The sequence below is a fragment of the Rhododendron vialii genome, chromosome 13a (assembly GCF_030253575.1).
Source record: "Rhododendron vialii isolate Sample 1 chromosome 13a, ASM3025357v1".
Classification (NCBI taxonomy): Eukaryota; Viridiplantae; Streptophyta; class Magnoliopsida; order Ericales; family Ericaceae; genus Rhododendron; species Rhododendron vialii.
This window is the reverse complement of record NC_080569.1, coordinates 22,991,977-23,117,500: the sequence shown is the minus strand read 5'-3', so window position 1 is coordinate 23,117,500 and position 125,524 is coordinate 22,991,977. Positions and strand designations below refer to the sequence as shown.

At 38.9% G+C, this 125,524-nt stretch overlaps 10 protein-coding genes and 2 long non-coding RNA genes across 14 annotated transcripts in view; 10 read left to right on the top strand and 2 right to left on the bottom strand.

Moving 5' to 3' along the window:
• Window positions 1-3,758, bottom strand: part of LOC131314475 (gibberellin 2-beta-dioxygenase 8) — a 14,470-nt gene extending 10,712 nt beyond the window's left edge. Inside the window, exons 1-2 of one of the 2 annotated variants that reach the window (XM_058343116.1) lie at window positions 3,642-3,758; window positions 2,901-2,984 (exon numbers count right to left, since the gene is read on the bottom strand). In XM_058343116.1, the coding sequence (XP_058199099.1) occupies window positions 2,901-2,942 (42 nt within the window). In that variant the 5' untranslated portion in view covers window positions 2,943-2,984; window positions 3,642-3,758. Of the gene's footprint in view, window positions 1-2,900; window positions 2,992-3,641 lie in introns of both variants that reach the window. The other variant, XM_058343115.1, reaches the window with a different exon arrangement.
• A 23,401-nt stretch (window positions 3,759-27,159) lies between these two features.
• Window positions 27,160-27,600, top strand: LOC131314888 (uncharacterized). Its single transcript, XM_058343807.1, has 2 exons — window positions 27,160-27,326; window positions 27,419-27,600. Exons 1-2 carry the CDS (start codon window positions 27,162-27,164, stop codon window positions 27,581-27,583), a joined length of 330 nt encoding a protein of 109 aa, XP_058199790.1. The 5' UTR covers window positions 27,160-27,161; the 3' UTR covers window positions 27,584-27,600.
• Window positions 27,601-41,054: 13,454 nt separating this feature from the next.
• LOC131313656 (MYB-like transcription factor ETC1) lies at window positions 41,055-42,580 on the top strand. The gene is made up of 3 exons (XM_058342090.1): window positions 41,055-41,149; window positions 41,912-42,008; window positions 42,182-42,580. The coding sequence occupies exons 1-3, from the start codon at window positions 41,098-41,100 to the stop codon at window positions 42,267-42,269; spliced, it is 237 nt and encodes a 78-aa protein (XP_058198073.1). The 5' UTR covers window positions 41,055-41,097; the 3' UTR covers window positions 42,270-42,580.
• A 4,727-nt stretch (window positions 42,581-47,307) lies between these two features.
• LOC131313584 (uncharacterized) lies at window positions 47,308-49,197 on the top strand. The gene is made up of 2 exons (XR_009196247.1): window positions 47,308-47,737; window positions 47,814-49,197. It is a non-coding gene; the product is annotated as an uncharacterized LOC131313584 (long non-coding RNA).
• Window positions 49,198-56,872: 7,675 nt separating this feature from the next.
• Window positions 56,873-57,537, top strand: LOC131314009 (pheromone-processing carboxypeptidase KEX1-like). Its single transcript, XM_058342507.1, has 2 exons — window positions 56,873-57,431; window positions 57,527-57,537. The coding sequence occupies exons 1-2, from the start codon at window positions 56,873-56,875 to the stop codon at window positions 57,535-57,537; spliced, it is 570 nt and encodes a 189-aa protein (XP_058198490.1).
• Window positions 57,538-62,536: 4,999 nt separating this feature from the next.
• LOC131314008 (uncharacterized) lies at window positions 62,537-66,190 on the top strand. Its single transcript, XM_058342506.1, has 7 exons — window positions 62,537-62,810; window positions 62,892-63,220; window positions 63,422-64,282; window positions 64,349-64,543; window positions 64,694-64,782; window positions 64,864-65,257; window positions 65,438-66,190. The coding sequence occupies exons 1-7, from the start codon at window positions 62,537-62,539 to the stop codon at window positions 66,188-66,190; spliced, it is 2,895 nt and encodes a 964-aa protein (XP_058198489.1).
• Window positions 66,191-73,100: 6,910 nt separating this feature from the next.
• On the top strand, window positions 73,101-74,511 carry LOC131313194 (probable dolichyl-diphosphooligosaccharide--protein glycosyltransferase subunit 3B). Its single transcript, XM_058341361.1, has one exon. It carries the CDS (start codon window positions 73,237-73,239, stop codon window positions 74,272-74,274), a length of 1,038 nt encoding a protein of 345 aa, XP_058197344.1. The 5' UTR covers window positions 73,101-73,236; the 3' UTR covers window positions 74,275-74,511.
• Window positions 74,512-81,975: 7,464 nt separating this feature from the next.
• LOC131314677 (uncharacterized) lies at window positions 81,976-86,146 on the bottom strand. The gene is made up of 3 exons (XR_009196469.1): window positions 84,724-86,146; window positions 84,421-84,644; window positions 81,976-82,329 (listed from the first exon to the last, which is right to left on the bottom strand). It is a non-coding gene; the product is annotated as an uncharacterized LOC131314677 (long non-coding RNA).
• Window positions 86,147-86,342: 196 nt separating this feature from the next.
• Window positions 86,343-89,712, top strand: LOC131314676 (pectinesterase-like). The gene is made up of 3 exons (XM_058343495.1): window positions 86,343-86,431; window positions 86,618-87,634; window positions 88,818-89,712. The coding sequence occupies exons 2-3, from the start codon at window positions 86,674-86,676 to the stop codon at window positions 89,507-89,509; spliced, it is 1,653 nt and encodes a 550-aa protein (XP_058199478.1). The 5' UTR covers window positions 86,343-86,431; window positions 86,618-86,673; the 3' UTR covers window positions 89,510-89,712.
• A 3,216-nt stretch (window positions 89,713-92,928) lies between these two features.
• On the top strand, window positions 92,929-96,090 carry LOC131314675 (pectinesterase-like). The gene is made up of 2 exons (XM_058343494.1): window positions 92,929-94,135; window positions 95,224-96,090. Exons 1-2 carry the CDS (start codon window positions 93,175-93,177, stop codon window positions 95,913-95,915), a joined length of 1,653 nt encoding a protein of 550 aa, XP_058199477.1. The 5' UTR covers window positions 92,929-93,174; the 3' UTR covers window positions 95,916-96,090.
• A 2,156-nt stretch (window positions 96,091-98,246) lies between these two features.
• LOC131314674 (pectinesterase-like) lies at window positions 98,247-101,678 on the top strand. Its single transcript, XM_058343493.1, has 2 exons — window positions 98,247-99,346; window positions 100,781-101,678. Exons 1-2 carry the CDS (start codon window positions 98,380-98,382, stop codon window positions 101,470-101,472), a joined length of 1,659 nt encoding a protein of 552 aa, XP_058199476.1. The 5' UTR covers window positions 98,247-98,379; the 3' UTR covers window positions 101,473-101,678.
• Window positions 101,679-106,308: 4,630 nt separating this feature from the next.
• LOC131314673 (CRIB domain-containing protein RIC10-like) lies at window positions 106,309-110,640 on the top strand. Of its 2 annotated transcripts, none has more exons than XM_058343491.1 (5): window positions 106,309-106,754; window positions 106,990-107,129; window positions 107,275-107,372; window positions 107,500-107,602; window positions 110,141-110,640. In XM_058343491.1, exons 2-5 carry the CDS (start codon window positions 107,072-107,074, stop codon window positions 110,353-110,355), a joined length of 474 nt encoding a protein of 157 aa, XP_058199474.1. In that variant the 5' UTR covers window positions 106,309-106,754; window positions 106,990-107,071; the 3' UTR covers window positions 110,356-110,640. The 2 variants fall into 2 exon arrangements, with proteins under 2 accessions (XP_058199474.1, XP_058199475.1); XM_058343492.1 differs by lacking the exon at window positions 110,141-110,640 and adding an exon at window positions 109,945-109,988 and having other exon boundaries at window positions 106,449-106,754.
• Window positions 110,641-125,524: the final 14,884 nt, after the last annotated feature.

The following is a 125,524-nucleotide window of genomic DNA, read 5'->3' as shown; positions in this document are numbered from 1 at the left end:
CGAAGGTGTGTATGAAGATGGTTTTACTATCCCTTTCTTCTTTCTCTTCTTTCTCTTCTTTCTTTCTTTCTCTTTTTGTTTTTTTTGAGATAATGGTAGTACAAAATGGTTATATTCTTATTAAGATATTTACTTTTTGCATTAAATATCATGTACTGTGAGAAAATAACATGCCTTCAAAAATAAGTACTTAAAAAATAAGAACCTTAACGGAACGGAGCCTAACTATTTTCATGCTTGAGATCGGCAACCCTATTAAATTTTGCTTGAATATATTTTTTAAACTCGTTCAGTTTTCATGTTGTCTTCTCTCCGTACTTCTCTCTAACTGTTGAAGGTATAAATAATAAAGTTAATCATCTCTCTAACAGCTTAAACTTTTAGATGAGTTGGTGGTTAATAATATAATATGGTGTCAGAGCAACCAACAGATCTTGTGTTCGAACCTCTCCGCTTATCTAATGTTAAAATATTTATATGTGTGTTTAACCAGCTTATGAAGGAGAACTTGGCTACACACGTAAGGGAACATATTGAAGATATAAATAATAAAATTACCCATCCCTCCAATAGTTTAAATTTTTAAATAAGTTGTTAGTTAACAATCTAATACTAGCTGGTCGAAGATGGTCTATGAACTCGCGCGAAGTTTAAAGGTGAGCTTCTACTTTCTTAAATTCTTTATGCTTTCTGACATCTCACATCTTTGCACTACACATATATAAACAAAGAAAAATACTATGACACGCATCCCTATTTGATTGTGTACGATATGCGTCATTTTCAATCGTCTTTAATTTATAACATTTTCCATAATAATTTAGAATATTTGCATTAAATTTTATACCATCAGAGCGCTTTAGAATTCATAACATCAAGACAATAACTCTCATGACATACAATAGTTAAGAATTAAATGTTGATGTTACAAATTTCTGTGCAAATATTATGACACGTTTACGGATAATTAATTTGTTACGAATTCTAGGTTATTCAATGCGTGAATACCATCTTAATAGGGGTGTAGATAAAATCGTTCTAAAGCATCAAATCTGCATGTATACTTGTTAGATATTGTTTCCTACGCGGCTCATTTTCTAAGCAGAATGAAAACACAAGCCCATAACAAAAAGAATCAATTCGAGCAGATCAAATAAATTATCTCTTTGACTAGAATATCCCACCATATATATGGGCATGTCGTTATTAATATTCCAGGCACAGGACACAACAGGAGGAATCAACAGATCTAGTGGCTTATAAATGCACACATAACTTACCCATTAAAAAAATACATATCCAAAATATCAGGTGCGAGTTATATATGAATCTAGTCACAAGTAAAAAAGCATCTATGTTGGATTGCAAAAATACCGATTGATTGAAGTTGTCCCTCCCTCTAATAACAAAACTTTAAGATGAGTTAATAGTTACCGGCTCAATACAGAACGCATGAAGCCGTGTTGACGAGAGTAAATAATGGGTGTTTCATTGATTGATTTCTTGCCAATCTCGGATTTAGGTATCGGATCAAGGGCACGGAATTATTCTTAGATTTAGGAATTTTTTGTTCTTCGATTTAGGGATATATATATGATGCTATCATCCCTTTTTCCTTTAATTTTTGTAACAATTTCAAAGATTAGAAAATTCTTTTACCTTTCAAAAAAGAGGACAGTAAATAATAAAGTGGTTTAAAATTTTCAAAAACTCTTAAATGGGTAACCAATTTCCTCTTATCATACTTGTGCCCCTATTTTTCAGAGCCAATTTTTATTCTCCATGTATGAAACAAGTAACTTTGCATATACAAGTTAGATTTGTACAGAACAGCAAAGGTACTTTGCTTCAGCAAATCTTCTCTGTGGGTTGCATATAGCCTCTACCCTTGATGTATCATTTGTCCAGTTTTTATATAAAATTATTGTTGCCGACCAAATTTTTTTTACCTTTAATATGTTGTTAATTATTTGTAAATAATCCAAAATTCACATACAAATTTGGAAGAAAAGTAGAGTATTGGAAGAAATGAATGATATTTTTTGCAAAGTAGAGATATAAATACAAAATTGGGGTTGGAGTATGTCTAATTTTCATATGACTTTAAATGAGGTAAAAACCAAGGGTGCACATGGTATAGATTGGCGTCGTTTCTGGAGGAATTCATTTATCAACCATTTCAAATAGTGCCAAAAAAATTTAAAACTAAAATCTTAAAATTATTCATATACAACCTGACCTAAACCAAACTGCAAGTCCGATTCGATCTTCATGATCAGTTCTGCCTTGTGAATTTCCAAATACTTTCAACAAAAATATAATTGCAAAATTATTCATAGGCTTAGACTAAAACTGGTAATATAAATTAGAACCTAATAATCTTCCACCATTAAATTAAGCAAATACCATGAAATAGATTAAAATTAACCATAATAGACATTGAATTGTAGACTTTCGTATTGGAAGTCAGGTTTACCCCAACTAAACTCACTAACAACCTATTCTTTGAGAAATTAACATTGGTTTGATACTATGGGAAGGATTCTTGGTACTATGGGAAGGATTCCTGGTATTCTTGTGATCGATTTAATTGGTCTTTTCTTGTAGTAGTTCATATTCCAGATCGGGTTCATCCCTGTAGTAATCGGATGAAACCAAACCACAACCACAAAAACACAAGAACAGGATAGATTTTAATTTTTCCGCATCCCTAACGAGACAACAAAAACACAAAACCATACCGAATAGGATAGTTCTGTGATCTATCAAGGTCAGATTAATTTACCAGTTTTCTCAATTATCTTGAACACCCCTCAAATATGGGTTTCTTGATCAGTCTCCAAAATAAAACTGGGCTCAATTTTATTTAAAAGTATCAAAAATACAATTATCTCTATTACCTGGTTTTGGTGATGCACTGAAATGCTATTAGACTCCACCATTACTTCCGAGCACCAGTGCTGGAGTTTCAACCCATGTAGGTCCTGCATTCTTAAGGAAATAACAGAAAAATTATTCAAATGGCTAATACTATTAATTAGATAGGTCTGAAAATATTGAGCCACAAAATTTACACTATGCATAGAAAATAAATGAATATTCGAAGATTAATTTTTGGTTGTATCACACTTGCAACGAATTGGGTGCGCGCTTAATATTTTCCTTTTTGGCGGCATACCATCTTAATTGGAAAAAAATGAAGATAAATCAATTACTTGCATGGCACTGCAGGGAGAAGTTTACGTTGACAAATCAATTTGTATTTTACTAATAAGTAAGACAGAAGAAGAAAGAGAAAAAATTGTTACTTCTACTACCCCCCAAAAAAATAAAAAAAAGAAAGAAAGAGAAAGACGAAATCATGAACAAAAAAACAAAACTGGAAAACGAAAACTACCAATTTGTTTTGGAACTTGCGGAAAGTGGGAGAAAGGAAAATTTCACGGTGCATTCGATTCTGTTTTGCTATTTTCTCTTCTTTTCTCTCTCAAACCGAAAAGGGGGAATTTTTGTTTTCAGTTTTCCTTTCATTTTGTTTCTTTACAAACCGTAAGGCTTCTTTTAGAAACTCTAACATTCCAAAATGAGAAAGCAAATTCCAAACAGAAAGAATGTGTGATTCAATATGTAGTACTACTTACTTTGAAGAAGAAGAAGTTTGCTTGGTAACAATGGTAATGCTAGAGCAGTTTGCCATCTTTTGCGGGGTGTGTGTGTGTGTGTGTGAGAGAGAGAGAGAGAGAGAGGGAGAGAGGGAGAAGAAGAAGGTCAAGGAAGCTTGGAGGAGGGGGGAGATATTCTTATAGGGGTAAAACCGTCACCAACAAATCATTTGCATTATGGGGGGGATTTAATGATAAGACGATACAGTGAGGATTGAGAATCTACGTTTAAGAGGAGAACACGCTTCACAAAATGCTATCAGAGAAATCATTATCTTCTTCTGCCAACCCGGGATTGGCCGACTTTAGTGTTTGCTCCACCTTAAGGTCTTAGATTCGATTCTTTTTGTTAAGAACTTTTGTGATCATCTCACCCATACGCGTAAACGTGTGAATGGCTGTGGGATAGACTGTAAGAATTAGTCTAAGATACGCGCAAACTGACCCGAAATACCCTGCATTATCTGGAAAAAATATCTTCTTCTACCACTACTGTAGCACTGTTTCAAGCGAAAAAATGTTGGGGTGATATCTTTCCCTTTTTTGCCTTTATGGTATCCCAGACAAGACATTATAGAGAGAGAGAGAGAGAGAGAGTACAATTTTTCATTCATTCATTCAATTGGTTTATATTCAACCAGGTGTAGTCAATAATAGCACAACGAACTTCATTTGGTTCTCAGTCTTCCAAGTCTCTGCAATCTGCATCCCTTATAGCTCTCTCTCTCTCTCTCTCTCTCTGGAATTTAAGAAACAAGGCACATGACCAAAAACATTAGCACAAACTGTCATAACCGCTGAGTATGATCAGTGATCTCTTGTCGGAACTAATGACATGAGTACGTGGCAGCAGTATCTCGTAAAATCAGGGGTAACATGCTTAGTCTCAAGTCCACGTCAGCATATACATATTTTTAAGTATTCTTAGCGTATCATGGGTAAGGTTTCAACGGTAGCGGACAGCGTAACGTAACGGTAGAAAGATTATTAAATGATACGCAAAGGGAATCGGGTGTAATATCTTCAATTTTCGGACATTCACTTTTGGCATCAGAATACCTAAAGCGGTCATGCCATAAGTATTGACTAGTAACTATGAAGCTGACAAAAATTCAGATATAACGAGATGAGTCTCGAGAATCGGCCAACACACGTGAAAATTTTCAATATTGTTTCGTGGTGCTCTCCCCTGACCCTCCCAAGTGGGGATCACGGTGATCTCCTGAGCAGGCCAGAAGAAGTAGGGTGTTCTATGATCACTTTTTGATTCCTTCTCTATGTGGGTCTTGGAAGTTGTTAATGAACCTTCCGCGCGGTTGCATAGTGTCAGCCATGGAATTAGTCTCCTGATGTCTCCGAGAGGAGTCCCGGCCGGCCGGCTGCTTCCGAGAGAGCCTTCTCGGGTGGCCGTGATGCCGTTTCATCCTTTAATTTGTTTGCTGATCTCTCTCCTTAAATGAGTTTTGTTTTCTTTAATTCGCACTGACGGTTCATTTTTCTAATTATGACTTGTGATGGAGGTGCTTGTAGGTAGTAGGAGGAGTATTATTTATGTCTATCCCCCACGATAATAACCCTTGTATGTCTCCAACGGTGAATTTTGTTTGGGGGTTTTCGTTATAGTTGCCTTGTTTTTAGTCCAACATTATTTAAAAAGTGGCAAGGATAAAGAAACAGATCAATAAATGTTAAACAAGTAGCTAGACTCGTCAAAGCGGACCCGGGGTGCTGCAGTGCACCCCTCGCATTATATGTGTAATGCGACCAATCCGGTCATTCATCTCAGCAATGGACAGCTTGGATTTTCATCTGAACAAAGGACGGTTAGGATTTGTAGGAGCTCGGATTAAATCCAAGCCGTTCGTGTCGAGATAGACGGCCGGATCGACCGCACTACACCGGCGGGTGCATTACAACCCCTTCGATTCCCGTCAAAGCATATTCTAGGCACTATGCTGATTTTTCATTAGCGTGCTCCTAAACAATGCCACATTGTAGTACCCCGTAACTATTGAATAACTATCCAAAAATATTGCACTAGAATAGAGCAAATTGACTAGTTTTTGCGCACATCGATATTTTATTAGTGAACGATGGGATTGAGTCCCCAAGGTGCTTAGCCGCAACCAACCTCTTAAATAGGTTGAAAATTCCAAACGTAGGGCTAGGTCGTTGTCAGCATAATAACTGGTAAGACCGGGATCATACCCACAGGGAATCGGTAATAGCTTGTTCGGATTAAAGATGTGAGGGTTGCGGCGTTTAATCGGCCAACTATTGATTTTGCTTTGAAAGTGGAAATACTAAGGCGAAAAAACTATAAACGAGTTCACTACAAGAAAAATGAAAATTAGTGACGAAAAAGTGGCGACGAAATTTAATTTTGTCACTAAATGAGTATATTTGGCAACGAAAAAATAAATTCGTCACTATTTTGATAACTTTCCTGCTAATTTTAATGTTTAAAGGTCCAAAATTACATTCGAAATATATTTTCATGTTAAACATATGTGTTATATATTAGATATTTCAAATATTTACTGAAAAGTGTGTGTAGTGCAGTTGGTTGGAGCTTGCGCGAAAAACTCAAGGGACTTGGGTTCGAAACCCAGCAGGAGCAAAAAAGATGGATTTCTTTTCCCATATGAAAACATCTTTCGCAACGAAAAATTTCGTCACCGATTGCTTATATTAGTGACAAAAAATTTCGTCACCAATGTGACCCATCGGTGATGAATTTTTTCGTCGTCAAAAAGTACAATAAGTGAGGAAAAAAATTTCGTCATCAATTATTCACTTTTTGGTGACGAAATATTTCGTCATCAAAAGGCACTATAGGTAACGAAAAATAGATTTCGTCACCAGGTAGGAATTCTCGACAACCTTTAGTCGACAAATTTTTTTTCGTCACCTATATTATTTGTGACGAAAAACATGCAATTTGTGACGATTTTCATTCATCACCCAATTGAATTTTTCTTGTAGTGGTTTAAAAAGCTAAAAGAGGCAAGTTTAGGGATCATCTATCCCGTGACTTAGGCTGTTATCGGTTCTCGATTATAACTCAAGCGAAAGTCACGATTGTGCGCTCATACTCGGAAGATTTAACTTTAAAGACTATGTTTATCAAAAAATGTGATTTATCGAAATTAAACCAACTTGTTTTACTAATGAATCACATACGTAGGAGGCCACAAGCTCAAGGCATATCGCTTGACGACTAAACAGCATGTCAAGAAGTTAACACCCCTAGTTTAGACCAAAAATGGCTAGGTTACTGCAATTCTGAAAATCATGCTTTAAGCTCGAGGGTTCGAGACCAAACAACAACCTAAGTCTTTGAGAAAAATTAATCCAAGACTTAGCCAAAAACTACTTACTCATAGTTAAAGAACAAAACATAGAGCTAAAAAGAGACATGAGATTTAACCGTAGGAAACGAAAATAAACTTGATATTAAGGAGAATCTAGTCTATACGAACAATTTTAATAAACGACTAATTAACAAAAGACAAATACCTATTTGAGTTCTTAATTAAGAAAATAACTTGAAAAACTTATAACAACAACAATGGAAATCCTAAAAAGCAAAAAGAAAGTTTAGTCCTAAAATTATGCTAATGGCCCTCCTTTCCATAAATGGCATACAACCATATCTGGCCTAAAAGATGGGTTACAAATGACCAAAAGGTCACCAAAAATATCTAAAAAAAACTTCCATAAGTAGAAACTTTTCATAAATAGAAAATTGAAAAAGTTAACAAATATCTGTAGACTTTTTTTAGGCAGTACCGGTACTGGAAATTCCTCAATATCGGTACCAGGCTTCAATGTGCTGGATTTTTTGCTCTCTGGACAGTGGGTACCGGTACCAGGCTTCAACAGGCTGGATTTTCTGCTCTCTGGACAGTGGGTACCGGTACCTCCTTAGTACCGGTACCGGCTTTGCTTGACGGATTTTTGGACAACTTTGCGGGCTTGCTCCGGACACTCCCGAACTCGAATTTCAATATTCTTTGAACCGTTGGAAAGCTTGTCGAGTCTACTTTTTCTAACCCAAGTGGTTTGGATCCTAGATAATTTGTACATCAAAAGATATGACAATTCTACCCTCAGCTGATTGGAAAATAAATAACTTTGGTAAAATCGTCACATCTCCTTCAACTCCCTTGACCCTTGGGCGTCTCGAACAACCTCTAAACTATCTTTTTGAGCACCACAACGGGGTGACATGTGATCTTGAGTACTTTGTTGCACTTGGAGCATTCCCTGGCGTTCAAACGCTCTTTGTTCACATGATTTACCTGAAAACACTAAGAACATATCTTATGTGCAATATCCCATAAAATACTAACTTTATAAACATAAATACAACAAAGCTAAAGACTTAAGCACCAAGAATATATATTATTGGGCGCTTATCACCAGACATTAGTAAATATGCATGTAAACTGATCCGAACACTCTGAATTATTGAAAAAAAAAATTAGAGAGAGAGTGTGTGTGTGTATGTGTGTGAGAGTTGGCATTAATTAATTGGGACTAAGGATTTAACGGATGCATTTGGAGTGCTTACATGAAAAAGGACATCGATTATGAAGACTAGTATTGTGTTTAGGGAAAGATTAAAATATACATATTTTATTTGGGTGTGTATCATATGTACATTCAAAATATTATGATTATAGAGAAAATATTATGAATCATATTGCTAAAAAGTTACGAATCGTATAAAGGTTACGAGATACACCAAAATGTTATGAATCATAATGAAAATGTTACGAATCGTACTACTGAAAAGTTATGAATTCTAGAGCAAAAGTTATGAACCACGCTACAATGTTATGAATGAATTATAAAATAAGTGATTTAGTACACCATTTTAAGGGATATGTATTGTAGATTTTCCCTTGTCTTATTATATTAATTATTGTGTATGTTAATGTTATGGATATGGAATAGATACTATTTATAGTTAAATAGGATAGCGTCATCTTCTTTTTCCCCTTCGATTATGAAGTTGGTTGTGATCTTTTCATAACGAAGACTGTCTCTTGTAGGTACAAGACTTGAGATTAAAGAGCTTGCTCTCTCGTAAGATTTAGGTTCAAAACCTTTTAATTGTGTGCTTTTAACTTTTTGTCTAACACAGTTCATACAAAGCCGAGAACTTTGTTCTAACTGTAAATGGATGGGGCTCCTCCTAATGGAGGTGGGATTGTCGCTCAGAATTAGTCGAGGTACCTATAAACTGACCTAGATATCAGGTTATTAGGAAAAAGACGAAGATAATCTCCTGAGCTATGGACCACTCTTTTCTTGTTCCATTTGTTTTGGCATTGATAAACCATGCATCAGGGCACATATATGAAAATTGATTTATTATATTCGTTAAATTTATATTTTTGAATTTTCAATTTATGGACCGCTCTGCTTTGTATCCATTTATTCTTTTTTTTTGCTCGGCTTTGTATCTATTTATTCTTCATAATGACCTTTTGTAATATATCTCCGATGGGGTAAATAATATGGCAAATATTTGCGTCCGCGAAATGATTTTGACTCTCTTTGATAATTGCACTTCAGCATTTGTCTTTAAGCATTCAAAATACACATGGTAAAAAATAAAGTGTCCACTGTCTCTGTCTCTCACTTGCGGTCATCAGTCCCAAGTGATATAGGTTTTCTTTGAAGAGAATAACTTCTTTACAACTGTTCCGTTAAAGAGTTATTTACAGTACCCAATTTCTGTCGTTCAAAAGTGTCTTTTAAACGGTCTAAATGTTAATGAAACTTTTGTAAAAAAGAGTTAAACTTTTGAAAAGGGAAAAAAGTTTCATTAAAATTTGCCGTCGCAATTGATTGTTGCTGCAAAATATTTGTTTACAGCTACTCTGTAAAATAAGTACGTCTCTTCTTTGAAATGTTTGCTGCCATTGAATCCGTTGCTGTCAATGGTTGCTGGCTGCTGTTTCAGGCTTGTGGCTACTGCCATTTCATTTTTTGCAGTGGTTCTATCTCAAACTTTGGATGGTTGACGTTGAGGGAAGCTCTGTCGACCCATATACTATGTCGGGGCATGTTTTCTTTATTTTGGGTTGTCTTGTTGCACTTCTTCTTTGTTCTCTCTGTTGATTCCTTATTAACTTGTAGGTTGAGTTGCAGATGAATGTCGCTGGATAAGATTCCAACATAGTTGTGATGTTACTTTAGCACTGTGATACTTTTATCTCTAGCCTTTTTCTTTGTACTTCTCTTATCTTTTATCAATAAAAAATTTTCTTCGATGTTCAAAAAAAATTTCATTTCACTTGGGTAAAAACTCTTTTCTCTTTCAAAATACTTTTGTTTACAACATAAGAGGTATCCCCAAACTCAAACAAGATGAGACTAATTCACCTACAACTAGCCACAGGGAACCAACACTCACGGGAAGCACTAAGAAGCAACTAGGATGGGGGACTACTGGCCTCGCCCATGAGACTATCTACATACACTTTCACCTCCTAACCAATTGGCCTAACCCCCAAGAAACAACCCTCGTTGGGTTTCAAAAATACTAAGGGTACCGACCAAATCAGTACAGATTGTGTATAGATGCTGTGAGGAGCTCACTTTGGGGTCTCATACAAATGATCTGAGAAAATAATTTTTCGAATAGTCTCGTGAAAAGTCAGCTCAAAAATTTATCAAGACGTAAATTTGCAAAAATGAGAAGGATATTACGATTTATCAATGGTTCGGATCATTTGTATGCGGTGACTCTGGAGCGTGCCTCACAAAGCATACGCACACAGTCTGTACTGTTGTCGGCAGACTTAGGTCTCTTTCTCATTTGTTATGACTGTGGACCTTCAATTCTCAAGATGCACAGAAAAGGTCATCGAACTGAATCCACCGCTAGAAAGCAATGTGTATGTGACAGCTTTTGATGCGTCACCACCATAAAACCACCCATTGGATTAATTAGTAGTAATTAGATCATACTTCCTCCACCCATTGTATTAATTAGTAGTAATTAGATCATACTTCCTCCACCCATTGGATTACTTTCTCCGTTCCAAATTCTTGATCCTCTTTTCTTTTTTGAAAGTATTGAACGTTTTTTATATCAAATATAGATCTTATTTGATAGATTTCAATGAGCTCTTTTATACAAAGTTTTTAAAATCACCTAAAAGATTATAAATTATAATATATAATCTCAATTGAAAAATGACATGCACGATCAAAAAAGACCAACAAATTGAGACGGAAGAGTACATAATTTTGCTCTGATCTTAGTCGGGTTGTCCGCAAATGAACAGATAGATCTACTCGAGTTATCTCTCATCAAAAAAAGAAACAGAAGAAATAAATTAGCAAACCAGTGGTTCGATCGAGAATGCACGCGCGTGCCAGCTACCAGTGGTGGTTGAGTGTGAACATGTAATAGGAGTAGCTAGAATAGAAAAGAGTGGTGCAGTCCCAAAAGGGGTACTCTACTTTTATGCATAACGTACTTGAGACCAAAAACAGCAAAATTTCACTTCACTTCTCACTATCGATCGTTGTCATGGCATTTCTTTTGATGTGAAAGGCATATATAAATAATATCTAAGCTGCTTCCTTATTAGGAGGGGCCCCTTCAGCTAATTAATTGCAAGGCTCCACCCATGTTTCCTGTAAATGACCACTTTTTCAATTAGATACTTAGCCCTAAAATATATCGGTACGTTCAAAATATATTCTCTTAGCTTACATTGGTTCAAAATACACTTCTTTGATTTAGCAATCATGGGTTCATATATAATTCTGGTTCTCTCTCTCTCTTGAAAGTATTGTTCTTTCATCAAACACTCACCTATAGGGGATTCATTTTAAAATTTACGTGAGTGGCTAAACATACAAACTCTACAAAATGAATGACTCAATCGTCGAGATGGAATCTAATGTGAGCTCCACACAAGATTTGTAATATTCATGCAGAACAAAATTGATCAGACGTGGTTTTTTTTTTTTTTAACAAAAGATCTGCCACTCCATGGCACACGAAATACAATCCTTCTCCGAGTACAGAGGGGGTATTAGTTGTATTGATAGAGTCAAAGTGTTGCGGATGGCGATTCATATATATATATGTAGCGCTAATCGAATCTTCCAACCGGCTATGTTAAGATGAATGTACATGGAGTTGAGAATAGCTAGGGATGGTATGGCTTCTGCAGGCGTGCTTTCAAGAGATACGTACATGTACGAATGGTAGGTGGTCCAGATTAGAGGTTTCCATAGGCGCGCGTATCGGGGCAAACTCTAGCTTACGGGCATTGTGGGCCTTACGAGCTCGCGCAATGGCCTTCGTATGGTGGGAAAGAGCTCCGAAGTCAAGAGTTTGACAGCGAAAGTACGTCGATGCTGAATTAGTCACAGACATTTTTATGTCCAATAATGAACTTTTTTAACACTTTGAGTGCGCTAATGTGTGAAATATTGCAGGACCCTCATGTGGCCCATGCAATGTGCCGGCCGCTATATTCCAAGTGAACAGGCAGGGGCCAATACAAGCCAAGTGTGGATCTTCTAGCAAAAAAAAAGATGCTTTATTCCAAGTGACTACCTTTATTTGTAATTAATGTTAATTTGAACATCCTGTTTTTACGTTGCAAAAATGATGTTGGGGTTAAATGAACCTGAACATTAACAAAAAGAAAAGGTCCCACCTTAGATGAGAATTTATTGGGTGCTCTTGGGCATGTACCAAGTGGCAGTACCCCAATACCACTTAATTATATCTCCACCTTAGATATACTAAAAAAAATCAAGCGGTAGTCAATTAGTTTCCTCTCATGTGCTCGGTGATCATCACGTGGTTTTGAACACCACTAGCCCCATTTTCTTTCTCTTTGTGAAATGTGTAATGATAATCTACATATTTTAACCTCAGAACATCTCGATCCAACCCATGGCTGAAAACTCCAATTGAGAGTATGAGAAAGCTCCAACCATCCTCTATATCTCTTCTCTTGTTGAGAGTATGGATTTTGGTCGTCTAACTGTAGAGGATGATCCTCTATTTGAGAAAATGAAGATTTTACTCTTCCTATAACTTTGAATCACTATATTATATATATTTTGCAAAATTAATATTATTAAAGAAGTCCTAATTAACATTATCTTTTAAACAAGGCTCATTTTGGATATACTACGAGAAAACAATTAAGTTTATAAATTCAAATTTTAGAGACAAAATGAAAAATTGTTGAGTTTTGAAAGAAATAGAGAAGATATTAGAGGTGTGTGGTTGGAGTAGAGATGAATAGTAACTCCTCTAAATTTGCTTTTTGAGAGTATTAGATTGGAGATGCTCTTTGTGGGGTGGTGGTTTGAGATTACTCTACGGATAGATCTAAACGCCTCCTTCCTTCCCCAAGAGTGAGGCTGCAAAAGGAACTACCGTTAGCTAGTGTCACCCGGCCAGAGTCAGTTAGGAAGCACTCCATGCCTAAGTTAGTATTTGAAGAGGAAGGGAGCAATAAACAGTAGATCTCAAAGGCGTAACTCTCTTAGGGTTTTATCCCTTTGTATATATAGATGGCCTATTCTTGCTCTTCAAGCTATTTGTGCACAACACGTGCCTGACATCACGCTTAACAGTCTCGATCAGTGATGTCATGGTGACGTTCGCCCAACACATAGCCGGACCCAGGTGTCAAGAACATGACCCCATAAATGTCTCCAACTGACTCTCGAGTCTTTATCCGGGTCTGGCACACTGTCGGTCATGACCCATGGAATGATGGGCTCGATTGGCCCATTATCTGAACCCATAAATGTCTCCCACTGACTCCCGGGTCTCTATCCGGGTCTGGCACACCGTCGGTCATGACCCATGGAATGATGGACTCGATTGGCCCATTATGTGAACCGGGTTCGGCCCACTTCTCGTACACAACTAAATAGTATCATGGTGGTCGACATGCCACTGAGGTTAAACATTACAAAACCAGCCTCTTGCTTTAAAAGACCATTGATGCATGGTGGTCGACATGCCACTGAGGTTAAACATTACAAAACCAGCCTCTTGCTAGGTAGGAGGGCTCCAAATCATCAAATAAAGTAGTAATGTTTATCTGGAGTATTGGTCCCAAAATTTAATATGAAAAGCATGCATGCATGTGAGGTATGGGCCAAATGGTTGAGTTGACAGACGTACGTGGTGGTACCTATTATACAATCAATATGTATATATATATACACACACACACTCATTTATGTACATATAGATGGTGTGGTCATAATGTTCCCATCTCTCTCAAATACCAACAAGTTCCACATTTAATGTTAGAGAGCGTTAGATATTTATACGGCCATATCAACCCTCTAAAAGTCGATCGGGGCGTTGTCCATATTGGTCTCTATCAATTAATGTGTTTGGATTGTTGCTTTCCTTGGTTATACGGCCACATCAACCCTCTAAAAGTCGATCGGGGTGTTGTCCATATTAATCTCTATCAATTAATGTGTTTGGATTGTTGCTTTCCATAGTTATACGGCCACATCAACCAGGCCTCTAAAAGTAGGGGTGTTGTCCATATTGATCTCTATCAATTAATGTGTTTGGATTGTTGCTTTCCTTAGTTAATTTGCATATTACTGATCTCTCTAGCTCTCAAACAAAAAAATAAAATAAAAATCCTAGCCGCCTTCTCTCTTCTTTCCCTCCCTCCAGCCCCTAGGGTTTCCATCACCCTAATGCGGCGGCGGGAGGGGAGGAACCTTTATTGGGTGTTTTCCTCTGTCCCCAATGATTTTTTTTTGTTTTCAATAATCCCTCCTTTTCCGTGAGGGTTTTTCGATCTCTCTTGATCTCAAATCTAAGAGTTTCTCTGTGTTTTTTTCCTTTTTCTCTTTCTCATGCTTCTTGTTTATCATCGAGATGCCGATTCAGGTTACGATTAAGGTGGTAGTGATGGTCGTTTGATGAAGCAAGGCAGAGGCAGTGGTGGTTCAATCAAATCGGTTGGATTGACTTACCATCGGTGTGTGGTCTCGCCCTACGGAAGTGGAAGTTGTGATCGAAGATATTTGCTGCGAAGTTGATCAGTTAGGATTTATGATTTTCTTTATATTCATAGTTCGGCAAATTTAGTCGAATACACTTTGGCAACTTCGAGTTTGCAAGACTCTGGTATTCGTATTTGGGAACTAGACCTCCTCATTGGTTATTGAATCCTTTGTGGAACAATAATCATCTTCTTTGATGTACTGCTATGCTCTTCTTTATCAATGTAAGTTTCTTCGTATGTTGAAAAACAATCACACAAATTGTGGTTCCATTTGAATTAGGGGTATCAATCGGTGCATGTGGGTTTGAGCTATGTCACATAATGCACAGGCATGTACCAGAACACAAGCGTATAAGCGTTTTTAAAAAATCTTCCAATTAACTAAAATTCCTTTCAAAAGTCCAAATTGTGCTACCTCCCTAGCTCCCTAATTAACACACCAACTCTGCTAATAACCACAGAAACGATCGCGGATAGATTGTGCACAAATTTTGTTATAGGGTCCACCCGAGTCTCATACAAACGATTCGAGCCATTCATTAAATGTAAAATATTTTTTCAAGGTTCTTGCTAAGAATCAGCTCAATCCGATACCTATATATGCTCGATCCAATCATCTAATTTTTTATTCAAATTTCTAGATAATGAAAAGTTAGATGATTGGATCAAACACCTATAAATATCAGATTGAGTTGATTTTGTGTGGAAACCTTGAAAAAATATTTTACATTTAATGAACAACTTCAATTGTTTGTGTAGAACCTGTGGTGGACCCTACAACAAAATTTGTGTGTGATTAGTCTGTGTTCATAGACTTACTATTTTTTTTTTTTTTTGTCATACATTATACATCGATGGGGGTCGTTAGTGGGGTGTTAGTATTTTAGTCAACGGAGGTTTAGAGACTCTCCATAACCCTGAGTTCCAAATCTGCTCCCTGTTGGACTCGAACTCAGGTTACACTGGAGAGATAAATGAGACAACCAACTTAATAAGTTTGGTTTTTCAGACTTACTGTTCTAACACACCCTTAAGATTCACTTTCCTTCCCTTCTTTATTCACTTTGAAGGTGGTATCAAAATTAATTATTGGGTAAATTTCACTGACCTTCCCTGATGTTTCTGACAAATGCATGAACCTTCCTTGAGGTTTTTGAATTCACTGACCACCCCTACTTTGCCTGACATTATGCAAAAAGCCCCTTCCGTTAATTCGTGTTCAAACGGTGTTTAATTGGGCATTTGAATGACTTAAATATCCCCTTCTATCTCTGAAGCCATACACCATCATCTTCTACCTCTAACCACCACACGAAGCTAACTCTCTGCCATATCAAACAGGGGAAACCAAGAAAAATTTCTTGGCTTCATTTAAATATATATATATATATATATATATATATATATATATATATATATATGCATTGCAAAGTTGATTCTTTAGATACACCCCTTTCAATGCAACATGATATTTCCCCAAATCTCAACTATGATACCATCAGATCCCCCAATCGATGGCCTAAAATCGTTACAAGACCAAACATTCAATGAGCGATTCAACGCAGACGAATCGGAAGAGGAAGGAGAATGCGGATTTCACTCTTTTTTGAAGGGCGGCAGGTACGGGGACTTAACTTCACCGCTTGGGTTCTCCATTTCCCCTTTTTAATTTTTTTTGTTTCCAAATTCTTGTGTACTCTCTTTTCAACCAAGAACGAAATGAATGTTTGAGTAGTTAAGACAAAGAACTCCAAATACGAGTAACAGACTCGGTTGGGCCTCCTCCCTGTTCCAATTCCGCAAAAAATTCTCTTTTCATAAAAACATACGTGTAATACTTTTAACTTTTTGGTTTTTTTCGGTTCGGTATTTTTGTTCGTCTTTTCTAAAGTTTTGGTAGATTATTGTTGTATTTTTTGAAATAATCTTTCGTCTCGACGAGAAGAGTCTTAAAAAGTAAAATTTTAAACCAAAATTAAAAAAAAAAGTTCATTGAAGAAAAAAAAAAAAAAAAACCAAACAACTGATATTTAATTGGTAGAGTGACATCTATATGAATTTTTTTAACTTTGGCCCACATTTCTATATATTCTAATTTTTCTCGTCATGACGAATGATTAAATCTAAAAAATTACAAAAAAAAAAAAAACTAAACCATAAGTTACGAAAAGTAAAACATACCAAAAAATTAGAATTAGTGAGGATGGGCCTTCATATATACTCCTATGTATATATATATATATATATATATATATATATATATATATATATATATATATATATATATATATATATGCATCTATGTTTAGTCAGTCTAGGTATTTATATTATCTTCATAAATATGTGTATATTTATGTATGTGTATATATGCATTTTTTTTTTTATCAGATGTATGCATGTATGTATATGTTTAACATTTTTTATACATGTGCAAGCACAAAAGAAGATGAGGTGATATGGTGGAAGTATAAAATGATCAATTCTTCTATAACCACAAATGCTTACAGAAATATTTACACAAATTCGCTCACATTCACATTGGAGTTCGCATACACTATATTTTCAGTATGTGTGGAACCCACAAAAAGATGTGAATGTGTGTATAAAGTGCTTGTGGTTATATGTCTGAGTGGGGAGGGGGAGACTACATAGTTTGATGATCTTTTTTCTTTTTTCTTTCAATGTACGTAATAGTAGAGTTCTTTCAAATTGTAGGGGGACGACCGCTCCTGCTAACCCCCCTATGACTTCATCCTTGATATGGTCTATGAATAATTAACTAAGTCCAAACAAACACATCACAATAAATAGGAGTACTTAATTATGCCATTACATGCAAAGCATTTTTGTTCCGACTCTAAGTGAAGCCGTGCTAATGAACGACTGATTTATGATCTCTCTAGATTAGCCTATGTATGCCTAAGCTGGTCTGGAAACATGTCATCACGTGTCATTGGTGGTATTAAGAGTCTACCGAGATAGCACTCCAGCGCAAATTCAGGCTCATCGTGGACAAAAGTAAGTTCACGAAAAAGACAAAAACCGGAATTAGGGAATGTGCTACTACAAAGGACCGCAGGACATGCATTTCATTCTAAAGGCCTCCGTAACCAATAATATGTAGGGAAGGTGATCACCAGTCACATGAAGGACAGTCGATGAGACAAGTGCTAAAATGAAAGGTTGGGTGTATCGGGTACGTAAATGCACGACGTGACTCATGAATTGATTCAAAAAGTGAGTCGTGGCGAGTAGTTATTTAATAGTCTTGGGGGGCACCCGTCGCGTGGTTACCCAGCACTCTTATATCCACTATACATTGCTGAAAGGTTGGGTGCGTGCATCGTGTAAATGCACGTCTTGACTCAAGTTGTTCGAAAAGTGAGTCATGACGAGTAGTTATTCAGTGGTTTTGGGACACCGCCATGTAGTACCCTAACAATCTTATCCACCGTACATTTTTATGGATCACAGAGCCTATTTCACATACTTTTTAGGGGATTTTTGGTTTTTGTCCTTATTAAAAAAAATCGAAAAACATACTATCTTTAAGGTTACAAGATGAGAAAACAGTCAGTTGTTGGGATATTGACCTTTGCTACGAGTCATCATAGAATTGATTTGGACACAAATTCAGAGTACAGCTAGACTAACTTAATTTTTGAAATGTACCCATTCGCATTCGCAAATTAGGTTGGGTCCCTGTAGTTTCATAGTTTGGTTCATATATTTGAAGGAGTTGTTACAAGACAAATACATTGAAAGTCTATGTTTTTTGATGATCTCTTGCAATTTCCTACGTACGCAAAATTCATATCAATCTCATTCTAGTTAGTTGCCTTTTTTGCCTTGCATTAATATTGCAGTTTTGCGTTTCGGTTTCGGTTTATCTCTTTCTTAAAATGATTGATAGTTGGTTTTTTGTTATCCAACTTGGATGTGAACTTACTGGAACTCAACTTTAGCGGCACTTGCAACGCGTATCTTACCAACAACTGGGATTGCAATATATCTGGGGACTATATATATAGTTTGATGTTCGATATTAACTTATTTGAAGTTGCCTCCTAGCTCAATTGGCAAGTAATTGACACTTCATTTGGTAAGGGTTTAAATTTAACTACAACCTTGCCATGGTCTATGAATAATTAATTAATTGCGTTCTAAAAAACACATCACAAGAAATAGGAGTACTTAAACATGTCAGTCCCTGCAGACCGCTTTTTCTCCGGTTTTCAGTGGGGCTCATGCTAGTTAACGATGGTTTCATGATCCCTCCGGTCTCCAAATTAGTTTATGTATGCGTAAACTGGTTTGAAAACATGTTATTATTACGTGTCATTGGTGTTATTAAGAATCTACCAGGATAGTACTACTCTAGTGCAAATTCAGGCTAAGTTTCATGAAAAAGACAAAAAGAGGAATTAGAGAATGTACTACTACAAAGGACCGCAGGACATGCATTTCATTCTAAAGGCCTCCGTGACCAATAAAATGTAGGTAAGGTGATCACTATAGTTACATGAAGGACAGTCGCTGAGACGAAGTGCTAAAATGAAAGGTGTGTATTGCGTAAATGCACGTCGTGACTCAAGTGGTTTGACTCAAGTGGTTCAAGAAGTGAGTCATGGCGAGTAGCTATTCAGTGGTCTTGGGGCACCCGTCACGTGATGCCCCAACACCCTTATCCACTACACATTGTTGAAAAGTTCACTACAACACGAAAGGCTTATTGCGAGGAAATATGGCGAGGAAATTCAATTTCGTCGCTAAAAGTACACAATTTGCGAGGAAATCCAATTTCGTCGCTAAAAAGTTACATTTAGCGAGGAAATTTCATTTCCTCACCAAAAAGTTACATTTAGCGAGGAAATAATAATTTCCTCGCAAAAAGGTTACATTTGGCGAGGAAAATCTGTTTTCCTCGCCAAATGTAACTTTTTGATAAGAAAATATTTCGTCACCTTTTTTAGGATTCATTTTTTTTATATATAAGTTATTATTAATTATATTCCTATGTATTTTGTAATATCACGACGGTATGACATAATAAACTATACCATTATGAAGTTTATTAAAATAAAAAGTGTTAAAAGGGAACAAATAGTTTTCATCACCAATCGCATTGAATTGGTGAAGAAACCTCGTATTTGTCACTTTTCTTATTCTAATTAGCAATGAAAGATATCTTGAAGTGTAGGTATCGATGATTTTTTTCATAATAGTGAAAAACTCAACAGAAGATAAAGTTAAAAATATCTTAAGTTACTGATGTACGTTGTATTTAAAATATCTCAAAGTTGGATCATTATAATTCTATTTTCAGAACATCTACATAAAAATGCACTATTTCACAAAAAATACACTATTTCATATGTGTTGTGCATTCATGCTGTAATTTTTTTTCCCCTGTAAATAGTTTGTTGATTTTATTTAAACCAACTTAGGTGATTGTAATGACATTCCTTTATAACTAGATAAATATGTTAAGTATTAATTTCAAATGCAATTTTGTAAGTATCATGGATACTTTTATTTATACATATACATATTGTGTGTGTGTGTGTGTGTGTGTGTGTGTGTGTGTGTGTGAGAGAGAGAGAGAGAGAGAGAGAGAGAGAGAGAGAGACGTTTTAAAATTTTAAAAAATTCATTAAAGATTAAAAAATTAAAAAAGTATTGTCTTTAGTGCTTTTAGGATTATCTTATATGAATATTTATAAATTTTGTTTATATTATTATAGCGATGATGAAAAAAATTACAAGTCTATAATACCCTTTGTATTTGGCAAAAAAGAAGGTCAAACTCACTTTTAAAATTAGAAAATGAGGGTGATGCTTCTTGTTATTCATAATCTGATATTAAAATATTAGTACTAAGTACAAAAAAAAATTTACCCTGAAAATAACAATTAGTGGTTGAGATTCACTTTGATATATAGGGTCCCACACATCAAACTGAATCTCAACCACTAGTTGTTTTTTTCGGGGCACTCTGAGGTAAATTTTCTTTGTCCCTAACTTTTCGTTAAAATATATTTCAAGCTTACGACGACAAAATTAATCTCATTCCATAAAAGTTAGGATTATCCCATAAAAAATGAGAATAATAACACATATTATTAGTTCTTCAAAAGTTGTCAGATAAAATTGTTGTGCTAGCAAAAAATTAACTTGTTCAAATAAAGTTCAGACACTATAAAACTACAAAAAGTAGAAAGGCCAAAATTAATGTTGAAAAAATTAATTTGGAGTGGTGAAAGAGATAATATATAAATAAAGTTTCACCAATTTCACAGAAAGTACAGTGTAGCGTGGTTGGTAGTTGCTTCGCGTCTTATGGGAGAGGTCCAAGGTTCGAGTACCAGCAGCTGCAAAAAGCGCGGAGAGAACTTCTGTTTTGGGATTCTTTTTGTTTAGCGAGGAAAAAATTTCCTCGCCTATTGATAAATTCGTAGCCTATTTGACGACAAATGGTATTTGCGAGGAAAATATTTAGTGAGGAATTTAAGCATTTAGCGAGGAAGAAATTCCTCGCAACACCTCAAATTAGGCGAGGAATTTATTTTCCTCGCTAATACTTTTTGCGACAGGGTTTTAGCGAGGAAAACTGGCGACAAAATTTTTCCTCGCTAATACATTTTGCGAGGAAATCAGGTGCTTTTGTGAGGAAACTAAATCCTCGCTATAGCCCTTTCGTGTTGTAGTGGTTGGATACATCGTGTAAAAGCATGTCGTGACTCAAGTGGCTCAAAAAGTGAGTCATGGCGAGTAGTTTGGGACCCCCCCCACGTGGTATCTCAACAACCTTATCTACCGTGCATTTCTATAGGTCACAGAGCCTATTTCACATACTTTTTAAAAAGATTTTTGGTTTTTGTCTTTATTAAAAGAATCGAAAAACATACAATCTTTAAGGTTACAAGATGAGAAAACAGTTAGTTGTTGGGTATTGACCTTTGGTACGAGTCACCATAGAATTGATTTGGACGCAATTCAGAGTACAGCTAGAATGACTTTTAATTTTTGAAATGTATTCATCCGCATTCGGAAAGGTTGGGTCCCTGTAGTTTCATAGTTTGGTTCATTAGAAGGAGTTGTTACAAGACAAATACATTGAAAGTCTATGTTTTTTGGGAAAATGACGGCCAAGGTCATGTTTAGATAATTAATACCCGCCAAGGACATTTTCAGTATTAACAAATGTTCTTAGCTTGTCCTTGACGGATATTAATTATCAAAACACGTCATGGGCCGTCATTTTCCCATGTTTTTTGATGATCTCTTGCAATTTCCTACGTACGCAAAATTCAAATCAATTTCTCATTCTAGTTAATTGCCTTTTTGGCCTTGCATTATTGTAGTTTTGCGTTTCGGTTTCGGTTTTGGTTTATCTCTTTTTTAAAATGATTGATAATTAATTTTTTGTTATCCAACTTGGATGTGAACTTACCGGAACTCAACTTTAGTGGCACTTGCAACGCATAGCTTACCAACAACTAGGATTGCAATATATCGGGGGACTATATAGTTTGATGATATTTTTTTTTTGTTTTTTCGCTCCATCCTTGCTATGGTCTATGAATAATTAATTGAGTTCTAACAAACACATCACAAGGAATAGGAGCACTGAATTATGTCAGTTCTTTCCGTGCGTTTTTACTCCGGCTTTAAATGGGGCCCCTACTGGTGAACGACGAATTTATGGTCCCTCCAAGTTAGTTGATGAACTCGTCCCGAAAACATGTTATAAAGAAAAAAAATATTACATGTCATTTTTTAACTCGAAAAAATAAACATTGCCAAGGTACTCTAGTGCAAATCAATAATGCTACATACACATCAACAAAAAACATTCCAACCACACCCTTTGCATATACTTGTGGGCCCCACATATTTAATGGTGGGATGGGACCCACACGCAGGGACAAACCTATGTGGGGGCATGTTCTCCAACTCAAACACGTTTTTCCACTTGAAATTAAAATACTTTTTAAATATTTTTGTATAAATTAGCATAACTCAGTGGTTATCCTATAAGGGATCCCGCATTTTGCTAAAGTGTAAACCTCATAGATTCTTTTCAAATTTCAATGATTCGAACCGTTCAATGTGATTAGAATATGATTTTATATGTCCTCGCGGGAAATCAGTAAAAAATATAACCGGAAAGTCCTTGATCTGAACAATTTTTATTGAACGGTTCAGTAAAAAACTACTCAGATCAAGCACTTTCTGGTCATATTTTTGGCTGATTTCTCGCAAGGACCCATAAAATTACATTCTGAACATATTGAACAATTCGGATTATCAAAATTTGATCGGAATCTATGAAGTTCGCATTTTAGCAATTTAAGAAATCCCTAAGATAGAGTAGATTAAGTTTAACGATGGTCCCCCCCCCGCCCCCCCCCCAAAAAAAAAAAAAGGGATCCCTTATAGGGATAGGGTTATTTACCTAGACACCCCTTAATGTTTACCCGTTTTTCCTAGACACCACCTCCATGAATTCTCGCTACGACCTGACCCCCTCATTATAGTTTTGATTTGGGGGACCTAACGCCGTTGAACGGAATGGCTAAAAAGACCAATTTACCCTCTCTTATATATAATCAATACTTTTTCTTTTTCTTCCCACACCCCATTCTTTCCACCACATACGACAACCCCTCTCTCTCTCTCTCTCTCATAGCTAACCCGTAACCCCAAAAACCCTAATCCCCCATCGTATTCCCACAATCCCTAACATCGTAATCTCAGCAAAACCATGTAACATCCTACGCGATCGATCAACACCAGAAGAAGACCAATGTATTAGGGTTTGATTTCGATTTGATTTCAGTACGACTTCGAAGACAAATTTGACAGCGATTTTGAGGACGATTCATAAGCAGGTGAGGTAAATACATACGTATTCTCTTCGTATATCGTAACTTAGGGTTTTACTAGATTTTATGAAGTTGATGCTGAAATTTAGGGTTTTTCATAGTTTAAAAATGGATTTTCGATCTAACGAGGAATATAAAATAGGTAATGAGTTAAAAAATGGGTTTTCTATGTCGGGTTCTGCATGGTCTGTCTCTCTCTGATAAGCACCCGAGAATGTAATGTAGGGTGCGCTAGTATCTAGTTTTAGTCTAATTTAATTACTTATTAGTTATTATTAACGTGTTTGCTCGTATAGTGCTTTGGTTATGTTTTGTAGATAAATCGCCAAATGAAGGAATCTTTGAGGCCTAAGGCATGTCAAGGTGGAAACAGCCCGAGCAGAAGTTGTTTTGCCCGAGCAGAGGTTGTTTTGCCCGAGCAGAAGTTGTTTCGCCCGAGCAGAACCAGAAATGGCCAAGGCAGCAGAAGTTTCGCCCGAGCAAAACAAGACTTGCCCGAGCAAGAGGCAGAGAGAGGCAGCCAAGTGTCAAGTTAACGACCTCGGCATCGATGTCAAGCAATAAGTCCCATCGATGCCGAGCCCCTTAGTGATCAAGACTCTTATCCACCTCGGCATCGATGGAGAGATCCATGTTACATCGCTGCCGAGCAGCTTAATCGTCTAGGCCGTTAATAGCTTCGGCATCGATGGACTCCAATTCTTTACATCGATGCCGAGCCCCATAGCAGAGCTTTCTAAGGCCGTTGCCATCGATGCCGAAGGGCTTAGCACGGGATTTTCAAAGCATCTAGGGAATATTCCAGGCGTGGAGCTTAGAAGTATAAAAGCTTATTTCATTGTTTTGTACAAACAAGTAGAGTAGATAGAAGTGTAGACTTAGATTTGCTTACCTAATTTTAGATCTAGATCTAGATTCAAATTGTTCTTGAGTGTTCTTATTGTTTTTCATTTTTCCAGCGCTTATCTTTTAATTTTCTGTCCTTAGTTGTTACTTTTTGTTATTGTTGCCTTAATTAAAGTTGTTTATCTTCTCCCGATCTATTTTAATCTCTAATTTTCTTCTAGTGTTGCTTTTCAATTATGCTAAGTAGTTTTTCACTTGCTTTTATCTCTCTAGATATGAGTGAGTAGTTTTAAGGGTTAGGTCATGGGGTGATTAGCACCTCATGGCTCGGGCAAAAATTGCATTTTGCACCCAATAAAGCTTTAAACTTTGATTTGAAAATTGATGTGGGGTTCGGGTTTGTTTGTCAAATTACCGAGGTGTTAACCTCTTTGATCATGTGTAGGTGGGAGCTTCGCCTACCCACCACACATGATGCTTAGAGCTCTTTCGCACGAGGTATTTGCCAAATGAATTCTAGAGCTAGCTTGGTTCTCAAATCATTTTATTTTCCGATTTGAGAACTTTAACCAAGTATCTTAAATTGTGTAATTGGGTGACGAGTGTAATTTAGCTCGAGTCTCGGGTGTTAATAATTCCTAGACCTAGCCTATCTTTTCTCTAGTTAATTCGTTTTAATTCAGCCCTTTTATTTCCACCGTTAAAGTAAAACAAAGTTGGCTGTCTTAAAGCCGAAAGCCCCTACTTGCATCTACAAATCCGAGCAAGCCATATAATTATTCCCTTGGGTACGATCCCGGATTTTCGATTTATTATGCTTCAACAGACGTTTTAGGCCCTACGCTTGGGGCGTTATTCCATTACATCGGAGCAAACGAAGCACTCTCTCTCTCTGCAATGTCAATAAAATTAGTTTTTTCTGTATACAATTGTGTGGATTTGTGGCCCCTATAAAGGAAATTTTTTTAACTTTTTTGACATGTTCTGGATTTGTGGTCCCCCTGTAATATTGTTATAGATTTATGGATTTGTGGTCCTAAAAATTAGGGTATACAATTCATTTTGTAGTGTGGGTTTGTGGCTCTTGTAAAGGGAATTTTTAAAATTTTTTTTGACATGTTCTGGATTTGTGGTCCCCTGCAATATTGTTATGGATTTATGAATTTGTGGTCCATGCTTGTTATTATTTATGTACAACCATACAGGGCACTGATTTTGTGTTTTCTTTTTCTTTTTTTTTTCTTATTTGGCTTATTGCATTTAATAATTGAAGTTTGGGGATGAAATGATTCAATTAAATATTAAATTTGGTGGAAAATTTAAAGGAAATCCATTCCACAGCTACATTGATGAAAATATATGTTATTCAAGAGTGATTCCTTATGAGTTTTCCTATGCTAACTTAGTGATTGTAACGCAAGAAATAGGATGTCACCCATGGCGCTCATTTTTGTATTTAAGACCAGGTCATGATATAGAGAATGGGTTATCTGAGATTACTAGTGATGTAGTTATGACAGAAATGTTTATTCTCTATGAGGGTGAGGATAAGGATATTGAGTGTTTTGTTACTCATCTTGATGTTGAAAGGGATGATGAGGAGTGGTTGGGGTGGGAGGGAGGGAGAAGAACTTGGTCTTCAGGGCTTGGGGAATCAGGGGGGACATCCTGGTGCTGAAAATGCTGATGAGGAGGAGGAGGAGATAGGGAAGGAGGGGGGCCAGTGTGTTACTGACAATGGTAATGGTGGGGACAATCATATTGATAGTGATAGTGATAGTGATTTTACCTGTAGTGGATTAAGGGATTCATCATCGTCTAATGGTGATGACATAGAATATGTGGTGAATGAGGGTGTGGATGGGGATGAATGAGGGTGTCTGCCAGTTAGGAATTTACAGGAGGACTTGGGAAAAAGTGTGGTAATTACTGAGGTTGAGGAAAGTGACAGTAGTGATGAAAATATCAGTGTAGTTAGCTCATCAGATGATGAGAATCTGAAGAAGAAGGAGGAGGGGAAAAACAAGATGATGAAATGCCTAGAGTTCAATGAAGAAATAGATATGGAAAATCCCAAACTAGTGGAAAGAATGTTGTTTCTCAATGTTAGGGTTTTCTTGGAGGAGTTTCATCTTAGATATGGTTGTCAATACAAGTACCTAAAAAATGAATCTATGAGGGTAGCTGTGAAGTGTAAGGATGAAGAAGGGGAACCTCCTTGTCAATGGAGACTTCATGCATCTAGGGTAGGTGACACAACAATTTACCAAATTAAAAGACTTAAATGGGAAGATACTTGTCCCAGGGTTTACCATAACCAGTGGGCATTTGCAGAGTGGTTAGCCAAGAAGTATGTGAATGAGATAAATGATGACCCTGATTGAAAGGTGACAGCAATGCAAAATGATGTTAAGAGAAAATGGATGTTGGATGTTTCAAAAATGCAAATTTATAGGGCTAAGAGGAAAGCTATAGAGATGGTGGATGAGGCACATGGTGAACAATACCATAGATTGTGGGACTATTGTGAGATAATAAGAAATGAGAACCCTGAAAGTTGTGCAAAACTTAAGATTGATAGACCTTAGCCAGATAGAAACCCTATTTTTCAGAGGATGTTTGTTCTGTTTGATGCTCAAGCCAAGGGATTTATAGGCAATTGTAGGCCCATTGTTGGTTTGGAGGCTTGTTTCTTGAAAGGTCCATTTGGAGGGCAGTTGATGCTTGCTGTTGGGAGAGATAGTAACAACCAAATATACCTCATTGCAATGGCAGTTGTGAAATCTGAGCTGAAGGACAGTTGGACTTGGTTTCTTGAACTTCTCACAGATGTCATTGGCAAGCCCAAGGATAAAGGATGGATTTTTATTTTTGATAGACAAAAGGTAAGTGTCATGTTGTTTGTTATACATATTTTAACAATTACTTAAGCCATTTATTTGTCTACATCCACTTGTAATTTGTGGTTCTTATGCAGAGACTTACAGAGTCTATGGATCTGTTATTCCCTGGTGTGGAGCACAGGTATCACATGAGACATATGTACTCCAACTTCCAGAAAGTGCATAAAGGGAAGGAGTTGAAGGACCTTATATGGGGGCAGCAAGTGCTTACACTGGACCTAAGTTTCGTGCAAAGATGATGGAGGTAAGGGCAATTGATATGAAGGCACATGAGTGGTTGTTGAAAAAACCACCTAAAGATTGAGGTTGGTCAACCTTCTACAAGTGCCGAGGTTAGTCATTCTTATACAATGTTCTTTATTTTGCAGTTTTCGATGTTTGATTTATAACATATTCATTTAACTGTACTTTGTTTTGATATTGCATCTTGAGACAACAGAAATATCATCATGTCCTTTGATTCCAACTGGTAAAAGAATGTTAAGAGGTAAGGGAGTGCCAAAAAGGAGGGGAGTACAAAGAAATACTGCAAAAGGATTGAAAACTGCTCAAAGGGAGTGGCACGCAGGAGGGATTTCACTAGTGTTGTTACTACTCAAAGGGTAGTTACAAGAGGATTAGCAAATGCTCAAAGGGGAGTTGCAAGAGGAGTGGCAAGTGGGAGAGGACAAAGAGGTAATGAATACTATTTCAATTGTATCTTTCTATATTGCATTTCAATTGTATCCTTCTGAATTGTATTTCAATTGTACCCTCTATATGGTAACTGGATTGTATCCTCTGCTATTGTATCATTGTCATAGGTACAATTGGTGCTCTAAGGACTGTGGGAACTGGTATGACAAGAGGGAGGGGAGTGGCAAGAGGACTAGCAGGTAATGACATAACTTGTCATACCTTGTCATTAAAATTCTCTATTATTAGCCTAATTTTTGTACTTCAATAACAATTATCTATTACACTGGTCATCTTGTAATTGTATGTCAATTGAAACATTGTCACAGTTAGTGCAACAATTGGTGGTGCAAGTGTTGTGGGGACTGGTGGTTCAAGAATCACACGTAGTACAACATTTGGTGGTGTCAGAGCTATTCAAACTGGTGGTGTAAGGATTGATAGAGATGGTGCTACAAGAACAGGTGGAACAAGTGGTGGTGCAAAGACTGTCGAAGCTGGTACCATGATTAGGCATGGGAAAAAAATTTATTTGAAGAGTCACCAAAGTCAACAGGGCTAGAAGATAGCAAGAATTGGAGATGGTGTATTCTCATCACAAGCCACCAAAGGATCCACTAAGGGATCAACCAAAATAATGGTTAGGGATAATGACTAATGACATGCTTGTCCCCTGTTTTGTTTTTTGGATGTGGAAAATTTGAACAAATTGTAATAGATAATGGGTAATGACTGAGACTTTAAACACTACTTCTAGATGTGGGCAATTTGAACAAATTGTAATAAATTGTGGACACTTGTGACTGTGCCTGTTTGTAATGGGATAATGCTGATGTTTGCTTTGCGGTTGTAATGAGATAATGCTGATGTTTGCTTTGCTATTGCTGCTAAATTTTATGCTGCTTTTATTTACTTTGTAGTTCAGGTTTTGTATATGGCCAGGTTTTGAGTTAATACACTGGTCATTTATTGCACAAGTGTAAATGTCAAGTCTTGAGTAAAATGGTCAAGTTTTGAGTTATATGGTCATGGTCTTTAAACACAAAAATCTTAAACACATAAGTATTTAAATCATTTTCATTACCAAAATAAAAACAAGGCATTATCATTGTTATTGCCATTACCATTCTGATAAGTACAATAGATTAAGTACAAAAAACATCACTTTGTCCTCCTAAACACAAACTTACCCTAAACTTACACACATATGCCAACTAAGGTAATGCCAACATCTTCTTCTTCAACCATCCTTTACCACCAAAATAAACAATACCTATGCCAACTAAAATCAACACAATTGTAGTCAACCATTTCACCTTCAAATTATCTAACTCAATCTTCTATTTCATTATTTTGTTCTTACCTCTAAAAATCACATTTTTTGCTTCTATATCTTCTATGTTCAGCCTCAACTCCTCATTCTTTGCTTCAACCTCTTCTATCTTCTGCATCAACTCCTCATTCTTTGTTTTAAGGTCTTCTATCTCCAATGCATTCGAATCCTCCTTCATCTTCCACTCTTCCATCTTCAGTGTAAACCCATCTTCCATCTTCTTCAATTTTTTGGTCATACAATTGCTCTTCACTTCAAACCATTCATCCCTCTTTTGCCACTGTTCAATCTCCAGTCCAAACCCATTTTCCCTTTCTTTCAAATCTCGGATTTTTGCCTTCGATTTTGTTTCTATCTTTTTCAAATCAATAATTTGTTTATACAGATTTTCAACATCCTTCAGCAAATTCATGTTCTTCTTCACTATCGAGTTCCCGAAATCCTTCCCTCTCTCACGTGTTAAGGGTCAACCCAATCGAAGAACTTGCAAGGATTGTCACCCTAAAAATTAAATTTCTCAAAAAAAATTGACTTATTAATACATAAAATCGACTCATAGAGTATATCATAATGGGTAACGAATAAAATTAGTATCTTGTAGTTCACACATCTTAGGAATCTCCTACCCACATTCGGTTCAGTCTAAGCTATTTGTAGAGGAGCCCTTACTCTGCACCCACACAAAACATTGAAATGTTCTGGTGTGCTGCTTCGTGCATTGCTCATAGTGGTGGAAGAAGACCTGGGATGGGGAGAAGAAGACATTGCAGGGAGAGTTGAAGGGGGAGAGAGTTGCAGGGGAGAGTGAAGAAATGGAGAGAGGGAAATCGAATGGAGAGGAGGGGAGTGTTTTCACGATTTTGGGGGGAGTGATAGTGATAGATGGTGATATTGGGGAGGTTTTCACGGTTTTGGGGGGAAAAGAAAAGTAGGAGGAGGGTTTTGGGGGGGGAAAATTATGGTTAGGGCTAAGGATGCCCAATTGAGGGCAATATCGGAACATTGTACCACTTTTAGGTGAAAAAGTAAAAAAAAAAAAAGTAACGGACAGAAGGCTAACAGAAGGGGTCGACGGGAAAAAAAAACTTCAATGAGGGGGTCTGGCCGCAGCGAGAATTCGTGAAAAATGGGTAAACGTTAAAGGGTGTCTAGGTAAATAACCCTATAGGATAACCATTGTAGCAAAACTATGAAAGTGTGCAAATATATAAACATACACACTTGCATAAATCTCAAAAATACACATATGGAATTGGTTTTATGCTTTAATTTCATCGTATGATGCATTTAGACTTATTGCTTTATGATGCATTTGTTAATACTGAAAATGTCATTGGCAGGTATTAATTATCAAAACACGTCTTGGACCGTCATTTTCCCTTATCCTTTCTTGATTCTCTTTATTTTTAACTGTTTTGGAGAAATATTTTACAACAAAGTCATTAACAAAATTTGTTCGATCATTCTAAAATTTCTCAACGTTCATTTAAAACATACTTTAGAAATTTTGTCTGAAATTTTGTACTCATTTTTACCTAATTTAACTTAAAGTACGCGTTATAAACTTTTGTAGTTAATAACGCATGTCTTAATTTTGTACGATCTTACTATAATTGATTAAAATAAATACTTTCATCATTATGATTAACAAGATGTCCTCACTAAATATATTTCCAGATCCGTCCCTCTCCAACCATATATAAGGGGGATGATGTGTTCCTCGACTTACGGAGTGCAAATTGAGGCCCCGCCCTTTTTGCGATCATCGTGGTCAAAAGTAAGTTTATGAAAAAGACAATAAAGAGGAATTAGAGAATGTAATACAAGGACCGCAGTACTTTCCATTTTAAAGGCCTCCGCAGCCAATGATCAATATGTAGGTAAGGTGATCAGCACTTACATGAAGGACAGTCGATGAGACAAGGGCTAAAATGAAAGGTTGGGTGTATCGGGTAAATGCACATCGTGACTCAAGTGGTTCAGGAAGTGACTTGTGGTGAGCAATTATTTAGAGGTCTTGGGGCACACCCGTTATGTGGTGTCCCAACACTCTTATCCACCATACATTGCTGAAAGGTTGGATGCATCGTGTAAATGAATGTCGTGACTCAAGGAGTTCAGAAAGTGAGTCGTGGCGAGTAGTTATTCAATGGTTTTAGGACACCGTCAGGTGGTATCCTAAAAACCTTATCCGCCGTACATTTGTATGGGTCTCAGCGCATGTTTCACATAGCTTTTTAGGTGATTTTTTATTTATTTTTGTCCTTGTTCAAAAAAAATCGCAATTGTTAGATTTTTGTCAAGCTTTTTTTTGTAGATTATTGATTTGTTTCGGTGAGAGAAATCGAAAACATAAAAAAAAAAATTTGATTTTTACCCAAATATCTGAGAAATATCCAAGATAAAGCCTAAATGCTGGAATTTTTAAAATTTTCTAGTTTTTTCTTGAAAAATTTTCAAAATATTTGGGTAAAAGCCATAATTTTTTATTTTTCTGACTCTTCTCGTTGAGATAAACCAATATTCCTAAAATGTTTGACACAAAATTAAAAAAATTGAAAAAAAAGATTGACCAAAGACAAAAACTAAAAATTCCAAAACATAATGATTCATGTAAAACAAGCACTCAGTACATTTTTAGAAATGTACAATAGATATAAAGGTGTCGGCGAACCCCATGACAGGTGTACAATGGATATAAAAGTGTCGGCGAACCCCGTGACAGGTGCGGCAAAACCATCCAATAAATTTTCGTGGTGGTGCTTGGCTGGTCATGTCGTCCTTGTTTGGTCAATTATTGGAAAAATCAAATCACAAATCATAGGAGCAACTATTTCTCAATCATCATCATCTTCTTGCATGCGAGGCCGAATCTTCTCCAATTTTCGACGTGTATCGTTGGTTTGGTGATACGTGGCATTCCTATGGGGGCCGATAAGCTAGTGGAAGCATCATTCCTTACTGGCTTACTACTGACAAAAAAGAGGTTTGGTAGGTTACATAGCTCTCCATCCATGAAAAGGTACGCGAAGGAAAATGAACGATTCAGATTCACGTTGTTGTGCATCTGAATCGTTTTTTTTTTTTAATGTACACTTTCCATGGATTGAGATTCATGGGATACGTGGCATTCCTATGGGGGCCAATAACCTAGGGGAAGCCTCATTCTTTATTGGCTTACTACTGACAAAAAAGAGGTTTGGTAGGTTACATAACTCTCCATCCATGAAAGGTACACGAAGGAAAATGAACGATTCAGATTCACGTTGCTCTGAATTTGAATTGTCTATTTTTTTTTAATGTACACTTTCCATGGATTCAGATTCATGGGACATACCATTTTCCTTGAGAAAATCATTCCTCACCCAATATTACTAAAGGAACGTTGCACCCTTGGCCCCTTGATTTTTTTCTACCCAAATTCTCATGTGTCAGTATATTTTTAGCTGTTATGACACGTGAGAATTTTTAAAATAAAAAGTAACTTCATCAAATGACCGAAAATGCACCGGAACATGGGTATAAAAGAATTAGAGTACAGATGATTTGAACTCCGTTTGTAGTCATTTAGGACATATGATCCTCTATGAATTATGATGCTAAAATTTGTATGTTAAAGTGTCCAAATAGCCAAAGTTAGGGTTCACTTATTAAGTTAGGTAATAGTACTAGAAAGTTTTTTGGATAAGCTAAAATGTAACTACCTCCAATTATAACGCATTTGTTTGTTGGGACGGTCTAGTCATGTGCATCCAGGGATGCTGTAGTGCATTTGTAAGGTAACCTACAGCCGTCAATCTCATTAACTAACGATTCAGATTAAAAATAAACTTTTTTAGGGAAGAGTTAAACTCTTTTGGGAAATAGATTGTTTTTAATCTGAACCGTTGAAAACACTTTTGAACGGCTATAATGCCGCACTACACACGACGCACTACAGCATTTCTCAATCCCCACTCATGCAGGATTGGAAAAACGTTGTAGTGCGTTGTGTAGTGTGGCATTATAGCCGTCCAAAAGTGTTTTCAACGATTTAGATTAAAAACAATTAATCTCTTCCCCAAAAGAGTTTAACTCTTCCCTGGAAAAATTTGTTTTTAATCAGAACCGTTAGTTTATGAGATCGGCGGTTGTAGGCCGCCCTACGTAGGGGTGCACTACAGCAGCCCCGGATCCACTCATGCATGGTTAAAATGGAGAAGATTATATTAATAATAGCCGACCGACACTTACATAATAGAATTCATTACAAATATCGTGGATAAAGCTAAACTAATCATCTAACTATTAGATTAGCAGCACTTGCAATCTAATGTATGTTCGCTCGCATTTTGTTGTATATTCATACATATATCACAAGGCAGTCGATGCCTTTATGCATGAATGTTCTTCGTTTTTTTAAAACAAAATAGAAATGCATTAATGGTACCCTGTCACTACCGCCAGGGAATATTTGTCGGTCACAACACACCATTATCTGTAAGGGATCCCACCGCATTTATGTCAGAACCAAAGTTAGGTCTCAAGCACATGCGAGTAGTGATAGGAGTATGTTTAATCCCAATAAGAAGCTATGAGAACTTGAAACTGAACACTGGCCAACCAATTCTAAGTTTCCAAGTTTTCCGCAACTGAACCAACCTCTTATTGGTAGTGGAGAATATGAAAGTGAGCAAAAGCACCTTTCTTATTCTGAAGCCCCTCGCCTAAAGTTCCAAGCCCAGTGGGTCACAGACTCACATGCAACATTGTCACATTTTTCTGAATTAATGGCTGATAACCCCTTCCCAGGCTTCAGCCCATTAACCTAAAGTTCCAAGCCCAGTGGGTCACATGCAACATTGTCACATTTTCCTGAATTTATGGCTGATAACCCTTCCCAGGCTTCAGCCCATTAACCTAAAGTTCCAAGCCCAGTAAGCCGCACCTGATGGTTTATCACCTTCCAAAATGACATCTACCTTGTTTGTTTTGGGGTCTCAAAATTTCTATGCGCGGTCTTCAATAAATTTTGTTTATCTATCTCTCTCCACTTTTAATCTAAAAAACCTCCCTCAAAACCCAAAGTCATGTTTTATCGAGCTCTCGATCTCCTAGCTCCAGTTTGTAACTTGGATTCTTAGCATGTGAGAAACTTATTTATGGAGGCTCCGTGAACAACCAATTCACAGAGCGGCTCAATCACAGCCGTTCATTCATGCAATCAATAGTTGAGGTTCGTTTTCAATTTTGACCAGTAAAAATTATTTTTTACGATCAAAATTGATTTTCAATAGAGACCATCCAAAAACACTTTGGATGTGTGCGATTAGACTCCGTAACTATCAGTTTACGGAGCCCTCCGTAAAAAAAAATTTGCTTGCTAGCTAGGGCGTCTCTCAAATTTTGTGTTAAATTGATTGATGACCTTTGTCGTTCGTACTGCAGCCCTGACGCTCGAAGCTGTGAAGTGTAACGCTTAATTCTAGTTGGGGTAAGAGCAAGGCCATTTCTCTTGTTATTTCTTACCCAGCTAGATCGTAATTCATAATTCCCCTATTATTTTGCCTTCTTTAGTTTTTTTTTATCACCAGCAAATATCATTTCCAAAAGCCTAGCGGCACTTACATAAAATAATCATAAAGAACTAAATCTATTGAAAATTAGGAAATAAGCAAAACCACAAAAGGGTATATAAGCTTAAAAACGCATTACTGCAAAAGCAGACCGGTGTGATGCGGTGTAAGGTCCCTCCGAGATTCAGTAGATGAGCAACCCAGAGTTCGAACCATTAGATCGGTCCATTAAATGGCTAGTGTTGGCATTCATGGCGCAAGGGACCGATCCCTAGCTCACAGCCGCAAAGGGATGTTCCAGTGCGAGTTTCTGTTGGCACTTCGAAACTCCGGGTTCGAAACTCCGGGTGCGGCAGTTGATGAGACAACCCACAACAAGCTAGACCTCCTTGCAAGCACAAACCGGGGTCTGGTAAAACCAGTCCGAACAGACCAAACGAATCCTACCGTTATTACCCACAACCCGCCGGATCTAGGGGAGACCCAGACCAAAGACCCACCGGATCTGGGAGAAACCCAGATCGGTAACACAATCGGATCAGCTAGGAGACCGCTAAAAAATAGAAAAAAGAAGAAAGAAAAAAACTACTCTACCCACCTATCTCTGTTATTAACTACTCCGCCGCACGCCGGATCTAAAACCACGCCGTCGACCGCCGCTTGCCAAAACCACCGCTCACCACCTGCTCCAATCTGAACCCCCAACGCCAAACACCAAGGACAGGAGACCCGTCACAGGGGTCGGACCACCAAATCCAAAAAGAGGAAACAAGGGACGAATAGGGGGAGATAAACTGAGGAAGAACCACGAAGGACAGATTTGTTGTTTCCTGCTTTGTAATTGAAAATGGTAAATTCTAAAATCAGCCCAATGAGCTGACAATAGTGAGTGTGTGAATGTATATTCAATGATGTAAAAAGTGTACAGAAATACGTGTTTTCCTTGTCTTCTAGCTTGTTTATCGTCAGCCCAGTGGGCTGACAATAGCAAGACCGATTGAAAATTTGAAATTTCTTCCTTCCTTGCATTCTTAAACGTTCAAATCATCTACGCGCATACCTATCTATCTATACTTGTTTTTTTTCCCCTGTAAGTCATATATATTTGTATTTTATCTTTGAGGAAAGTTTACAATACACACCTCTTAAAAGAGTGTATCATATGCACCTATTTTGTGGTTCAATCATAATATTTTAGTGTGTTTCGTAACTTTTGTTCTAAAATTCATAACCTTTCAGCAGTACGATTCGTAACATTTTCATTATGATTCATAATATTTTTGGTGTATCTCGTAACCTTTATACGATTCATAACTTTTTAGTAATACGATTCGTAACATTTTCTCTACAATTCATAACATTTTGGGTGGTGTATATGATACATACCCAAATAAAGGGTATGTATTGTAGTCTTTCCCTTATCTTTATGCTAAGCATATGGAGTATATGCCACATGAAAAACTTATACTACAAAGAAAATTACACATGATCACCAACCTACTACTGTCTTTATGCTCCAAAAAGTTAATCCTACACATTTACACTAACTCTTTTTGTACGTAAATTCACATTCATATTGGGCTCCACACATACTACCACCAGTGTGTGGGGCCTATTATGAATATGAGTGAGTGAGTGCAAAAGTGTTTATATAAGTGTGGTTGTAGAATGGTTGCCTTCATATATAATTTCCGCGCTTATAAAGACTATAAAAGTTTAAAATTACCAACTCTAAGTGTTTATTTATTTAGAAGGAAAAAAAAAAAAAGGGGAATTTTTAAGCGGGCCCCAAAAAGTAGGTTTGGACTTAATTTAGTCCTGACAAAAATATTCCTTCTTTATTTCAGTCCATTTTTTTGACTTTTCATGCATTTTTACTAATTTGCCCATTCTTCTTAACTTTTTGTATACATGTTTATTTTTAGTAAAAATTATATATTTTTAGAATCAACTTCTGACCCATATTATTTCGGACAAAAATACCCTTGGCTATGTGAACTGGCTATGAGAACTGCCAATTCTCATAGCCAGTTAACATAATATTTTGGACAAAAATATCACTGTCAGTTCACATAGCCCGAGTTAACATATTATTTTGGACAAAAATACTCCTGAACTATGGCTATGAGAACTGAGACTATGAGGCTATATTTTTAGAATCAATTCCTATATCATATTATTTCAGACAAAAATATCCTTGGCTATGAGAACTGCCAAGTCTCATAGAGAACTAAGTATGTGAACTGAGCTATGAGTACTGTCAATTCTCATAGTCAGTTCTATGACAACTGTCAGTTTTCATAATCATTTCTATGGGAATTGACTATGAGAAGTGACTGTTCTTATAAAAAAACTAGCTTTGTGAATTGATTATGATAACTAGACTATGTGAACTGGCTATGTGAACAGAAAAATACACAATTCACATAGTTTTACCACACACTAAAATACACAGTTCTCATAAAAAAATATATAGTTCACATAGAAAAAAATACACAATTCTCATAGAAAAAAACAAAATGAAATAGTCTAATACACAATACCCTTGGCTATGTGAACTAGTTATGAGAATTGCCAAGTCTTATAGTCAGTTCTATGAGAACTGTCAGTTTTCATAGTCAGTTCTATGAGAATTGACTATGAGAAGTGATTGTTCTCATAGAGAACTGACTATGAGACTTGGCTATGAGAACTGTCAGTTTTCATAGTCAGTTCTATGTGAATTGGCTATGAGAAGAGATTATTCTCTTAAAAAAATACACAATTCTCATAGAAAAAACTAAGTGAAATAGTCTGAAATAATATATAGTTCACATAGAAAAATAGACAATTCTCATAGAAAAAACAAAGTGAAATAGTTCAACACACAGTTCTCATAGAAAAATGCACAGTTCTTATAGACAATTCTCATAGAAAAATACACCGTTCTCATGGACAATTCACAGTTCTTATAGAAAATACACATTTCTTATAGACATTTCTTATAGAAAAATACACAGTTCTCATAAACAATGCACAGTTCTCATAGAAAAATACACAGTTCTCATAGAAAAATACACAATTCTCATAAAAAAACAGTTCATATAACCCCAACACACACCGCTCACATAATCCCATATACATTTTGCTTATATAGTTTGCATAAAAAATGGTTCTAAATTCCTCAACCAACTAAGAAGAAAGTCATTAGTCAATTGAAAATTCCTAAAACAAAAGACTAACCAAATGAAACATTGAAATGAGCAACCAAACAGCCCTCTGCTTTTTTTGTCCCCATTTGCACAACAGTTCACCCAATTTCTCGTATTTCATACAAGAAAACCAACGACGACCCGCGATGTTTTGAATCCGGCCACAAATTTGAACACCAATTGGTCTCTGGATCTCAAAAAATTTATGTTCTGAAATCTGGATCGCAGAACAAAAATGTTCTGGAATTAGATCGGAGAAATATCAGTGGGCCTCTGTCTCGTATGTCTTCTTCATGTGTTCATGCTCCGACAAGAATCACGGCCTCGGCGTCCACAGCAGCTTCGTCCGCTTTGTCCTCATTAGCTTTCTCTGCATGTACGTTCAGCGACGGCGACGGTAGCACCACCTTCGCCGAATCACCGTCACGGGCTCGCGACCAAAAAAGGAGAATCTGCACAGGCTGTCTTCCGGCTGTTGCCGCCAAAATAGATGAAAACGAGTGTGTCGAGAAAGATCGTGGTGTCCTACACATACGTGGCCATATGGATCTTCCTCAGCTTCACCGTGATCGTGTTCAACAAGTACATCCTCAACCGCAAGATGTTCAACTGGCCCTTCCCGATCTCCCACACCATGATCCACATGGCCTTCTGCTCCTCCATCGCCTACCTCATCGTCCATGTCTTCCAGGTCGTCGAGCCCGTATCCATGTCCCCAAACTTACTGGACTTTCATTTTATCATCTAGAGAGAGAGAGAGGAGGAGGAGGAATGACGAGATGGAGTTGACGATGCGGACTAAAAAGGGCAAAAAAGTCATGAGATAACATATCCAAGCCTATGCAGACTTGAAAATAATATTCAGGGTTGGGATCAAACCGAGCCTAAGAACCAGGACTGGCTTCTAATTTTCTAAAAAAAAAAAGAGTTACATAGAGCCGTTCGTAGCGCGGGATGCCCAGAGCCAGAAGTCAATTTTGCCTCGAAAGTTAAAGAACTTATCGTTTCCGCAACTTTGAAATAAACACAAATCGCCATTTCTGAATTTCCGTCTGACCGGGAAAAAAAAAAAAAATTCACCATTTCCATCCCTAATTGACTACGTTGTGACTTTTACTTTGACTTCACAGTTTTTTTCCATCCCTAATTGACTACGTTGTGACTTTTACTTTGACTTCACAGTTTTTTTTTTTTGTTTTTTTTTTCAGTTTAATTCTCATGTTATTTTGTCTCCATATCCTTTCAGTAATTCTATATATCCACAGTCTTTCCATTATCCAACGCCTGAAAATGTGGTATAAACCTGACCCTTGCACTTTCTTAATTCACTCAAGGAAAAAGGATTCTCTACTTTCATTTTAGAGGAACTCGACATTTTTGTTTGGTCAATATGTGAATTCTTACAAACTTACTTTGATAATCCAAAAATTATTCACTTTTAACGCTCGACGAGAATAACAATCAAGTTTAAACATAAGGCAGATCATGTGCTAGCTCGCTCATTAAAATCCAAATGTGGATTTGGCTCCACACCCACACCACTGGTTTCAAATTTGTGCCACATCTAGTTTTGGCATTTCAGAATTCAGAAGGTAGGTGTTCTGTACTTTAGTACTTAGAATTTAAAACTAAAGTTGGAGATAAAAGTTTTGTTGATATATGTCAAATTTTGAGTCGTCGAAACTTTAAAAAAAATTGACATCTCCGATTTAAATTGATGGAGATGCTCCTGATTTGTGGCAACAAATGAAAGCTATTGATGATGGTAACATTATTTTATTTTATTTTTGCTGCAAAAGTTAGATATATATTCCTTGATTACTGAATATATAATACAACCTACCAATACAACTAATACAATTGAAAAAATACATATTGCATACATAAAGACAAATAAAAATACATATTGCATACATAAAGACAAATAAACAATCAAATCATGAATCAAATCATGTGTATTTTGAATGCTATTGATGATGATAACGTTGGTAGAACAGTAGGAGACAGAATTATGACATGTAACACCTAAATCATGTGTACTTTGACTACCATATATAGCTATGTTTTTCTCTGCTCAAAAAGCCACTCGTTCCTCAGTTTTTTTTTTTGTGTGGCTTTTTTCTTGTTTTTTTTCTTATTTAATTTTTTCTTTTGCGTTTGTTATTACGCCAATTTTTTAAAAAATTATTCATTTGTCTCGATGCAAGAAATTGGATTTTTTTTTATTTTTACCTAAATATTTTAGAAAATATCTAAGATAAAGCCCAAATATTTGATTAAAAGTTGGAGTATAATTTTCTACTTTTCCATTTCATCTCGATAAGATAAACCAATAATCCACCGAAATTTGACACAAAACTAACAAAGGTGAAATTTTTTTAATAAAAATAACTAAAAAGCTCCCAAAAAGCTAAGAAGAACAACAACTCGCTCTTCATAATCCTACTGACATGTTTCTCGTGTATTGCTCAAAAATCTTATACATGCATTTATATATATTTGAAAAGGAAATCCTACATAATATGGAAGGATATATATTGCCCCATTTACATAGTTTATTGCTCCTCATTTTTCATGTGGCCAATAAATTAACAAGCCCAAATTAAAGCACCAAATGAACTTTCATGCATAAATTAGCTGAAATACTTTCTCCGCCCTAAAAAAGATTGTTCGGTCGGCAAAACAAGAGCTTGGAAAAAAAAATTTCTGAAAGAAAATTCAATTTTTTTTCTTTGTAAATTGGAAGAACTAATTGTTATCTAGCTAGTAACTTGCGGGAAAAAAGTCAACTATTTCGACAGAAAATGCTTTTTATGTCCTCATTTTGCGAAACGGACAATCTTTTTGGGACAAAGGTGATAGTAATAATCATTACTGAAGCACTTCCATTGTTTCCTTCTTCAACAAGCTCATATATATATATATATATCCTCTCCTACTTATACCCGCTAGTTACTTCAGTACCAGTGCTTAGTAGGCTTTTTTCGTTCTCTGTTCAAATGGCTGAATCAGAACACTCTTCTTCTGTCGAGACTTCTGTTAACTCACAAGGTTATATATTTTTGTGCATCTAATGGTTTTCTTAGCTCTTCTTTTCTTGTCAAGTTACTGATTGTTATTTTGCCTGTTTTAACTCCACTAGTTCTTGCGTCTGTTAAATTAACTTGATCGATGTCTAAATATAATACACTTTGTGGATAAGTTTTCTTTCACCCTTTTAGACTAAATCCTGCTTTAACTTTTACTACTGTTTTCCTCGATGTACCCTCTCAAGTCTCTTCTTAATAAATTTATTTTTGCTAATAAAAAAAATACATTTAGTACTTTTTGAAGGTTTTGTCTTTATTCAAAAAAAAATTCTTCCGTTAATTTTGCGCCAAACTTTTGTAAATTATTGATTCGTAGAAGAATTGGAAAAGTAAAAAAATTATACTTTCACCCAATTTTTTTTTTGGAAATATCCATTTTTACGCCAAAAAAGCCAACTTTTTTGACCCTTTCTTTTTTTTGTTGAAAAGTGGATATTTCTCAAAATATTTGAGTAAAAGTAAATTTTTTGTACTTTTTCGATTCCTCTTATCGAAACGAATCACTAATTCACAAAAGTTTGGCACAAACTTAATGAATGTGAATTTTTTTTTAAACCTTCAAAAAGTTCTGGAAGCGAAGGAGAACTCAGCCTTACTGCGTACTGGAAATATTGGTGTCGCATATATGCCAAGTTCCAACGACTCAACGGCGTTCTTTATTTCTTGGGGTTTGAATTCCACTGAATACTTGAAACTGAAGACGAGAATGGATTGTTTGTTTCAGAGGAAAGTAGTACTACTAGTAAAGAAGAACCCGAGCTGGCTTTCTCCCAAGACGAGGAAACACTGGTTATAAGAATGTATAATTTGGTCGGAGAGAGGTTAGTCGTTTCTCTATTCTTGTGTGTTAAAAATTCATCAGGCTGGACTTGGATTCATGAATTCGTCCTTCCGTAAGTAAACTCAACACGATCCAAACACAAACCTTAGCCTTCTTTTTAGAGTACTCTTTGACAGCTTGTTGATACGAGATTGCATGAATAACTGTATTCAGGTGGTCTCTAATTGCTGGGAGGATTCCTGGAAGAACAGCCGAGCAAATCGAGAAGTACTGGAATTCTAGATACGCAACAAGTCGATGATGCGACAGCGCCTGAAATCAGCAGTGCTTTTGCTCAATGAGATTTGGGGTCTTCTAAATTCTATTATGGCATGCTTGTAGAAGAAAAAATAAAGTAGGATGTGCATTCAAAATCGTGGACTCTTCTTTTTTTCTTTTTTTTTGAGAAGATAGGATGTTAGGAGTTACTGTAGTTGTTAGCGTTATTACAGGAATCGAATAACTGCTCCATGAGGACTCAAACTTAAGACCGCTCCCTTAAGTGTGGCGTTCTCGAAAATCATGGCTTGTGTATGTAAAGTTGTCTTCATTCTATAAATTCTCATGTTCCAAGTTTCGTGGTTTTAATTAAGAACTTTTATCGTCTTCTTCGACCGAACTGAGTTCTTGGGTGATAACCCTAAGGGTGCGTTTTTGGACCAGAATAGATATGGTAGCCATTCTCTATCATTTGAGCCTGAGCACAAATGACATGACTTCGGATCTATGGTTGGTACCTTAGATCCCGTTCCAGAACACCTTCTTAAAAAAAACAGTAAATATTTATTTCATATTTTCAAACTAAAAAATAATATAAATGAAAAATAATTTTTTGATTCATTTTTTGCACCGTATAAAAGATCTCGATGAGATCTATTAAACAAAATCTATATTTGTAAGAAAATTATTTACGTAAACACATTATTTTTGAGCTTGAAATTGTCTTCTTAAAAAATAAGTACTTATATTGAGTTGTGGAACGGGATCACATAAGTAAATTCTTTCAAGACAGAAAACTGAAGGTAAAGTTGCTTAATGTAAGCTAGGGGTGGTAAACAAGCTGAGGTGATAGATATTAGTGTGTGTGCGGGGTCGGCACTCAATAATCTTTACTATTCCTGATGCATGCTATCGAGGTGCTCTCTACTAGATTTTCACTCTTCAGTGCTTCATGGGTGCTGAGAATTATTGCTGATGAGAAGTGAGAGAACAGTCTCAGAGGAGAGAGAGAGAGAGAGATGAATGCGGGGGGTAGTTACATGTCACGTTGGTAGGGCTCATGTATTCCCTACTTAAATGATGCAGTGAGATAGATATAGTTTGGTTGTGAGTTTAGTTTAGTTTAATTTTGGTAGTGGGTGGAGAGAGAAATAGAGTAATGATTGAAGATAGGGATAATAATTGGAGAGATATAGAGAGAGATGAGAAAGTAATAATCGAAAAAATAGGATAATGATTGGAGAAAAAAGTAGGGTAATAATTAGAAATAAAGAGTCCGAACAAAGAGCGGATCAAAAAAGAGGTTATAGATACAAGAATTAAGTTAAATGAGTCAGGGTTTAGCTGGCCAAGAGATCGAATTAATGCTGTGGGATCGTGAATTTAATTTAAGTAATTTTGATGGGCGAGAGACGTTGATATTCTTGTGTGATGGGTTGAGTTCGGATTATATACTCCTTTAGATTTTGTTTGGAACTTATGGACGAAGAAAGAAAGCAAGGAACAATATATAGTTTGTTGTTGCTTGGTTTGAGAGGAAAACAATAAGAAAATTAAATGGAGTAACAAAACAAAGAAATTTACCCAAAAAAATAAAACAAAGAATAAATTTTTCTTCACACTTTCCTTTTCTTTCGGTTTTTTTTTTCTTACTTTTCCCCAGTTCCAAACAAGACCTTAGATTATTTGTTCCTTGATTGGACTAGGGTTCGGACAACATGGTCATTTCATCAAGTCTCAATTTCAATACAACAATCTGTTGTGTCTGAGGTGAAACAGATTGCAATGATAAGTGAAGTGCGATTGGTGCTTCACTGCTTCCTTTATATTCCCATGCATTTGGGCCAAATTCGAGCCCTCCCTCCCTTCTCCCTCCCTAACATATAACAATATTAGCCCGCGAATGTATAACGTTTGGAAAAGAAAAAATAGAAAGTTGGAACAGATGGATTAGGTGTGGAAATGATGGAACGGGGCATGGGTGGCCTATTAATATAGCACAGTAACCGGCTCCAGTCGACGTAGAGCTTTTTTATTTTTTGATCCGAGTCTACGTAGAGCTTGTTCCGGTGATGATAATGTCAGGGTAACAGTGGTGTTGTAATTTTAAACGAGAATAAAGCATTTTAATATGTTATCCTTGAGGGCAACTGGCAATGAGATGAGCATTTAATATCATGTTGTTGTCCAAAAGATGAGAAATTTTTGGGTGCCACACAAACGTGGTATTGCGTCGGCGTTTCGGACCGTTCAAACATTTTTTGGATGGTTCAAATTTTAGAAAGAAAAAAAAGAGGAGAACGAGTGGTGGGGTGGGATGAGGGGACAGAGAAGGAATAAATCTGGGCTATTAGATTACTGCTTAAACTATCTGGATCGCTGATGGATACCCATGTGGTATTCGCACGGCATTAAGAAACTTCTCAAGAAAGATAATTAACACCTTTAACAGAAGCCCAGTGGCATTTTTCCCTGTTGAGCATTATTGAAAGGCTAATAATCATCAATGGTTAATCCAGCCGGCAAAATTGCCTACTTGGGCAGTTAAACATCACCATTGGAATAACAGTGAAAGCAACTACATTACTATATATCAGCTTCAGCTAATAATCATTTGAGCCTGAGCACAAATGACATGACTTGGGATATGTAAAATTGAATCCCGACATCTGGGGTTCAAATCCCCCTTGTCTCCATTTTTTCTTTTCATGTTTTAATTGAATCCAAGCCATTGAATCCTATGGAGTACTATTTGATTGAATTTCAAAAATCTCTCTCTCAATTTTGGCCTAAATTCTCACAAGATTTGTATTTTTTTTTTTCTACTAATTTCAAAGGTACGCGACCCATTTAGACATTAAAATTTTTACTTAACTCATTCGGATACATATTTTCTTTATGGACTAACGCGATAGTCGGCACGACTAGGTATTTATGAGTATGCAAAAAAAATTAATACTTTGTACAAATACTGTAAAAATTGCAATTTAGAGAATAACCGCTTCGGATTAAGGAAAGTTAGTATCGTACGACCCCGTTCGTTTTGGGATTTTGGATTTGGATTTGTAAGTAATGAGTGTAAAAAGAAATAAAGTAATGATTGTAAATATGGGTAATGATTGGAGAGAGACAAAGAGAAAAATAAGAATAGTGATTGGAGAGAAATATGATAATGATTAGATACCATAAGAGAGTTGAATCAAGCCTTTTATTTTTAAAAAAAGCCCACGGCAGAACCGAATTATATGACCCTTTTTTTCATATTTTTCTTCACAATATATAGCTAGATTTTCATTGAACGGTGCCACCTCCGCGGTCGAATCCTAACTCCGCCATTGATAAAAAGCTTATACCACATGCAAAGCACAAATCTCTTATGCATGCGCAACAGTTTTGATATTATCATTTTCTAATTGTAAAGCCTAAGCAACTTGTATAAATAAAGCATTTGAGTTGTGACGAAATGCATACTTGAAATTTTAAGGAGGGGGTGGAAAATTCTCAAAATAAGAAGAGCATAGAATGGTGATTTTCATTGTTTTACCTAGAGGTGGCAATCCTAACTCATATTGTCACGCCCTCGATTTTTAACAAATAAATAATCCACTTCAATAAAAGATCATTGCTTAACATAAATATTATCCAAAAGAGTTCCCAAGTTTAAGTAATTACAACTTTGGCATTACAGGCCAAATCAACTTAAATACAAGTACGAACCTGTTTAAGATAGTACATACTTTATAATCAAGAGGAATATTAATTTAGGTATAATTAGTTACAAATCCATCTTTGTCAAAGGAAAGGCAATACAAAATGTTTAGTAACTGAAATGGAATTTGCTCCCAGAAGTCTTCATGCCCAAGCACACGAATGCATATAGTCTATTGTCCAGCATTTTGTCCTGAAAGAGAGATTAGGTTGAGCTACACTAGCCCAGTAGGAAAATCTTTACCAATTCTATATGTAAATATGATGAAATGTGCAGGTGAAAAGAAGACAAGAAGTACGGGTCAATCGATAGATAACAATTGATTTAAGGGCATTCCAACATTCGATATATTCATCCTAACGCATGTCTATAGCTCAATGTACCACCAAGTTCACATGATATTAAATAACTCGAGTAACCGCGACACAACTCACTATCGCCAATCACCTCCATTGGTATTTCCACCCCTTGCGTTACCGTATAACACCACGAGGATTACCGTGTTACCACCTCTTGCGTCACAGTGATCCTAACAACTTGGGTCACCGTATTACCACCCCTTGCGTTGCGGGACCGTCTAAGTCGTCGTATTACCACCCCTTGCATTACGAGACTTCCTAATCCAACTTCCGACTCACATACCTACCTTCATACTCAACAAGCAAGCTAAGACATTACACTAGTCACACGTTCACATGAAACGTCATACGATATGCTAACAACACCATAATCATGCCACAAACATCATCAAGTAATCGATTAACCAACATAACGTATTTTAACAAAGCTTTTATCACAACAATCCTTATTCGATCTTTACTAACGGAGTCCAATGAATCATGATTAGCAACGATTAATCGTAGAAGGTCAATTGAGCATGTGAGAAAGGTTAAAAGACATTCGAAAGGGGCTTAGGGACAATTGGAGCTCAATACGATCAACGAGGCACCAAAACAGCACAAGCTATCCAGAAAAGGGAGGGGTATTGATACCCCAAAATCAGGTATCAATACCTGGCAAGCTGGAAATCCAAAGAAGGATGGGGTAGCGATACCCCATATTTGGGTATCAATACCCCGCGGTTTCTAGGCGATTTTCTGCAGTTTTGACAGACATTCAAAGCACCAAAGGGGGACGATCAAAGCACGATTTCTACACCATATCAACATATATACACATAAAAGAGGTAAAGAAGTCCCTACCTCGAGTGAAGGAGCGAAACCTAAGAGATTCGAACAAGCCCTAGCTCTAAACTCCTTGAAATCAATCGAAATCTTCTCCCCGAACTTCACCCAATACGATACAAGCCCGAGTTTCACTACAACAAAATGGTGATTAAGGGGCACTTTTACAAAACTGCCTTATCAAGTAGTTAAAGAGGAATTCCCTTTTTAAGTGCCGCATTTGGTTAACCTAATGGGGTAGTCTAATTTTACACCAGCTTTTCCTATTTATTTTTTTTGAATGTTAATCTAATAGGGCAGCCGTGAGTGCCACAAAAGGTTGGTATAATAGGGCATTTTGTACAAACATCAAACACGACATTCCTGATGTTTAAAAAAAAAAAAACCACGTCATTCATGAACCCAAGTAATAGGGCATTTTCTCTTGTGGGCCTGAAAAGCTCTTGGAGGGGAATCAAAATTTTCATAAGATGACGTCGTTTCTGGGCTTTCCCTCCTAAAATTGGCGCTCTAATTTTCACGCAGTTCAAAATGTTCAATGGTATTGGGAAGCTATCCACATGATACAAACAAAGCAACTCACTCTCCTCTTCTCTCCCCTCCTCTGTGTTTCACCAGGTAACCCTATTCTCACATCTCATTTTATATAGGTTTAAATTTTAACGGCATTTAATCTCTAGATTTCGTTTCGCAGCAACGAGATTAGGGCTCGATTTTGCTTTGCAACTGCGAGTTAAGGTTAATTTTACTGCTTCCTTCCATTAATTGATCTTTATTCCTTGTTAGTATTGCACATGCATTGCCGATAAACAAGTTCACACTAACCTAGGGCTTTCCTTTTGTTATTAATTTGCCCTGCCTATGTAATTACACTTTGGATATTTGACTGGAGAACTATTCGAGAATTCCTTTGGAAAAGGATATTTGAACGGAGTAGAGGAGTTGTTGAATTTCGCATTTCGTAATGCAAGTATTTGGGGACTCGGTTTGCATGCTTGGGGAATTGATTAATTAGTGTTGTTTGTTGTAATTTTGTGGCTCACATTGGTTTGTGGAGATATGGAACTGAGGCTCATTGTGTTTCCACCAGGTGTTTGATATAAGTCCTCAAAGAAAATGTACTGAATTTAGAATTAAAAAAAGTGCAATGACATGGTATTTCTTTTCTTCTTTTGACAAAATATTTGGTTCTATGTTTGCCTCCAGGTTAATTCTTAAAACTTCCCTTTCCTCGGAAGTTTCAAATGAAACAAATCTTTGCAATTAAATTGAAGTAGCAAAATTGTAGAGTTTCCACCGAAGTGGCTGGAAGCCTAAGGTCAGGATAAGAATAGTATTCATATTAGCTTGAGAGAGCCAATGATTTTCCCCCGCATTGCTGCTGATTCTTTTCAGTTTTTGGAATGTTCTTAGAGGCCTCATCATTGTGTTATGCTTTATTCATTAACATGTTTTAGGCGATGGTCCCAATGACTCGTAATATTGGACAAGCCCATGTAAAGCCTGATTCCAATCAATCGCATGAAGTATGGATGGTGCGGCCATTGTTTAGCCCCTTAATGAACTAGGTAAATGATAGGGGAATGGGTTCGCTTTTACAAATTATGGGTTACCCGTTACAGCTTGTGCATCGTTTCTAGTTTAATAGTGGCTTTTTATATACTGCATTCACCTAATTGCCTTTGAATTTAGATTCTACGGTAATCATTGATTACTTATGATTTATGCATTACAAGTTGTGCATTTTCTTTTTTGTCTGACAATGGCTTTTAGACAAAAATCTCTGAATGCTGGATTTTCGATATATGCTGGAAAATGAGTACTACATGCTGATTTAATGCTGAAGTTCAAATCCCAATCATATGGGGCGAGCATTTGATGAGGCCTTACGCAAGCCTTAAGACCGTTGGCGATGCCATTGGTACACCAATAGCATGGCCTGTTTCTTTGGAACGTTTGGTGCCCAATATTGTCAATTTTTCAATTCTTATTGCAAGACAATGACTTTTAAAACTGTGTATCTGGTTTTGTTTTGATCAGGTAGTGAGAGATGATGATGATGGCTTTAGTGAATGAATGAGATCAGTTGGAAGATGCCTAGTAGACAGAGTTATTTCACATGAATATTAGACTTATGAGTTTTGTTTTGTTTGTTTCTATTGGTGGTTCTTTTAAGGGTAGGCATCTTTCATGCTTTGATCTAGACTTTGGTAAGTTAGGTTTTTACTAGAAACTTTAGAAAGTTTTTTAGAAGTGAAGTTTGTTTTTTGTTGAAAACATTGGAGTTCTGCTATGGTTCTTTAAGATAGTTGGAAGTTTGTTTCTATTTCATGTTCTGTGTTTTGTTTTTAGATCCTTGTGAGGTTTGTTAACTAGTAGTTTCTATTGAATGACTATGGTTTGTGTTGTTTGGACATAGTTGAGAAACAAATTGCAATTTATTATGGTTCTATTATATCTGTAGAGTAGTAAAAAAGAAAAAAAAAACTAACGCTTTAGAAGGCATTCATAAGTGTCATGAAAGCTATTCTCTTAAAATCGCATTGGAAAAAAAATAGAATTCTGAGGCGGCATCCAAAAGTGCCATAATAAGTAGATTATAGGACACTTAGAAGTGCAGGGAGAAGAAACTCTTGAGGCTCCACAAAGTGCCTCATTATAAGTGCCGTAATAGGTAATTTATGCGGCACTTGAAAGTGCAGCTAGAAGAAGTTCTTGAGGAGCTTTAAAGTGCCTCATAACAAGTGTCGCATTAGACCTATAGCTGCATCGATACACGCGGCACTAAGGTGGAGTGCCGCAGTAGACAAACTGCCCCAATAGGTCTCTTATTAGGGCAGTTTTGACTGCCCTAAAAAGTCGTTTTTGTTGTAGTGGTTGTGTTTTAGAGGTGAAAGCAAGATGGATCCTTGAGGTTTTGTGTGAGGGAGCTAGAGAGAGAGACACACACGGTAGAGAGAGGGAGAGGTCGGCGTGAGAGAGAGGGAGGGATAAAGATCAAAATGATCTCCTACATCACACACACCCCTTTTTATACCCCTATATCTATATATTACACTCACGCTCCCTCAATCACCTATTCTTTCACTTTAATCCTTGATTTAAATAACCACCAAATAAGCCACATTTTCCCAACTTGACATTTAATAAATATTTCAATACTTATAATTATCTGGGTCTCTACACTTTTTTTTTAACTCGTCCAATCCGCCAACTTATAACCTAACCTAATCTGCCCATATTATATAATGTGTTTATATGAATTGAATTCATATAAACCAATATTTATATGGATTTAGATGGATTAAAAATGGGTTCAATATGAGTTAGACTAAAACACCCATAGCCCGTTAAAACAAGGAAAGAAACACAAAACACGGAAGTAAAGGTCAAGCTAATCCGGAGTAACAAAATTGCCATCAATAACTTTTATCAGGAAGTAAACACACGCTTTTCTTCTTCTTCTCTCTCTCTCTCTCTCACTCACTCTCTCTCGCTAACTTTTATCAGGATCAGTCTAGCAGCGGAAGTGCCACGTATAGTTACGATCCAGATCCACTTACTTATAAAGTCGATAATCTTGCAAAAAATGGTCCTGTTTTTTTGTTTTTTTTTTGTTTTTTGGATGAAAAACTCGTTGATTGATTTATTACTTAAGAGTGTTTGTGGCATAGTGGTAATATTGTTGGCATAACGTATGATGTTCCTTGCATGAATGTGATCATGAGAAAGACGTAGTTTGCATATTGAGTAAAAAAGTAGTTGTTTGGGTTGGAAGTTGGATTAGGGAGTCTCGTAATGTAAGGGGTGGTAATACGGACACTCAAATGGGTCTCGTAGTGCAAGGGATGGCAATACGGTGATCCAAGTGGTTGGGGATCTTCGTAACGCAAGTGGTGGCAATATAGTAACCCTCGTGGTATTATGCTGTAACGCAAGGGGTGAAAATACAGACAGTGGAGATTAGGGACAGTGGGTCGCGTCGAAAACATAATGCTGCTTGAGTCTTACGAACAATGTGGCTAATTGTGTTATAAAGGCATGTGTTAGAACAATTAAAATGAGTTGATTGCTATCCATCGGTTGAGTTATATCTTCATGTCTCATCCTTTTGCACTTATCATCACATTTGCACACAGAATTGATAAAAGATTTTCCTACTGGGCTAGTGTAGCTCAACCTAATCTTTCTTTTCAGGACAAAATACCAGACAATAGTTTGCTTGCATTCGTGTACTCGGACATGAAGACTTTTTGGAAGCTGATTTTGCTTTAGTTACATAAACATCTTGTAATGACTTTCTTTTGGCAAAGATGAGTTTGTAACTAATTGCTTTTAAATTCCTTTTGACTAAAGAGTTTGAAATATTCTAAACAGGTTCGTACTTGTATATAAGTTGATTTGGGCCGTGGTGCCAACGTTGTAACCATCTAAACTTGAGAACCTATTTGTAAAGTTAAACAATTGGGAACTCTTTTGGGTATTATTTATGTTAAGCGAGGATCTTTCAATGAAACGATTATTTACTCATGTTAAAAATCGAGAGTGTAATAGAAACTCATTTCAACTTGAAATCTACATGTTTACCAATCATAAATGGTCAATGAGTAAATAAAATCGGTGGGATTTAATTTTTGCGAATTTTTAAAATTTTGCAATCCTTTTTTGTAATTATCTCCTATAATTATTGTGATTAAATCTCACTAAACTAAGAAATGGTTGAATCCCACTAATTTAGGAAGGCATTATACACTCACATATGAATATCTTGTTAAAAGGGTAAGATAGATAATTCACCATTTGAAAGGATGAAAACGTAACCCCAAAAAGTAACTGAGATGAATATTTACGTGGGATGACCTATTGGGATGAATATTTAAAAACTCTTTGTCTTGGCGAGGGAAATCAAAAAAGTAAAAAATTACGATAAAAACTCATAATATTTTGAATAAAAACAAAAATAAGCTAAAAAATCAATATTTTGACTTATTTTTGTTTTATTCAAAAAATTGTGAGTTTTGATCATAATTTTTTACTTTTTCGATCCCTCTCGACGAGGCGAATCAACAAGTTGCAAAAGTTTGGCTCAAAATTAACAAATTCAAAAAAAAATTGAATAAAAACAAAAGAAATTATTTTAATTTATTGAACCAAAACAAGCTCGAGTCATGGTAAGCATGACATCCATTTGTGGTAGAATCCACACCATTTCAACCAATAAGAGGGAAGGTAATGTTCACTCTCTTTTAAGGAGGGTGAACAAAATTGCACTCTCGAGCCTATGACCACAGTTGAATCTCAGTAGAGTATAGCAATATCGAAACAAGCAACACCATAACCACTAACCAGCTAATTCAACACTCTAATGCCACTCCACAAACCCCATCACTTGATCAAATCCTTCTCCACTCCAACTCCAACACAAAAATCTCATTCTATCAACTGGAGATCTCAAATCAAACAATCCCAACTTGTATCCCAAGTCTCATCCATTCTCCTGCAGAGGCACAACTAGGCCCTACTCTTCCGCACCCTCAACCTCTCCTCCTCCAAACTCACTCCACCCCTCTTCATCCATATCCTCCACAAAACCAAAACCAACCCACAAGTCTCCCTCAGCTTCTTCAATTGAGCAAAATCAAACCTAAGGTTTGAACCGGACCTCAAAACCCTAGTTAAGCTAGCTCGGATCCTAATCGGGTCCGGCCTCGCCTGGGAGTTGAAACCAATCTTGGATACATTGATTCAGGCCTACCCACCATCCCAAATCGTCGTTTCAGCGATACGAGATTTTAGAGTTACAGATTCTCAGTCCCTTGTAGTGAGTTCTGCTCTTGAATGCTATTGCAAAAAAGGGGGTTTTCTTGAAAGCATTGGAGGTTTATAAAGAAGCCATTGGTTATGGTTGTGATATCCCAATTCGTAGCTGTAATGCTTTACTTGATGCTTTGCATCTAGAGAATGAGATTAGGTTGACATGGTGTTTTTGTGGTAATATGCTTAGGAACGGGGTTTTACCGGATACTTATATGTGGTCTACAATTGCTCGGATTCTTTGCAAAGATGGAAAGTTTGAAAGAATTGTTAGAATTTTAGACATGGGCGAAGATAATAGTGTGATTTATAACCTGGTTATTGATTGTTACAGTAAAAGAGGGAACTTTAGAGTTACATTTGATATGTTAAATGAGATGTCTATTAAAAAACTCAATCCAGGTTTTAGTACTTATAGCTCAATTCTTGATGGGGCTTGTAAATATAGGGATTCTAAAGTGGTGGAAATGACAATGGGTTCTATGGTTGAGAAGGGATTTCTTCTGAAGCTTCCGTTATCAGATTGTGATAACACCATTCAAAAGCTTTCTGACTTGGGGAAGACATATGCGATGGATACGTTTTACAAGAGAGCTTATACGGGGGGGAGTGAGCTATGGGGTTCTTCTTATGGATGCATGCTAAGGGCATTTTCTGGTCCTTCTTATGGATGCATGCTAAGGGCATTTTCTAAGGAAGGAAGAGTGAAGGAAGCGATTGGGGTTTATCATAAAATGTTAGAAAGGGAAATTGAAGTGAATGAAAATTGTTGTAATGCATTGGTGAAGGTTCTTTGCAAGGAGGATCCGTCACAGGAAATCAACGGATTGTTAAAGGACATAATTGGGAGAGGCTTTAATCCTTATGCATTAGATTTGTCCACTTTTGTAACCTCTCAATGTGCCAAAGGTAGATGGAGAGAAATGGAAGAACTTTTGAATGCAATTTTGAAGAAAGGTTTTCTTCCAGATTCTTCGTGTTGCTCCTCATTGGATGAACATTATTGTAGGAGGTCAAGGGCCAGGTTGATTCAACTATTGCCTTGCATAATAAGGTGGTGAAAGTGAATGGTATTTTGGATATACTGACGTATGATATACTTCTTGATGGATTAATCAAAGAAAGGAGGGTTGAAGAAGGAGTCAAGATGTTTGATTACATGAGAGCTAAAAAGCTGCTGAGCAGTGCAAGTTTTTCAACTATCATCAATGGGCTTTCCCAGGAGAAGGAATTAAGGAAAGCCATAAAAATGCATGATGAAATGATGAAATTGGGTCTTAAACTTGATGGAAAAACATATAAACACCTGATATCTAGTTTTAAATAATTTGTCATGACAGTTTTTTGTAAATCATACGCCCAATGAGTAGCCTACATTAAACGCGGAGATACAAATGGTTGGTGGATATCTACATTTCGATGCTCATATATACTTTTTAGGGCTTCTTTTTCTTTGAAAGATATGGTTTGTGAAAATGATTAGGCATGTAAAATTTCCCACTCTAATCTTGAAAATATCAAATAATTAATTTATCTTTAGCATATGTCAACTATGGAATTGTGTTTTGTCATCTGCAAAATGAAATTGTACATTTCAATGGTATTGGGGGCCAGAGGCTCGAAACCTTTTAATGTGCTTGTACATACTTGTGGCAGTTTAATATTGGGAACTATGGATAACATGTCTTTGTCACTTAATAATGTCGTTAGAAAATTATTCTTTGTTATTGTATGCCTATATTTCTACAGTGATCATGAAATTTCTATGCAACTCATTTGTTCTTGTTCAAAGCGATCATACATAGATAAAAAGAAGTACGGAGACTTGGCTTTATATAACCGTTCCAATCATAGTTTATAGGTTTGTAATAATATGTTGCTTTTGAGATAGACTTAGAGTAACACATGTATCAGAGGTCTATTCCTTGCATTTTTCCAGGAAACAATTGTCTTTATGGTTCTCCAATTATGATTCACAGAGTGTTTTATGTGGATTTGGTTTGGTATATATCCACTAGAAATTACAGGTACCCGACTAAATGTAGTGTTGGAACTACCTCTGGCTTCATCACGGTCCCAGAACTTACGTAGCAGCTTCACCTCACAAATGCAGTTGCATATACCACTGGAACCTCCACTCACGTCCCAGTTGCCTGAGGATGAATTTGGTTTATGGTAGCAAGGGACGCTAGTCCTAACCTCAGGGATGTTTAGGTTTCTAGGTGCTAACAGTTATATATGAGACCATCCTAAATTTTGCTAACAAAATATGCACTACAAGTTTTGTTGAAGCATATAAACGATACCAAACGATATTTAACCCCAGATTCAAGCCGACATATATTAATGTAGTCATGTTACAAAGCTACTTTGACTTCATGGATCAATCAAGAATCATATCTCTAGCTAGGCTCTATGTCAAGTGGAAACTTTTAGCAATATCAAACACCTCATTGAATGGTTAATAGACTAGTAAGTATGATTTATTCATTGGAGAAGATATGAATAAAAATATCACAATAGGAATTGCTATTTTTTTAGTTTTCTTTCACATTGTGGAAACAAAATCCTGGAAATGGTGAAAATTGTGAAAATACATTTCTCCATTTTTTGAGAAGCAAAATTATAGAGCTTAAATGATTAATAGATTAACAAAAGTAGTTTTATGAAAGAGGATTGTTCTTTAAAAGTAGTATGCTAATTTCTTTATGAGTGATTTGCCTTTATATCCCTTCGACTTATGTGAAAAGTTCAACTTAGTCCTTCCAGTTTCAATTTCACCCAACTAAACCTTCGATTTCCAAAATTATTTCAATGTCATCCTTTCGTTGCCTCCTGTCATTAAATTGGATGGAAAAGGGCCATGTGCCCATCACGTGCGCCTCCCCCCAAGGGTATAATTGCCCATTCCCCCCTCCCCTAACCCTAATCGATTTCCACTCTTTCTCACTCTACCTTCAGATGACTTTCAAACGACCTAATTTCTCCTCTTAACCCAAAAAGTTGAGACGACGAAGGGATGAAGGGGGATTGGAGGTCGAGTAAGAGAGAGACTACAACAGGGGAATCGTGGTCGATTTCCCAGACGATCTTGAAGCATGCCAAGGAACAGAGAAAAAACCTAGGTGAGTTATTCATTCGGTTATGTGTAGAATAAATGGCATAAATTTTGGGAAGAAATTGATACAAGTTGTCCTTTTCAGTAAAGAAAAACTATTTTTCTGAACATATATGCTTTATTGGGTTCTGGATTGGGTTGTTTGCATGTGTCGGTTGCCTTTTGTTTTTTGAAAAGCGCTGGGTTTGTTTTGTCCGTTGTAGTGTTCCTTTCTGATTGTGGTCCCATAAACATTGTTTAATCATGTACAGGAGGCCATTTCACTATACAGATTCATCATGGGGGAAAGTTCTTTAATAAGCCCACAATCAGGTACGAAGGTGGTTGTGCTGATTCCTGTGAAAAATATGACCCAGATATAATGTCTTTAATTATTGTTTGTGATATTGTTGGGGCAATGAGGTACATGGGTATGATAAATTATTACTATGTGATGACTGGGAAAAACATTAACAATGGGTTGAGAATGTTATTGACTGACAGTGATGTAATAGAGACGATTAAGCAACTTCCCCCAAGTAGGATAGTGGACATGTATGTAGAACCAATTATTCCCATTGAAATGATGGAAAGTCAAACTGATGAGGGGGTCCAACTCCAACTGATAAAGGGAGTCCAACTCAAACTCAGAAGGGGTGTAAAACTGATGAGGGTTGTCTAACTCAAACTGATAAGGGGTCTAGAACTGAAAAGGACTGTCCAACTGAAACTGATAAGGGGTTTAGAAATGATAAGGAGGGGTCCAAGTCAAACTGATAAGGGTTCTAGAAGTGATACGAGGGGTCCAACTGATAAGGGAGGGCCATGTCATGAAGTCAACTATGAAAGATTTTCTTGTTGATGATGCTTTTTTTGAAGATGGTTTTTGTGATGGTACAACTTGTGATGAGGTAGATGTTCAAGATTTAGGTGATAGAACTAGTGAGTCTGATGTGTCATTTGAGGTAGATAGTAACTATGAGCAGTCTGATGATGATGGGTTATATGAGGCTAATATTGATGAAGAGGCTGAATGGGCAGGGTTTGACAACAGTAAAGGGAAAGAACCAGACTTGAATGATGACATAGATGATGATGATGATGGCAAAGATTATGGAGATGATTCATCAGATGATCTCCATAGTGCTTGTTCAAACTCTGATGATGATAGGAAGAAAGACAAGTTTCATGAGTATAGAAGAGAAACTGATTTGGGAAAGGTCCAGTTTATTGTAGGGATGAAGTTTCCCTCAGCAAAAGAGTTTAGGGAAGCAATAAGAGAGTATTCAATAAAAGAAGGAAAAGACATTAAGTTTGTAAAGAATGAGACCACAAAAGTAAAAGCTAAATGTGCTACAGAGAGATGTGGTTGGAGTGTTATGGCTTCACTTTCTCAAAAAGGTGAATCATTTCAAGTTAAAACCCACAAAAGTGAACATAATTGTCTCGGATCATTCAAAGTAAGGCATGTAACCTCAAAGTACCTTGCTAAGAAGTATGTGGATAGCATAAGATCCAATCCTAATATGCCTTTGGATCACTTGCAACAAAGAGTGAGGAAGGATCTTGTGGTTGACATTTCCTACACTCAAGCATATAGGGCTAAGAGGAAAGCACTTAACCTCATTGAGGGAACAAATTTGGAACAATTTGTCAGGTTAAGGGATTATTGTGAAGAGATAAGGAGAACAAACCCTAGCACCACAATCATCATGAAAACTATACCTTCTCCAACTCCAGATGGTCAGCCAATATTTGAGAGAATTTATGTATGTTTGGGGGCATTAAAGCAAGGAATGCTAGCTAGTTGTAGAAGGTTGGTATGTATGGATGCATGCCACTTGAAAGGAGCACATAGGGGTTAGTTGTTAGTTGATGTGGGGATAGATGCTAATAATCAGTCATTCCCATTTGCATATGATGTTACTGAGAGTGAAACCAAGGACACATGGACCTGGTTTTTGGAGTTGGTGGTTGAAGACTTAGAAATTCAAAACACAAGTGCATGGACATTCATGATAGACAAATAAAAGGTAAAGCTTCACTAGTTTGTTTTCATTTCATCTTGTTTATTTAATGCTGCAAAAGTATATTTAATTTCATCTTCTCATACTTCACTTTGTAGGGTCTGGTTCCAGCATTACAAAAAGTGATGCCAAATGTAGAGATGAGATTCTGCACTAGGCACTTGTATACAAATTTCAGAGATTCACATAAGGGGATGGAGTTGAGGAAACAATTATGGGCAGCAGCTAGAGCTACAACATTCACAAAATTTCATAAAGCAATGGATTTGATGAGGACTACTGATGTGGAGGCATACAAGTGGCTAGTAGAAAAACTAGCCAGTTAATGGTCCAGGTCTCACTTTTTCACTTTTAATAATTGTGACATTCTTGTTAACAACCTATGTGAGGGTTTTAACAAAGACATAAGGAAGGCTAGAGATAAACCAATTATAACTATGTTGGAAGGGATCAGGTGCTACTTAATGAAAAGAATGGCTAGAAGGAGAGACAAAATAACCAAGTGGGACCACAACATAAGCTCCAATGTCATAAAAAAATAGAGAAGTATAAGAAAAGAGTCAGTGGTTATAACCCAATATAGTATGGTGAGGGACATTTCCAAATACATTGCCCTCCACCAGAGCAGTATAGTTTGAATTTGGTGGACCACACATATAGCTTTAGAAGATGAGATTTTGAAAGGTATCCCATGTGTTCATGCTATTGTTGCCATTACTTTCAAACATGAAAACATACTAGATTACTGCCACCCTTGCTATGGAAAGGAGACAAGTGCCAACATCTACAAGGGTATCATTTACCCCATCAATGGTTGGACCATGTGGCATTCAAGTGGATGTGTCCTAGTTCTCCCTCCCAACTATGGCAGGTCTACTGGCAGACCAAAGAAATCTAGAAGGAAGGAAAGAGAAGAGATGGAGAATCCTGATGCAGATAAGCTAAAGAGATAGAATACTTCATTGAGGTGTGACAAATGTGGTCAATGGAGCCATAACATCAGGAGCTACAAAAATGAAGTTAATCTTGACATTAGGAGGAGGCCTAGTGGAGGGTTAGTATTCAATAGGCCAACTGGAAAGCCAAGAGGAAGGCCAAGGCAAGAAGGAAGCCAAGCATTTAGTAGTAGAGGAAGGGGACTTATTGTTGCACCAACTGAAGGAGGCCAAGCATTAAGGGGTAAGGGTGGTGCTGGAAGGGGAAATGGTGATGGTGGAAGGGGAATGACTGATGGTGGAAGGGGAAAGGGTGATGGTGGACGAGGAAGGGGTGATGGTGGAAGGGGAATGACTGATGGTGGAAGGAGAATAGGTGATGGTGGATGAGGAAAGTGTAGCAGGCCGAGCAAAATGGCTCGGTCCATTCTGAGCGTGATCAAGTATTACTTTCAACTCCAAGACATCTCTCTTTGGACGTTCGGATCAGCAACCGTAGCCGAAGGTCCCCGTCGCCGAGGGTTCCTCTAATCACACCTCCTTTCATGGTTCATTCCCTACACCTGCTCGGGGTGGAGGATACGTTCGTTTGGATAGCTGCCGAAGGTGCCACAACATGCTCGGTGTCGAGCATGGCTTGGCTGACGATCCAGCTCATCCGCATCAGAACAGCAACCATGGCTATGATGATGGTCGTGACGTCATCCGAACGGTTATGAGGACAATGATGGTGGCACGTGAAGGTGCCAGCTCATCATAAAAACGGTTGCAAAACCCTAAACGTGATGCAACAGTGACATCAGCCGACGCGTGTCAAGCGTTGGTGCAATCTTGGAGATCAAGCGAAGGGTTTCCTATAAATATCCCATTATGCCTTCTTGGAAGAGGTACGCTTAAACAAAACCCTAGCTCCAAATCTCTAACTCTACCTTGCAAGCAAACTGACTCTTGCACCGGAGGGCCATCCCGGAGAACCTCCGGTGTGGTCTCTTAGTCGTGCTTCTTTTTGCAGGATTGAGCAAAGGAGATAGGAGCTAACCCCGAACCACAACTCAAAAAGGACGAACCACCCAAAATGGAGCCCCACAATTTGGTGAACCTGACGTGAGCTTGATTCTCAGATCCACGGCGGCTCCTCCACCTCGACCGCCTCGTTCGTACCTAAAAACTTCACCTCTCGAGATCTCCACCAGTCTCCTCCAAAGAACAATGGGCGGAGCGCCACCACCACCGCCTCTCTTTCAACCCCTCAGTTCCTCTTTGCACATCACCTCTGAAACTGGTATCAACGCTGCCTCCCCATCTCACCCTCCAGGATTTACTCCTCCAGGCGTGAGCTCTTCCATCCAACGTCCAGTGGGCCTGAGTGAAGATGCTCTAGCATACGTACAAATGCTAGAACAGCAACAAGAACAGACCAACGCTGATGTAGCCCTCCTACGAATGGAAATCGAAAAAATTAAGGCCAAAGAATTTCCAACGGCATCCCACTCCGGATCTCAGGGTCGGCGCCAGAGAGGAAATCTGCCACCCCCTCCTCCTTTGGGTGTTGATGCGCGGCCAAAAAGAATTTCAGTCCACGACCGCCTGGACCCACTATTGACAGACCATCGAACTGGGGATAGCGCTCGCCTTAGGCAGCAGCTCTCACCAGTTCATAAACGTCTCGGCAATGGTGCGGGACATAGAGGCGGAGAAGGACAGCGAGAGGGGAGCCCGCATACTGTTTTCTCAAGTTCATCGGCTGGAGACGAATACTCCCAGGGCTCCCAAAGCTACGATACCGTGGGATTCCAAGACAACGATCAGGCTCTCATCCCGTACAAATCCGAACGGCAAAGAAGCCGAACGCCGAGAAGAAACGGGAAAGGTCCCCAGAGCCATCGGATCGAACATGATGAAGTCCCTCGGGAAAAGGCCCACGAAGGACGAGCAACAAATTCAGTAAGCACTCGGAGGTTAAACCGTGAAAGGAGTGTAAGTGTCGTCGTTCGGCAAGACGATCGCCCTAGCCAACGAAGGGTTTACCATACTGAAAATCTTCCAGAAGAAGAGTACAGAAAGGTCCCCATAGAGAAGAAGGAGAGGGGATTTCAACGTCGGCAGGATGAGAACGAAGGAAAACAAAGGGAACAAGAATTCCGAGCATCAAAGAAGTTTCGAAACGCTCGGGAAGGTCTTCCCCCTCGGCCAACCCACGAGTACCAATTGAAAAAGCTGACAGAATCACCCTTCTCGGCAAAGATCCAAGCCACGTTGCCGAAGCTAGGTCTACATCTCCCAAAGTTTCAGAAGTTCGATCCCAGCACGACCGAGGCATACACCCATCTCATCAGTTACAGAAGCACCATCTCGTGTGTCACCGACGACGATGCCATCATGTGTAAAGCATTCCCCTCAAGTCTTGGGCGCCTCGGCTTGCTTTGGTTCAACCAATTAGAGGCTGGATCGATCCATAGTTTCAAAGAGCTTGAAAGAGCTTTAACTATCGGTTCATCACTAGCAACAAGCAAGCCAAGGAAGAAGATGCCTTGGCACAGATGAGAAAGAGGCCCGGCGAAACGCTTCGGAAGTATGCCGAACGTTACTGGCAGTTGTTTAACGAGATACCCGGTGTTGATCAATACTGGGCGGCAAGGAATTTTAAGAATGGTTTGGAAACTGGAAGCAAGATCTTGGATGAGCTGGCAATAAGGGCGCCTCATGGAATGAACGAGCTAATGAGGACGGTAGAACAGTTCTGCACCTACGAAGAGTTCCTCGCCGAGCGAGAACTCCAAGGAGGATAGAACTCAATTGTACCTCAAAGCCTTCATGTTCCCACGCCCCAAATCGCGCCACCGAAGCCTGTGGTCGCTGTCCAGCCGAAGAAGCAGGTCAACACAGTCAAGGTAGCAGACAAAAAGGGGCCGAAAGCTCATGACTATATAGCTGAAACCACAGTTTTCAAAGAGCCAATTTATTTCCTCCTCCGTACGATTGAGAGGGAACCGTTCTTTGTTTGGCCGAACCCTCCCAAATTGAACACAGAAGAAGGCAATAACAACAATCGAAAGAGATGCTCGTACCATAACGAGCTCGGGCATTACACCACGGCTTGCGCTCCGTATAAGGCACTTTTGGAAAATCTAGCGGCACAAGGACTTTTTGATGATCATATCGATTGGACAAAGACGCCGAGGAGACAGCCGAACGCTGGTGGACAAAACCTCATTCCACGACCAGTCGGAGTAATCAACGTTATTCATGGGTCAACAACAAAGGAGGCAGCAAAACAGCTTCGCCGAGAGCTTGTCAAAGCTGAGAATGTTACCCAAGTTTTTTCCATCGATCGTGCTCCAAAAAGAGTCAAAATGCTCGAGCGTCCCTGGTCAATCTCATTTACCGAGCAAGATCTTCAACGCATCCAAACTCCACATTGCGACGCTCTGGTGGTCACACTCCAAATCTCAACTCACTCGGTCAAAAGGGTGCTTATTGATCAAGGAAGCTCGGTAGAAGTGATGTATCTATCTCTCTTTAACGAGCTCAAAATACCACAGTCATGCCTATTACCAGCAGAAGTCCCATTAATTGGTTTCGTGGCACTTCAGTTTGGCCTCTCGGAAGGATTACCCTCCCCGTCGTTACGGGCTCGGTTGCTTCTAATCAAGAATTCGTTGTTGTAGATGCACCGAGCCCATACAACGCAATCCTTGGCCGAAATTGGCTCCATTCAATCAAGGCCGTCGCCTCAACCTACCATCAAGTGGTCAGGTACATCGACGCTAACGGCAAACAAGAAGACCTATTTGGAGATCAGTTACAAGCCAAACAGTGTTACGTCTCGGCCATTGGAAAGTCATCGAGCTCCAAAAGAATACATTGGGTTGAAGTCCCTGACAAACCAGTTCTCGAAGACGTCGGATCTCTTCCTGAAGAGAAATCAATTGAGGATCTTATCAAATTCCCTCTTAACGAGGATGCATCACGTTATTTCATGCTCGGCGCTGGTCTATCCCAAGACGAGAGTGAAGAAACCTTGCAGTTCCTCAAAAGCAACATCGAAGTTTTTGCATGGACGCCGTACGAAATGCCAGGCATTGACCCAAAGCTCATCCAGCACTCCCTCAAAGTTTCAAAATCAGCAAAGCCTGCGATTCAGAAGCCTCGGCGGTCGGCCAGCATTCACGCCGACGCAGTAAATGAAGAAGTCGGCAAAGTCCTCGAGGCTGGCGCCATCAAAGAAGTACAATACCCCACCTGGCTCGCAAACCCTGTGGTGGTGAAAAAGAAGAATGGGAAATGGAGAGTTTGCGTGGACTACACCAACTTGAATGATGCTTGTCTGAAAGACTGTCTTCCCCTTCCAAAAATTGATCAATTGGTAGATGCAACGGCGGGTCATGCTCGGCTGAGTTTCTTGGATGCTTACCGAGGTTACCACCAGATAGCCATGGATCCCGACGACATGGAAAAGACGGCATTCATCACACCCAGAGGCCTCTTCTGCTACCTGGTTATGCCGTTCGGCCTTAAGAATGCGGGTGCCACATTCCAAAGAATGGTATACCTGTTGTTCGGAATTCTCATCGGAAAAATCATGGAGGCTTATATTGACGATATGGTGGTGAAAAGTCTAAAGGTCGAGAATCACCTCTCTCATCTTGCCGAGGTCTTTGCAATATTGAAGAAGCACAAGCTACGGCTTAATGCCGACAAATGCGCCTTTGGAGTTAGCTCCGGGAAGTTCCTCGGCTATTTGGTTACTCGGCGTGGTATCGAAGCAGATCCGAACCAGATCTCAGCTATTCAGCAATTGAAACCACCATCAACTCCTCGGGAAATTCAGAAGCTAACTGGGATGGCAGCGGCTCTCAACAGGTTTATCAGCCGCTCGTCGGATAAATGCCATGTCTTCTTCCAAACGCTTAAGAAGCAAAGCCGACGAAGTTTCAAGTGGACGGAAGATTGTGATGCAGCCCTCGCCGAGCTGAAATCTTATCTCAGTTCGGCCCCTCTTCTTGTCAAACCAGTAGCTTTCGAAACTCTTCATCTCTATCTAGCTGTCTCTCCACACGCCGTGAGCTCGGCACTTGTCCGACGGGAAGGCCTTGAAGACCAACCAATCTACTTTTCTAGCCGAACCTTGCTCCCGGCACAGACTAGATATCTGCCACTGGAGAAGCTCCTTCTAGCATTGGTTACAACAGCTCGAAAATTGCTCCCTTATTTTCAAGAGCACCCCATCATAGTTCTCACGGAGTTTCCACTTAAAAATCTCTTGAGGAAAGCTGATCTATCAAGCAGAGTATCTCAGTGGGCGGTCGAATTAGCAAATTTTGATATCCACTTTGAGCCTCGAACTGCAATCAAGGCACAAGTATTGGCAGACTTTATCCCTGAGTTCACCCCTGGAAGCCTGGACGAGGAAACATTGGTCAAGCCTAATTATGGGATGCTAGAACAACAAGAGGCTCGGAAAGTTTGGAACTTATTTAGCGGAGACGTTTGGAAATTGCATGTTGACGGGGCATCAAACAGCAATGGCTCGGGCGCAGGGGTTGTTCTTGTAAACCCTTGTGGCGTCCTTCATGAAAGTGCTATCACAATCAACTTCCAAGCCACAAACAACGAAGCCGAATATGAAGCTTTGCTTGCTGGCCTCCGAGCCGCGGCAAGTTTACAAGTTGAAGATTTACAAGTGTTCTGCGACTCTCAGCTGATCGTCAATCAAATAACAGGTGATTATGAAGCTCGGGACCCAAGAATGATTAAGTATCAAGCTACCGCTCTAGAGCTAATCCGAGGGTTCAAAGGATTCCAAATCGAACAGATCAACAGAGAGAACAATGCTCATGCCGATGCTCTTGCAAGTTTGGCCTCGGCAAGCAAAGCATCTGAATACCGACACATCAGCCTCGGCGAGATTCACCAGCCGAGCTTTGAAGTATCGGAAGAAGTATACAACATTTCCCTCGGCCCAAGTTGGATGGATGAAATCATCTCGTTCCTCAAGGATGATACTCTTCCCTCTGACAAAAAGGAAGCCCACCGTGTACGCAGCAAAGCAGCCTACCACTGGATCTCTGAGCTCGGCCAACTATACAGGAAAAGCTTCACCGGGCCATATCTCCGAGTCGTTCACCCAACCGAGGTCCCAATTATTTTAACCGAGCTCCACTCTGGCAGCTGCGGTTGTCACTCTGGCGGACGTTCCCTATGCCAAAGAGCTCTCAGTCAGGGATACTTCTGGAAAGGAATGAAGAAGGATTATGAAGAAGTGGTCAAAAAGTGCAAGCCTTGCCAACTTTTCTCCCCCATACCAAGGCAACCCGCTTAATCTCTCAAACCTATCACTAGTCCATGGCCTTTTGCTCAGTGGGGCTTGGATATAGTAGGCAAACTTCCAACTGCCCCTGGGGGCTTCAAGTTTTTAATCACTGCAACGGATTACTTTTCAAAGTGGGTGGAAGCGGAGCCGTTAGTCACAACAACTGAAACAGACGTTCGGCGATTCGTTTGGAGAAACATCGTCACAAGGTTCGGCGTGCCTTATGCAATTGTGTCAGATAATGGCTCCCAATTCGTTGGAAAAGAGTTAACTGGGCTCTATGCTGAGTTCGGAATTAGATTCTTCAATTCAACCCCATCCTACCCCCAGGGCAACGGCCAGGCCGAGGCCACTAACAAAACTGTTCGCGCGGGCATCAAACATCGGCTTGACTCAAAACGAGGAAAATGGGCCGAGGAACTGCCTAGGGTCCTTTGGGCCTATCGCTCCACTCCCAGACGCTCCACTGGCCAAACTCCCTTTGCAATGGCCTTCGGCATGGAGGCTGTCATACCATTGGAATCAAAGTTCCCGACCCTGCGTACCGAAACTTTTGATCTAGAATCTAACAATGATGCAGTGGCAACCGAGCTAATCTTAGCCGAAGAAAAGCGAGACGACGCTCAGCTCAAGTTAGCCAACTATCAGCAAGAAGTCGCTCGGGGCTACAATCGAAGCGTAAGGCTTAAGAAGTTCAGAACCGATGACTGGGTTTGGAGAAAGGTTGTCCGAGCCAATCAAAAGACAAAATTCAAACCAAATTGGGAAGGACCCTACAGGGTGATTAAAGAGGTCGGCCACGGCTCGTACAAGTTAGAAGACAAAGAGGGAAGGGAAATTGAGAACCCCTGGAACGCTCTGAACCTCAGGAAGGCCTACCTTTGAAGTCTCTCATCAGTCTCAATCTATCACAAAAGCCCTCAAGACTATTACTTTTCTCATACAACAATGCTGTACTTGTTTTGACCATCTTTTATTTAATGAAAAGCCTCTCCTACTTCTGAAGCATCAGTGTTCTCTATATTTGATTACAATGATTCAAACATCAATCGCTATAAGCTCGGTATTCTAACAATTACAGCTACGTTCGGATTTCTTTAGTGCAAACATGATTATGGCTCGAACAATTTGATTTCCAGCCACAACTCGATTAAACAAATTGATTCGGCAATGTCCACACTTAGAGCATTTACTTAACATATTGCCTTGTTACAAGGCTGGCATTTTGAGCCGAGCCTTATACCAGCATTGGGGCTGTTTTGAGTAAATCATAAACAATTCGGACAACTTAAAGTCCAAACAGAAAGCAATAGATGAACTTGAAAGTTTATCCTCAGTACGGCTATGTTCATAATTTGACTTGAACTAAATGGCCACATCAAACAATTACTCTACCCATTACCTTGGCATAAGACTGGCATTATGAGCCGAGCCTTACACCAAAGTAGGGGCTATCATGAGTAACTATCAAAACTTTCAAAGCAAGCCAAGGTTGCTTAACCCTCGGCAGCCAAAATCAGGAAAAATTTCTAAGGCATGGAGAAAAATTCAGTGCAGTAACAAAGTTGAGAATTCCTTCTAAGTCACCATTTAAACATAAACTTGGAATTCAAAAAACTCCTACGAAGAGGGCTCGGCTTAGTGAAATGTTTGATGCCGACCCCCTTAAAACTATTACATCTGGCATGGCAAAATCCCAAATGTTCGGTGCCATCCAGTCCAAAAGCAAAGTTCAAAATACCTTAAAAACAAAATAAAAGCCTAAGGGAAATCCTAAACTGGGGTATCTTCAGCAGCCTTGTCCTGAGCCTCGGGATGGTCCTCATCTCCTCCAGCCTTCCCCTGAGGATTAGCCACAGCCGCTTCGGCCATCTCTTCATCGTCATCCTCTGGAGGAAGAGGTTGACACTCCTCCTCGGTGTATGGAAGGTCAAGGTCAGGTACAGCCGGCTCGGGAAGTTGCTTCAGAAAACCTGACTCAGGCTGAATCGCCATAACACCAGCCATGGCGTCAGCACCGGCAGCATATCCCAGCTTGAAGAAGTCCGGTAACCGAACTTCAAGTTCGTCGTTGACCATTTTATGAGCAACCTGGGTGTATTCTAAGGCGGCTCTCTGGATCCCGGCCTCATAACCACGGGCGTCGGCAGATGTAATCTTCTCTTTCTCCTCATCCTTCAGCTTTATCACCTCGGCCTCAGCAGTCTCGGCAGCGGCTCTAGCTTCAGCAAGTTCCTTCTTTAACCTCTCCATCTCGACCTCCTCATCCTTGACCTATTGCTCCGAGATCCTAAACTTGGTTCGCCAAGAATCTCGGTCAGACCTATACCTCTCTCGTTCGGCAGAGACCTTAGAAGCTTTGTCATACGCCTTCAGTGCAGCCTGCCCAGCCTAATCAAAAGAGCAAAGTAAAAAAAAAAGGAGGAGATAGGAAATAAACAGGGAAAAGATGGAGGAAAGAAAGAAGGGAACAAACCTGAACAAGATGAGAACACATCTCACCCAGCCTTGGAAGGAGCTCGGTTGGAACCTGATCATAATCCCTCGGCAGGGCCAGCCCCCTCAGAAGCGTGATGGCAAGGTTCGGCTCTTCTTTTACTGAGTCGTTCTGAAGGAGAACCCTGCCATCAGGCATCGTATATGAAGGGCTGAACTGGCGACGGACGGCGGCCTCGGTGGCTGGATCGGTAAGATCAATGTGAGGTTCAACCAAATTCCCCTGATCCTTTGTTGAAGGGGCTTGAAGAGTGTCAAGAGGCACGGGTTGTGAGATGTTCGGCAGAACAACGTCCTCTGACGTTTTCTGTCTCTTCTCCTTCTGACTATGCTGCTCGGTAGAGCTTCGGCTTCGGCCAGGATTAGCCGTCTTCGTTGGGATCACGGGCCTTGGAATGTTCCTTCTTGACATGTCTTCGAAGGAGGATTGGGGAAGTTCGGCAGAATCAAACGGAGTAAGCCACTCCTCTGCTGTAAATCCAATCTTCGGCAATCTCACCCCTCCTTGTTGCCTCTTCTTTTTAATTCCGGCGGCGTTGGAATTTCCCTTCTTCTTTTGTACAGTCTCGGCAGCTGGAGTACTGGGTGCCTTTTTATTGCTCTGGGCGACCTCTTTCCCTTTCTCCTTCCTCCTAAGTACACCTTTGTAGGAGGGTCGGTATTCAAGAAGGGTCGGAGCGTGACGGCAAACCTGGGCAAGCAGCGTCTCGGTCGCCTTCTCCCGAGAGTTGGTGTTAAGTCCCTTGGAAATAGGGCCAAGCTCTGCAAAAAAAAAAAAAAAAAAAACAGCAATTCAAGAAATACCCTCAGCAGAAAAGAAGACAAAAGTAGAATGCAATAAATGACTTAAGCACGTTCGGTCTGATCACCTCTTGTATCAGCCACTTTCGGAACGGTGAACCGACGGAGACCGTCGCCGAACTCGAAGTTTCCATGCACTTCGAGGTAAAAGTCAGCCCATTTGTCGGTATCCGAAAGTCCGTTTATCAGAGGCTGCTTTTTGGGACGCGTCGACAAATACCGACGGCCAGATTTCCCGTGTCTAGACATGGTGTATGTGAAAAAGAGGTCCGTCGGCGTAAAATCCAAATCTTGACTCTCGATCAAGGCAATTACCGACATAATGATTCGGTAACTGTTGATCGCGAGTTGATGGGGGGCTAAATTGAATTTCCAAAGAATTTCCCTAAGGAAGGGGTGAATTGGGAACCGAAGCTCGGCCTCACAAATGGCCATTAAAGGCACGGTTATATGCTCGGGACGGTGATCCCTATGGTCTTTTATGTCAGTGCTCTTGACTCTATGAAGCAGAACATCCGCGGGAATGTTGTATTTCATTCGGAAGGCTTCGTACTCCCCAGGGCTGCCGCTGAAATAATGAGCGTAGGGGCATAGCAAGCCCTTGTCAAAAAGGTCGGTGTCGCTTAAAACCGATGTCGAAGCTTCGGCTCCTGACATAAGCCTGGACTTGGCTTCTTGCCCGACTTGTGGCTCGGTTTCGGATTGGGTTTCTGGCGAGAAGCTTATCTCGGGCTCCGTGAGGAAGTCATCGGCGGCGTATTCGTAATCACGCTCGGCGTTAGAATCGTCTGACACTGGAGAAGTTGCCGACATCCTTGTTGAAGAAGATACAACCGCTCGGCTATTCCTTAACCTACGCCACTCGATAAGTTCGCTGAGGAATTGACGATCGGATTCGGTTTCCGAGTAATCCGAGTCAGATGACACGTCGATGACCTCATGAGCCAGACCTAGGAAAAGAACAAAGGGGTATTAAGCTATTGAAATCTGCGTCGGCAAAGAAGATCGTTTGGAAGTTCGGTTCATCTTATCGGCTCACGAGTCACATGCTAACCTATAGTGGGCTCGGTACTTCTATAAAGACTCCCTACGTTCGGCAAAATAAGAGAGTTGGGGAACGTTCGGTTATTTACCCCCATCAAAAGAAATCGTTCGGCGAGCCCCAGACTTCCTATGGGGGCTCGGAAGAACAAGTTGAGTTCAGGGATGAACATCATCGTTCTCCCCAGAAATCTACTGTTCATACAGTACAAAAAACCCCCAAAGTCATTCCAAAAACCCAGAAAATAAGCATGAAAAGCGAGAGAAAGAGTAAAACGATAAGAATCGATGACATACCTGAAGATTTCAGTTGATTTGGGGCTTGAAGTTGAGGATCTGGATTCAAGCTGAGTTCTGGAATGGAAATGTAGAGAGAGAAGCTCCAAGCGCTAGAGAGAGAAAGTGCAGAAGAACTTTCTCTCTCCTCCTTCACCGGTATTTATAAACGGGGCGGGGCTTTTCGAATTTCCAGCCCATCATTTCACCGCCGAACCCCTCGCCAACCTCTACGTGACACGTGGCAACTGAAGCCCTTGCCCATGCTAGCCGTCTCCTCGTCTGCCAAAACGTCCTTTCAACTGACACACCCGTTCGAATACTCGACAGTTGTTATCTTATGTGGGGCTCGGATTAATCTGCCGAAGGTTCAAGCTCGGCCAAGTCTTAAATGAACCCATACCTAGTGAAGAGCCTCGGCAAGGGTTGAGGGGCTATTGTAGCAGGCCGAGCAAAATGGCTCGGTCCATTCCGAGCGTGATCAAGTATTACTTTCAACTCCAAGACATCTCCCTTTGGACGTTCGGATCAGCAACCGTAGCCGAAGGTCCCCGTCGCCGAGGGTTCCTCTAATCACACCTCCTTTCATGGTTCATTCCCTACACCTGCTCGGGGTGGAGGATACGTTCGTTTGGATAGCTGCCGAAGGTGCCACAACATGCTCGGTGTCGAGCATGGCTTGGCTGACGATCCAGCTCATCCGCATCAGAACAGCAACCATGGCTATGATGATGGTCGTGACGTCATCCGAACGGTTATGAGGACAATGATGGTGGCACGTGAAGGTGCCAGCTCATCATAAAAACGGTTGCAAAACCCTAAACGTGATGCAACAGTGACATCAGCCGACGCGTGTCAAGCGTTGGTGCAATCTTGGAGATCAAGCGAAGGGTTTCCTATAAATATCCCATTATGCCTTCTTGGAAGAGGTATGCTCAAACAAAACCCTAGCTCCAAATCTCTAACTCTGCCTTGCAAGCAAACTGACTCTTGCACCGGAGGGCCATCCCGGAGAACCTCCGGTGTGGTCTCTTAGTCGTGCTTCTTTTTGCAGGATTGAGCAAAGGAGATAGGAGCTAACCCCGAACCACAACTCAAAAAGGACGAACCACCCAAAATGGAGCCCCACAGAAAGACTGTTGGAAGGGGCAGGGGTTATGGAAGGGGTAGGGCTTCACAACCACCAGCACAATAGGTTTATTTTGTTTGCCAAGTAGGTTTATGTAAAGTTTGGATATTGAATGGTTGGTTGCCAAGTAAGTTTTTGTAATGTTTGGATATTGAATGGTTGGTTGGCAAGTAGGTTTTTGTGTTAACTGGATATTGAATGGTTGGTTCCTAAGTTGGTATTTGGTTTATGTATTGACTGATGTTGAATGGTTGTATTGCACTGATTTTGGCAAGTTTTAAACTGATATTATAGTTAATGCAACTGTCTTCTTCTTCAATGAATTGTCTTATTCATCAACTGTCATATGGTTTGGCAATTAGGTATATTATTGAACTGCCTTTTGTCTATTGTAATGCCATGTAAATAAACACAAGTTTCCAAACCCACAAAAGCTGATTCATTTCATTCATTAGGTGCATTACATTCATTTCAGTAGGATAACAAAAAAACACAAGACAATGGTGATGAGGCACATGGCCACCATCATCTTTACAGTTCCTAGCTGCCCTTCAAGCACTTGCATCCTAGCTACCATTGCATTATCAACCCTACGTCTTGCATTTTCATCCCCATATGTTGCCTTTTCTGTCTCATCTTCATGGACAAACCTCCTTTGGGTTGGCACACTTAGGACTGTGTTAATTGGCTTGCACCAATCCCATATCTCACAGACTCCATTTGGACATGAGTAATATAATTTTCCTCTGTTTGGATCTGAATTAGTCACTTTGATGACTGCCTGGAGCTTGCAATGGCAATATTTAGTTCTGTACCTAGGAATCATTGCATTTGTGCTTGTTGAAGATGAAGAATCCATGGTGGGTGGGAGATGATAACCTGTAAAATGAGAAAGAGAGAGAGAGACAGAAAGAGACAGAGACAGAGAGAGATAGAGACAGAGTTACAGATAGAAAGATAGAGAGAGAGAGAGAGAGTTACAGATAGAAATATATATATATATATATAAGAGAGAGAGAGAGAGAGAGAGACAGAGACAGAGAGAGAGAGAGAGAGAGAGAGAGAAAAGAAGAGAGACATGCTAACCAGTGATGAGGAGAGAGACAGAGGTATGGATAATGGGTGAAATGGCGGTATAAATGGAGGCATTTCCCTCCAATGGATATAGGGTTAGGGGAGGGGGGAATGGGCAAATATGCCCTTGGGGGGAGGCTCATGTGATGGGCACATGGCCCTTTTCTGTCCAATTTAATGACGAGAGGCATTGGAAGGATGACATTGAAATAATTTTGGAAATCGAAGGTTTAGTTGGGTGAAATTGAAACTGGAAGGACTAAGTTGAACTTTTCACATAAATCGAAGGGATATAAAGGCAAATCACTCTTTCTTTATCTCTTTCTCTTTTTTGATATTTTATGCTAGCGACAAGAAAAAATGTCTTAGAGCAAGCACCTGAAAATTGAAATGGTGCCAAAATTCTTCGCTAAAGTCATTTTTATGGTTTGTTGTTATGTCAAAAAGCCAAATTGTAGCATATCTGCTTCATCGATCTATTGCAATTTCCCCATAATTTCAAACTCGGACCATTAAATTTATTTCATCCCATTTTTATACAAATCAAATTAATTGAATAAAAACGGAAAATTTCGCTAACCCCAAATTGGTGCCAAAAATGATTTTCTCATTCTTGACAGCAGAAGATAGCATTTCAGAAAATCTATCAATATTGTTCAGATTCGGAAACCTGTAGTGCACTCATGCACTACAAAAGCTGTAGGGCACTCCTGCATTACAGCGGTTATAGGGCATCAACCGCGCGTTTTCGATGGTCCGGATTTCAAACAAATTAAAAGAGCTTGTTTTAATTTTAGACTATTAATTACTGAGATGAACGATTGGCGTGATGCATCCAACCCTATAGCATGTAGCATGTAGGGCGCCCTACATGATTCCCGTATGGTTTTTGTGTCTTATTGCGTTTAGATTGAAACCAAACAAGGCCTAAACCAAAACCTAATAAACTGCACAATATCTTTTCAAAAATAAATAATAAACTGCACAATAGTAGTAGTATAGTCAACCGTCTCAAGTCCGATCGGAAGTCATCGCCGATCCAAAGCCAAAACAAAACAAAACAAAACCCTTGCTTTCTCCCTTTCTTCAGAAGACTTCTGAAGAAGACCCATCAATGGCGACCCCCAGATCCACCCCTCTCTCTCTCCTCCTCCTCCTCCTCTCTCTCCTCCCCCTCCTCACCACCACCACCGCCACCTCCGACCTCGTCTCCGACCTCCTCAACCTCCAATCCCAATCCCCCGCCGGCGTCATCCACCTCACCGACTCCCTCATCTCCCGCCTCCTCACCTCCACCTCCCCTCCCCGCCCCTTCTCCCTCCTCCTCTTCTTCGACGCCCAACAGCTCCACGACAAGTCCGAGCTCCGCCTCAAACCCTTGAAATCTGAATTCTCCCTCCTCGCCTCCTCCTTCATCCAAAACAACCCTAATCCTAACCCTAACAAACCTCACCTCTTCTTCTGCGACCTCGAGTTCAGAGAATCCCAGCAATCCTTCGCCCTCTTCGCCGTCAATTCCCTCCCCCACATCCGCCTCGTCCCCTCCACCGCTCTCGACCTCAAAGCCGACTCGATCCAAATGGAAGCCGGGGACTTCTCCCGCCTCGCCGAGTCCATGGCCGAGTTCGTCGAGTCCAAAACCCAGTTAACCGTCGGCCCCATCCACCGACCCCCGGTCGTTTCCAAGAAACAGGTCATCGTGATGGTTGCTGGTTTGCTGGTCTTGATGCCTTTCGTCATTAAAAGAGTGGTTGCGGGCGAAACCCTTTTGCACGATCCCAATTTGTGGTTGGCTGGAGCTGTGTTTGTATACTTCTTTAGTGTTTCTGGGGCTATGCATAATATAATTCGGCATATGCCGATGTTTATGGTGGACCGTGACGATCCGTCGAAGCTGGTTTTCTTTTACCAGGGGTCGGGGATGCAGCTGGGGGCTGAGGGGTTTGCTGTGGGGTTTTTGTATACTGTTGTGGGGTTGTTACTGGCTTTTGTGACTCATGTCCTTGTGAGGGTGAGGGATGTGAAGGTGCAGAGGGCGGTCATGATTTTCGCGTTAGTGGTTTCTTATTGGGCGGTGACGAAGGTGGTGTTCTTGGATAATTGGAAGACAGGGTACGGGATTAATATGTATTGGCCTTCGAGTTGGCAGTGAGATCGAGGGCAGCAGTGCCGAAGCAAGATAGGCCGCAGAATAAGTTCAGATTAGTTGGTAATTTGATGAGTGCTTGTTTTTTGCTCAGAACGTTTATGAGACCAGATAGTTACATTTTGAATGTGATCTCGTGCTATTTTCTGTAATGCGATACTCAGTTTTGTTGTTGAATATGTTGATCTAAGTTCTTGCCCTTGTGATGAATTTCATAATGCAGTGGTACTGTGTTTTTCTGTTTGTGTCTCTCCTTGTAGTTTTGGTTATTCTGTTGAATTATTGCCCATTCATTCGTAAACTGATATAATATGGAAGATGTTTGATGAAATGAGGATTGAGCAGCAATTGCACAGGGCTTATTGGATTAGCAACCCCGCAGCCATGGGATTCATCCTGCTTACAGTCCTGCTATCTTAAAGGAGAAATAGAAATGAAGGATGAAACCAAATTTTGAAACATTGGATGTGTGGTATTGTAACGCATTTGTACAGTTCACTCTTAGAGATTTTCAATATTTTCTTCCTTTGATGATATTCTCTAGTTGTGCCACAGGTACTTATTGAAATGAATCAAAGGTGCTTCCGATGGAAGTCCACAGTGAACTCCCAAGCACGATTGAATGTTGTTAGTCTCCCTTTAGTAAGCAACTTCTTTTCCCTACTAGCTTGTTCATCCGTAGGCATTAGGTTTGTTGGAGCAGATGTTGTATTTCACAATTGCTGGTAGATCATGATCTACCATGTTTTTGTTTACAACTATTATGTGTCCCCCTTCTTCCTAACCAGGATGCTTTGTTCCACTTTGCGGTTGGTGAGGTTTTGATTGACCAAGTAGTATCTGTCTATTCTTGTCTCCTTATTACTTGGTGTTGTTTGCAAATTAGTTGACCTATTGCATCTTACTGACTAACACGGAATAGAAACCTTTCCAATTGTGCACATGAACAAATGAATAGCTCTGGCAATATAATCCATTCCTGGAAAGTGGAAACTCAACCTGAATTCTAAACAGTGCTGTTCAAGTCGGAATTTACAACCTCTCTGAATCTTGCAAGTTTTGAGTTCTCTATCCTTGGACAACCATGTGCTCCAAACACAAAAGTTGTAAAGCTACCAAAGATTGCACCCTCATAGTGTGTGACCAATACTGTAGCAGCTCAGTCTCTATGAACTTTGAAGCACCAAGGCCCCCTATCTGGTTGCCATATTTGTGGTGGCCATGCGAGTTGCGACAACGCCATGGAAACGTAGTGAACATGCCAAGTTGCGTGTCCACTAGTTTTCTTACATTTAGTCATGGGATACATTGGGGGCACGCATGTCTCAAGTTAGACTCAGTAGGTGTTTTGATGTTGTGTAGCTAATAAGTAATAACTGCAGTTCAAGCTATATGCTGCTATGGTGGTCTGTTGCTGGTGTAAGTTCCTTGTAGACTAGATTTTCATAGTTCTTGCTACGATTAACTCTCAATGCAGTAGGATTGTGTAATGTTTTTCCTGATACAAGTCTGGTGCTTTTGGTAGATTCCTTTGTACTCCTCGGAGAACTGCAAATTGTGGGGATTCTGAAATTATACTGGGGCTAGAGGATTAGTACCTTTGCAGACTTGGAATTTGTTAATAAAAAAGAGTGAAAATGAAGGCCTAAAAACAAGTGAAATATGAGGTATTGGAGAAGTGTTATTACTAGTAGTTCCTGTTAGTAAATTGCAACATTTTCTTTCACATATGACAACATTTAGCATGTGTGCTGCTACTCAAGTACTTGTGTAAGTGAAGCTTAAAGTGCATTTGTTGAGAGCTCTCAATTATCCTTAAAGCATGAAGGAACATTTTCTTAGTTCAACCACAATTTTTTTCCTCTTATTTTATGGCCTCGGAGAATGTGCACTTACCTGAAGCGACAGATTTTCTTGACAAGATAATTTTCCACTCTCTGTGGTGAGATGCCAACATACTTTTTCTACCTCATCCCTTTTCTATAAACTACTACGTTTTATCCCTTTATACAAAAGCAGGTTGCTGTTAGAATAGAGTATTAGAATAGTTAGTCTTTGTCCCACATCGGATTGTTGGAGTTATGTAACAAGTCACTAAGTAATATAAATAAAAGCTCTCTCTTGTGTTAGGGTTAATTAATACCCTATACACTTTTCTTACTCTCTCCTTCCAAACATGGTATCAGAGCCTAACCCTAATCCACCTTAGATTATATGCGTCTAAATCCACCAACCCTAACCCACCCATCATCCATCTACTGACTTCATCACCCCCGACAATTCTAAACCCAGCAAAACCCTAAACCCAGCCAACCCAGACTGCATCCAGCAACCGGCGACCCTTGCCGACCGTTACCCAACCTCCGGCGACCCTCGCCCAGCCTCCGGCGACCCTCGCCCAGCCTCCGGCGACCCTCACCAGTCTCCGGCGAACTCTCTGGTACCCTCCTGGCTGCTGATTCTGACTTCTGCTGTTAATTTCGTACTCCATTCTGCTCTTGTTTAGTTTGATCTTTACTCCACGTTGATGTAAGTTGGGTATTTCAATTGGGTATTCATGATTTGTGCATATTTCAGTTGGGTATTTCAGTTTGGGTATTACTGATGTTGTGTATTGATTATTGAAGTTTTGTTGGGTTGTTGCCTTTATTGATTTCGTTGAACACTTGGGTTGGTATGGTTTGTTGCTGTTACTGATGTCGCATGCTGTTGGGTTGGATGATTTGGGTTATTAGTTGTTAGCTGTTGATTAGTTGGCATCCAAGGTTTGATCGGTCGATTGTTTAGTAGTTTGAAGGTGCGTGGTCATGTATTGTTTGGATTGCCTCTATTTTGTACGGTACAATGTCTGCAGAGGAGACTAAGTCTGCTTCTTCTTCCGCTGTTATTGGTAGCTCTGCTCGTTCTTCTCGATTTCGGGAGAGGCTGTCTATTACCTCTACACTTTTGAATGGCAAAAAATATGTTGTTTGGGTGAGACATTGTATCATTTTTTGACAGATGACCCCCCTGCAGCGACTGCTGCCACATATGGGGCATGGGTGTCCGAGGATGCTCGGATTCGATTTGAATTATGGAATAGCATGGACGACCATATTTCTAGTACACTGGTCTTCTTACCTACAGCCAAACAAGTATGGACACAGGCTCAGGAGATGTATTCTGGTGTTAACAATCTCCATCGCACATATGATCTTCATCAGTCCTTTTCTATCTCACAGGGTGATTTATCCTTGGAGTCTTATTATGCCAAATTTCGTGGTATCTGTGAGGAGCTCAATATCTGTGAGCCTATTTCTACTGATGTTCAGCTTATGCGGCGCCAGCACGAGCGTATGCAGGTGACTCGATTCATATCTGGTGTATCATCGACTACTTATGGTCCCGTCAGTAATCAGCTTTTGGGATCTCGAGATTTACCTTCTCTTAGCGAGGTTTTTAGTCGACTTCGTCAGTCTTCTGTATCTATGCCTGTGCCACCTCCTGATCCTTCAGCATTAGCTTCCACTGTATTTGGTGGTTCTGGCTCTTCCTTTAGTCGTGGCCGTGGTCGTGGCCGTGATTCTGGGTTCAATGGTCGTGGTCGTGATTCTGGAGATAGTGGTCGTGGTTTTGTTGGTCGTGACTCTAGTTTTGGTACTCGTGGGGGTCGTATATCAGGGGGAGGTGGCCGTGGTCGCGGCCGGGATTCCAGGTTTTGTACTCATTGTCGGGGAACCAATCATACGGTGGAGTTCTGTTATGATCTCCACGGTTTCCCTCAGGCTCATCAGGTTGCTATCTCTCAGGATGCTTCTGCTGACAATGTGGTGACTATCTCTACAGAGCAGTGTTCTAAATGGCGGCCGCCGAGGCGCTTGGAGGTACCCTGCCGCCATGCCAATACCCCTTGGCGTTTGATTTGGCACCCAGGGAGGTTTGGCGGTCTTGGCGGCCGCCTAGGTGGCCTTGGCGGCCATGGCAGTCTCGGCGATTTGGCGCCCAAGGAGGTTTGGCGGTGTTTGGCGGCCGCCTTGGCGGTCTTGGCGGGCCTTGGCGGGGCTTGGCGGCATCATCGACGTCTTTGGAGGCCTTTGGCGGCCTAAAATGTATAGTATTAAACTAATGTAGATCAAGTTTTGTGGAAGTGTATGGAGGAGAAGAGTTAAAGAAAGGAGATGAACTTTTAACTCGGCATTAGGAATCTCCGATCTCGTTTATTTCTACTTATTGTCTTATTCAACTTATTTGCTAGTTGCTACTACTTAATTTCATTTGGGTTTGTACATTTAATTTTGCATTATGGTTATGTAGAACTTTGAACTTGTATTATGGATACATAAAATATAGTTTGATTGGATAATGGTTTGTTAAAAAAAAAAAAACGCCAAATTGCTTGGCGGCGCCTAGGCGGGCGCTTAGGCGGCTTGGCGCTTGGAGGTGGGTCTCCGCCCTACTAGCGCCAAGCGCCATTTAGAACATTGCTACAGAGGAGTACCAGCGCCTTATGTCATTTCAGTCTCCAACTGCAAGTTCTTCCTCCACTGCTACGCTTGCTCAGAAAGGTTCATCCGTTGGTTGTGTTGTATCTTCCTCCACTTCTACTCCTTGGGTTATTGATTTTGGTGCCTCTGATCATATGACTGGTACTTCTACTCTGTTTTCTCGTCGTCAGTCTGTTGGTAAACCATCTCATGTTACCTTAGCAGATGGTTCTACCACAGAACTTATTGGTTTCGATTCTGTTCTTATCACTTCATCTTTTACTTTGGACTCAGTGTTACATGTTCCTCGTTTTCCTTTTAACCTTATGTCTGTTAGTAAACTTACAAAGTCTTTAAATTGCTCCGTCACATTTCTTCCTCATGGTTGTGTGTTTCAGGATCTGAAGACGGGGAGGAAGATTAGTGGGGGTACTGAAAGTGGCGGCTTATATTACTTTGCCGATGACATCTATCCTGCGTCTGCTGCCCTTCGGTCATCAGTATCACCATATCAACAACATTGTCGTCTGGGTCATCCTTCTCTTTCAAATTTGCAGCGTCTAGTTCCATCATGTAGCAATATTAAGGATTTGCAATGTGAGGTCTGTGAGTTTAGTAAACACCGTCGAGTGTCCTTTTATCCTAGAATTGAGCATCGTGTGTCGCGTCCTTTTCAGTTAGTACATTCGGATATTTGGGGTCCTATTCATGTTCCCACTATAGCTGGTTTTCAGTACTATGTTATTTTTGTAAACGATTTCTCTCGTGTTACATATCTTTATCTTATGAAAACGCGATCAGAATTGTCTTCTGTTTTTAAGTCATTTTATGCCGAAATAAAGACTCAGTTTGATACCTGCATTTGTATACTTTGTTCCGATAATGCACGCGAATATTTTCATAATGCTCTCTCTCGTTTTCTTGATGATCATGGGATACTTCACCAGTCTTCTTGCGCTCGGACTCCACAACAAAATGGGGTTGCTAAACGTAAGATCAGACTCATAACTGAGGTTATGCGTGCCATGTTAATACAGTTTCAGGTTCCTAAATCTTATTGGAGTGATGCTGTTCTTACAGCCTGTTACTTGATTAACCGTATGCCTTCCACTGTTCTTGGTGGACAGATACCTCACAAAGTTTTATTTTCCGATCGTCCTCTCCACTCATTACCCCCTAGGGTTTTCGGGTGCACCTGTTATGTTCATGCGCTTGATCCTGACCGGGATAAACTTGACCCCCGGTCGATCCGGTGTCTTTCTTGGTTATTCGCGCACTCAAAAAGGGTATAAGTGTTACTCACCTTCTCTTCGTCGTCACTTTGTGTGTGCTGATGCCACCCATGCAGGTATATGTTCGTCGGCGACATGTATTAACAGCCCCACCGGTGCCTACCACTGCGCCTCCTTCGTCCCAAGATCCGGTTTACGCAAAGGTATTCGGTCTTGCACTTCTTATCCTATTGCTCGGTTTGTTTCCTATGATCATCTGTCTCCGTCTCTTCGTGCTTTTACTACTTCTGTTTCGTCCATTTCTATTCCTAACAATGTTCAGGAGGCCTTGTCTATTTCTGAGTGGCGGACAGCTATGGAGGCTGAGATGTCTGCTCTTCACGACAATGGCACTTAGGCGTTGGTTCCTCTTCCTCCAGGTAAGTCTACCGTTGGATGTCGATGGGTATTTACAGTTAAGTATAATCTAGATGGCACCGTCGAACGGTACAAGGCCCGTCTTGTGGCCAAAGGCTATACTCAGACATATGGGGTTGATTATGCAGAGACTTTCTCTCCGGTGGCCAAAATTACCTCTGTTCGAGTTCTTATTTCTATGGCTGCCAATCTTGGTTGGCCCTTATTTCAATTGGATGTCAAGAATGCGTTTCTCCATGGTGATCTACTTGAGGAGGTGTATATGGAGCAGCCTCCTGGGTTTGTTGCTCAGGGGGAGCGTTCTCAGGTGTGTCGCCTTTGCAAAGCTCTTTATGGTCTTAAGCAGTCACCTCAAGCTTGGTTTGGCAGGTTTAGTGATGTTGTGTTGCAGTTTGGTATGCGTCGCTCTCATTTTGATCATTCTGTCTTTTCTATTCAGTCCGATCGGGGAAAAGTAGTGTTGATTGTGTATGTGGATGATATCATTATTACTGGGGATGATCAGAAAGGTATTGATGAGCTAAAACACTTTCTACAACGTCAGTTTCACACCAAAGATTTAGGTAAACTGCGATATTTCTTGGGTATTGAGGTAGCAAGATCGAAGGAGGGGATTAGTCTATCCCAAAGAAAGTATACGCTAGATATTCTAGAGGAAACTGGTTTATTGGGAGCAAAACCTGTGGAGACTCCTATGGATCCAAACGTCAAATTGTGTGTCGATCAGGGGGAGATATTTCCTCATCCAGACCGTTATCGTCGCTTAGTTGGCAAATTGAATTATCTCACCAATACACGGCCTGATATCTCATTTGCTGTCAGTATGATATGTCAGTTTATGTCAGCCCCTCGTCTTCCCCATTGGGAAGCTTGTCTTTGTGTTGTGAAGTATCTCAAGGCTAATCCTGGACGTGGTCTATTCTATCGTTCAAATGGTCATTTGCGTGTTGAGGCCTTTACTGATGCTGATCGGGCAGGATCACCATCTGATAGAAGGTCAACAACTGGATACTGTACTTTTGTTGGTGGAAATCTAGTTACCTAGAAGAGCAAGAAACAAACTATTGTTGCTCGGTCCAGTGCTGAAGCAGAATATCGTGCCATGGCTCATACTACGTGCGAGATTGTATGGTTGAGAGCTTTGCTCAAGGAGTTGGGATTTGGCGTACAGTTACCTATTCCTATGTATTGTGATAATCAGGCAGCAATACACATCGCTTCGAATCCGGTATTTCATGAGAGAACCAAACATATCAAAGTAGATTGTCATATTGTTCGGGAGAAGATAGATAGTGGCGTGTTGGCTACCCCTTTTGTATCTACAGGAGCTCAGTTGACAGATATCTTCACCAAACCGTTATTTAAACCACGTTTAGAGTTATTATGTAACAAACTGGGGTTCTGTGATATTTATTCTCCAGCTTGAGGGGGAGTGTTAGAATAGAGTATTAGAATAGTTAGTCTTTGTCCCACATCGGATAGTTGGAGTTATGTAACAAGTCACTAAGTAATATAAATAAAAGCTCTCTCTTGTGTTAGGGTTAATTAATACCCTATACACTTTTCTTACTCTCTCCTTCCAAACAACAGTTGCTTTCTCTCTATTTGGGGTCTGTAGGTTGTTATTGACTTAGCATACGAAGATCCTTTTTCCCCTCGCTACAAGGTTTTGCTTTGACTTTCCTGATGGAATCGTCCATTATCTAGCAAGAAAATTTGTCAGTGTCGTGGTCAAATAAAAGACTAAATGACTTCCTGGCAGATTTTCCTAAGATATGTCTAATTTATCTTGATAGCCTTCTATATATCCTTTTTGTAACACCATATGTTAATTCTGCATGAGTGTGATACCTGAAAAGTCTTCCCTGTGCTATGTTGTTGAGTGCCAAGTCTTGCTTTCGGTACTTCATTACTAATGTGGCGGTTTCGTAACGTGTTTGAAAGGATACCTGTGGGCAGACGCCCCGGAAAATTTTTATTTTGAAAAATTTGGGTGCGGCCCTTTTTGGAAAAAAAGCGCGGCGAAACGCTTCGATTCAGAGTCACCACTCGGGTTTTAGCGGTGAAAACACCCAAGGAACCGAACTCGAAAACGTTTGCTACATTCGTTTGATTTTTGAAAAGGCGTAGACTGGTCCGTCGTCACCTTCGATATCTGAGGTTCGGAAGCCAGGTTACGAGAGGGGAAGGATTTTATGGCACCCCTTTCACCCAATTCGGAGATCGGTCTCTACTCAGGCATTTCGTAAAACGTTTGCATTTTTCTCTCATTAATCATTTTTAGCCAGTTAGGGAGGGGGAGTAGTTAATGGGGATTAAAACTGTAATAAGTTGCAATTATGTGATAAAATGTTTATAGATGATTTGCTTGCAATAATAAACAGATTGAGAACAAGCACCGAGAGCAGTTTGTGTAAGGTGGAGTATGCTGCTCTGAAGGGATGTGAGTAGGTATCGCACCAATATGCACCGGCCAGGCCACTGCATACTAACGCAACCTGCGCACGCCACCTCATCACTAGCATACTCCACTTACCATGAACTCACAGTCTTTGTTTGCAACCCTCTGGGCTCTGGAATGGACCAGCGCACACCCAGGACAAACCACGCAGTCAATATATAAGCGGTTATATAATTACAGATAGATGAAATAGCTTTAAGCCATGAAAATAAACGAAACACCCCATAAACAGTGTGGGAACATAAAAAAGGCCAAGACTAAGTTAAGATGCAAGGGCCAGCCACTGGATCTTGGCATAACTGCCGTACGCCACTAGTATGAGACCGTACGCCAGTTATACCCCTTACCCAGTGCTTGGCTTTGCATCATCTGGGCTCTGGAACATGACCAGAACGCATCCCAGAGGCTTTCTAAAACAGATATGAACAAATATTGAATGCTACAACTAAACAGTTCTAAATACAGAAAGCAGTAAACTAGTTTTTGGCATGCAATAAGGTGATGAATAGACAGGAAATAAAGCATAAAACAAAGATCTGGATCTCATTTCACAACTGGAGTACGCCAGTTCCGGAGGGCTCGGAACTGGAGTACGCCAGTTATTAACTGGAGTACGCCGGTTCCAGACAGATCAAATTTAAAACCGTACGTACTGTCACAGACCGGCATACGCGGGCTTATGACCGGCGCACGCCGATTCTAGTCAGAAACGATTTTTTTTTGTTTTTGAAACCTTGACAGCTTTAGGGCAAGGACTGGTATTGATTACCAGCCTTGATCCTGTCAGCTCCCCTCAGGGATCAAAACAGAGAAATATACCCAAGTGGTATACCTTTTGTTTAGAGCTTGATGGAATGTTTGAGCTTTGAATGAATGGATTGATTGGATGATGCTTGGAGGATGGTTGTGTGGATGTTTGACTGTAAGAAGTGTATGGAGGGGTCTCTTGTTTACTCTTTCAATGGATGAAAGAAGAGCAAGCAAGAAAACCAAGAGAAAGAAATAGACTTGGAGCTTGAAACTTGGAGAACCAACCCTTTTGAAAGACTAATGGAGGGGGTATATATAGGGGGAAAGGGGTTAAGGCCAGTCAAAGGGACTGGAGCCTTAGCCCTTAAGCCTTCCTTCTCATTGGATGAGAGGACAAGGTGATGGGATAGGTGTAAGAAATGTCCCCCGGCGGAGAATGCTTTTTCAATAGATTGGAAGGTTCCCAAGTGCTGTAAACCCCTACCCATGGCTTCTGCATGCTTAAAAACACAAGTTTGACCGGCGTACGCCAGTAGATAACTGGCATACGCCAGTTCAAGTCTGGTCAACGGTCAAAGTTGACCGATGACTGACACGTGGTAGAAAACCAGCGCACGCCAGCACAATATTGGCGTAAGAAAGTAGGGTTTTGTTGAGGCCTTTTGGTTCTGGTTTAGAGAGTTCGAAAGGGATTTGAAAGGGTTTTTGGAATGCTCAAAGCTCAAACACACTAACATTTCCGGGGTGTTCTTGATCCGTTTCATCATTGGGGAATCAAATACCGTAAGTAAACTAATCTAGAAAGTCCAAAATAGGGTGTCTACAATACCCACTTACCAGTGATAGCAGTGTTCTTTCCTATCTATGAGGTTGAGGTCCCTAATATAGTGTGAAAATTTACCTAGAACTTTATTGTCAAAGATTTCTAACTGGAACTTCGCTTGTTATGATCAATTGCTGGTGTCCCAATCTTCTCAAATGTTTTTTAGTTTGTGTCCATTTCCTTTTATTCACTGTTAGATATGCATGAAGTCATGAACCTTATCCCCCTACCTTCTGTTGTTCTTAAGAAGAAACGATTCCTTTTATTCGCGGTTAGATATGCATGAAGTCATGAATCTTATCCCCCTACCTTCTGTTGTTCTTAAGGACACCATGACAAGAGAAGCTCAGTTGAGCACACTTTGCTAAACTCATGGCAACAACCCATCAGCCATTGCTAGACCGTACTCCCAAAAGAAAAACCTCTTTGTGGTCTCTCTCTGTAGCTGCCATCATAGGCTCAATCACTCTTGTTACAACAAGGCTAACCACTATTTGAAAGCTAAAACTGATCAATACCCTCTGGCTTAATGGCCCCTACATGGCCAAGTTGTTCCAAAAGTGTTTAAGCAGTAAAAGAAGAAATCTATGGGCAAGTCTTGTGACTATTCAAATCCACCATTTGCAGGGGCCTTGGGATCTCTCAAAAACTAATTTAATGTTTGTCGTATACTCATAATTATGTCAGCATTATATGGCTGACTATATTAGTTTTTCATTAACAAGATCGTTTCAAATCTTTTGGTTATTTCTACAGAAGACTAACCCTACTACTACTTTTAGAAGGGGGTCATGAGCAGAAGAGGGAATCATATTGTAAAAACGCATTTCGCACATGCTTTTGGGTTTTTAAAATGTTGTTGGTGTCATTATTGTGATAAAGTACGCAAACCAAGTTGTGTTTATCCATTGATTGGTTTCTTGTTATATTCAATGTGGAAAAAACAAAGCTACTTGACCAGTGAGCCTCGTAAGAGTTATCATAAACAAATACAGATTGTTCAATTTGAGCTGCTAGTGTTTGACGGTGGCCTCGTAAGTCATCCACATCGGTTAATTGATTCTTTGTCTGAATTATGTTTCCATCAAGCTGACTGATAAAGCATTGGAGGGTCTTTTTGGTTTCATTTATGTTACAGTAGATGTATTCTTCCCCTGCTATGTGAAGTTCAGATGAACCTTTTGGCTAACCAAGTGCACACTTGGTTCATGTCATTACTAGAGTGTTGTTGGCCTCACCATATTCTGGTCAAATGGAATATGCATATGTTTTGTGAACTTCCAATATATTATACATACTCACTTTTGCGCAACAATTTTGCATTATCGAAAAGAAGAAGAAACCCATGGGAAAGTCTCGTGACACTAGAAATGCATATGGTGCACCAATTACAGTGTCACTAGCATCTCTTAAAAACTAATGGTAATGTTTGTCCTATGCTCATGATTATGTCGGTGTCACATGGCTTCCCATTCTAGTTTTCCTTAACCAAGGGTCCAAGATCATTTCAGATATATTGGTCGTTTATACATGGACCTACTAAACCTACTACCTTTGAAGATTGAGAAGAAGAAATCATATTGTAAATGCACATTTCACATGCTGTTGCATTTTAAAATGCTTAGTTGTCATTATCTAGTGTTAAAAAATGGAAAGCAAGTTGGTGGATATCCAGTGATGCATTTCTTGATATACTCATTATGGAAAAAAAAAAAAAAAATGCTACCTGATCAGTGAGCCTCATCATAGTTATCATAAACAACTACAGACATTCCAACTTGTCTGCTTGGGGTTGATGGTGGCCTCGTACCCAATGGTTTCTTGACCCTTTGTCTGAGTTATGTTTTCATCAATTTGCATTGTTAAGGATTAGTGAATCTTTTTAAGTTTCACCTCTGTTACAATAGATGTATTCTTCACATGGTATGTGACCTTCAGATTAACCTTTTGGCTAACTGACAGATTCAAATCTGGTATAGTGCAACCTCACCCAGGATGATATTAAGTTGCACATGCGGTAATCTCCTATACAAATATATGTTCGTTTTCTCTGCACAAAAGATGATACAACACGTGAATCCTACAAGTTTATATATCTGTACACCAATTAATTTTGTATTGAATCCTGTCAACATTGCCTGTATTATAAATTTTAAAATACTTTATTTTATGTAGCTCTTGACTCTTGCTTAGTCTCCTGCAGTTTATTTAAGGGCACCATGACAAGAGAAGCTCAGTTGAGCACACTTTGCTAAAATCATGGCAACAACCCATCAGCCTTTGCTAGACCGTACTCCCAAAAGAAAAACCTCTCTATGGAAAGCTTTCGGTCTTTCTCTCTGTGTAGCTGCCATCATAGGCTCAATTACTCTAGCTACAACAAGGCTAACCAATCCCACATCTTACAATCCTTCTCTATCAGCCCACATCTGCGATCCAGCCCTCGATCGGGTATCATGCTGGGCCATGGTATCAGAAGTTGCATCAGGCAATATGATGCAAATGAACAGTGTAGATTTACTGCAGATGTTCCTGAAAAATTCCACATCACTCATATGGGATGCAATAGAGATGGCCAGCAATATCAACCGTCGGATTAATGACCCGAAAGAGCAAGCGGCTATAGCAGATTGCCTAGAGTTGATGGACCTTTCTGTTGACAGGGTCATGGACTCTGTAGTAGCTCTTGGGAAGCGAACAGCTCGTTTCCATTCGAATGCCCATTCCTGGCTCAGCAGTGTACTCACCAACCACGTAACATGTTTGGATGGGCTGTATGGCCCGGCCCGGCCCATGATGAAGGCTAAGCTGAATGACTTGATAGCAAGAGCAAGAGCCTCTCTAGCCATGGTAGTGGCAATATCACCTCCACTGGCGGATGAGTTGGTACAGCCACTTAATGGGAGGTTTCCGCAGTGGGTCACAAGCAGGGACCGGAAGCTGTTGGGGGCTCCAGCTAAGAACATCGCATACAATGTGGTGGTGGCTGCGGATGGGTCTGGGAACTACAAGACTGTCAGTGCAGCAGTAGCCTCTGCACCAAACAAAGGGAAGACCCGCTATGTTATCTACGTGAAGGCGGGAACGTACAAAGAAAATGTTCAGATTGCAAGCGGTAAGACAAATTTGATGCTTGTTGGTGATGGCATGGGTTCGACGATTATCACTGGTAGCTTGAATGTTGTGGATGGCTCGACAACCTTCAATTCTGCAACAGTTGGTAAAGATCTTTCTCATTAGATAAAACGTTTATATATGTACTCATGTATGCTGGTGTATGTATCTATATGCGTTCAAACATTGTTTTCCAATTGCATTTTACTGAAGGGAGAAGGAAATATGAGTATTCAACAACAACAGAACCCATGTAACTAATGAGAACTTTAGGGGTTTTGTGTACTTATGGGTATATGTATTGTATGCAAGTTTTGGGAAGAGAGACAAGACCGAGCCTCGAACGTGAGGTATTTCTACTCTGTCATACTTGAAGTTTTTCCATGAAGGTTATCATGTAAAATGGTCTGAGCCAGCCTGGTAAGGCCCTGTTTTCTGTTGGTCTCGTATAGGCTCTAGTTGAACATGCTTGGCTCTAGACAAATTCCAAGCGAAGCAAGCTGGCCAAATTCGTTAACTGTCCCTGCCTCGGGCCTACCTGAAGCTCAGGCTGCGATCGCTGGTCCCATATTTTATTTATTTGTTATTCTTTTTAAAGTTAGATGCCTTCATACAGTTGAGGTTAATGTATGTAGGACCTCTCATCATATTTAGTACTCCAGTACTCCTTGACCCAAAATATTGGATCTGCGTTAAACAATCTCAGCAATTTGAAGTGGAAATGTTGATTGTTGCTCCTTGATGTTGCGTGGCTTCTGGGAAAGGATGTTGTTCACAAAAAAACTGTTAGGATTCTTTGCTCTACTAGTGCTTATATGTTCACAATTTCATAAACTTGCGCACTTTTCTTCGTCCTCTCAAGACCTCAATATTAAATCGACTTGGATACGGGTATCAGGGAAGTCAGACTACTTCAATTCTGTCTTAAACGCACGAGGACAGATCATTCTAGGATATATGGTGTTTAAAATGCGTCATATGGAATTTCAAGCATAATATATGAGTTTTATGCACAGTTCATGGTAAAGTTTAACTACGATAATTACTATGCTTGTTTCCAAGGTAAATGTCCAACAAAGATTGTCGGACAAGAAGCCCGTAGTCATCTAAATGTCGTGTGTCCGACACAGTATTTGATATATGTAGAAGTTTGTATAACATGGAGTCCTCACTGAACTGATTATCTTCGTATTGTACAAGGCACACAAGTTCTGTTTTTCTTTAGATGAACTAACTTCCCAAGAAATTTAAACCACTACTGAGAAACCTTTTTTTACAAAACAATGTAGCTGTTGTTGCCGATGGATTCATAGCCCAAGACATCTGGTTCCAGAACACTGCCGGGCCGCAAAAGCATCAAGCAGTGGCATTACGAGTCGGATCTGATCAATCGGTCATAAATCGTTGCCGTATTGATGCCTACCAGGACACTCTGTATACAATCAGCAACAGGCAATTCTACAGAGACTGCTATATTATTGGCACGGTAGACTTCATATTCGGCAATGCAGCTGTAGTATTTCAAAATTGCCAAATTGTGTCCAGAAGGCCAATGAGCGGACAATTCAACACTGTAACGGCCCAAGGCCGAACCGACCCGAATGAAAACACAGGAACTTCAATCCAAAGCTGCAATATAACGGCGAGCTCCGACTTGCAGCCTGTGGTAGGGACCATAAAGTCATATTTGGGCCGCCCATGGAAAGAGTATGCGGTGACTGTTGTCATGCAGTCTTACATTGGTAGCCTTATCGATCCAACAGGTTGGGCACCGTGGAGTGGAGATTTCGCTTTGCGCACATTGTATTACGGTGAGTACATGAACAATGGGCCTGGGGCGGGAACTAGTAAGCGGGTTAATTGGGGGGGTTATCATGTCATTACCAGTGCGGCTGTAGCTGCGAAATATACTGTGGCTCTGTTGATACAAGGAGGGTCATGGTTGCAATCCACCGGGGTAACCTATACTGAAGGTCTGTGAATTAGTCCATCCATCTTTATTTTGTTCGCTGGTCTTCTCTCATCTACTGTGGTTCTTGGAGAGTCCGTCGTGGTCTATGCTACCTCTGAATAATTTGTACGATTAGCTCGCCCCCTGTTTGGGTACTCGTACTCCTCTATGTTCTCTTCTTGTGTCATGCAGTCCTTGCGTTTGTTCAATGAAATAAATCGGATGATTTGTTAGGGGGAGTGTAGAACGTTTCTTCTCGTGTTTTTCGTTTTCCTTTTGTTTTTTGGTTCCTTGGCATGAGGTGGTTATGACGAGCTTTGTTCTTGATTAGTTGCCGTTTGCAGCAATGGTGCATGGAAAATGGCCTGGGTGATTTCATTTTCTTCTGCTGATAGTATTTGCTAAGAACTGAAAACAGTATAGAAGGGGAAAAGGGGGAAAGATGTTCACAATACTCCTAGTTTTTAGGGAGTTAGTGGTGTATTATAAGCAAATAAGACGTCAAACCAAACAACCAAACGGTCCGTTTGTTCTATATCTCAATTCGAATTTGAGCTTTTGCTCTCGAAGTTAATCAACCGGATCCATAAACGCTCTGTAATTTGGTTGGAAGGATTCAAACTAAATCTAGTAAGAACGAAGGGAAATATGGAGGTGACAAAACACAGAATCATGTTTTTAATTTTATTTTTTCTCAAAAAATGAAAATCAGGAACGATGATAGTTAGATTTCATGGTATATAACTGGAAGTCATCAAAATCTGTTACTTTTGAAGGCAAAAATATTGCGGCAGGGATATTTTGGTTGTCGCACTTCAAATTCTTTTGGGAGTTTATAAATGCAACTGCGAATTTACTGCATACGATCCGTTTTTTAAGTAAGAAATATTTGGACAAAAATGCCCTTAATAGAATTGACAAAAATGCCCTTAAATGTAGTACATATAACCACATTCATACACCACACCATTACAATACAACCCACTCCTCCCTCCTATTCCATCCATTATCTTTTTGCATTCCTCCCTTCCACCATAGCTCCCTTCCACCATAGCTGAAACTTTGGAAAACCAGGAGCTCCCACCATTGACCTAGCCCACCTTCCACCTTCTAAATCTCACCTCCCAACTCTCAATGAAAATCTCAATTTCTTCCTCTCCCTCCTTGCTAGAGAATAAGTATTTGACCCAACAAATAAAAGCAATATGCAACCAACATGGTAGTTGAGAAAGAAAAGGTAGCCACGGATGTTGTAGCTTTGGAGCCAAAATCGCAGCAAAAGCAAAGCTCCTCCAATTTATGTTTCTCTATCCCAACATTATCAGATTCTAGAGCTTGATTATATTTAAAAATTTCAAACTCTAGAATCTGAAATTTTTAGAAAATATCATATTCTAGAATCCGAAATTTATAGTGAATATCAAATTGTAGAATCCGAAAAATATACCGTCGGGACATGTTCAAAATATGATATTTTCTAAAAATTTATGATATTGTCGTCAATTTTCAAACTCTAGAGTTTGGAATTTTGGCATAATTTCAAGTTTTAGAATCTAACAATGTCGGGCCAAAACCCGGTTAAAAATGGAGGAGTGATTATTGTCTACAATTTTTGAACTCTAGAGATTGAAATTTTGGCAGAATTCCGAGTTTTAGAATATGATATTGTCGTCAATTTTCAAACTCTAGAGCTTGAAATTTTGGCATAATTTCAAGTTTTAGAATCTGACAATGTCGGAACAGAACAAGGTTAAAAATGGAGGAGTGATGAGTTAACTCTTGCTATGATTTCAGCTCCGAAACTACAACATCCATGGCTACCTCTTCCAAACTTCCATTTCCATTGCACAGCCTAAATTGCTTCACTAGTTTACACACTCTTCTAGCACTAACACACAAGAAGGAACATGTTCAATAGGCTGGTGGTGGTGTGGCGTGGTGGTGGACGCTACTTGTGCTGGTGGTCTGAGGAAGAGAAGAATTGAATAAAGGAGACGAAGATGAAGAAATTGACAATGGGAGAGAGAGAGAAGGGTCGAAGGGGGCCGGGGGGAACGGTTGAAGTTCAATTTTTTGGGAAAAAATTAGGTAGGGAAGGGTAATTTGGGAAGATCATGGGTATTTTTTAGGTTGTATGTAGTAAATTGTTATAAAATTTGGATGTTTCATTTAGTAGACGTTATATGCAGTAAATTCGCAGTTGCATTTATAAACTCCCATTCTTTTCCTCTTTCAATTGATTCCTATGCATAACTAAACATAGGAATAAGAATGATCATTCCAATCTGGCATTCCATTCGGGTCTCAACTGGACTTGATTCCAACGTCATTCCATTGAATTAAACAAAGCCAAAGAAGTGAAGTATCATACTTGCACTCATTTTGCATAAAATTTACAGATTTTTTCATAGTTTCATACACTGTTGTGCTAGCTAGACTGTTCTCATTTTGAATAGAATCTACACTCGACCTCAAATTCCACTATGGGGGGAAACTTTGGCCAAGCAAATGAGAATTGAATCCCTCCATCTCCATTCATTGGATCTGCACTCCCCCTTCTGCTTTACCTCTCTCTCTGGAAGTAGACCTTGCACTGTCTGGAACCTTTTAGTTAATTTTTTTTTTCCCTTTGTTTCCTTTTGGTCTCTTCTTGTTTTTGTACGTGTCTCTTGATTACTGAAAGGAAATTAAAAGGCAATTGCCTTGAAATGGCATTGATATGCTGTTGTTCTCCTCACAAATTCTTATAGTATTTTGGTGCTTAACTCGGTATCTTTACCCCTTACCTTTCAACTGATCCAATTGAAGTATCCGGCTGTCCTAGACTCAAGAACTCTTTCGTACGCAAGGCATATGCCCTCCAGCCATAATCCTAAAGTTGGTGAGAAAGCGATGTGATTTTGTTCTATTTTGCATCGGTGATCATTAATTGTTTGGGGAGTAGTTTTTAGGAATTTTCAGGGTATTCAAATTCTTCCGTCTTCAGTCCTCGAGAAAATTAGGTTCGATGTTAGAGCTATGGGGTCCCGATTTGCAAAGGTTAAACCCACCCCCGTAAACTTGGCAATTGGCATTGTGCCACTCTTGGCAAATTACTCCCAAGTCTGCTGTTGCTGTTTCAACCTAGTTTTTAGCCTTTTTCTTGATGCTTTTGCTGTGTATATATAAGGTATGCCTTCTTGTTCTTTGTATTTGCTTGTTCTTTCCCTAACCTTAAACATGCTTACAAGTCGAAGTAATCTGATAAACTTAAATAAGAGAATAAAGTAAAACCGAATTGGACAAATGGCCACATGGGATGCATACACCATTTACAGTGTCCCTACCATCTCTCAGAAAACTCATGTAATTAGGTAATGTTGGTCATATAGTCATGATTATGTCGGCGTTAATTATTTCATACCATCTTAGTTTTTAGTTAACGAAGATTGTTTCAAATCTTTTGGCCATTTACACATGAAGACTGATCAATTAACCTACTGCTTTTGGCCTTTAAAACACTGCAGTTGTCGTTATATAGTGTTAAAAAAAATATGCAAAGCAAGTTGGTGTTTATCCAGTGATGCATTTCTTGTAAAATATTCCTTATTCTATTTGGCACTTGAGTCTTGACTCTCGCTTAATCTCCTTGCAGCATATTTAAGTACACCATGAGAAGAGAAGAGAAGCTCAGTTGAGCACACTTTGCTAACATCATGGCAACCCCCCATCAGCCTTTGCTAGACGGTAATCCCAAAAGAAAAACCTCCCTGTGGAAATCTTTCTGTCTTTTTCTCTCTGCAGCTGCAATCGTAGGCTCAATTACTCTAGTTACAACAAGGCTAAGCAATCCCAAATCTTATAATCCTCCTCTATCAGCCCAGATTTGCGATCCAGCCCTCGACCGGGTCTCATGCTGGGCCATGGTATCAGAAGTTGCATCAGGGAATACGATGCAAATGAAAAGCGTAGATTTACTGCAGATGTTCCTGGAAAAATCCACATCACACATACAGGACGCAATGGAGATGGCGAGCAGTGTCAGCCGTCGGATTAATGACCCGAAAGAGCAAGCGGCTATAGCAGATTGCCTAGAGTTGATGGATCTTTCCGTTGACAGGGTGATGGGCTCTAAACTAGCTCTTGGGAAGCGAACAGCCCATTTCCACTCGGATGCCCATTCCTGGCTCAGCAGTGTACTCACCAACCACGTAACGTGTTTGGACGGGCTGAATGGCCCAGCCCGGCCCATGATGGAGCCTAAGCTGAAAGACTTGATGGCAAGAGCAAGAGCCTCTCTAGCCATGGTAGTAGCAGTGACACCTCCACCGGCTGATGAGGTGGTACAACCACTTAATGGGAAGTTTCCACGGTGGGTCACAAGCAGGGACCGAAAGCTGTTGGAGGCTCCGGCTAGGGACATCGTGTCTAATGTGGTGGTGGCCACGGATGGGAGTGGGAACTATACATCTGTCGGTGACGCGGTGGCCTCTGCACCGAACAAGGGGAAGACTCGCTATGTTATCTACGTGAAGGCGGGAACATACAATGAAACTGTTCGGATAGCAAAGGCCAAGACGAATTTGATGCTCGTTGGTGATGGCATGAATTTGACGATTATCACCGGTAGCTTGAATGTTGTGGATGGCTCAACAACCTTCAATTCTGCAACAGTTGGTAAAGATCTACCTAATATGCATACACACATACATACATATATTATACGTACATGTCCATGTATGATTGTTTATATAGGCACTGGTTCAAACATTGTTTTTCAATTGCGTTTTACTGAAGGGAAAAAAAGTATCCTCAAAACGGAAGAAAATAGATTGCGACCTTTAACCGAATTTGAATTTAGGGTTTTTATTGTACTTATAGGAATATGTATTGATGCAAGTTTTGGGGAAGAGAGACAAGACCGAGCCTCGAACCTGGAAACGTGAGTGCAGCCATAGGCAAGTTTTTGGCACTGCATATTTAGTACTCCTTGGGGAAAACTTGTAAAAAGATTGTGGTGGCCTAAAAGAAGAAAATGAGTCACCTACACCATTGTTTTCACTTGACCAGAAAGAATGGATCTGGCTTTGTGGTTGGCTAGTGGCCTATTCCCTAGTATTCCAAATCCTACCCAATGCACACTCTCAACAGTTCAAAGTTGTAATGTAAATTGCTGCTCCTCGATGTTGGCCCAGTGGCCACTGAGGAAAGGATGTCATTCATACAAGTATTTGTTAGGATTCTTTGCTCATAGTGCATAGATGTTCACATACTTATATGTTATTCTTCTTACACTGTGAACGCCTTAATGTTAAATCGACTCAGATACTGGTGTCAAGTTCAGATATGTGTCTGGAAGTCGGATTCCTTCTATTATGTCTTAAGAACACGGGGACAGACTGAAATATTCAAGAGCAAATCATTGTAGGATAAATGTGTTTAAAATGTGTCATATGGCATTTCAAGCATAATATAGGAGTTCTATGCATAATTATGGTAAATTTAAGTCCTCGTGCAGTATATGTTTGCAAGTTAAATATCCAACAAAGAGTGTCGGACACAGAGCCCGCAGTATCATCTGAGTTTGGTGTGTCTGACACGAGTACTTGATATGTATAGAAGAAGCCTATATAACATGGAGTCCTCACAGAACTAATTATCTTGGTTTTGTACAAGGCACACAATTCTTGTGTTTCTTTAGATGAACTAACTTCCCGAGAAATTTAAACTACTCCTGAGAAACCTTTTTTTACGAAACAATGTAGCTGTTGTTGCCGATGGATTCATAGCCCAAGACATCTGGTTCCAGAACACCGCCGGGCCGCAGAAGCATCAAGCAGTGGCATTACGAGTCGGATCTGATCAATCGGTCATAAATCGTTGCCTCATCGATGCCTACCAGGACACTCTGTATACAATCAGCAACAGGCAATTCTACAGAGACTGCTATATTATTGGCACCGTAGACTTCATATTCGGCAATGCAGCCGTAGTATTTCAAAACTGCCAAATTGTGTCCAGAAGGCCAATGAGCGGACAATTCAACACTGTAACGGCCCAAGGCCGAACCGACCCGAACGAAAACACCGGAACTTCAATCCAAAGCTGCAATATAACGGCGAGCTCTGACTTGCAGCCTGTGATAGGGACCATAAAGTCATATTTGGGCCGACCGTGGAAAGAGTATGCCGTGACTGTTGTCATGCAGTCTTACATTGGCAGCCTTATCGATCCAACAGGATGGGCGCCGTGGAGTGGGGATTTCGCTTTGAGCACATTGTACTACGGCGAGTACATGAACAATGGGGCCGGGGCAGGAACTAGTGATCGGGTCGCGTGGGAGGGTTATCATGTCATTACCGATGCTGCTGTAGCTGCGAACTATACTGTGGCTCAGCTGATACAAGGAGGGTCATGGTTGCAGTCCACTGGGGTAACCTATACTGAAGGCCTGTGAATTAGTCCATCCCTCTTTATCTACGGTGGCTTGTCTCTCGTGGTCTACGCTACATCCCAATAATTTGTAGGATCAGTTTGCAACATGTTTTGGTATTGTTGCTCCCTCAATGTTCTCTTATTGTGTCATGCTGTCATTTCCCTTTGTGCAATGAAATAAATCGGACGTTTTGCTACGGAGGCGCAAATGATCTTTCTTCTCTCTGGTTTTCTGTTTTCCTTTTCTGGCTTCTGAGGCATAAGTTGGTTCTTTTTCTTCTGCTGATACTTCTTGCTAAGAACTAAGAACAGTACCAAAAAGGGGGGGAAAAAGAAGTTAGTTTGCAATACTAGTTTATGAAGCTGGTGGGGGTGCTGTGTAAGCCAATAAGACGCGAAACCAAACGAGTACTCTGATTGTTGTATTCTCAAATTAAAATTTGAGCTTTTGACTCAAAGCTAATCAACTGGATTCATGAATGCTCTGTAATTTGGTTGGCTTTGCACGGATTAAGGATTCAAACTAAAAGTTGTAAGAAACACTAATTCTTATCATCTTTATCCCATCTTTTATATCTCACTCTGACCAAACACAGTACAACTAATTCCAGTATTCATGTAATCATATCTATTATATCGTAAGCCCCACTTGTCCCATATATCTCCATCCTTAATTCCATATTATTTAGTCCTTCCTAAAAATAATCTGACAATCAAACGTGCCTTATGAGTATAGAGAAACTATTTTGTAGATAGAGACTATGAGAAAATTTCAGTATTTCGTCACCAAATGGTTCCTTTTGGTGATGAAATTTCTATTTCCTCGCCAAATGCAAGACTAATTACTTTTAAAATTTTGAAAATTTCAATATATTTTAAATAAATAATACATATCGATATATATTGTACATAGATTACTTCAAAAAAAAATTCAAACAATAATATATATTAAATTTGCAGTATAATCAATGAAATGATAAGTGGCGCAGTGGTGGGAGTGGTAGTTTAGAAACTGAATATCCCAAGTTCAAGTTAGAGCAATAGCAAACATGTTTAATAGGCAACCCGACGGAAAATTGCCGGGCTGCACCCGCGCAGTTCAATAGGCAACCCGACGGAAGCAGCCTGCCGCCTCTACATGGTGGTGTCACATTGCAATAATATTGCACTATCAAAAACCATTAAAATGTTCAAAAGCCAAATGAAATGGATGGTACATTTTCCACAATGGGGTGCCGTCGTGCGCCTTGGGCCCAGTAGCTTTGAAAAACCTAATGGAATATTTTTGTCCTATGCCCATAATTAATCATGTCGGCCTTGTACGCCTTATTATATCAGCTTTTAGTGCGCAAAGTTAGCTTTATATCTGTTTAAGTCATCATTTAAAGCTACTACTCCTTACTTTATAGAAGAGGAGAATGCTAAGGTCTTGGGGATATCATATCTCCCTTCATTTTACACCATAAAAAAGAACAGCGTAACAAAATAATACCAATAAAATGATATAACATTTAGCAAACGAAGGCAAAACATTTTCATAATATATATCATTGTATAACTCTTTTTAAATTAAAATGGCACACCGTTTTTCAAAATCATGACTTTATTTACAGTGTCTTAGATCATAATATTACGAATTGCCCGATTTCCTTTATATGGAAGAAAGAAACCACAAATGGTATAACATACTATGTGTTGGTCACGGGAAGTACCATAGATTTGCTCTGCAAAAGAGGCTATGGAGGAAAAGGGCGAAGAATCATATTGTCAAAACATGTGCACATGGATTTTTACTTAAAATATGATGGAGGATGCCTTTGCAGAGTGCTTTTTCATATAGGAAAGGCCATGTTAGTGTTTATCCACAGGCTGTAAACAATTAAACAAGCACTTGGTATGGTGAGCTGATTGTAAAAAATATTATAGTATCATAGTATATTTTATTTGATCAACGTACACATGCATGCATTTATTGAAATGGGAATAAAAAATCGGATCGCATATAACATACATGCGTATGTGTGGATACATATCTATTTCAAAAGCAAAATATAAAACCTATAGTGTTAAATCACTATGTAAAAGTCAGAATCTAAAATTATAATCGACACTCTTTCATAGTGTTAGATGCCTTTATAATGGAACCTGGATGGGCGGGTTTTAGGTTTCGAAAGGAAAAAAAAAAAAAAAACGTTGGATGGGCAAATCTATATAGTTTTACGGAAAAACTACTACAATTATGAACAAAATATAGAACTTGGGTAGGACGGTCGCCCAGTATCATTTGTCGCTATGTCCATCCTTGTTTATGCGGCGACCCATAGTTTCAATATGTATATTGAACCTTATCACTATTGTCATGTATTAGAAAATTATATCCTGAGTCTTGATTAACCTCCTCAAGATTAATTCTATTTAAAGGAGGACAAGAGGAGAAGAGAAACTCAGTGCTAGAAAGGGGCTGAAGATCACATTTTGCTAAAATCATGGCAACAACTCATCAGCCTTTGCTAGACAGTACCCCCAAAACCAGAACCTCTCTCTCCAAATCTCTCTTTCTTCTTCTCTCTCTAGTTGCCATCATAGGCCCAATTGCCATAGTCACCACAAGGCTAACCAATCCCACCTCTCCTAATCCTCCTCTATCGAGCCAGCTTTGTGACAGGGCCGTCGACCGGGCCTCATGCTGGGCTATGGTGTCGGAAACAGCATCATCAGGGGACTTGATGCAAATGGACGGTGTAGATTTGTTGCGGGAGTTTCTAAAGAAATCCACGTCAGCCATACGAGACGTTGTGGAGACAACGAGCGATGTCAACCGACGGATCAACTACCGAAAGGATCAAGCGGCTTTGGCCGATTGCCTGGAGTTGATGGACCTATCCATGGGCCGAATCACAGACTCTGTGCTAGCACTCAAGAAGCGAACGGGCCGTTCCCATTCGGACGCCCATTCGTGGCTGAGCAGTGTGCTTACCAACCACATTACGTGTTTGGACGGGCAAAATGGGCCGGCTCGGCCTATGATGGAGCCGGCCCTGAATAACTTAATAGCGAGAGCAAGAAATTCCCTTGCCATGGTGGTGGCAGTATCGCCACCACTGCCAGAAGACGAGCTGCTCCTCCGGCCACTTAACGGGCTTCCTAGGTGGATTGCTAGTGGAGACCGGAGGCTTTTGATGGCTCCGGCGAAGGACATAAAAGCCAACGTGGTAGTGGCGAAGGATGGGAGTGGGAATTATAAGACTGTCACCGAAGCCGTGGCATCCGCACCAAACAAGGGGAAGACTCGGTACATTATTTACGTGAAGAAGGGAACGTACAAGGAAAATGTTCGGATAGGGTCAAGCAAGAAGAATGTGATGCTTGTGGGTGACGGCATGGATTCTACCGTTATTACCGGTAGCTTGAATGTTATAGATGGTTCAACAACGTTCAATTCTGCAACTGTTGGTAACGGTTCTTACCCTTTAGATTAGCCTTTGTATCTATCTACATTTACTGATTTATAGCCAACCTTTGTTGAAATTTAATTTTCGTTTGGCCGCTTAGAGGTGTCTAGATTGGTTTATGCACACTTGGACTAATCCCTTGGTCCGATTAGAGACAGAGTATCCTATCCACGCCAAAATCAGGAAAATATATGAAACAAACAGCTCCGAGGACTCAAATGACTATGCCTTGTGGGGTTCAAACTAGCGACTGCTGCTTAAATGTTTTACTTGAATTGCTGATTTTACTTCAATTACCCCTGAAACGTTGACGATACGTACTGGTGCCAAAAGTATTTGGCAAATTACTGATTTTACTTCATTTCATCTCCTCTCTCTTTTTGGGGCCTTCTTTTGATCGAACCCAATGTTTTTGGGGCCTTCTTTTGATCGAACCCAATGTGAACCTTGAGGTTTGGTCCAATGATTGTGTAGCAGTGTGAGGTTCAGGGTTCAACTCTAATGGACAAGAGGTTGAATCTCGTAGTGATCTAACTTATACTTACAAGTAACAACTAAAGTCCTATCGTCTGGGAAAAACAAAATCAAAACCTTGTGAACAGAGGAATCTCACAATATCTCGGTGAGATTTTATTTTGGTTTGGCCGCTTAGAGGTGTATAGACTGGTTTATGCACACTTGGACTAATCTCTCGGCCAGAATTAGGAAATTTAGGAAACAAACTCCGAGGACTCAAATGGGGCCTGGTGGGATTCGAACTAGAGACGGATGCTTAAATGTTTTACTTGCACTGCTGATTTTACTTCAATTACCCCCTGAAATGATGACGATACGTACAAGTGCCAAAAGAATTTGGCAAGGCTTTGCGTAAAAACAATGATACTTTCATCTCCTCTCTTTTTTGGGGGCCTTTTTTCTTCTTTTGATCGAACCCAATGTGAACCTTGGGGGCTCAATGATTGTGTAGCACTCCTTTGGGGCATGAGGTTCGGAGTTTGACTCTAATGGACAGGAGGTTGATCCTCGTAGTAATCTAACTTATACTAACAACTAGCATCCTATCGTCTATGAAAAACAAAATCAAACCCATGTGAACAGAGGAATCTCACAATATCTATGCGAGTCTCAGAACTTCGACAAATGATACTGGTATTAGTTTCTTAAATTCCAATCGTTAGTGGGAAAATGTCTCATATTATCGAAGTTCATTTTCATTAGGCCTTTCTCTGGCTCTTGCTGGGCCATGTTTTAAATTTGGTCAAAGGGGCGAGCCTAGGAACAGGACAGCCAACGTGCCCAAAGAGTTGATCTCCATTGTGGGTGGGCTATTAATTTGCCTTGTGCTTCCCCAGCCTACCTTAAAATAGATCAAATACCACACTGCAGAAACTCAAACGACTACATATTAGTAACTTGATTGATCTGATCAATGTAGCTGCTGTTGGGGATGGATTCATGGCTCAAGACATCTGGTTCCAAAACACGGCCGGGCCCAAGAAGCATCAAGCCGTGGCATTACGCGTTGGAGCTGATATGTCGGTCATAAACCGCTGCCGCATCGATGCCTATCAGGACACCCTTTATACCCACACCAACAGGCAATTCTACCGAGACAGTTATATTACTGGCACAGTGGACTTCGTCTTCGGCAACGCAGCCGTCGTGTTTCAAAACTGCAAACTAGTGGCCCGAAAGCCCATGAGTGGACAGGCCAACATGGTAACGGCCCAAGGCCGAGAAGACCCAAACCAAAACACGGGAACTTCAATCCAGAGCTGCAACGTGACAGCCAGCCCGGATCTGGAGCCCGTCAAGGGTACCATAAAATCGTACTTGGGCCGCCCGTGGAAGGCGTACTCCAGGACCGTTTACATGCAATCGAATATCGGCAACCACATTGACCCGACGGGTTGGTCGGTGTGGAGCGGAGATTTCGGTTTGAAAACGTTGTACTACGGCGAGTACATGAATAAAGGGCCTGGAGCCGGTACCAGTAAACGGGTCAAGTGGGCGGGTTACAGGGTCATCACGAATCCGGCTGAAGCCAGGAAATTTACAGTGGCTGAGCTGATACAAGGAGGGGTGTGGTTGAAGTCCACTGGGGTAACCTATACAGAAGGCTTGTGAATGATGTTCCTATGTATTATATTGTTCCCTTGTTCTACCAGCACTTGCTTTGGTTCTTAGGTTACTCTCTAATAATGTGTTATGTGTGCTAGCATATATGGGTCTTTGTTTTCGTTTCGCGCTCAGCGAACAAAGTACGTAGCTCATGGGATGGCATAATATTCTGGGCTTTCATAAATAATTTTCTCTGGCTCTCTCGCGGGTTATGATCGAGCTTCCATTGTCTGTCTTAATTTTGTGCTGGAGATGGTGATCGATCACGTACAAGTTTTAGCTGTTGCGGGCTTTGTCGTTCTTGTTTTCCTCTTTGATTGTTGTTCTTTTTGTAGAGGGATCCAATTTTTTGGGCTACCTTGGACTAGGATGATCAAATTTCCAGCAAGTTTGCGTCCATGAGGTAAATGGTGCAATTAAATGAGGTGAGCAGCTACAGGGCAACAACTTTTTTTTTCTTTCTTGTCGATCGGTAGAAGAGATTATTTTACATCAGATATAAAGTACAAGGTACAAACTTGGGACAATACATAAATTGTGAGAGTCCAAGAGACCACCAAACCCAACAACTCAATCAACACAATAAATAAGCCCATTATAGGGTAGAGAAACAAAGAAAAAAAGGAAAAGCCCTCTAAGGGAAGAGTACCCACACGTAGGTGGGGAGACTGAAACGCTGACCTCTTAGTGAAATGCAAGAGTCCGAGCCAACCTTTTTTTTTTTATCCGAACACTCACCAACTTTTTAATAAGTCAAATTTTAAACGAGATTTATTGTTTGAATTTCTTCAAAATTGACAGCTGTCTCGGGGAACTAATTGCACACTTTTAAACAGAACCCATTTGTATAAATCAAAAGCAATGGAGCTAAAATAAAAAATAAAAAACGAAAATAAAAAAGAATAGAGAATAGCAAGGCCTAGAAAGTTGAAAATTTGACGATTTGGAAAAAACTACACTAATGCCAAAAAGATTGAAAAATAAATGAAAACTTGTTGCCAAACTGCGGAGTAATATTTTGTTTAATTTAGGCTTACTTTTCTTTCATATAATCTTATTCAAGTGAGCTGATTTTTTACGGAATGACTTGAAAATTATTTTCAATTGAATGAGTAGCTCGAATCTATGCTCATTTTATATGTATGCATAGTCGTCGGTCTCATTTTATATGTATGCTTAACGTGATCGTTGAATCCATAATTGCAGACGAGATCGAACGTTACATCACCTGAACAACCTGGAAATCTTCACCTACTTCGTTGGATTAGGAAATGTCATTAAGGAACTGGTTAACCACTAATTGTGTAGGCCACGGTTAACACCTCAAGTGAAGACTGTTGCCCACCAAATCAACATCTAAATTAGCATGTGAATTAAAGGTTGTAGAAATATAATCAAACTTGAGAAATTTCTTTGAAAGTATATATGCATTGCAGAAGGCTAATGAAGTACTCCATTCGTCCCAAAATGGATGACAATTTTTGAAACTCGTGTCATTTTTCATTGTTTATATCTTTCAATCCATAATATTTTTCATAAGTTTGAAAACTTTGTACAATAGAATTAATCGAGAACTATCAAACAAGATTTATATTGCATATTTTTTGAGATCCATATTGAAAAATATAAAGAATTGAAATTAACACGGATATCAAAATTGACATCCAATTTGAAACAGAGGGAGTATCAAAACAAGCAAAATGAATCGATACACATCAACCATCTACCTCCGATAACTCCAAACAACATGGGAAATCCACCTAATTCCTTAATTTATGTTGTGGAATTAAGAAATTTATAACCACTAAAGTTGTAGGCCACAGCTGACAGCTCAAGTGAATCAGATAGGCTTACCAAATTAAGAATTAAATTAGTGATGTTAACAGCGGATCAGATAAGCTTTGCAATTAACAGCAACTTACAGTATCAGGTGGTGCAAATAATTTTTGGGCGCCGCTATTCGCAGCCTTCTATTTACTCCCGTAGCCCACTAAATTTCGGTAAATGATTGTTGAAAATCATAAATAACATTTCGGTAAATTGCTGTTGAAAACAAGATTATATTTCGGTAACTACATGTCGAAAATATGTTCAACTTTCGGTAAACAACTGCCGAACATGCATTTTCGGTAAACATCTGTTGAAAAAAATATTATATTTCGGTAATTGGACGCTGAAAATATATCTCAATTTCGGTAACTAACTGTCGAGTATAATTGGAAATTTTTAACGGGCTATGAGAGTAAATAGAGGGCTGCGAATAGCAGCGCTCTAATTTTTTGGCTTATCCAGTATTTGGGTCCCTATAGTTATAGGCAGGTTTCAATTTGGTCCTTATATTTTAGAATATCTCAATGTGTCCTCAGAATTATAGCTAGGTTTCATTTTGGTGCTTTGTGTTTTAAAGTGTTTAAATCTCGCCCTTAAGGTTTTTGATTAGTTGTAATCTCATTTTTTCTAATCTCAAAGTTGTCCTCAAGTTTATTTAATTGTATTATGAAAAATTATTTTCACACTCCTCTTATATCCTCATGCATTCTTTTTCTTTTCTTTTTTGGTCATTACTCACATGAAATTACTAAATTATCCTTACTTCTACATTAACTTTTTACATTTGAGGATAATTTGATAATTTCATATAGATAAAGACAAAGAAAGGAGAGAAAATGGATAAAAAAGGAGTGTCAAAATTATTTCTCTTATATTATATCTCTAAAGTTTACAAGTTTATATTTACTTAATTTCCAAAGTTAGGTTTTAAAACATTTTAAAGCTTTTTATTTAATTTATGGGTTAATTGAGGTCTTCTTAACGAGTAAATATTTGTTTAAATTTTACTTAATAACACTAATTGTTGTTGATGTATTTACAATAGTAGATTATTATGGATATATGAAGTATGACTACTTCATGTAATATGTTAAAGATAAAAATATTTTTTTCCTCTTCCACGTATATAACCTGCTTCATGTAATATGAGTTTGTTTTCATTTTCTAGGATATTATTATTTTCTTCTAGTTTTTTTATGTGCTCAAGGGAAATGCGTTCCATTCTTCCCAATCTTGTCAGCCCTAACTGTCTATAGAGGTTTTCTTCTAGCTCAATTTTAAAATTGTTCATTTATATTAGTTATGCATCGACCATTTTATCTCATTTTCTACTATTTCTAGCATTATTTCATACTATCAATTAAGTGTTGTGGCTAATCCAATTCCCAACATTTCTATGTATGAGATACATATGAACACGCATATAATTTAAACAAGGAAAAATTATATAAATGATTCTCCTAGTTTTCACTCGAGTCTCATTTTCATTCTTCAAGTATCAATTGCAACTATTTTGACCTTCAAGTTTGGTTTTCATAACAAATTGATCCAATTGATAACTTCAATCAGCCAAATTGGTCGGAAAAAATCAGATTAATGACAATTTGGACGTTGCAGTTCATACCAAGTTGGTTCAATTGATAACGTATGCCCTCAATCTGATTTTTTCCGTCTAGTTTGGTTGACAGACGTAATCAATTAGACCAACTTGGTATGAAAACCAAACTTAAAAGTCAAAAGAATTGTAATTGATACTTAAAGGACGAAAATGAGACTCGGGTGAAACTAGAAGGACCATTTTTATAAATTTCCCTTTAAACAATATTTCCACTTGCAAAAATAAAAGCAAGGCAACTGTGTTACAAAGATTACGATTATCAAGTGCATGTGACAAAACAGACCGTACAGTCGGGAATGACGTATTAAAATGGCAAAAACCATAGTTCACCTTTGACCATTACTACTTGTGTAATCTGGAGTAATAATTAATAATGGAGGACTAAAAAAGCATTAAAACTTAACGTATTTTATTATCTCGATTTCACTAACAAAAAAGTTTTAATATTTTACCATCTCGTTTCCACGAATAAATAGGTTGTCAACAAAAACTCTTTTTACTTCAGTAACTCTACTCATAAACATATCAACAAGTTATTCACTACCGGAAACAACTTAACATTTCTCAATAACTTATTCACTACTGGAAACACCTAACAATTTTTCAACTACAAATAAAAATGTACAAAATTTTCACTACCGGAAAAACCCCCTCAGTCAAAATAATTCGTAATATATTTTTTCGCGTGCCATACTTAGCCAATCGTAAATTATCAAAATATTATGGAACAAACATAACAAAAAGTCGTAACGAATGAACCAACAAAAAAAAAGCGTAATTAATCGAACAATAAAAAATGCATTGAAAGAATGAACTTTAATTTTTTTATCCATCAAAATACTACTTGGATTCATTTTATTTTATTTTATCCAACTTGGATTCATTTTATGATGTATATAAAATATTCAACTACTCGAGATCGGCTTAATTAAAACTCATTTAAAAATGGTTTGTGTCATAAAGAAGTTAAGTGCGAACATGTACTTAAAAGTTGTTGAGTTTTCAAACTAAAAATGAATTTTCTTAGTTTGTTCACCTCGTCAATCGATCTTACTTATAGGATGTAGCACGGTGAGTTGAACCAATTACAAAAGAATTATAATTTACAGAACACTAAATTAATCACCAACATTTTCTCCCTTGGTGAAGGAAGAATTATTCAATAATTCTGGAACACTAGTGTCCAACATTTTTCTTCACCACATATTTTATGGAGTTTAGAACTAATTTACGAAAGATGTGAATCTCACAAAATTTGTGACAGAAAAGATTATTGGGGCAGCACACGACGGTGGCAAGACCACTTAATAATTTCTGGTAGAGATATACAGTATTTTGCCACCATATTAAGCGATGCCTTGCAAATTTTAAGCAACCCAAAAGAAAGGAACGGAAAAAGACTCGAGACTTCAACCACCGGGGCAAAATTCCACCGCACACAAATACACAATTCCATGCACCAACCTACCTCCATTAATACGGCATTAACAAATTAACAACAAAAAGCTGCCCAAATTTATCATTAAGCATTTGACTCGAGTCATATTCCCCGTCCTCCAAAACCCACCTCTCATTTTTCAATTTGGGAGGTTTTCGTGGTTGTCCATCTTTTGTTTTCTCCTCCCTCTCTCTCCTCTCTCCTCACCTCTTCCTCTTCTCCTGGCATTCTACCATCATCACTCATTGTCTGGATTTGTTGAGTTTATCTTTTTCTCTGAGCCCAGCACATGCCAAGAATGGGTGAAGAAAAAGAAGGGGAATAGTGCAATGCGCATTTTCGCTGGAGGAGGAGGAGAAATTGGTTCTCCTTGTTACACCACCTCATCCTCTCTCTAAAAAGGTGTTTTTTTTCCCCCACAAATTTTGCTTCTTGTTTCATTTGTGGGTTATGGATCTCTAAATGCCTTTAGCAATGAGTAGTTGTATTATTCCCTCTTTATTCCATGGTGCAGATACCAACCCCATTTCGCAGGCAAACTGTTCCTAACCCTTTTTGTTTCTTGATCACTTTTGAGGGTAAAAGTTGTGAAATTTGTGAACATTATCTTCTATTATGTTTGTTTGCTTTTGCACAGGTAAAGGAATCACTTTCTTCACATTTATCTGGTGTTCTTCCTCCTTTAAGTCATATCTTGGGTTTGGCTTCTAGTTTTCACAATGGCGACCAAAATTAAAGGGATCTATAAGGGGTTCAAGTACATTACCCAAATATTTGGTAATTCCTGCCTCTCTTTCTCTCTCTCTTTGGGTGTATATACATATATTTTGTGTATTTGTATGGGGTTATTTTCCTCTTCTCTTTGATGGGTATTTTGAATTCTAGGGTTTGGATGAAAATTTGGGTTCTTTTTTATTTGCAGTTGTGAAGGAGCGTGAGATGGAAATTGGGTACCCAACGGATGTTAAGCATGTGGCACATATTGGGTGGGATGGCCCATCTGGTAGTGCTCCTAGTTGGGTATGTAATCCAAATAGATGTCTCTGTGTGCACATTCTTCTACTTCAGAGTTATGGTTTCTTGTTTTACTTTTAAGGCTAATGGTGAACTCTTATTATTAATTTCTTTTGTTGTTTCATTGGCTCAGATGAATGAGTTCAATGTAGCATCCGATTTCGCGGCAACATCTATTGGCAATATTACCGGAACAAGAGGCACCAGTTCTGCAATATCCACATGGTCATCTCAAGGTTTGTCTCTTTTCTTCTCTTCTTTTTCATTTTCTTTGCTTGATTCATGTCCTCCAATCTTTCAACAACAAAGAATTTGCATGTGTTCTGATTGAAAAGAGATTACTATCTTATTGGGATTTGCGTATGTACTAAGAGCGGAGAGATTAATTACCCTAGGACAGGGATATATGTCTTCCCGATTACAGTTATCATCTTAGAGCTATGTGGTCATGTGGGTAGTTTGTCAAGAGCTTACAGAGACTTCGAATAAGAACAGTTAGTCTACGATGGATGTCATGTGCCATGTTCCCAATTAGGCAAAGGCAATCATGGCCTTTTCGCCGGTTGGAACATTTAGAGATATGATAGATTTGTCTTCATTTACTTCAAAATTGGAGCTCCCTAATCTTGTAAGGTAGAAAAAAGTCCCTGGATTCTTTGCTTCATATAAGAAGAGCCATGTTTGGCAATTGTGTAAAATGCGCCCATCCAATCCCAAATTAAGGGACTAGAATTATACTAGGAACCTCATGTTATAATTCCAACCAGCTATAACACTTCACACATGGTAAAAATGTGGAAATTATTAAACGATTTGGAAGAATGTTTTAGATTCTGATTCGTACTCTTTGAGAAATCACTATACACGCTATCCATAAAGGTGTTGCTGGACTTGGGCCCTTGTGGATGTCATGTGCCATGTTCCCAATTAGGCAAAGGCAATCATGGCCTTTTCGCCGGTTGGAACATTTAGAGATATGATAGATTTGTCTTCATTTACTTCAAAATTGGAGCTCCCTAATCTTGTAAGGTAGAAAAAGGTCCCTGGATTCTTTGCTTCATATAAGAAGAGCCATGTTTGGCAATTGTGTAAAATGCGCCCATCCAATCCCAAATTGAGGGACTAGAATTATACTAGGAACCTCATGTTATAATTCCAACCAGCTATAACACTTCACACATGGTAAAAATGTGGAAATTATTAAACGATTTGGAAGAATGTTTTAGATTCTGATTCGTACTCTTTGAGAAATCACTATACACGCTATCCATAAAGGTGTTGCTGGACTTGGGCCGTTATGATGGTATATTTAGGCACGTTTTTTTTTTTTTTTTGATCGGCAAAAAGAGTATTTAGGCAAGGTTAAGCCTCTGCTAATGTTATTTTTAAATTTGTGAAAGTGAACTGTTTTCATAATTTGTCCTTTGTCTCCTTTTCTTCTTGATTAAAACTGAAAATTCTCTGCTGAAATATGTAATTTGTGTATGACTTGGTCTATTTTGTGTGGTAGCTGATTCTGTCTGAAGTTTGTTTTGTTTTTATGTTGCAAACTGAATTTCCCAAGAACGGATTGTTCTATTTGTCGTGTTTGCGGCTAAGAAGCATGGACACTTAAAAGAAGGTGGCGTGTCTGTGTCCGACACTGCTTGGACAAGTGTCCATGTCCGACACTTCTCGGACACGTGTCCGAGAATCCATTATTACTTATTAGAAAATAAAATCTTCATTTGGACTCTTGTTCGTTAATCTTTCGACATGTCTACACTTCTTTGGTGTCTATGACTAAGAAATAAATGTCATTGACACTTTTTAGACACTAGCTAACATGCGAATATCAAAGACTTTGGAATTTGACATATCATTGTGATGTACAAAGTTGAAGAAAAGTAATTCTTAGGATTAATCATATCTAAATTATAAAGATTTTTGAGGATTCTGAATCGTGCACGTCTTATTTTTTAAGAATTTTTTGAGTCACATGACTCACATGTGAATATAAATTCTCCATAACTTTTTGTATCTTTTTTATGCTCATGGTGATTTGTGTTAATTTCGGACGGATGGTTCGTTTATTTGTGTGCTCTACAATATATTTGTATAGATATAGTTAAACGTATTCCCAAGGTGTCCGTGTCCTACATTCTAGACTAGAGTAAGAACATATCCGCATGTACGTGTCGTGTCATGTACGTGACTGTATCTTTCTTAGATTTGTGGCTTGACCCTTTTGATTTTTCTTTCCTCTTTCCTTTGGAGTATTTTGTTACATAAAATTCTACCCCTTTCATTCATGGTTTGCATTTTTCCTCTTTATCGACAATTACCATTGAAACATTTCTTGGTAATTCCAAAAGATTAGACTAGTTGTAGCTTTTTTTTTAAGGTGTAATTGCATCTTACCCCCAAAGTATTACACTTTCTCAAAATACCCCCTAAACTATAAAACCTGACACTTGATTACCATAGACTACCTAAACCTTTCAACTTGCTCCCATCATTAGTCTTCAATTGTATAATGGCCATCAAAGAGTGCAGATGGGCAGCCTTTTTTCATTAATTCCTTTTTTAATGTAATTAGGCCTTTCTTTGGTGGATGACCAGTTATAGCTTTGATTGAATGATTATATCACAGCTATTAAAGAATGCAGATGGTACACTAATTTGTGCAACCTTTTCCATTTAATCATTCCAATTTATGGTACATTTTACAAGCTTGTTCACACTTCTTATGTACTATATTTTTCTTTGTTTTTCCTTCATTTTCTTCATAACAGACTTTGAATCAATGGACCAGCAACCAGTATCTGAGACTTTCAAAGACATTCAGCCCACAGACCTTCCCAATAATCCAAAAAAGCATAAGCGGAAGAAGATCAAATCGACTTCCTCCCCTAAGTCTTCCTCTTCATCAAGATCGTCACGAGCAGCAAAATTGAAGGCTAAATATGTTGAGGACAAGACCAGACCACCAAATCTAGAAGTGATGTAAAACTATTGAGTATGAGCCAAGAACGGAAGTGTTTTCGATGTGCATATTAGAGATTGAGAAGTCCCCTTTCTGTACTAGGGATGCAGCTGGTTATTGAAGACATAAGCATAGCTTATGCGAGATTTACATGAAATGGAGTGTACGCCCGAAATTACATGGGGACTAGAGAGCTGAGACAAAAGATGTAACAAATGTTTGAGGATGATAACAATTAGTGAAGATGGGATAACCTTTTTATTTCTTGGATTTTCGACAAAGGAGTAAATACATGTAGGGATTCGATTCTGTAGTTGTGTGATGGAAGTTTTAGCTAGTTTTCCATATGATTTGGACCTGTATCCTAATACTGTACCACCGTATGCTCTGCTCGCAAAAGAAACAATTTGAATTCTAGAATGTGAAACAGGGTCCTCAATGTCTTTTTGCTGCCACTCAGCATAAAAAGTCATTTCAGCAAGTGATTTTGGCCCGAAAGATGCTCATCCCAGTTCAACTTGCAGAATGAAGATTGTTCGTAAGTATATTCGATGAAGATTTGTTGAAGGTTATGGGACAAGAAGCTTCAACTAATGAAAGGTAATAGCATACCATTGCTTTCATCTCCACATTACAATGCAAAACAAAACAATCTCCAAAAGCATAGCGTCACCCTTCAGTACTATTTGGCACCAAATTCTAGTGAAATTTTGGGGGCCCAAGGCGATTGCCTTGCTCAGGGCCGACATTGGTACGGTGTATGTGACTTATAGCGGGGATCTTCTTGCTCAAGCTCTAGTTGGACAAGATACGATTCCAGTACGTGGTACGCATGACATTAATAGTACGGAATTGAAAGTGAGCGGAGATGACTTGATTTCAGGCCACTAGTTTACGGATTATAATCTTGATCTCGGTGACTGCTTCGAATTTACTTCGTCAGATTGCTTTTTAGAAGATAAAAGTGACAGTTAATAATATCTGGCGCGCATCTCTGGGTTTTACCTTTCTCCGAATGCATCCTATGTTTGTAGGTCAAGGTTGCAGTATTGATCTCCTAATTCTATGTTTTACTTTACAAAAAAGTTGTGGAGAGAGAGAGAGAGAGAGAGAGAGAGAGAGAGAGAAATTAGAGAGACTTAGCCAAAAATCCCTCATTTACATTTTTTGAGCGGACACGCACCTTTTGCAGTCAAACATAAGGATAAATGTGCCTAAAACCCATAGAGTACCATACGAAAGGAAAGTGCATAAAATTCTACGGTACCCTATGAAAGTTCTTAAAACCCTATGGTACCCTATATAAGAAAGTGCCAAAACCACTAAAATCTTATAAGAGGAAAGTATACTTTAAAATCTTATAAAAATGCCTAAAAATGTTTTGGCCTTATGACTAAAAAACTCAAAAAGTTGAAGGATCTCTACTGAAAATTATTTTGTTGGCGTTCTTCCCCTAAATAAAAACTATTTTACCGTCCTTATGTCTAATTTTTCCAAAAGTTAAAAGCCAGATATTTTACTGCTGTCAAGATCAAACCTTAAGTTGCGTCGAATTGTAAAATTACCCACAACTTGTGGTAATTATATGAACATTCTTAATTGGTTACCACCAAAAGGGCTGTAAATTAAGCCGAAACAAACCCATATGATTTGGGCCATAGCCATTCCCATTGTTTTGCCTCCAATGTTTGTGGTAGGAATTTAGGCCCAATCTTTAGTTTGGGCTGACTCTACACTTGTGTTTCAGCCCAAAACTTATTCCTCGATCCGAATGTCCAATTATGTTCATTCGACATCGAATATGCAATAATCCTACTTCGAAGCAATTACTAAACTCTAACATTCTATCGTCTGCCAAAAGGTAGATATAACTTAATATGCAATTATAATATATACACAAATATACGTGCACAAAAAATACAAAAGAAAAGTGCACAAAAAAATAAAATAAAATAAAGGTAGGATATTGTGCAGTTGGGTATTCAATGATTTTTCTTCGCAATTTTTATGTGCATTTTGTGCGTACAAGTAGAATCGCTCGTAATTACTACATTGTTTCTATTGTCTACAAATCCTGAGGGAACAAGTAATTATCGATGCAAAGTGCATTTGCTTCGATAACTTAGCATAATAATTACTAAAAGAGTGCTACACGTTTGAAGCCCTCGGCCATGGGAAATATTGGGAGGTGTACATAAAATTCAAGCCAACTACTCTCTCTGTCACTTTTAATTGTCTACCACAATTTTGCGTGCCCTTTTCGATGACTTATATCTCTCGACATATATTATGTTTTACGTTTTTAAAATCATTATCTTATAGAAATAATTGAAATTTACCAAATAAGAAACATATTGCATATTTTTATTGCAATATACATTGAGAGATATAAACAATTGAAAATGACACGCAAAACTGTAATGGACATTTAAAAAAGGACGGATCGAATAGTAAGCAACAACTGAAGTATCACTTTCATTAATCACAACAATATGCACAAGTTTTGCTTAAATAGGGTAATTAATTAAGGAAGCATTTTTCTTTAAATTGCTTTTTCTAACTCTAACCTAATGTACCAGAGTAGTTAATTAAGATCGAGTACACATCTGTGAAGTGCTCATGTCAACTTTCTCTAAACATGTTTTTAACTCTAATTTGACTGATTTCGTTTTCGCATTTTTTCCCTAATGTAAGAAACACGAAAAAACCCAAAGCTAAAAACAATGTCAAAAATAACATTATCGTAAAACTTTCATTAGCTTTTGGTTTGAAAGCGTGAGATACGAAGGTACGTTATCCGAAAGGTAAAATACCACCCTGTTATGAACTATGATGAAGATGGTGATACACACACCCACCCACTCCTAGCTAAGTCACCGTGACGCTACCACCCTGTTATAAACTATGATGAAGATGGTGATACACACACCCACCCACCCCTAAGTCACCGTGACGCTACCGTGTTAATTGGTTTGATGGATGACGGGATGAACAAAACATTCTGCATGTTTGCTACTTTTACCAGCTAAAAGTCCTAATCAGATTGTTATTAATTAAACTCAATACGTAAAAAAAGTTTTGCAACAATTGTTAACTAAAACAATTAGTATGTCAGAATTGCAAATTAATTTCTTTACGCATTCGCGCTAATTAATTTGAACACAAAATGGGTGACAATTAGTTCATCTTTTGCCAATGTGTAGCAGCTAACAACGGAAAAACTCGTGTACATGGTACTGCTCAATTTTACTACTTGCTTAGTTAGAAGAATGTTATATTTTTCTTTGATTTATGTCACAATCTTAGATCAGAGGGGCATGTCTAGGCCAGCTTGCGCTAATTTCGGGGCTCTAAAAGTAACGACCTGTCATAACCCCTAGTGGCTCTAAGGTTTGGAACCTCCGTGGAAATGAAAGATGTGACGTCATAGAGGAGCACTTATTGCTTTCTTACAATCATTTTGGCAAACTCCCTTGGGGTTAGTAGAATGGAAAGGTTATTCCTATGGAATGTCTACTCCGATGTTTGGTTTACTAAAAATTGAAGGACTAATCATTCCACATTGAATTATCCACCCAAATAAAAGAATAACTATTCCAATTGAAAAGTAAAAGAATTACAATTCCATTCCACCATTTCTTTTTGAATTGTTAATGTCACTCACATAATTACTAATGCCACTCCAAATTTTGCTAATGCCACTCCTAAAATTACTATTGTCACCCCCAAAATTACTATTGCCTCCCAAATTCCATTCCTTTGAGATGTGACTCTAGTATAACAAACACATGAATTTGAATGCAAATTTCATTCTTGCTATTGATTCATAGCCACAACCAAATGTGGGAAGAGGAATAATTATCCCAATATCAATCAATTCCTCCAATTTCATTCTATTCTGATTGGTATTTCATTCCATCTAACCAAACGCATCCTAAAGATAATCCGACACTTCCTGCTAGTAAAAAATCCTTGGGCAACTAGGTATTTGTTCGATTGTTAACTTTGAGATCCAAATTACAAGAAAAACGTAAGTAAGCCCAAATACATTGTTAGAAAAAATCTCAAGAATTTGGTCAAGTGGACATCAAAAAACAAATAAGTGTTTATCATTCACAAGATCGCATGTTTGTATTCCACAGAAGCCAAACATTTCAATCCTTGGGCAATTGAAAGGTTCGCAAGCAGATCCAGACATCATTGAGAGAGAGAGAGAGAGACAGAGAGAGAGAGAGATGAACCGGGTCATCGACTCATATGCCTTGGCTTCTTTAATATTTGATTCTCGTGAGAATTGATGCGTTGGCCGGAAGTTGAAAACGACTGAGAGCCAAGTAGCAAAAGGGATGGGGTCTACCTGGTGGTGTAAACCAAATGATCGAGTAATGACCATTTCCTCTTCAACGTCCCCTGTCATCAAATAACCAAATCCAGTACAATGACGCAAAAGCTCAGTATACCAAACATGTAAAATGACATAAATACCCATGGCCAAGTTTGAGGAATTAAAGGGGGATTTTATTTGGAACCGAAAATAGTTAGACCCGTTCCGCTAAAGTTTCTTACTTTTTAAGTACTTATTTCCCGTTCGTAAAATGATAGAGAATGATATGTCTCGTAAAACGAAAAATAAAAACTTGAAAAATAAGAATTTTAACGGACCATGGCCTTACTGAGGAAAAAATGATAACTAGCTAGCACCGGCCGTTTACTAAAGAAGTGTACGATTATTCATTTAGTAATACAACAGACGGTATATCTGTATCATAAATGATAAAAGTCATCAACTTATCTAAGATTGAAGTCTTTTAATTCATCTTTCATTCCTTTTTACTAGAAGTGGGGCACTAACTAGCTACGTGAGTGAGGAGAAAAATAAGGAAAATGCAAGCAGGCATGTGCGATGAGGTGGTTTCTGATTGAATTTCTAGTTTGTCCGAAGCAGCTATTCTACACAGAGACAAAAAATAATAATAATAATAATCTACAGTGTAAAACTAATAAAAATTAAAGAAAATTTAGTAAACTTAAAAGTCCATAGGGCATCACAAAAAGGGTGGGCATCAAATGGCACTCTCCCTTGATAAATTATAAATATAATAGATAATAGATAGATGATGCATGTTGGCGGTATGGGAGAGACGAGCCAACAGCGACTCATGCAGGGGCAGAGCTATACCCCGGCCCCCAACCCTCCAAGCTCACGAGTTTTAAAATTTTTATTTTATATATACTTGATTTTTAAATATTATTGATAATTATTTGTGTGCACAGCTACTTATGATCTTAATAATTTTGATTTGACTTAGTAAAAAATCGGTTATTTTACATTCTTATTTCTCAATTTCTTTCAGAAATAAAAAATAAGCACGTGATTGTTGAAGTATCCTAAAGGAAAAAAAAATAAATGATTGGTATACTTTGCTAGAATCATTTCAATGTACAAATGGGTGATCAGAGGGAAGTACAATTTGGAGCAGGGTTGCTGGTTTCCTAGTATGCCAATCTCTGGTAAGGCCTCAAATTTTTGGCGGGATATATGTGCAATTGGGAAAGTGTCCTCGTGTATCGGAAGTATCATCCAGGAGGGTTTTCGAATCCAAATTCGTTCCGATTTGGAGATTTCTTTCTGGAACCATGTTTGGTTGGGGGACACAACTCTTAGGGAGGAGTATCCCCGTCTGTATCTAATTTCTACTAAAAAAGAAGCAGTTGTCAGTGCAATTTCGGGTGGTATTGGAATGGATAGATGGAATCTGTTTTTTAGTAGAGATTTACGCAATTGGGAATCTCTTCAAGTGGAGGAATTAAAGCAGAAGTTACAACCAATTTTTTTGGACTCGTCCAGTCGTGATCTCTTGAATTGGAGATGGTCTTCGGATAATCGGTTCTCGGTGAAATCGGTATACAATCAGTGGGAAAGCAATGAGCACTTAAGAAATCCGGTGTTGGGTGCTCTGTGGAAGAACCTTAGCCCTCCTAAGGTGGAAATCTTCGCTTGGATGGCTTTGCAATCCAAGGTGGCTACGCGTTCTGTGCTTTTGGGTAGAAATTTGATTCCAGAGGGCCAATCTACTCTGTGCCCTTTTTGTTCGCTGCACTTGGAAACTCCGTAACATCTATTTTTGCACTGTCACTTTTCGTGGGTTGTTTGGTCACAGATTCTAGACTGGTGGCATTTGAGATGGGTGTGTCCCGCATCTCTGGAAGCTCATTTCGGGTGGTGGATGGAAAGTAGATTTAGAAATTTGGAGAAAAATTTGTGGGAAGTTACTTTCTTTGCGATGTTGTGGTCTTTGTGGTTGACGAGAAATGATTATGTTTTTAACAATGTCACATCGGGAGCTGGGGTTGTGGGCGAGCAAATTAAAGCTAGAGTTGCTATGTGGATAAAGGCAAAGTTCAACATTAAGGTGTACACGGTCGAGGATTTTAAGATTTTTTTGGATGGAATTAGGATGTTGAAACTGTAAAGATTGTTTGCAGTGGTGTATGAGGTGTTTGTTTTTTCGTCCAATTTTCTGTTGGAAGTCATTGTAAGGGGCGTGGCTTTTTTGTTTTTCTGCTTTTGCTACTTGGTTGTGTTAGTTTGTTTAGCTTACGTCGCTTGAGCCCCCTCGATGTACCCTTTCGAGTTTTTATATATATGTTTCGTTTTGTCAAGCAAAAAAAAAAGGTATTTTGAAGCTAAAGCTTTATGATATACTAAGTATACGTTTCGATAAAAAATATATGTCGATTAAGCCGGCTTCCCTTGGGTCAAGCCGGCTTCCCTTGGATCAAAATCCTGGCTCCGCACCCATGTAACTAGTTGGTGAACAATGGAGAGGAAACATAGGCTTTTGTTTATGATAACGGTGTTTTCAGATTAAATCAAACCTTTAATCATGAGGTGTACGTAGAACGAAAACGGGATTACAAAGAATTTTTCAGAGTTACGGATAAAAAATAAGAAAAATTTCAGAATTCAAATTGATAGAATTACGTACCCTTTAGAAACTCTAGCTTCAAGCCTTCAAAAATTTAAATAACCCGGCAAAAAACAAAAAAACAAAAGCAAAACAAATAAACAAACAAACGTGGGTTTGAAAACGTAGAGGACACAATCTTCACTGTGATGATAACAAATAATTGTCCGAAATAAAATAAAATAACAATAATTGCTTCAATGTCCAGTACTCAGTGAAACAGTACTAGTTCTTTATTTCACCTTCATTTTACATTTATGTTTATCGTTCCACTATAATTTTGCTGCTGCCAGTAGACAACTTTTTCTGTAACTATTTAATGTTTTGGTCTGCCCATTCTACCCTCTTTACTTTACTGGAGTAACTGTGTTATCAATGTCCAGCTAGCAGAGAAAAAATTAAAACACAAACACCATTTTTTTGCAATTTAAATTTAGGAAAAAGAAATTTTCCTTTTTCGATCGAGTGCATTACACACCCGTGTCTAGAAATTGATTAGATGAATACGGCCGGTCACACGTGCAAGATAAATAAAAACAAAGAAGAAAGGTCAGAAATTTGTATTAGTGACACACCATACATATTATGGAAATGGGAATGGTGATATGCAGCACCCACCCCGTTTCCTAATATTATTGGATATTAGAAGGAAGGAAGAGTTCAGAAATCTTTTCTCTTGCAAAGACAGGCTACTTAGCGTGTTTACCGTATCATTTTTTTTTTTTAACTTTTTGGATTGATATTCTTTAAAAATTTATGTAAGCAAAAAAAGTATGAACTGATATTCTTTAAAAATATACTACCATGGTCCCATAATGTTTACATGGTTTACAAAACGAGAACTTAAAAACAATACATTTTTTCCAACCAAAAATAAAAAAACAATTACTTAAATCAACAGAACTAATCATACCTATTAAATGTTGTATTTCTTTTCAAAATTTTCTTGTAAAAATTGTATTGTTTTGAAGATTTGTTTTGCAAACCGGGTAAACATTTTGGGACGAAGGGAGTGTAAAAAAGACCATCACTAAAAGAAATTAAGCTTATTCGAATTTGACTCGGTGCTTTTAAAATTTCTAGTTTTGTCTCGTCTAAACAAATAAAAAAACAAAATTTGACTAAAAAAACAAAAAAAAATTAAAAAGAGACGAGAACTAAGGAAACAGAAAACTGAAGCTAGCTAGACCAAACACAGGCTTAACAAAATTCTAGCAAATTAGAATGAAGTGAAAAATCACCTGGAAAAAGAGCAATCACCCTACATGCAACACATGTGTTAGTGGGGTCTAGCCCAGATAACACTTCCTTGACTCTCCCAACTGCAAGGGCAGAGCTAATTGGTGGGCGGTGGCACATGCCACCCCAGTTCCAGAAATTAAAGTTTAACTTTACATATTGAGGGATTAGGCACCTACCGGTATCAAACTATTCGAATAACTGATGAAAAAATAGCGTTTTAAAAGATGAATGATTCAGATCATAAAAAACATAATTCAAAGACTTCCATTCAAAAAATCACAGAAGAATTGAATCAAGCCTTTATTTTTGTTGTTTTGACAAAAAATAAAGGCCAAACAAAGCCTAACTTTGCACTTAACATTGCAACATTTTGCAATTAATTCTCTTTATATTTTTACTACAAATATATATACAACAATGCCAACCTAAATTCTGGCTCCACCACTACCCAATTGGGAGGTCTCGAGTTCCAACCTCGCAAAAGGCGGGTAGTGTTTCGGTTTCGGGTAATTTATACACGACATCCCTTTCCCCTTCTCCTAGATATATAAATTAACTAGTGTAATTTCTACTAGTATTTGAAAAACAAAAACACATGGTTGAAAAAAAATGACGAAGTAAATGCCCCTCTCTGGATGCAGATAGAGCCTGATATGATATGTTCACAGAGCGACGATTTGAGAGGTAAAATGATCGGAAAGGTTACTGTTGCGCGCTCTCAGAGACTTGAATATAGAAGTAATGAGACTCAACGAAACTGGTGGTGGGGGGCAAAGGGGTAAAATACACATTTTTATTGCTAAATTGTTACCCGACTCACACTGCGCCGGATGTGCATATATATATATATATATATGGGTCTCGTTGGGGAGGGTTTATTTTTCAACGAACCTATACTTGGCGAGGTTGATAAATAATCACTTTTTAGGAAAAAAAAAAAAAGTGAAAAAAATTACTTGGGTAATGATAAAAAAAATTTGATTTTTTGATTCCTCTCATTAAGATGAATCAATGACTTACAAAAATTTGGCACAAAACTAACAAATACGAAAAAAATTCAAATATGAACAAAATTACCAAAATTAAGTTAAGTTCATAAGAACACAGCCTTAGTAAAGTTTGTTGGGTGCACTAGAGCTAGCATTGGTATGGTATAATGGGTTGCGTAGGTTTAAAAACCGATTAGAGAAATTTTACTGCGTGCACCCAAACAGAACACCTTAAAATTTATGATGTCCCCGTCCAACTCAACCCGCTCAAGATTTCAATTTCCTTGATTTCCGTCGGGGTTGGTGTAGGTTGGATCGGTTTAGCGGATTGACGGATTCTTTATACACCCCGCTGCTAGTAAAAGATTAGACAATAGGATACTATCATACCAATACCCATGCACCCTACTATGTACACTTTATTAACCCCACCTATTTAGTATACAGGAAACTCCAAACCTACTCCTAGTAACCCCACTGTCCTTTCCCTCATTCCATTCTTCCAACTTTTCATTAGGTCCGTAGGCATGTAAAAATTCTAACCTATCATAAATTGCCACGTGTTGTTAGGGCATAAAAATTGGCCAATCAAATGTTGCCAAGTGCCTATAAGTCAAAGTCAAAGTTTCATGGACGAGCCAATCGAGTGATGCCAAGTGTCCATGGTCAAAAGTCAGAGACATGTAAATGGACCAATTAAATGGTGCCACATGTCAAAATGACACAGTTATTATTTTATCAAGTCCGGCCAATCAAATTAGGCTAATTGGTGAATAATAATATATCTCTTTATATATAATTACCTTTTCTAAAATAAAAAGAAATGAAAGGTAATTATCAAATAATTATTATTCCTTTTTCAACAAAAGAAATAATTCAAGAGATCAATATGGAAGGTTAGGGTTGGAGTCTCCACCCAAACCCTTATAAATAGAGGTGTTTCCTCTTATATTTTTCCATCTGCACATTGAAGCACACAAGCTCCAGAGCTCTAAAGATCAAAGCCCTCAAGCCCTTCAGAAGTCTTCAAGTCTGCATCTGACAAGAAGGTTCTTCAGATCAAAGCTTCAAAGCTCCGAAGAACATTCAAGTCAAGTCCACATCAAACTAGAAGGTTCTTCAAGTCAAATCTCCATCATCAAATTCAAACTCCAGAACTCTGAAGATCAAAGCCTCCAAGCCCTTCAAAAATCACATTCATCCATCCTTCAGAATCTTTCAAGTCCACATTAAGCCAGACGTTCTTCAATTCAAAGCATTCAAGCCCTGAAGAACGTTCAAGCTAAATCCACCAATCATCAGTCTCCTTCTACCAAATAGAAGAAGATCTCAAATACCGATTTGAGACCAAGCTCTGAAGCCCTCAAATCAACATCTGCAAATCCGCATCTCCTTCAACCAAATCGAAGAAGATTTCAAATACCGACTTGAAAAGAAGCTCCAAAACCCTCAAGTCTCCGTCATCTTTTTCACCTAAATTGGAGAAGATCAAGCAATTCAACTTGAGGAGAAGCTTCAAAGCCCTCAAGTCAAAACCTGTCAAATTCGCCGTCATCTTCGTAAAGACCGCAGAAGATATCACCGTTCAAATCGAGATCAAGCTATCAAGCCCTCGTTTCAACAATCGAAGAGAAGAATCAGAGGACTTTATTTTCTTTGATTAGAAAATAGATCAGAGATTGTAAACCCTAATATCATACATCAATAAAATTGACACTTGTTCAACATTTTTCCGTCTTTTTCGCAGACTCGAAATTTGTGTTCAACAAGGGCAAAGCCGCAAAGAGAGTAACCAATAGTTAATTTGATTTTTGATGAACTAATATTGAAGAAGTTAAATTCACAATAAACAAGAGAGTTTCTAAGAAGACTCGAATAGTGATGGTTTTTTCAACCCGCCTAAACTATCGAGCCAAAACCACAAATCAACAACCCGTTGGTCTTAAATAGTGTAGCTCTAGACTTTTCCAAAAAGGATGTATTGCAATGGAATTGGTCTACAGACAAGAATTTCTCGGTGAAATCAGTTTATGGCCAATGGGAGCAGCAGGTGCAGGCCCGAGATGAAGTTTTGGGGTCCGTATGGAAGAACCTCAATCCGCCTAAGGTAGAAATTTTCTCGTGGCTAGCTTTACAAGGAAGGGTGGCATCCAGATCGGTGCTCGTGAGCAAGAATATGATTCAGGTGGGTCCAATGTCAAAGTGCCCATTTTGTGCTTCCTTCGAGGAAACTCCTGAATACCTATTTTTGCATTGTCAATTTTCGTGGAATACTTGGTCACTTATTATGGTGTGGTGGCAGATGTTTTGGGTTTGTCCACCCTCTTTGGCGGACTTAGCTAATTGGTGGTTTGGCACAAGGTTTAGAAATATGGAAAGGCACACTTGGGAGGTGACGTTCTTTGCTACCTTATGGTCACTGTGGCTTGCAAGGAACGATCTTATTTTCAACAATACCTCAAGGTCAGCTAGCGAGGTAGGGGACCAGATTAAGACTAGGGTGGCAATGTGGATAAAAGCAAAGTTCGATATCAAGGTGTACTCAGTGGAGGATTTTAAATGTTTTCTTCAAGGTATTCGTAAGCTGAAGTTCTAATTATGGGTTTGAGGTGTATCACATCCAACCCCCCGCTGGATGGTGTATTTTTAACCTTTGTGTTTCCTTTTTATCGGTTGAGCAAGTTCGCTCTTCCTTCTTTTCCCCTCGATGTACCCCTTTCGAGATTTATAAAAGTGTTTCGTTTGCCGAGCAAAAAAAAAAAGGCCAATGGGATGGTGATTGAGTTAGAAAACTGTGAACTCGATTGCCAAGTACGAGTTTATTGAAAAATCCACCCTTAATCCGTTCAATCCGATCCATGCACACCCCTAACCCTTACTTTGGCCCTTTGAAGTTTTAGTTTTAGTTTTTTAATCTTTGCTCTCTATAGAATTAGATTGTTGTCGATGTGGTCCCGTAGCATGGTGTGCAACTAGTAATGAGTGAAAATGAACCATTCCTTTTGTTAAGAAGCTCAAATTAGTAAAGATTTGAATGAGCTAGTTTGACTCGTGTATTAAATAAATCAAACCGGCGCGAGCCTCAATTTCAACCTCATTTAACAAAAGAGTCAAGCTTGGACCTGACTATATTTGGCTCGCAAACCTAAGGCCAATGTAAATAATATTCAGTTTGAGGTCTATTTATATTATTTCATTCGTCCCTTTTTAAGTGTTCTGTTTCGTAATTTCAATTTATTAAAAAGACATCATCCTTACACATTTCACATTAACTTTTACCTCCACTTTCTCTCATTACCCTCTATAAAAACATCATCATTACGTTTTTACTCACTAACTTTTTAAAATGGAATCTACTTTTATGGGCAAAATAGAAAATTCACCAATTTTAACCCACTAACTTTACAAAATGAACATTTATTAAGAAACAACGCCCCATCACGTGTAGCCAGACTCTCCTTCATAAGTGGGCTAAACACGTGAGTTTCGAACTGAGAATCTGTTGCCTGCTCTGATACCATATTAGATTGTTAACCACCAACTCATCTAAAAGTTTAAGCTTTTAGAGAGAGAGACAACTTTATTATTTATATTCTCAACACATAATGAAAAGAGAATAAATTATATACACCGGCGGTGTAAACATTTGTTTCCTCCAAATCAATTATATTAAGTCACGTCGTCAAAATAGTGGTCCCAATTAATAGAACATTGCGATGTGGATCAATATAATTGATTTGGAGAAAATAAATATTTACACTGACGGTGTAAATAATTTAATCTCGAATGGAAGTATTTATTGACATTAATCTTTATTTTTATTTGCTAATAGCTAGACGGAGAGCTTCCTACTAGCAACCCATATTAATTTGCAGCATAAATCTGTATGTTGAACATAAAGTATATGTTTTGTTTTGCTCGTTAAGGTTCCTAAACTAGTTTGAGCTTGATTCACACCTATGTCAGTACTTTGGCTTGAGCTTGACTCGTTAAACTCTCACTGGATTAAGTTGGTGCTCGCTTAAAACACAACAAACAAATCTAAGCATGCTAAAATTTAACAGCGCAAAGATCCGTATGCTGAACGTACATATATTTTTTGTTTTGCTTGTTAAGGACACCTATAGATTTCAAGTGTCCTATGGAGCCTGCAACGGATCCGGAGTCCTTATAGTCAAGCCAAGAGAGGGACGTTGTTACGCCCCACCGTCCTCCACCACGTTAAAATGATAGTAAAAAAAGGAGTCTCAAGCCAGGAGAGGGTTGTTACGCTTCAAATTAAAGAGGCTAGGGACTGTCATATACACCTTCTAGCTTGATTTACTTCTACAGAAAAAGAAACTAGTCATGGAACCACTCACAAACGTTCAAAGAAATAAAATATTTTTTGTAAGATGTGTCGTTGCAAATTCACTTAAGAAAACTAAATATTTTTTCTCCCTGATTTTATTAGTCTCCCAAAGTATTAGTTGCCCTTAATTATCTGAAAGAATTTTCTCATGCACTGAGTCCTCATATGACTGTAAAATTGGATCCAATAAGACCCCATTTAAAGACTAGAGCTGTTCATCCTTCCAAAAAGAGGAATCTACTACTCCCCACCCACTTTTTGTGGACCATTTCCATGGCTATTTCAATGATTGAATTGGTTTATGTGTGATAATCAGCTTTGCAAAACTCATATTGATAGGATATCAATAAATACATGCTCAAACAACGTTTGTATTGAGGAAAAAAAAAATCGATCGATCCAGTGTGCGGGTTTATTTTTTTGAAGATAACATTGTTGTAGAATCATAATGTTCGATATATATCCGATTGACGTGAATTTTGAAAAGATTGATATTCTTGATGAGATGTAAAAAATAAATAAGTTTGATCATCAAAGGGAGTCTAAAAATTAAAATCCCACAAAATGTCTAACCTCATAGTCCAACTTGTTTTTTTTTCCAAAGAAAAATTACATTTACCTTCTGTAAAAAGTTGGTCTTATATCACATTTAATGATCAAATAAATAAATATTTTTTGAGAATATGCAAGAATTTATTTATTTCTTGAGAACATGCAAGAAGTATGTTAGTTGTTAGGGTCTGGCTCCTCTCCAGTCCAATGGTTTGGACTTAAAGAGACAATTTAGATCGGGACCGTCTATTGATAGATTTAATGGTTTGGTTCTTATATACTTTTTCAGTAAAAATACAATCTTACCGATAAAAGAGTAAAAGCACACATTGAAATTGTTGATTGCAGCAAATGAACGGTCCCGATCAGGATTGTTGCTTATAGTCCAAAACATAGACCGGAGAAATTCCTAGCTAGTTGTTAGTATTATTAGTGAGACTTGACCCTTGGTCTTGTGCATGCCCGTATATGGTGTCTTTCATCTTGACTGCAACCATACTTGCAAATAAATTTAGGGCCTGTTTGGGAGCCTAATTATTTTTGCATTTTTCATTTGGATTGTGAGCCATTAATTTTGGATTGTGGCCACAATAAATTATGGATCTGATAGAGTGTTTATGCAGAATAAATTTTGGCAACAAGTAGTATTTGAGAGCATAATGCTTATAATAGATTATGAAAGTGTATTTTGAGGATAATGCTCAAAATAAATTATAAATTTGAGAACATAATCCAAAATATGAATAGAAAAAATCCTTCAGGGTTGATTCTCAGATTGTATCTCTAAAGTGTAGTTTTCATAATGCACTGTAAAATCAAGAATCCATTATCACAATACACTTTTCAAACGGAAAAATGCACAATTTGGCTCTTTAAGAGGACCTCTTTTATTTTTGGATCAAATGATAATCTGACTGTAGACCAAAAAAAAAAATTTGATAATCTGACGATTCATTGATTTCATGAAAAATATATCGTTCATTCGAAGTTATAAGTACCTATATCTGATTAATCTAATAATAGATGAGATGCAAATGAATACATACGAAATAAACATAAGAAATAAATAATTTGCCAATTTGGATCACCAT

Bases quoted from the DNA above. Each gene is read 5' to 3' on its own strand.
- LOC131314008 (XM_058342506.1), top strand. From the start codon at position 62,537: ATGCCTATTACCAGCAGAAGTCCCATTAATTGGTTTCGTGGCACTTCA. The intron at 63,221-63,421 runs GTACAATACCCC...GGTTACCACCAG, and splicing joins AGGCTGGCGCCATCAAAGAA to ATAGCCATGGATCCCGACGA. The intron at 65,258-65,437 runs GTCAAAAAGTGC...TACTTTTCAAAG, and splicing joins AGAAGGATTATGAAGAAGTG to TGGGTGGAAGCGGAGCCGTT.
- LOC131314888 (XM_058343807.1), top strand. From the start codon at position 27,162: ATGCTTGCTGTTGGGAGAGATAGTAACAACCAAATATACCTCATTGCA. The intron at 27,327-27,418 runs GTAAGTGTCATG...GTTCTTATGCAG, and splicing joins TTATTTTTGATAGACAAAAG to AGACTTACAGAGTCTATGGA.
- LOC131314676 (XM_058343495.1), top strand. From the start codon at position 86,674: ATGGCAACAACCCATCAGCCTTTGCTAGACCGTACTCCCAAAAGAAAA. The intron at 87,635-88,817 runs GTAAAGATCTTT...AAAACAATGTAG, and splicing joins CTTCAATTCTGCAACAGTTG to CTGTTGTTGCCGATGGATTC.
- LOC131313194 (XM_058341361.1), top strand. From the start codon at position 73,237: ATGGCGACCCCCAGATCCACCCCTCTCTCTCTCCTCCTCCTCCTCCTC.
- LOC131314673 (XM_058343491.1), top strand. From the start codon at position 107,072: ATGGCGACCAAAATTAAAGGGATCTATAAGGGGTTCAAGTACATTACC. The intron at 107,130-107,274 runs GTAATTCCTGCC...TTTTATTTGCAG, and splicing joins GTACATTACCCAAATATTTG to TTGTGAAGGAGCGTGAGATG. The intron at 107,603-110,140 runs GTTTGTCTCTTT...TCTTCATAACAG, and splicing joins ATCCACATGGTCATCTCAAG to ACTTTGAATCAATGGACCAG.
- LOC131314675 (XM_058343494.1), top strand. From the start codon at position 93,175: ATGGCAACCCCCCATCAGCCTTTGCTAGACGGTAATCCCAAAAGAAAA. The intron at 94,136-95,223 runs GTAAAGATCTAC...GAAACAATGTAG, and splicing joins CTTCAATTCTGCAACAGTTG to CTGTTGTTGCCGATGGATTC.
- LOC131314674 (XM_058343493.1), top strand. From the start codon at position 98,380: ATGGCAACAACTCATCAGCCTTTGCTAGACAGTACCCCCAAAACCAGA. The intron at 99,347-100,780 runs GTAACGGTTCTT...TGATCAATGTAG, and splicing joins GTTCAATTCTGCAACTGTTG to CTGCTGTTGGGGATGGATTC.
- LOC131314009 (XM_058342507.1), top strand. From the start codon at position 56,873: ATGAAAGATTTTCTTGTTGATGATGCTTTTTTTGAAGATGGTTTTTGT.
- LOC131313656 (XM_058342090.1), top strand. From the start codon at position 41,098: ATGGCTGAATCAGAACACTCTTCTTCTGTCGAGACTTCTGTTAACTCA. The intron at 41,150-41,911 runs GTTATATATTTT...TGTTTGTTTCAG, and splicing joins GACTTCTGTTAACTCACAAG to AGGAAAGTAGTACTACTAGT. The intron at 42,009-42,181 runs GTTAGTCGTTTC...AACTGTATTCAG, and splicing joins TATAATTTGGTCGGAGAGAG to GTGGTCTCTAATTGCTGGGA.